This window comes from Lagopus leucura, unplaced genomic scaffold (assembly GCF_019238085.1).
Source record: "Lagopus leucura isolate 7727_CA_CO unplaced genomic scaffold, USGS_WTPT01 Super-Scaffold_100001, whole genome shotgun sequence".
NCBI classification, from domain to species: domain Eukaryota; kingdom Metazoa; phylum Chordata; class Aves; order Galliformes; family Phasianidae; genus Lagopus; species Lagopus leucura.
Window position 1 is genome coordinate 18,732,304 of NW_024962262.1, and position 138,062 is coordinate 18,870,365.

Here is a 138,062-nt window from a genome sequence, read left to right on the forward strand (position 1 = left end):
ACTAGTTCTGCCTAGCAGCGCCTGTCAGTATCAGCTTCAGTTTCACGGAGACAAACTGCGATGAAGTCCACTCAAATGGCAGGGGAAGCATAAAAAAAGCAGAAGTCCACAGAGAGCACCAGGCATTCCCTACTTGCTCTCCTGCTTGAGGGCATCGTTGCTGCTTTGCACATTGAGAGATTGTATAGACAGCAGTTGGCCTTCAGCAGTGTCTCCACTATGACTGACTTTAGTACAGCCCACACATGTCTTACTTCAGACATTAACGGGCTGCCAGCAGGACACTAATTTCTTGATGGTTTCTTGATGGAACAGACCAACCTCACAGCTCTGGGGTAGTAGCTCTCAGGAAGCAGCACACATATTCTGCCCCACAAGGGAAAGCAAGCTAGGAGCTGAGGGTGACAGCAAGGCAGGCAGGGCAGTGAGCTTCCCGGGGGCACAGACCTGCAGTACGTCAGCACGCACCATGCTGGTGATGGGTCAGACACAATTCAAGACTACTAAACAGATATGCACTGACAAAGCAAGGGCATGGTCAAGCCAGGAAGTCAAATCATTACTTTGGGATCAGCAAGGCATGTGACCAATCACAGGCATAGCTCAGACTCAAGGATGAAGGCCCAAGTTTCAGTGCAGATCACATGCAAAGTGCAGGAGGACTCCATGCAGCTTCCCGTATCTCCTTCTCACACGGATCTTTTCTCTGCAGCCTGATCCAGGGCTACAGCTGCATCTTATCAGAGGTGTACTGGAGCACAGGCAGCCAAACCTGATGAGGGGAGGAAGAAGCTGCAGAGCCTCTGGGTACACGCAGAGCCCTGACAGCAGCATGCTTATTTCCAGATTTCCATCCAGTCCAGAAGGTATCACTCTCTTAAAAGTAATCTTGTTAGAGACGAGGCACAGCTGTTAAGGGCTGGGATGTTTACTGCAGCCCGATGAAAGTCTGCAAAGCCATATGCTGTTTGATCCTCTGCTCCCTGGCTATTTATCAATTCAATGTCCAGAGGACCAGTAGGGTTGAGCTGTGCCAGCATCGCTGACAAACACAAGCCCTTCTGCTGGCCCTCTAAAGGGGCTTGCCACTGTCATAATTATGTGAGATTGCATTCTGCTGTAGTCGGTGATCTATTGTACCCTCGTAATCATTGCAGCGGTTTGTCTGTGCTAATGTTCAGATCACAATTGTCCACGTTTTGACAAGCAGCCACACATAGACTTAGGAATAGCATAACTATGTCATATATAAATGGCCTTATCCTGACAACCACAGTAGCTAGATAATTGTCTTCTGAAACCAGTGATGCTGCTTTTCAGACTGACATACTGCCGGCATGGACTATACCTTTAGAATCAACATAACCTGCATGCATTTAATGATTTGCAGGAGAAAGTGGGGATTGTGTACAAACCAAAAAGGTTCAGAATCAAGCAGACAGATGACAAAATAAATTAGAGCAGCCTGACAAAAATGCTAGATGTAGCCTTAGTGGAATTTCTCTCTCCTTGTAACACCACCTTAGCTACACAGCCTGTCACTACAGGTTGTGTTGTTATGCCCAAGATTTCATAATTCTTAACAATTTCCAGGTTTCAAGATGTGAAGTGCCTACTGTTTGCCTTTTTCCAACTCCTTTCCAAGCCTCAAACCTCCTTCTTCCTGATTAAAAATTAATTACTTCCGTAATTTTCCCTTATTCTCTTTGTGAAAAGCTAACTCCTCCTCCAGTTGCAGAACCTTGATTGTCCTGAGATACACTGGTCAGGGTTGGCTCCTCACTCCCAGTAACTACCTTCCATTTGCTACCTACAGTTTAGGGAAGTTAATGACAGAAGAAGTGTAAGCATAAAGACTGATTGCTGACTACCATCCTTCCCCTTCAGACAAAAAAATGAGAAAACCTTCACAAGCAATACTACATATTTTGATTGAAGTGCAGCAACAATATGTGCAGTAAAGTTGATCCTTCTCACTGCAGCCCAAGCAGATTAGATAATGTCCCATCACAGGACACTGACAGACAGACACATTTGTTTACCAGGGCCATCTAGAATGTCTCTAAAGTTAAATACACTTGCAAGCTCCTTTAAGTTATGGCCCATGGCAGTTTTTTCAGAGAAAGGAAAAGAATAATAATAAAAAGGCTCATGAAAACAATTGAGAAATTGTTCTCTGGAACCCCAGCACAGTTCTAGAAATACAGTGACATAAAGTGAAGGCTGTTTACCTTCGGGACCCAGATCCTTTGAGCTATAAGTCCAGCCCAGGGTGGGGATTTTCTCTTCTTGTTTTCATTTAAGGGATCTGTTATCTTCAGATAATGTAATGTAGAAAGCATATTGAGGAAATAAAATTTGAGATGAAAACAGCATTCTCATCCTCCTGGGAACCTCTCATTGAAATTAGTGTTCAGGGTTTCCAATACACTGTTGGTTTCAGCACCATCAGGTTGAGGTGCATAATGTAAAATCCAGTGTTACTACTTTCAGCTCTTGCCTATTTTTGCAGGTACAGTCATTATCTTCAACTTCCCAGTTCTGCGAGCCCACTGTTGAACTGGAATGCAGGGCTGGAGCTGGCAGGAGGGGGAAGTAGTATGAATCAAACCACAGAAGGGAACCTGTAGAATTGATGCAAAAACTGGCCACCTAGGTTTTGCTGCCTTGCCTTTTGTGCTAGTCCTGTCTGTTCTCTGCCTCACTGCTGCCCACAAGGAGGTCCTCAAGCAGACTAAAATTTCTCGTAGCATTATAGAAATAACCTCTTTGTCCTAGATTAGATTGTCCCAGCAGTCAGGAAGTACAGGATTTCAGGCACATCTTCACATTCCTGTCATTATTTTGTACTGCAAAAGAGGGGCTGACTCATCTATCACCAGATCATATGTTGCACATGTTATGGATTTTGGGAAAAAATCGTGGGATCTAGTTGGTTTTTTTTCTTAAAACAAGCAGAAGGTAGTTGATATCTAATTCAATTTCCCCTCTTAGCATTTTATATTTCTAATAAGCAAGGCAGATAAATACAGGATATGCAAGCAAAATGCTAGTCACACAGCATTGAGCATTAATACTTTAAACTGCGTTGGTTAATAATCTGAACGTAATACAAAAAATCCCCAAATTGTTCCGCATAATTAAACACAGTTTAGAGGCAAAGAAAGCACAATGAGGGGTCACTATTACTTTGGTCTTACATTACACTACTGAACACTGTTTCATACTTGCAGTTATATTAGATGTCATCTTCCTCCATTTTCTCCCTCTACCTTTTTAAACAGCCATGTTGTACCTTGAACATATCATATCTAAAAGGTAAATTTAATACTCTAGAACTTAATGAAACAATTGTGTTAAGATCTTATTAAAATATAAAAAACTTCATGTGTAGCACTTGGAAGTTATAAAGTACTTGATATATTTTACTTATTTGACGAAGCTAAACGCAGTTCATTCTCCAGCTTTCCTCACAAGCTGAAACCCCTTGTAAAAGATGTATCAGAATAAGTTGTTCTATATCACACCTTGTTTTTGGGTGATTCAGAATTCTTTCACTATTAAGTCTGTCTCTGCTTAAACACTGAGATACACATTGTCAGAGATAAATCACAGATAAAAATGATTATCTTGCTCATCCAGTCTGCTCCCGCATTAATACAGCAGCAGAACTGTCTCATTCTCAGGGCCTGGAGCACATTCTCCTTCTAGAAGTTCGGTTGTGTCAGCCAAGGAGTTTATCCATCCAAGTCCAAAGTCAGCTTTGTGGTCACTAAGAGCTGTTGCAAAGAATCTAGGAGCAAAGCCCTGTACCTCCTTTCTTCTGGGGTCCATTTTTAAGCCGGAGCCTCTGCCTGGGCTGCATCACAGCTGTGCTGCAGCAAGGTCTGTACTTGGACCTGGATCTCCACTGTCTGGACATGGTCCCAGACCCAGACACATCAGCTTGGTGTCTTGGCATGAGCTTGGACCTGCATAGTGGCCATGCTGGGTGCTCACTGAGCTGTGTCTGACCCTGGATACCATTTATGGCCCAGGTCCTGATCTGGACTTATTACTCCACATCCTGGTTCCTCATGGTTAGGTTACTGCTCCTGCCTGTCTTGTTGTTGCTCTCCACTCTTGGTTTGCCTTCCCCTGGGATGCAACCAGCCCTTTCTGCTCCATGATACCTTCCTGTTTCATTCCAAGAAGATCTGGTTCAGGAATTTCTTAGAACTTTACATAGGTGATTTACACACAAAACACTCTTAAATAGGACTGTCAACTACCCATGCATGTGGGTGCATTTGTGCAAGCCATCACAATAATTGAAAATTACCCTTTTTTCCTCTGCTACTGACATTTTTCAAAGGTACTATAAAAAGTTATTTTCTATAAAAAATTATGAAGTTTCATGTGTAAGTTTAACAATGTTAGTTATTCCTCACACACTTTGTCTTTTAACCTCATGCTTTTCTATAGCTAACACTTTGAAACAGATGCTTGGGAAGAAAAATTGGAACAAGCTTTTCAACTTCACTGAAGTTATATCAAACCAGATTATGGTTTGGACACAAGAAGAACAGTGAGGGAAAGCTACACAGACACAGAGCCCCTTACAGGTGTGCTGGAGTCTAGGCTCAGTCCCTGTACAGCCTCAAGTACACTGAAGCTCATTACCTTCAGCAAACTCATTTATTCTAAAGGCGATGGATACAGAGATCTGCTCTAAGAATGTTTTATCATGAACAGTTGGTGCGGAGGGTCTTATCCCTCCAATTTGCAGGTTTTTGACTGCCTGGCAGGCATTGTATCACCTTGTGTTTTACAGTGGACCTAATTATTTACCTCACGTTGCAACACAGCTGTCAGTAGATAGAAACAGCAAAGATCAGGCAGTGCCCTCTGCTCATAAAGAGAAACATGCACTAATGGGAACTTATATACAGAAAGTATGTGTGTGTATGTATATATATATCTCAGCTTGCATGTGACTTTGTTAGAACTGATGCCTGCAAACCTTTATAAAAGACAGCACTGGTTACTACATTTACTTTATAGATGATGTTCTGTGCCATGACATAACCATATGCTGACTTAAATAGTCAGTATAATTGCTTGGTGATTTTCATGAAGATTTAAGCAAGCAAAAGTTTCCATGCCTTAAGCTAACATGAGGTCTGTAATAAAGTCTGTAATTCTCACTATGCTAGAATCACAGAATATGAGTTGAAAAGGCCCAAGTTGAAAGGGACCCATTAAAGACTATTGAGTCCAACTCCTGGCTTCACAGGGGACCACCCAGACTTCAAACCCCATGTCTCAGAGCACTGTCCAAACACTTCTTGAACTCCATCAGGTTTGGTGTTGTGACCACTGCCCTGGGGAGCCTGTTCCACTGCCCAGCCACCCTCTGGGGAAGAATCTTCTCCTAATTCCTAATCTGGACCTCCTCTGACACAGCTCCATGCTTTTGCCTCGAGTTCTGTCACTGTCACCAGAAAGCAGAGATCAGTGCTGCCCCTCTGCTCCCCTCCTGCTCCTCTTGTGAGGAGCTGCACTTGCCATGAGGTTTTCCCTCAGTTTCCTCTTCTCTGGGCTGAACAAACTGAGGGACCTCAGCAGTTCCTCATAATCTTGTCCTCCAGCCCTCTCACCATTTTCATAGCTGTCTTTGGACAGCCTCCAATAGTTTTATGTCCTTTTTATATTTGTTGTGCCCAGAGTACTCAAGGTGATGTAGCACCAGTGCAGAACAGAGTGAGACAACCCTTTCTCATGCCTAGTTGGCAGTGCTGGGCCTAATGCACCTCAGGGTATTGTTGTCCATTTTGGCTGCCAGGGCACACTGCTCACTCAGATTCAACTCAAAATGAACCAGAACTTCCAGATCTCTTTCCACAGGGATCCCTTTCTCCTACCTCTTGTCTCCCAGCCTGCACATAAATTCAGGACTGTCCTGTCCTGGGTGCAGAATCCAGTACTTGCCCTTGTTAAACTTTGTGTGGTTGGTGATTGCTCAGCACTCTTCATTCATCAAGATTTCTCTGCAAAGCCTGTTCTTTTCTTGAGGGAGTCAACAGCTTTTCCTAACTTAATTTTACTTGCAAACTTACTTACCTAGTGTGCATTCAAGTCCTGCATACAGATCATTCTTGAAAGTGTCAAAGAGAACTGTCACTAAAATGGAGCCCTACCGAACCCCACTAATGACTGACTGCCAGTCTGATATAACCCCATTTAATATAAACCTCTGAACCTGGCCTGTCAGCCAATTGCTCACCCACCGTATTATGTTTTTGTCTAGCTGTATGGTGGACATTTTGTCCAGAAAGGTACTGTGAGAAACAGTATTGAAAGCTAGGTCATGCTCTATCCTTTACTAATTGGCACTTCTTTTTGAGCTACAACAATGTTTACAGTTTTTTCTTGATCATGTAATGCGCAGCAAGGTCAGACTCTAAATGAAAGGTTATTTTATTTCCATTTATTTTGCATAAGTGAATGAACTGGCACTACAATTCTAAGTACCTACTGGTGTTTTTCCATGTCAGCAGCTGCTACTGTTCACTGTGCAATACTGCTGAAATACTGAGTGTGACCCAGCCAGTAATATTTCAGAGTGAATCTCTTGCATTATTATACTAGTTTAATAACTTTGGTACAGGTATATTATTTTAGCTCTTATTAGTTCTTCTTAGTATTACTTTACAAAGCTCATTCCATCTGGAGTGATAGGGGACTGTACAAACTTTAAAAATCCCCAAAAGTCATACGGTTATTCAGTCCACAAAAATTATGGCTGGTTGGGTTCTCAGTTTATGGAAAACTAGGCAGTTGGCTCTGGCAATTGCTGTGTACAATATACTTTCATAAAAAAATGTGTCATTGCAGTTTCCTAGTTAACTTTTTTTTTTTTTTTTTTTTTTTTTAATGATGAGCACATGGATTAAACTTTCTGTGAGTGTGATGCTTGTTGCTTTGGGATTTTGCTGGAAGAGTCAGCATGTGTCAATCAATTTTAAGGAGAGATTGATTATTTGAGGGCTAGAGTATATTCTTCCTGTCAGTGCTCCAGAGTTCAAGAGTTATTACATGTACAATGTAATAAATTGCTCAGATTCATCCGAACAACATAGGTTTTATTTCCTTCTTCTGTGTCAAACTTGTTGCAATTGATTAAAAAGTGTAATTTCTTGAAAAACAGCAGCCATGAGGGACACCATATACTTTGGTGACAAAACTTTTGTCTGAGAGTGTGTATCTGTATGATATGTAAGAAAATTCAATGCAGCATGAATGAAAGAGGTGTTGGTCAGTACAGCAGAAGTCACAGCTTGTCATAAGTAAAATTTCCGAGTGATTTTTAGTAAGCACAGCAAAGCCAGGCTTTCAGATGGATAAAGAAAAAAAATAGCAAGCTTTGACTTGGAGATGAAAATTAAAACATCCCAAGGATGAGAGTGACCCATGAAGGGTATCAGAGCTGGTAGGTAGGTTTTGAAATCTCCATATACTACCAGAGAACTAACATTTGGCACTGACTGACTACAGAATTTCCTTGATATGACTGACTAATGTTAACCTTCAGTGTTTTTCAGAAGGTAGCTGCACTCACCTGCAGGCAGAAACCTTGAGCACCAGGACTAGGGTTAGCCCTTTCTTAACTCATGAACTGGTCATGTTGAAATGCTGGTTATTTCTTTGAATGTTAGAGCACACAGAAATGAAGAAAACAGCGCTCACTTGTTGTCAGTTACTGATGTAACTCAGGTACTTGCAAATGAGCTAACTAGATACTTTTAACAGTAGTAATGTATCACAGAATTATAGGGGTTGGACCTCTAGAATTCACCAAATCCAAACTATTTGCTAAAGCAGGTTTCCTACAGTAGGTTGCACAAGTAGGGATCCAGATGTGTCATTAATATCTTCAGAGAAGGAGACTCTGCAACCTCTGGGCAGACTGTACTACTACTCCATCATCTTTACAGTAAATAATTTCTTCCTTGTGCTAGTACCGAACTTCCTGTGTTCAGGTTTCAGCCCATTGCCCCTTGTTCTATTGTTGCTTGCAACTGGAAAGAGTCCACCCCATTGACTTGACTCCCGCACTTTAGACATTTATAAACAGTTATGAGATCCCTTCTCAATCCTTTCTAGACTGAAGAGTCACATATGTCTCAGTCTTTCCTCACACAGGAGAAATCATCTTTGTTGTGCTCTGCTGGACTCTTTCTACAAGATTCCTGTCTGTTTTTGAACTGAGGAGCCTAGAACTGGACACAGTATTCCAGATGTATCCTCACCAGGGCAGAGTAGAGGGGTAAGATCACCTCCCTTGACCTGGGGTCAACGTTCTTTTTAAGGCACCCCAGGATATAATTGTCCTTCTTGGCCACAAGGACACTGCTTGGCTCATGGTCAACCTGTTGTCCACCAGGACTCCCAGGTCCTTCTCCATAGAGCTCCTCTCCAGCAGGTCAGCCCCTAACCTGTACTGGTGCATGCAGTTATGTCACATTAAAAAAAAAAAAAAAAATATATATATATATATATATATATATTTGTTAAGAAGACAGACCATAAAACTCCACGTTCATTTCAGAACATGGCATTTTTGAGCAAAGCATTATAAGAGACATGAACACAGAACGAACCTTTTATGCTATCACTCCAAGAACTTCTCATCCCCAACACTCAGCCTGAGGACCTGGAAGGAGCTCTTTTCTCACACAACATCAATTAGCAACGCTACTACTTTTACTTATATATATTTATACTGTTCTCTTTGCAGCATTATTCTTCCTTCTAGAGAAGAAGCAGCCTATTGGCCAACAACGTCGTTCCTCGGTGGAAACCGCCATCAGGGATGCGTGGAGATGCCTCGCTCCGCCTGGCTGCCCTGACCGAGAGGTCCCAGGCCTGGGATAAACCGAGGCAAGAAGCATGAGGCACAGCACCTCGTTCCGGCAGCTCCTCCTTCTCCGCCCTCAGCTGTTCCCTTCTTCACCATGGCGGCGGCGGCTTCCAGGCAGGCGGGCTCCCTCTTCCACGTCGCGGCCGCGCAGGGGGAGGGAACGGGGCTGGCGCCGGTCGCGGGTATTGTTCGTCTCTGCGTGCGCCGCCTCCGCCCCTACCCTGCGCCGGAGAACTGGCCGGGCCGGGTGCCCGGAGAGGGCGTAGGGGTTGGAGAGACGAGCAGGCCCGCTTCTGTCCTGCAAGCGACGGACTCCCCGTGGCGCCCGGCCCCGCGCACAGCGGGTGAGCGGCGACGGGAGGCGCCATGGCCGACAGGGCGAGAGCGGCGCTGTCGGAGTCGGGTTGGTAAGTGGTGCGGTTGGGCCGGCCGGGCCTCCACGTCCCGATAGGCCACGGCGGGCCCGGCGCCATGCCGCGGGGCAGGGGAGCTTCTCCTGCGGGTGGCGGGGCTGCCTCGGTCGCGGCCGAGAGTTGTTGGTCTTTGTGGGGAGCTTAGAACGGAGGTGCGGGGCTGTGAGGGGTGGTTCTCGTTTCTTTTGTTTGGTCGGTGACTCGCTTCTCGGAGCTGCCGGTTCTCAGTGAAGCACTCATGGTGACGTTCCTCCTCTTTACGGCTTGAAGGCAGGAGGCAAAGCCCTCTGCGAAGGGGCTCGCCTCTCCTTCCCTACTGCCTGGGATTTGTCAGGGAGCCACTTGTGCTCGGGGTGATGGGGGAGGGCCTTTGGTGACCCCGCAGAGTGGGACCCCCGCGGGCAGAGCCCTCACAGCTCTCCTGCCCGGGGCCAGTGCGCGCCTAGGCTGGGCCCACGGTGGCTGGGCCTCGCGTGGCCTAGGCCGGGCCCAGCTGTGGTGTGAGCGCAGCTCTGCCTTGCTGTGGGTTGTAGGACCCAGGACCTACTGGGATATGCCTTCGTGGGCTATATTCTGCTGAGATCTGCTTTGGGTTGGTATGAGTGGGATCCCAACTGAAGTGCCAGGAGGGATGGAGCTTTCTGGTAACTTCATTACTTTTATTTGTTCTGTACTGTTGGAACCCTTTCAGCAGAGAAGGTAAGATTGAACAAGTGGAGTTAAATTAGGTTGAATACACACTTGAGGCTTGAATCCAGATATTCAGTTAGTCCTAACTTGGACATTTTGTTTTGGTGTTGTACTTTCCAAATGCTTAGTGCAGTCTCTACATCTTATTTGCTAGCCTGGAGGTGTTGTGGCGCTGTTGACTGGAAGCCGATTTATTTCTTCATTTATTTTATTGATCGATGTGATTCACTTACTAGTTACCGCTTTGTCTCCTTGACCACTTGCAAGTCTTTAACAAAACAAAAGCTTATTGTTGACTGCCAAGGCACAAAACAGCTTACTTTGGCTGTAATTGAGAAAAAAAAACGTTTAAAGAGAAACATAGTTATTTCCAATGGCATTTTCTGGGCATTTTTACTGTGACGTTAAACTTAGTGGTTTTCCTGAATTGTGTTTTCATTTATGGCTAACACATAAGGCATTAAAACAGGCATTGAGTGGTTTGGGTAGTTTCTACAGAATTGCTTACTGATAATACGAACCAGACAGAGGAAATTTATTGTCTTCAGGCCTTCCTGGCTGAGTGTCTCATGTTTCAGAAGCCCTGTTCTAGAGTATACAGTCCTATGATTCCTTGCAATTGGTGAGTGGGAAGAATCAGAACTGTGCTAGTTTTTATAATATCAGCTTTTTTAAAGGGAGCTGTTGGCCGTAATTTGACACACCTCTTCTCTTCTGATTGAGCTCCATAAAAGAGAAAGTTTCTATAAGAGTGATTTTACTTTTATGATTTCTTTTCTTTACTATATATCCCAAGTTTTATTACACAGCTTTCAGTTATTAGGCGTTTTACTACTTTGTCAGTCAGAAGAGTGCGATTGTAGACTGCTTTTAGTTTTGGCAGCCCAAATATGAGGTGCCTGTGAAACTTTGTTTCTCCTCAGTGTTTTGCCTGTATCCCCTGTGGCATATTCAGTTGAATGGCAATGAACATTTGTTATTCTTGCAGTTATGCCAGGTGTGAGCCAAAGGCAGACTGAAATATGATCTGGCAAGCAGTGGGCTGATTATGGGGTCCTCTGGAGTTATGCGCTGGCCTAGTTGCATTGGGAAGGGAGATATGAAGGAAAAGGAAATGAATGCGTGTATTTCTGAGTAACATGAAGTGTAGTGGAAAAAAAAAAAAAATAATGCTTCAGAAATATTCAGTAAAGTTCATGTACTTTTAAAAAAATAACCTAGGTGTCCATGTGCTCTAATGTTCTGCTGCTCTTACACTTAAGATACATCCATCCTTATATTATTAGTAGATCTTACAGTCATTTAACAGAAGTATGACTAAGCCTTCAGTTGACAGCCGTTTTGTAGTATGTTTCTGACTAAACTGCATTGGTGGATCATCAGTTCTGTACCAAACTGGTTGCCACTGTTGCAATCACCTCATGTCACAGTGCTACATTTTCTAGCATGGAAATAGAGCTGAGCTCACAAGGGGAGTTCGGTGCTCATTTACTGAAGCACCGTTCTGTGTTTCAAACAATTTAGGAAGATATTGTTCTTCGAGAGTTGCAAACCTTCTGGTTTGTAATCCAACAGGATTTTACCACAACTTCATTAGGTCTGTAGAAGTAAAACTTGTTGATACAGACACACACTTGTCTTTGTTTTCACAATTAGTTTTTATCATTTTAACTTCAAATATGAGGGAAAGTTGCTTTTCAAATAAAATACTAACATAATGTAGTTAAAATGGTAAAATATCTAGGTATTTTTCAAACAGCTGTTGTTAAAGAGTCACCCATTGCAAAATGTCCTGCGAATTTGTACTGTTAGCCTTTAACGTTCTCTTCACTATATCAAGTATATACATTAAACTTCTGAATGATGGAGTTCCCTACATATGTAGCACTGGTACCTAAAGTAGGTCATGCTGCTTTAATTAAAAAAAAAAATAAATCTGATGATGAGTAAAGAGCTTACTCTGTGAGCACAGAATGTGTGTGCAGAGTTGTTTTCCTGTAGAGACCACCTAAAAAAATGTGTACTTCTAAAGAGAGCTGCAAGAACGTTTCCTTGTGCACTGCCTTGGATACTGCATCTGAGAATATGGTACTGGCTCCACCTTTAATTTGCAATGGAAAATATAGTTTGTCTTGGAATAAAAGTTCTATGTTAACTCTTTTTTTTTAGTTACCAAACATGCAGAGAGCGTTGCCCTGTTGTACTGCTATGGTTCTGTTCATGAATTTTGGAACAATTTTTCCAATATTCTCATTAAAACATAGGCCTCAATGGAAACTAGTAATTGAATCCAATTTTATTAGAAGCCATGAAGTCAAAAAGAACTGCAGATTTATATTCTCCCTATGAAAACCACGAATTGCAGAATATTTCTCTGGCTTGCAACACTGTTTTTCATTTGCTTTTGAAAGTCACCTAGGTGGCTTTTCACAAGAAAAGAAGATAACCCAAAACTTCTTCAGTGTACTAAATAGCTGGGGAAGTTCAGAATTTATTATATTGAAATGCCTATATGTTTTTGAAAATAAACAATATGTTGCATCTTACAGTAGATTTAGCCTCTGGTCCCACTGATCTAATTTGTGGTGACTGATTTCCAATTGTGGGAAAGCGAGACATGACAACTGGATGACTGAAGAGTTTCATAGTACAGCACAATGTATAAATGAGGTCCTTGTCAGAGAGTACAAGTTATTTTTATTGCAGTGTACAGAGCCATAAGAAGTAGTAAGTCTGAGGCAAAAAGTACACAGCCTTATAAAGCTTCATATACTTTCAAAATTATTTAAACAATATTTTGTCTGGGCAAAAGATAGCCTTTAGACAGAAGGATAACCATGGTTCATAGGAGTGCCATAGAATGGTCTGGGATGTAAAGGACCACAATGATCATCTAGTTTCAACTCCCCTGCTATGTGCAGGTTCGCCAACCGCCAGACCAGGCTGCCCAGAGCCACATCCAGCCTGGCTTTGAATGCTTCTAGGGATGGGGCATCCACAACCTCCTTGGGCAACCTGTTCCACTGTGTGCCACCACCCTCTGTATGAAAAACTTCCTCCTAATATCTAACCTAAACCTCCTCGTCACAGGTTAAAACCATTCCCTCTTATCCTCTCACTATCCACTCACATAAACAGCCGCTTCCCCTCTTGTTTATGTGCTCCCTTCAAGTATTGGAAGGCCACAATGAGGTCTCCCTGGAGTCTTCTCCAAAGGTGCATCTCTGTTTTGTGTTGCTCTATACTCTTGTAGTGGTGTATGCATTTTATAAATTTTGGTTGGTACTGTGAAAGCTCAAAGTGCCAGTACACGGTGAATTGCTGCATCATGCATTTTTGATACTTTTGTTTTTATTGTTCATGTGTATTCCCTTCTGGCTGGTCTGATCAGTTTAAGTCTTGCCTGTTCAGAAACAGTGGGTAGATAAAAATGGAATTTTTTTTTTTTCTTCACATTCAGGAGCAGAAAAGGTCCAGTGTTGTACAAAATGTTCTGCTAGAGGTAACAATCACACAGAATCACAGAATTGTAGGGGTTGGAAGGGACCTCCAGAGATCATCGAGTCCAACCCCCCTGCCAAAGCAGGTTCCCTACAGTAGGTTGCACAGGTAGGCAACAAGCCCAAGAAACTTATAAAGAAACTGCTAAGTGGTTAGAAAAAAAGGAAAAAAAAAAAAAAAAAAAAAAAAAAGGTATGTGACTAATTAGTTGTTAAAGGAAGCTGTTAGGAATTGTTCACAGAGTAATTGTTAGTTCATTAAGTATGTCAATGGTGTACCTGAATTTTTAACAATTTACATTAGTGTAATCACCCCAGCACAGCAAAGGCTTTGTAGATAGTGAAAAAGTGAATGAGAGGTGTGGAAGTTTCTCAGTGCTGGGAAGATGGAGATCTTTAATCTGGAAAGCACAATAATAAAGGGAGAGGTGATGGAGGTCTGTAAATAATCTGCAGAGCATACAGAAATGATGAATAGAAAGCCAGACAGCTATTTTTCTTAATAGAATTAGGCCACCCAGTGAATTAAACTTGCTTGATGAAAACTAAAGTAGCTTCAATGTGTAATTAAATTGTGGATCTGAAGTGGAGCATTATATTTTGCAGCAGAAGAATATAAGTAGGCTAAAATATTAATTAGATTAAATCAGTTAGGAACTTTGAGGTAGGGTTTAGCTGCCAGCTCTAAGATGGCTGGATGCTGGGAATGATTTGTAAAGCAGCACATATTGAGAGGTGCTTCATTTGTTGCATGAATCATCTACTTCTGGCCACCCTTGGAGAAAGGGAACTGCTGTACACATAGACTGGATGAGCACCATTTCTGTTCTTATTTTTAAGATATCATACCGGCATAAGAAGGTGAAAGGAAACTCTCTGTCAGCAACTAATGAAGCCAGATCTTGGGAGAAAACCTTTTGCAAAGGATTTGCCTTCTGAGATCACATTCTTCCAAATCTAAGGATTCTGTAATTCTGTTTCATGATTTTTGAGACTCTTGAGACTGATCTGTTTTGCTTTATCCAGCTTCTGTGTGCTCACACTTGCCAGGTGCAGGCCCCCTGAGCAGCTAGCTGCTGGGGTAACTGGCAATTTTGGGATAAGATGTTGTTCTTATTCATGTTAGTAATAAGCTGATGGTAAGTAGGCTTTCAGGTTTGCGTATTTTTCTTAATTGTCACTCCTGAGTAAAATACAGCTTGATATAACAATACGTGTAGGAATACATAAAGATGTGAAGCTCTCCTGAAACTTAATTTAGCAGAATTATGCTCAGAAACCTTGGCTTTTAAATATCCTGCGCAATTAATTGATAGTTTGTAGACTACTTAATCTGTGATAGTTGTAAAAAATACAATAAAAATAAATTTTAGGCTAATTTGTCAAGTTTTCATTTTGTTCATATTTTCAAGAGTGGCACATATTTTTGACTTTTTTTTTTTTTTTGAGCAAAAGGAGGATATTTAATTCCAAGAAAGCTAATTTTATACAGCTGATGGAAAGAAGGAAAGGCTATATGGGGGGGACTAACAGTATGCGAGTGTTTGTGATCACATTTAATATAATGCTTAATTGTGTTGTCATAATTTAGGAAGACTGGGCAGCTCCAGGACTAACACAGTTTTTGATGGAACAGCTTTGCACCCTTTTGGAGAGAAAAAAAAAGAAAAAAGGAAGATACTGGCTTAAATAGTCTTTGTAACTCAAGAAAGTAGTTGAAGCATGTTGTGCATTCTTGCATTGGGATCATGTTGAGCATTTCACTTTGAGAAATGTAGCTTATGTATTAGAAATGGGAGTAATGGCATTAACTGACAGCATGAGAAGACTTATTCCAAGTTAGGAAGCTGACTGCTGAACCTGCGTCTTTGACAGAGGGCACTGTCTGGGGAATATGATCAGGATCAGCTTTTTGTTTCCTGTTGTTTGCCTCGCACGGTGCTCTGGGATAGTTCTTTTCTTGTGTAATGACATGTCTGGAAAAAAAGCTGTTGAGGAAAGCCAGAAGAGAAAACACTATGTCTGTTCAGACAGTTTCAAGATATTCTCAGTGGCAGCTGAGTCTTTGGCATGAGCCCAGCCTTATGTGCTGTTTAATGCTTCAGGGTAGCAGCCAACATTTTCCTGAAGAAGTATGAGTGAGAAGCAGTATTTGTAGCTGTATCTCAGCAAAAAAGGAGAGGAAAAAAAAAAAAAAGGTAAAATAATGGATTTCACTAGATGAAGAAAGACAGTGCTCTTTACTCTGTGTCTTTTGTAGTCAAATTGCTGTGGCCTGTGAAAAGTTACCGAGTGTCAGATCTTCTCAAGGAGCAGAGCATACAAGATTTCTTGTCCAGCACATTCTGATTGCAGGGGCTGTTCCTAGCATCCACCATGCAGCAGGACTGCCACTTGCTAAAAGATTACCTTATCTTACTGAGTTTTGGAGTCAGTGAGCTTATCTGGGGCACGTCTCTGAATGTTACTTGGTAAAATCTCTAGATTTAATCTGTAGATTTAGTCTTGACATTTTTGCATCACCTCTATTACTTCCAGGTAACTGTGTGTGCTTATTGTGAAGTCTCTCCTCAGATTAAGTAGTTGTATTGACTCATGCTAACGTTTTTAGAATTTGTGGAAGTTTCACTTTGTTATATTATTTTACTGTTGTAAAATTCAATTTGTAGTTATCTCAATTTTTAAACCATTTAATGGATGTAAATCAGGATATGTCTTTAAAACACTGGCTAGAAATTTGTACTGTCTAAGGATCCCAAGAGGCCAATGTTACTCTTCACATTTTATGAAAATAGAAAATTGCTTATTTAATTCAGATGGTAGTGCAGTGCATGGGGAATTCAGCAGCTGTATTATCTTCTTATGTATTACTGCTTCATAGAAAAATAGAGATTGAAACACCATTTATTATGGAAGCATGTTTATACTTTCATCTTTTGGTTGTACAGTGGGTGTGGGGAAGGCTTTCAAGGCATCAGGATTGTGTTAAGTTTACTGGCAGGTTCCAAGAACATTCCTTTTTATTTGTTACATAGTGATCCTGTACCTAAGCTTGTTTTAAGGCAGAGATGTTAAACTCTTAGTTACTGTTTAGAATGGTAATACTAATGAAGTGTGTCATTTTTCAACTTGGTAGCATACTTTCTGTTTTACAGATGACAGTACTTGAAATTACAGAGGTTTTCCTTTAGCTGTTATCTGGAGGAGAGAGAAGAAAAAGTCACTGGAGGAAGTGAAGAAAAGTGGGTGGTTTCTGAGGGTCTGGTTCTGGCTTTGTGCAGAGTACTGATTTCTGAATGAGGCGTATTTTGTGTTAAAGTGATGAGCTGCTGAGAGGATGCTTATGTAAAAAAATGTGATCCATCAAACTACTGCTCCTTGAAAGTGGAATGTATAATGAACAGGGCCATGATTCTTGGTTTCAAAAACTTGTTCAGTGGTTCGGTTTTTAATTCAGCTGTAATATACGTATCATCTACAGACAGAAATCTCTGTAATTCATCATTACTGACAGACTTGAGATTTGCATTTCAGCTAGTCTAAGAAGCAGCTTGAAACTCTGCCTTGAGACAAGCGCTTCTCAAGTTCCTTTTTTTCACTTAAGTGCTATCTGCAGTGTTTTTCCTAGTTTTTGGTACAAAATAATTTTTTTAATAACTATGTAAATTGGAGTAAATGAAGGAAGTAGACATATCAAAGTATGTGCTTAGTACTTTACATGATATTTAAAAGCTAAATCAGTTTGAGCTTGTTTTATAGTTGTGTTCTTGAATAAGGAACATATAATGATTTCAGTGCAATTGTGTCATTAAATAAAGGTAGGTATGTAAAATCTTTTTTTTTTTTTTTTTTTTTTTTTTTAAATGACTGATGAAGTCTCTTGCTGTCAAATTGGCCCTAAAACATTTGTTGAATATTCTCCAGAGTTTGCTGTTGAAGGTTTAAATAAACAGGAGAAAATCCAGGTTAGTTGTATTTCTTCAATGTTTCAATGTGAAATACAAATCTTGCTAAAATACTAAATCGGGACTGTTCAAGCCAAATAGTTTAAGATCTTGTATACCCGTTTTTTTTTACCTGATATTTCTAAAGAATTTAAATTGTACAAAAGTGAGCACTGTTTATTTTCTTCCTTAAAAGATTAGCAGTGACATACAGTGCAGATTTCTTGTGTGAAATCTGGTCTTTTAATTACTAACTTTGAAAAATTGTTTGCTCTTGTAAAAAAAAAAAATAAATAAATAAAAAAAATTGCTCCGATAGCTACAGACTTTAATTATAAAAAAAATGCTACTGTGAGGAAAAGTATGTGTCTGTATATTTGTTCAAAATGAAATTACGAGTGTTTAATTTCTGCTTAATTTAGCCCATCTTTTACAGACCTGTATCTGTAAGTCAGTGGTTAAATTAGGCTGCTCCATAGCTCATGCAGCTGATAAGCTGCAACATGGGAATAATTTTTTGGGAATTCTTTAATGGATGTAATAGTGTTTTTTCAGTTCTAGAGTTAATTGGCTACAGCTACAGAAGTTCATATTTGTTCTTTCAGTCATTGCTAGTAAGGCTCCAGTTACTGATCTACTGCCACTTGTCAAACTTTTCAACAATTGTTTGGAAACAATCTTAGTTTTTGTGTGTGTTCTTTTACAGTGCTCAGGTATACACATCTATATGTATCTTGGAATGTGCTATAAATTTAGTTTTAAAGGTCTGTAGAAATGCCTGCTTTTAGTGTAAAATAGAATAGAAGAAACCTGTTAGTGCTGCATGGTTAACAATGTACCTGTATGCAAGAACACTTGATATCTTGAGTGAAAATTATGTAGTTACTTGTAGTAGATTAATATTTTAAGCATTAGTGACCACAGAAGTAGAAAAAATTTTTTTCTACTTTGCAATTTCAGTTATAACGTGTACCTCTTAACAGTACTCACCTTTCATCCTTTTCTTTGCAGCAGGTAATAACAGCACTTTTTTTTTTTTTTTTTTTTGGTCAGTTTTGGTGTTTAACAGGGAAGGATGTGATCAGGGTGTCCTCAAAAGTTAGAGGTTTTGTTAGTGCGTTAAAACCAATTTTGTAAGGATGGTACCCTCTAACTACAGCAGCTATTCTCGAGGACTCTGGTTGGTGATAATTCTGTTTTGAATATTTCAAGTAGAACTGAAGGCTTTTGCTTAGCAACTTGCCTTGTGAGTCAGTGGGCACTGGGGACGTTAAGCTTCTATTATTTCTGAAATTAATATGAAGTGTCTTGACACAGAAGTAGTCCAGGTCTTTGACAGTGATATGGAAGACATGCTTTAATAACAAAATACCAATTAATAATGTTTCCAAGTTTCATTTTGTGGTTTTATGGTTCAGTGCTGTTTTTGTATGGTAATAAAGTGAGATTTTTATAGCTTGAATTGAGAAATGTTAATTGTTTCCTTCATGAGTACAGTTGATAAGCTAAATTAGGTGATTAAAAATGATTAAAATTATATTTGAATTCCTAAAAATATAGCCTTTTGTTACTTGTGTACGTGAATATTATAAGTTTCTTATTCCAACATTAGTAAACAAACTGTTAAGTGTCATTACTGGAAAAAATACACAAAATGTTTCTTGGAGAAGGTACTTTGGGGAGTTACTTCTTAACAAAGGTGCCAAGTTTTACTTTCTTTTGGGATGCTCTAATTATTAAAAAACAAAAACAAAAAATGCAAGAAACCTAATGAAGTTAAACAACTTGGCTTGGAAGAAGCTTCTGGATAGATCACACCAGGTGCTCAAGGCAGATCAACTCCCAAGCTGGATCAGCTTGCTGAAGGCCTTCTCCATTGAAGCTTTTGATACTGGCAGGGAGGCCTGCTCCTCTGTTCAGCCACTCTGTGGGAACATTCTTTTTATCTCTTACTGCCAGTAGGAATTTCACTTGTTTCTGTATGTCTCTCTTGCATTTTGTCTTTTCATTCTACATGTTGTCTCCTTAAGCCATTTTCAGGTAGTTGGAAGGAAAAAGTTCTTCCTTTGGCCTTTTCTTCTCTAATCTGTATAAACCCATCAAAGTTTCAGCTTCTCCTCCTATGTCTTGTGGTCCAGGCCCACTGTACTGTATTCAGGTTGTGGGTCTTCTCTCAGAGTGGAGACTCCTGAAACTAGGAGCAAAATTTTTAAATGACTTTCTTCTGGGAGGTGGGGAACTGTAGCATCTCTTGTTTTGCTGGCTATTATCTTACTAATGCACCCGAGTATGTTGTTAGTCTTTTATCAGTGTATGGAAACACTGATTTGTGTTTGAATTGTTGAATGCACATCTTTTTCCTAACTTAGTTTCTAAGCAGTGTCATCTCAGTTAATGATTTTACACTTTCCTTTGCTGTGTTCATCCAAGTTTTTGTCCCACTGTTCTGTCTCTGATCATGTCCAGTAAGAAATGCCTGTGTAGAAGCCTGTGAGTATGGCAGTTACACGGATATAATTCCTGAGAATGTTTTCCCAGCTTTTATCTACTGGGGTTGAGGAAATTCCTTATAGGAACATTTCCTATCTCTTAAGTAGGTTTTGATATATTTCTTCTGCATGAGTCTGTGCAATTGTTTTTTGAACCCATGTAAAATTTTAATAGCCACACAATATTGATTAATAACTTCATCTGTTGTATTAACAACTCTATTCCTAAGTTTGCTGGATTTCCCACTTGCTAATTTTGAGACAGTGAATAACCAATGTTTTTAATGTTGCTTGTGACCATACAGTTACTCTAAGCCCCTTTTCCAGTCTTTTCACAGTGAAGAATCCTATTCTTTGTAGTAAATCTTCAAAAGAAAGATGATTTGTATGTTTGACCTGGTTTGTATCTGTCAAATAAAGAAAGGTAGGCAGAAAGCAGAGAATCATGAAAGGAGGATAAGAAAATAAGTGAACTGAAGAAGTCAGAAGAAAATGTAGTGCAAGTACATTGCAGATGTGTATAATACAATCTGTCATTATAGACAAAAATACTGAAAATGAAAATATGACACAATACAGAAGTGGTGTTTTTCCTTTCTCCCTTTCCCCCAATTTACAGCATGCTAAGCTTGATGAATTATGCCCAAGTATCAAAATTGCTAGTGTATGGCCTTTGATAGTGGGATTCCTTTTAGCTCCTCAGGTATTTGAGTCTGGATAGAAGTGTGGGTGTGACAGTGTGGGCAGTCATTTTCAATCACAAGAGGCAGAGCTGAGGTTATAGGAGCTTATGAGAGACTTAGTGATTGAATGTGGGTATCATAGGTCATTGCAGAGTGGAAGTTGTATCTTTGTTGTACTACCTTTGCCTGTGAAGTCCACATACCTGTTCTGTTGCTCAGCAGCTGAAGAGTGGGATCACTCATTTCTTCTCAGCTGAGAGCTGATTTTTGAGGTGCCGTCTCAGTTCTTGCATGTCCGTCCACATCCGTTGGAGTCCTGTCCCATCTTACATTGTGACTTACATTTTTCTGCAGAATACAGATGGATATTTTGCTGTCTACTGCTCCAGTTTTGAGTAAGAGCGTCATGTGATTACTTGGCTTTCCAAAATTAAAGACATTAATGTAAACTTTCTCTTCTCACGCCCATGACTACCTACTACGGTGCCCTTGGTGCTCTCCACTATCTGTGTGCTATCATCTCTTCTATTCCTTGTTGCCTGTTCTACTCTATGTTTGTTTTATTGTATCACTCTAGCAGGTGTCACCATGTGTTATGGCTGGTTTGTAGCTAAGCAGGTTCTTCATTTGACTGGTTCATTGCTGATAACCAGCAAACTGAGAGCCATGTTTTATTACCTTTTTCTGTAGCGTCACTGCTAGTTTGTGTGTCTCACTTCTATCTAGCATCCAATTTCTGTGAAGTCTGAGGAAACTTGCTGTCTTTAGGACCTCTGTTTCTCTGTCAAATTTAGCTGAAATTTACTGGTCTGATTGGGATTTGTTCATGTGTCATGGGTGCTGGAAACACTGTATCACTGTATAACCAGTGTTTTTTGTAGAAAATTGATTCAACTGTATTTTAAAAACTTTTCAGTTTGTTCACTCGAGGAAACCAGGCTTCATGTGAGAAGTTTTGTCTGTAGAGTTTTTTTTTTTTTTTTTTTTTTCCAAAGCATTGAATACAAAAGGATGGTGGAGAAATATGGCTAAAGCATTTCTTTTTTCCTTACACTCGTTAGTTCAGCATAGTGCTTTTCTCACCTGTTCTCAGAACAGGTGAAGTGGGTACCAGCTCAGGACCTGGGGATTTCAACTGTGTATTCTGCCTCCTGTGAGAAAATATTCTACTGTTCTAGAAGTAGTCCTTTTTCTTTGATGATATTCCACTTCTTGAGAGCGAGCAAACTTCCATACTTCCTTGAGATTTTCCTCAGCATCTCAGGTTAGCAAGTCTGTCTCTTTTTTTTTTTTTCCCCTTTGTCTCTGTATTTTTTAACACTTGGACCAACTCAGCAGAAGAAACCATCAAAGACTCAGGTACTGCAGCAGTGAAACAGTGGAGAGGTGCTAGTGTTCATGCAGGGAATCTGAAAGCAGAAGTTAGGAACTTAGATATTCTCTTTATCCTTCTCCATTAGATTTTCTTGCTAGTACTCCTCTCTTGCGTGGCAGAGATCAAGGGCAGGTGTGTGCTATAGTGTTTAGCTTTTAATACCTTGGATGGAAGTATGGATTGGAATTTAACTGTCTGTAAAACCTGTAGGAAAAACAGAATCTGGAGTAGGAGATGGTGGGATTAAAAAGGAAGAATTGCAAGTTTGATTTAATGTTCAGTACACTGGAAAGATAATAGGAAGGTAGGTTCCCTGACCACACATTTTCACATTTGCAAGTATATTAACTCCTATCAAATACCTCTAAAGCAAAAAGAGAAAAACATTTAACAACAACAAAACTATTTACCAGCTTACCATGATAAATACTTAAGTGTTTCTCCATTCTTTTTGGATATACTTTCTGAATACTGTCAAAAGAACACTGGGCTTCAGAAAACAACCAAATGGCCTTCACTGAAATGACATCAGAGAAAAAAATGTTCTTATTTTGCTAGTTTCTTCTTTGCTTTTCATCCATGTACGTTGTTTCTCTGTGCCGAAGCTTGCATTGTTCTGTTGGCAGGGGCCTCTAAGGATCACCAGGTCCAACTCCTGGCTCCACACAGGACCGCCCAAAATTCAAACCTTCAGAGCATTATCAAAATGCTTCTTGAACTCCATCAGGCTCAGTGCTGTGACTGCTGCTCCGGGGAGCCTGTTCTGCTGCCCAGCCACCCTCTGGAGAAGAATCTTTTCCTAATTTCCAGTCTGACCCTCTCGTGACGCAGCTCCGTGCTGTTGCCTCCTGTTCTGTTACCAGAGAGGAGCTCAGCACTGCTACTCCGCTCCCCTCCTCACAAGCAGCTGTAGCTGCCATGAGGTCTTCCCTAAGTCTCCTCTTCTTTGAGTTGAGCAAACTAGGGAATCTCAGCTGCTCCTCATTTCTCTGAACCCTTCACCATCTTCATCACTGTGCTTCGAATGCTCTCCAATAAAGTTTATGCTGTTTGTGGAAAAGCTAGATGATGTTTAGTTCAGCAAAGAGAGAGTAAAAAGGGACAAAGCAAGTTTGAGGTCAGTGTTCTGTGTGATGTGACTATTTGAGCAGTCTTAAGGACCTGAAAGCTATATTTTTTGTTGTCAAGCCATTAACTTCTAATTTCTTAGGGGTAAATAGCGTAACGACCTTGCTAAGTGCTGAAAGCACTTTCCGACAGTTATCTATAACATCAAAGAGATGGGAACAGTCCTGTTTATGGAGAAGGATGTGGAAATGCTCTCAAGAGGAACATATTCTTTTATTTTTGAGGCGAGATTGGATAAATTCTTAAAAAAAAACACCTGTAAAGACAAATAGTGGAATATAAAGAGTAAGCACAGTCTGTCTTCTGCAAGACAGAATCCCTTACTGTGGTACTTGAGTAGGCATCTACATCTTGTTAGTGAAATTCAGAGAGACTGAAAGGGAAGTGTCTTTCATCTAATTTTTCAGTTAGTTATATTTAAGGAAAATATTTTCCTGTATTTTATGTGAACACTGGTGTATAGGAAGTATTTTTGAACCTTTAAGGTCCTGAGGAAGTTTCATAGCATGTGACTTTATGAATTTAACAAAATGCATGTTGCCTAAATAAAAAATGACAAGCCAGATGAGATACCAAGTTGTGTTCTCTGAATATACTTAGGAAAGTACTCTTTACATGCCTCCCACTATTATTGAGGCTTTCACCTTCTCCTTAATTGTGGACGGAGATTGAGAGAAGACTGTGCGTCAATGCAGAAGGCTGAGTGAGAGGTGAAAGGGTGGCAGTTCTGTGTAGGGATGGGTACAAGCAGGCTGCTAAGGAGAACTAGAGTCTGAATTTCTAGATGTGTGGTGCTTGTGATTATTGTGCACCCAGTTCGTACTTAAAAATTCATAGAATACTGACCCATCAAAGGAGAAGCTGTGCAGTTATTTCAAGCAGGACATTCAAATCTCATGTTTCTTTTTGACAATTTTAGCCAAAATCTAGCTATGTTTAATTCTGTTTTGTAAAATGAAGGTAATGTCATCTCACCTTACAGAAGTGCTTGAAGGCAGGTTTAATTATTTCATATTTCAGTCAGATTCTCTGAATCCCTAATAGTAATAATAATAATAATAATAATAATAAAAAAAGCTTAGGGGGAGCATAATTTTGTATTTATTGTGGAGTACAAATAGCAGCTGTTGGAAATAAGAGTGTGTATTATGGTTTTGTCTTTGCCTGGAGTGAAATGTGTGTGTGAGATCCTGACGAAATGGTGCTATGTCATGAAAGACTTAACGATAATTCATAGGGAAATGACTTCCAATTTGACCTTAATGTTTTTGTTTTCTATCTCTTCTGGTATAGTCTTGGAAACCTTAGTGCATCTCTAATACACTTTTTATGTAATAATAGTTTTGAAAGCAACTTGTAGATTTTCAGTACATCCCCAATGGTAAGTTATTAAGAACCTCATTTTTCTGCTCCTGAATTTTCTTTCTAAGTGTGAAAGTACAGTTACAAGGTTGACTTGAGAAAAGTATAAGAGATTTTGTGTAATTGCTGTTGTTAGCTGGCTGCATACCATTTGCTGCAGATTTGGGTTAAGCAAAATAGAAATTCATGTTGGCATCTCTTCAGTGAAAAAAATAGCTTTTTTTTTTTTTTTTCTGAAAACAAACACCTGCATTAGTAGGAGTCTAGAGGCATTACAATTATGTTCATTAGTCAGTTGTTACAGATTTATTTCTGTAATAGTCATTCAGTAAAGTCTCATCTGTTTGTAGGATTTTTTTTTTTTTTTTTTTTTTTCCAGGGTGGGTTGGGGGGAAGTTTGCATATTTCTTTTATTAGGATTGCTCTGGAAGCAGCACAGGAGCTGAAAAAAAATCTCATATAGGAAAATTTAGGTTTGGAGATACAGGAAACAAACAAGATAATTACTTGTGCAAATAATATTTTGAAGTTCCTTGATTTTTTTCAGAGTAACAGTGTAAAATATATGTATGCTTCTCCACATATAGGAGAAGAAGATATACTTCGATTTACTCCAACTGTAGATTTCTTACAGATAAAGTACGTCGTCCAGAACTATAATCCCATTAATACGCAATTAAAATTAAGAAAAAAATGTCACCAAGTGAGACATTTCATGGTATTTCATGTTCTTTTATGCAACAAGAAACAAAAAATATAAACCCTAACAATAAATGCGTGCTCTGTTTGTAATAACTAAGAGAGAGTTGTGGGGTTTTTTTTATTTGTTTTTTTTTTTTTTTGGACTATGTTTGTTGGAGCTGCAACTGTCTGGATAAATACATATCATCCTTGTGCAGCAACAAGTTCAGTCATTGACGTGTAGGACAGTACAATTATTCATTACCTTCTTGCACCTGCCTTCTACGAGTCTGTCTGTGGAGCAGCACTTTCCATCATTTGAGATAGGAATAGTGAAAAGAAGCATAGGCCATTCTAAAAGAAAGAGTGTATCTTTGATATTTAGAAGATTTTTTTTTTTTTTTCCTTGGGTTACTTAAATCTATATGAACTTTTAAAGTTGTTATTTTTGGGCAAAAAATTCCTTTTTCCTAGTGCTATGATTCTGCCCGTTTTATAGACTGTATCTTATTTTCTGACTATTGAAAAACTCTTTTGTGGTTGCCTTCACATATTGGGTAAATCTTAGCCTGGGTTTCAGAAGGCAGGGCTCCTGTATAGATTCCCTGTTGTAAAGAATGTGCAGTTAGGAGTTACGCTCCAACAGCGAACACGAAGTTCAATTCTCCATCCAAATTCAGTCGTCTAAAAATTTGGTGCCCATATTGAGCTAGTTGCTCTTAAGTCTCGTTAAATTTACAGAAATAATTACTTCCAAAAGGCCATTCATCTCTGTGTAAACCAGGTGTCCAAGATAAGAAAGATAAATTGCTGCGGTGACTGCAAACAGAGCAGTGCGCTACTTGTTCAGATTCAAATGGCTGATGTGGCCCCTGCAGCTGAGGTCACTGGATCGCATCAGAATTGTTTGGATAACTGGTATGGCTGCAGACTGCTGCTTTCTGTTTCTAGCTGTGTATATGTACAACTTCTTTTCAAAACTCAAGTCAGCCCTTGCTGTATTCTGTGGAGTCTCTGGACTTTTGGATGAGTTACTGCTGTTTGAGTCACCCTGTGGTTCTGAAGGCTCAGTTCAGGGGGCCAGCGGTGATTCATAAAGTATTCCTTTTCACCTGGTATGTTTTTAAAGGAGTACTTGTTTTCTGATATGTTTAGACTATAGCTAAGATGGATGTATAATACAGTTCAGTGATTTTACTAATTTATTTTTTGATCACGGTAGACAACATGAATTGTTTTCAATTTTTAATTATGTTTTTAATTATACCAGCAGGTTTAATCGCTATATGTAATGTATTCTTTTTTTCTTCTGCCTTGGAGGATTCTGTGATGATGTGGGGGAAGATGTGTTTTTTGCACGTATGATCTTTGCAGGATTTATGTATGTGAGCTGTAGTAACCATTTTGCTGTTTTATCTTTAGATGTGGATTAGAGAGAGTAAGATTTACTCATCAAAAGATACACCTTCTGCTTTTAAACATTTTCCTTTTCAAATTCAGTTTCTCCTTCGGCATCTTTGTGGGATAAAGTTTTCTGCCACTCTTCTATAGCTGTCTGCTGTGACAGAAGCTCTGCTTTTCATCATATGGGCAGTGTGCCCATACGAATCAAGTGCCAAGTCCCACAGGCTCAAGGGCTGTGTGGTGTTACTGGGTGCGTGGGTGTGTAGTGCTGGTCAGGGTGTCTGGGGCTACCTAAGGCCAAGGGCTGGCAACGTGCCTTTCGGGAATCTGGCACACATCCATACTGGGAGCTGCTGGTGTCTCAGATGGTGCTAGGTTCCCTAATAGAGAGCTCTTATGTTGGCCAAATGAAGATTTCATGATTCTTGTTATTGGAATGGGTGAGTTTTTGACGTGTTCTTGTAGCATTTGAATGCCTTGGTTCCCTGGGAGAAATGCACTCTTAAGCCTGAACTGAAAATGTTTCCACAATTTCTTTATTAACGTTGGCTGGGCAATGCAGTATTTCTTTTTAATAGGAAATTCCTAAAACAGAAGCATTTATTTATTATGAAAATAAGCTTTTCTTCTATGTAAAAGCCATATAATTTATGTTGTTGAAATCCTGGCACATTTTGACTTAAAGTATTATGGCTTGGTGTTGAAGTTTTTGTAGCTTGCAGCGTTAGGAGTTGTCATAATTGACGTTTCTGAGTTTTATAATAGCAGAAATGAAGGAAAAAATAATTGTACATAAAGTAAATATTTTTAATGTATCTCAGTTCACTTTCACTACTTTTTTTAGTTTTTCTCTTGTACTTACGTAAGACAATTTAAGACTAACCTAAATGTGAAAATTTTAACTTGCTACAGTGGCGTAATTGAAGTGGTAAACCTTCTGGATGTGTAGTTTGTAGAGGAAAGGTATGCAATGAGTGTGATTACCTAAGAAAAAATTCAGATTGCTAGTGAAATCATGACTTCATAAATATGGAGAAATTGTAAGTTGTCTGGATTGTATTGGGGAAAACACTTTGAGAACATAGTTACTATTTCCACTTCTGTATGTAGAAATGTAAAAGTGATGCCAAAATTTCAGGGTGCTACCTGAATGGGGTTATGACTGATTGAGGTAGGATCGTAATAACCAGCAAAAAAATAAAAAATAAAAAAAAATTGGTAAATCTTGTAATAATTCAGAATATTGGTTGAAAAAGTTCTTGGCTGCATTCATAAAACAGATCTAGATTTCACACTGAATACTAGATGTGAAGCTGAAAGATAGGTTTAATGTTCTTAAAATGCCAGAGAAGTATTAGTCTGAAAAATGTAGTTTTTTTGGGGGGGTTTTCAAATGCTGCTCTGCTGCTGGGTCACCTGTTTGTCTTGTTTCTGCGTATCTAGAATATTTCCAGGGGAACACAGGGTTGACTTGAATTAAATTTCCAAACTTACTTTGTTTTCTTTATGAGAAATATTTAAACACTATATGTTACAAGGCATTAAATTGGTTGCATACTATCTGTCCCCTCTCAAAGAAAGGACAGTTTCATATGAACTGGAAGTGGGTCTTTTATGCTTTATCTTATGGTGTTTTTTTTTTTTTTTTTTTTTGAATACTCTGTAACTTTGTGTTTTGTCTTTAATCTTTTATCTGTATTAAGTATAGCTGTATTTTCTCATCAAGATGCATGCACTGTGGAAAGAAATGAAAATCCAACTAAGTGAGTAACTGTGAAGTATTGTTGCTCTTTGTGGCATTGGCTTCTGATTCAAGGATCGGCACATTGCTGTCAAAACGGATCTTTTTTTGCAAATTATAAAGAAGCTACTAGCTTCTGAATAGTCCTGTTCCTTTGCTTGCAATGAACTGTTTGCTGTTGATTCATTATTAGCATCCATAGTTTGCAGCTAGTGTGTGAAGCAACATTTTTATAGGAGGTTAAAGGTAATATGCATTTAAAAGTGTTGTGAAAATATTTTGGAGAACAGATGATCACAGATGAATTATTTTTATCTAGAGTATTAGTGTTACTGTAGATGGGCCAAGGGCAAAGAAAACAAAGTTTATTGAAAGAGATAATGAATTTGGAGAAAACAGACAATCTTTTGGTCTCTGAATCCTTTCGTTAAGTTTTAGCAGTGAGCAAAGTCTGGATAAATACAGATGAATGTAGGTGCAGCTTTTCTGAATCAGCACCAGAGCTTTTTATACTTCAGATCTTCTGAGAGAAAGGAGAATTTAGCACCTGAGAGACAGGGAGAGAAACATGGGAGCAGGGTAAGTCTGTCTTTGGAGAGCGTGCCTGAGACTTTGAGGTAGCTGATTTATGGAAAAGATTCTCCTTGGTGTCTGGGAGTTTTTGTCATTGATTGCTTCAGTTCTTCCTGTGGTGCAGTAGTTCTGTCTATAAAGCTTGTTCTCAATATGGTGAATCTCTCAAATGTGAATATACCTTTGCTTTGTGTGTCTTGGTTTTAGGAGTCGGGTAAATAAAAAGCACTACATCTGCATTAAAAAAATGGGAAGTTGTGTTCTGAAGTGTTTTGCCATGGCATCATCCTAGCATAGGGAGATAAACATCAGTATACAGATGCAGAACTCACCAATGAAAAGCAGTTACAGTATGCTGAAAATTAACTTCCTTTAGTCTACTCCCTTCATGCTTTAGTAAGGTAAGTTGTAACTCTTTAAGACAGCTCTTAAGACAGGCTAATGTGTGAGCTCTAGGAGCAAATCTGAGCCAAAATATTAGATTCACAATGATAAAAAACTTGGCTAATGTACTTTAAGAAGTACATGGCAGTTCTGATCTTCCAGTAAAAATCATTAGCTCTTGGGAGTTTGTAGGGACTGGGCTTGGGGAAACATACTGAACTGTCTAATGAGCTTACAAAAGTGCTTTTACAAGCTGAGAAACTTTATAGCACAAATACACTGCTTTGTTAAATATAGGAAGGGAACAAATTTACCTTTTGGAGCAAAAGGTTGCTGTACCTGCTTGAACTTAACAGTAAGCTGCTATTTTGATGGCAAACCATGCTATGTTTCCATAGAAAGGATTGGAGCTACCACTGAGAGGTTCCAAGTAATCTTGGCCCAAATTTCACTACTACAGATAGATGTAGTGTCATTTCTATTTTTTTTTTCTTTCCCTCCAGGGAAAGACACATTCATTTTTCTCTATTGTACTGGCTCAGCCACCTGAATTTGTCATAGCAATAATTTTGTTGTAAGATGCTGCCAGCAACTACTTGGCTGTCATCCTGCAACAAGAATAGCCTGCATCCAAGTTCTGATGCTAACTCCTGTGTAGATTAACCTCTAACCCACCTCCAATAAGCACACACTGTCTGTATGGAACAAATCTGGCCTATTTATAGGAATATTCTGCCTGTGTTGGATAGCTTGCATGCTAGATATGTAGCTAAAGTCCCTAGCAGTTGTTGCTGAGAAGCTTCCCCACTTTGAGATAATGTCACTGAGAAACTACCCTTTGAGAAAGTAAATCCTCTTTTTGTCATGTGCATTAGCAAACAGCAGTTACCTCAGCTCACTTTCATCTGACATATGCCATGATAGTTAGCAGCCTCTAAGTGCAAGATGTTGTGACCTGTGATCCGGGATGTCATGGGAGAACTGGGAACACTGCAAAGCATACTGTAAGCTATCATCAAGTTAAACATAGGATGCTGTACTTGAAAGCTAACTCTCAGGATAGTCCAATAATCTTGTATAGGGAAAATTCAATTGAGCTTTCTCCAAAATGTGAGCTATTGAACAAACCTTTTAGGAGAAACATCAGAAAGTTAGGGATGTGTTGTTTGCTTGTTTTCTCACATCTAAGTCCACTTTAATAGTGAGAGAAAAATTTTTTTTTTTCTTCCCAGAGAGCATTTCATTATGTCACCCAAATAATACGAGGTATCATAAGGAATGTGATAAAATAGGAGTGTTACTGTATGAAGTGTTCCACCTTTCTCATTTAATGTCTTTGATTTATCTATGTGGATTATCTTCACGTTGAAATTTCTTGGCTGGAAGTCTGACAATATTACCTCTAAAATGCCTTCTTATCGCTGTATGTAAAACCAAATGTTTTTATACTTCATGTTTCTGTGAACCTGGTGGTAGAAAACATTCATAGGCTTTAGTCATTGTTTCTGCATCTTCAGATTTTTCCATGTGAAAATGAGTATCTTAAAACAGTCAGACAACATTATGTTCTGTAAACAGTTTGGTAATTTTTCTGTGCCTTTACAAACAAATACAACTGGATGACAAGCAACAGCAAAACAAATTCAAGAACAAGGCATGACAAGTTGTGACAAGGAAAAAGCACAGTTTTGTCTTGTATATTTAATAAAGCTTTTTTTTTTTTTTTTTTTTTTTTTTTAGGTATTTAAGAGCAAGCATGGCTTATATACAGCAAGCACAATTGTTTGTAAGATAAGGGAGTATGTACAGCAAGAGACAAAGTCAAACCTGGATGGTTGCAAGCACTTTGAGGCTTCAGGATTTAAAATAAACTTTGAAAAAGATACAGAATGGAAGGGAAACAAAAGGAGTATATTTGAATAGTTGTGTTGTAGATTACTGTATGAGTATGTAGGATAATGAACTGCCTAACAGGATTCAAAAACAGCAGTTCTGCAAAAAAATATTAGGAGTCTTTTTCCTTATTATGTATTGCACACCTTACAGAATATGATGTAATATTATGCAGTTGAATGGGGTATAAAAACAGCTGTTCTGGTTATTAATTGGTTATGGTGTTGATATATACCTGAAAATATTCTTTCATTCTGGTGGTCAGTGCTGTAAGACATTAGCTGGAGTTAATTTGGGTGCAGCACTCTAGGAAAGATGTATGCGTGAGGAGAAGGGGGAGAAAATAGACTGAGTAGAGAATGATGAAACACTGACCTTTTAGGGAAAGGCTAAAAGAGTTTGGGCTGTATAGTTTAGAAAGGGAAGCATAAGAAATTCAAGTCTCCAAATAGTTCAAACTCTCATAGCTGTCAAATACTTTAAGAACAGTGACAGTCAAGGAGAGGTCGAGAAACATGCACGTGACTTTTAAAACTATTTCTAAAAGTATATCTGGGTAATATGATTTTCCTTTTAGAATTTATGCATGACATCAGAGGCAGATATTGATAATGTTCAAAATCATCTTGGAAAATTTGATACTTAGTTCATGTTTGTATTTCTTTTGGAGCAGCTTTTGTCTTATCTGTTTCAGTATGGCCAGTGGAATTTAAGTCCTCCTGTTGTGTTTCATGATGAAGATTTTAAATGTTTTCATTTGTTTTGGCAGAGAACAGATTGCTGTCTGATGGTAGGCTTTGCTTTTCTAGGCAGTGGAATGCCAGAAGCATTACAGCCTCACTTTGTACCTTACAATAATAATTTAGCATAAACACTATAATTGCTGTATTTACCTTCATTTCATAATCTAGAAAAACATGGTTATAAATTACATAAATTTAGAAGGCTGTAACATCAGTTAGAGTGCTGGAGGAAAAGAAAAATGGTACTAAATTGATTTTAAAACAAACAAAATAAACCAAGGTGGTTCTCATCCTCATTCACATTTTCACTTTCTGCTTCACCCATATTGAAAAAGAATGATTTTTGTAAGTGAGGGGTTCTTAGCTTTGATGTCTGGTCAGCTTTTTCAATTAAAGCCATCTGAGAGGGTGATTCTGGGGGTGCTCTGTGTCACCAAACTGCAGGCTTCTATAACGTAGGCAACTAAATAATGGTGTGATCTTAGCTTTTGATGCCTGATAATGTTGATTGCTTGGGATGAGTTGGCATGTTCCTATCTGTTATTGAGGAAAGCTTACCTTAAAAAGACAGCCAAGCAAAAATTCAGAGTATAAATTACAAAATTGCATTTGGTTTCTTAAGAGTGGTTATATAACATTTAGAAGTTGTGCTTGTGACCTATTAAAAAAAAAAAAAAGAAAAAAGAAAAAAGAAAAAAGAAAATCAATATCAGTAACACAAAGATTCAATTGCCTACATTTATCTGTGTGATAGTTTCTTGCAGGTCTGTTTCAGTACTGGAACCATTATTGATTCTCAATTCCTTCCCAAGTCATTAGTTGATGAAAATACATACTAAGCTCCTGTACAGTAAATTACCACTTGATTAGTTCTGTTATACAAGCTCAGAACTGGTCTTGTTTAATTCTTGTCTGGCTTTTTATAGAACGGTGAGCTCTGTAATCGGTCATATAATCAGCTTGGTCACACAGAGGCCACGTATGTCTTGGCTGTTTGCTGTATGTCTCACAAATGTCAGGAAAGTGGGTCGTTAGGTTGCAACCCTTTTATAATTTTGGAAGATATATGCCTTTAACCTCTGCTGAGGCAGCAGTATTGGATAAAGCAATTCTTGCTCTCAGAGAAAAGATGGAAAACCCGCAGCACAAAACTGTTAGATGTATGGAGGTTTAGTATCTTCATCTCTTTTCTACCAGTGTCAGCAACTGACTTTTACTTTCTCTTGTACTTAAATGTAGAATGTGTATGTTAATTACTTGTTAAAGGATTACTAAACCATCCCAAAGAAGCTTAATTACTTTTGATCCAAGGTGTGAAAAGGAAAAAAAAATAAAAATAAAAAAAAAAATTAACTGACCTAAATGACTGACATCTGTGAAATTGTGCCATTTTTTCCAGTTAAATTTAAAACAATGAAAATAAAAGCAAATATATAATAAAACAAAATACACACTGAAATGTGATTAAGGTACATTAACTGAAGGTGCATAATTTTAAATTATTTAATATTAGTATTAGAATTGTTCGATTGGAAGGGCTCTAGAAAGATGCAGTCCAACTGTCAGACCTCAAAGAGTTAGGTAAAAGTTAATTGCATTGAGGCCATTATCCAAAAGCCTCTTGAACAGTAGAGGGTTTGGGACATCAAACCTTTGGCTGGGAAGCCTGTTTCGGTGTTGGGCCACTGTCATGGTAAATAAACTTTCCCTCATATCCAGACTGAACCCCTATGGTGCAGCTTTGTGCCATTCCCGTTTAAAGTCAAGACTATATTTGCAAATTCAAATAAATGTAATTTCAAAATACATTTCCAAATTGGATTAAAATAATAGATTGATTGGAAGAGATCTTTCAAATTGTCTTCATTCAAGCTTTTGCTCTGAGTAGGATTGTAGATCAGAGTGGCTCTCAATTTACCCAGCTGTGTGTTGAGGAACATCCTGTGTCCAAGGCTGGAGGCCCCACTCTGGGGAGCGTGCACTTCATAACCTATAGTGGCATTTTGTATTGAAAATTAAACAGCTCATAATTTCCTTTGGCATTTATAACTGAATGTTATGTACAGCTGTGCTGCTCCTGTGTAATTCTGATTTGATTTGTGTGGTTTTATAATGCCGTGTCTTGTGTTATTTTTTAAAATAGATCCTGGTATTCTTTGTGCATTTTGGACTGCTGTTGAACTGTGAGTTAGTATCCATAAAACAACAACATGACTGCATGTTTTTCATGAAAGATTGCTAAGGTAGAGAGAGTACTGAGCTCTGCAGTGTTTGTAGTTTTTCCTTCTCTGTGTGCAATACTTTGGATTTATTGATGTTGAAATCCACCTGACATCTCATTGTGTAGTCATAGAGGGCAGTAAGCTTTCAAATTTTGGTATATTCTGGATCTCTGTAAAATCATCACCAGCTGTTACCTTGCTGCCTTGTCCTTTCTCTTAATTCTTGTTGCACACAGTGCAGACCAGTGTGATGCATCTGTTGTTAATTAATCCTCTACAGTAGCACCCATTCTGTTCATATCCTTCCTTTCCTGTATTTTGTATGTGATGACAAAGGCTTCTTCTTCTTTTGGCTTAACTATTCATTTTCTGTAAGTGCCTTTGGTGGAGGATCTTATGAAAAGCTATTCAACAGTCTTTCCTTTCCCTCTCCCTGCCACACTGTTCTCCTGCTCATTTTCTCCATTCTGAAAAGAAGTCTGATGTCTGCATGGTGGACATTTTCCATCTCCAAGAAATACGTCTTCAGCCAAGTGCTCCCAAGCCCACAAATTAGTCTTCCATTTTGCCTATTCAGCATGGTTTGCGCACAAGGTTCTTCAATTTCTAGGATTAAATGTGATGCCTGCTTTAAAAATACTGTGTGATGTTTTAGTATTTTCTGTTCTATCCACACAAGTATTGACTTAATGCAGGTCAGCAATTTTGTATTTGGGCTTTAGTTGAGCTCTTGGGCAGTTTTGTTACTGCTGTTGTTATTCTAAACCCTTTCCTAATGCAATATTAGTTTAAGAAACTTGCTGGGATACATGTTTCAACAATGACATTAGTTTGGAAACCTTCCAAATCTCAGTTGTGGAGATTTAGTTTAGAAGTAGGAAAAAACATTTAACTTGTGTTATTACAGCTCTTGCTTTCTTTATCATTCCTTTTGCATGTCAGTCATTTATCAACCTTGTCATCTGTCAGGCTTCATGAATCTCGTGTGAAAATTTTAATTAGTTGTTACCTTTTATCAAATTAATCCTCCAGAATATTTTCTTGATCAGTCTTTCTGCTGACTTCTTTTTGTTTGTGTGGTTTGAATGATTAATCTCCCTTTTCCTTTTGAAGCATGTCAGGTTTTGCTTTTTAAATGTCTAATTCACTACTGCTTCACTGCTGGCTTGGGCAAAATGATAACAATGGTATTGGAATGAAGTTCTTTGGAAAACCACAAAGATAGCTTTTTATCTTTATTTTATTAGGAAATGTTTATTTTCCTCAGTTTCAAAATAATTTTTGATAATATGTTAAGTATTGTTGGTTTTGAGCTTTTGTCTGTTTCTTGAAATTGTTAGAAACTCATTTTCTGTATTTGTGAGATTCTGTTTGTAACAGAAAATGTATATAGCTCTTTACCTTGTTGACTTCACAATAAAAAGATGCAGCCACTGAAGCGGAACAGAGTTGTCAGTGTGACTCAGATGCTCCCAGCCTTACTTACGTGGTTGTGAAATAAGTGATTTCTGTGTCTGCGTTTTGCTGTGATTGATGATTACCTCTGGGTTATGGCACTTGGGTTGCTACCTCCATTGAAGTAAGTTAAGCTCTGTGTCTCCTGTGGTCACGAGGGACTGAAAAAATGCGAATACAGTCATGTGAGAGAGGCTAAAGTTCCTAGGCTGATGTTGAACAGCTGCTGATTGCAGTGCTTCATTTGGGGGAAAATTTGACTGGGGGAAAAGTTATGCTGTTTTTCATCCTTTCAATCCATTTAATTCTCTAGTTTCTAAAGAATATTTTAGATTTTGACATCTTTAATATTAAAAGTTTATGTGTTCTTGGATAATTTTTAATGTAAACTGATTGTCATAATACTGATCAATAACTTCTGTTATAAAACTCAAAATAGCTGTTTATTTATGTATATGTAAGCCTTGAGGGTAGTTCCCTTTGCTCATACTGGAAGTGCTGTTCATGCAATTTGGAAGAATATCATAAAACACCTCAAATATGCAGTTCTACAATATATTAAAAGCTACCACATGCAGATCTGACAACTTTGTAGTTTTTTTCCTGTCCTTCAGTGATTTCCTTGCTATTTGATATTTCCCATGTTTACAAGTGTCACCTAAGAGGCTGGCATTACAATGAATTCAATGAATGTCTACTTTTTGCTTTCTGAAAGCATAAGCATAAATTCTGCAGCAGTGCAGCTGTTTGAGAGAGGATCCTGCGACCAGCCTCTTGCAGAGTTGTTTGATGAGTTGTACCAATTCCCAGGATTTCTGTTTCTTGCTCAGGGCTTTACAAGTGATCATTTTCTCTTCTGTTGGAAACTGAAATTAAAAAAAAAAAAAAAAAAAAAAAAGAGTTGGGTTTTCAAATTTTGCTTCCACAATTTGCCTAGAACATGGAATGTGAAATAGATTAGATTTAGGAAAGAGAAAATGTAGAATCTATGTCTTTAGATAACTGGTCTGGTGTTGCTTAGTTTTACATTTTGTTTAACCACAAACTTAAGTTCCTCTCTCACTTTTCCGCTGTAAAATATTTACTAACCTGATAAGATATTGTTCATAATATAGTTTTGAGCCCCTTCCTTGTCTTAAGAAATAAAAAGCTTTCTTAGGAGTGGGCATTTCACGTGAGGAAACTTGCAAAAACTGTAATATAACTTCAGACAGCACGCTGTTATAAATACTTGGTTAATGTAAGTATTAAAATGTGTTCTCTGCTGTGGAAGAACTTGGAAAAGAAGTGTGCTGAAAACCTGCTCTTCATACTTCATTTCTTGAACAGAGTAGTTTTAGGGAGGCTATGGATGGAAATGTGCCAATAATTAAAAAGAGAGGAGTTACGCGTGGGCCTGGGGAGGTGTAAGCAGGAGTCAGGCTAGCCTAATAATAGCCTAATAATTCTGTTTGCACGTCAATCTTATTAGAGAATAATTCTGAAACTATCACTAGTTAGTAGAGATTTTTATAGAAGTAGTCCTCTTTGGAGATGACAGAAAAGATGACTAAAAGTGGTGGCATAAGTAACACAGACTTTGAAGCACTTGACATTGCAGGCAGTGCTGGGGTGCTCTGTCTCTGGTAACCCCCAGCAAGGGACCTTTCACCAAATCCCATATTGGATATAAGGCAGCTTCTCTCCCCTCCCAAACTGTAGAAGGGGGGAAAAAAGGCTGTTCATCAGTGGCTGTTCCAGACTTTGCCCCTTTCTCACGTGGGTAGGGGCAAGGAGGTGAGTCTGTAGGAAGAGGTGGGAGCAGGGGTGGCTGAAAGAACGGCTCAGTGGGTATCACTCCTGCAGTGAAATGACTTTTGTGGTGTCTGGTACTGTGTGTATTTAAGACCACAACTTCGAAGTTATTGGTCTTTGTTTTTATTGAAAGTTTTCGGCAGGAGTAACCTAGGATGAAGCTACTGCCTTGATTTTGCTTAAAGCACTTCAGGCTTTATTTCTTTTTTCCTCTTTTCCTAGACTCTGAGCTTTCTTTAGGTCATGGTTTCACTGGCAAAAGAGACGTAAATAGACTTTACTCTAGGATAATTAACTTGTGCTTGCTTCCCAAGAAGGGAGGGGGGAGGGAAGAAGAGGGGGGCAGAATAGGAGGAATCAGGGACTAACATCTTGCTTTTGGTAGATTTTATATATATATAAAATCTAGAATTTATATATATAATATAAATATGTGTATATATATATATAATATATATATATACATTCTATTTTTAAATTCTAAAAATACATTGGCTTTCTTAGATAGTGTTTTTATTGAAAGTCAAACATTGCAGATACCTGAAGGGAGGTTAAGGCCTTGAAGTTTGTCAGCTAAAACTGTGAGAATTGGAGCTTGGGAATGCATTTTTCATGAGTGCCTTGCTGAAGTTTCAGCTTGACCTGGGTTAGAGACAGCACTTAGTGTTGTTATATGTCCAGGAGTGAAAAGTTAGGGAGCTAGGATACGTTTAGCTGCCCAGGGAGCCCAGGTGCTGTACTGGCTATGCAGCAGTTCTATGAATGTCAGTAATGTTTTAAAAGTAGAACTGGTATCCATTCACCTAAACAGGAACCCAATTGTAATCACGTTTCTGTAATTGTTGGTGAGCTTTCTGGATGATGTAAACAAGTGGGATTCTGCTAGCTTTTATCTTTTTTTTTTTTTTTTTTTTTTTTCTTTTCCCCCTCAGCATTAAGGAGTAAAATGGGGAAGCAGTCTAGATTAAGTTCCTGTAATGCGGTTATATGTTTGATAGGACCATACTAGAAAGAACAGCTGTGGAAGGTGCTCTGACAGCATGTGAGGCATCGTCTAGGTCGGGCTTTATTTGATACTCTCATTAAGTACCTCAATGGTGAAGCATGAAGCTCTGGGCTTAAACACAAGATAAAGCTCTGTAGGAATGCAGAGCTGTTAGTGAGCAGCATTAGGATTCAAAGTAAAATTAACAAACTGGAGAAGTGATGAGAGAACAAAATTATGCCTGGCTAGCAATGATCATCTGTGTAAGTACAGAGAGTAAGGCTTTGTGACTGCAAAAAGGAAAGACACAGTCTCTTCCCCACAGATGTGGAGAAAACAAGGAGCAACAGGAGGCAATGCGGCAAGGCTAGACATGAGGAAAAAAGAAATCCCTTGTGAATGTCAGGATAGTAATAGTAAAATTGCCAAGAATACTACTGAAAACAGCAGTGGAGGTTATTTGTCATTACTGAGAGACGTTTGCCTTGCAGATGAAGAAGTGTTCGGCACTAATTTTGTCAGGACTTAGGAATCCTTTTCGTAACTCTGTGTTCTTCTTCACCTTCAAGTTCTGTTTTATTTTCTCCAGCAGTTTGCATAATACTACATCATCCTTTCAACGTCTGAGCTTTTTATTTTAAAACAGAGCAATGTCAGTTGCCTACCCAGCATTATGCAGGTTACAGGGCATGAAGAAGCCTTATTTTTAAACCTGATTTCCATGTTTAGCATAATAATGTTTTCAAATGTGTTTTGTGTTTTTTAAAAAACAGCTTTAATGATAGTGCCTCAATAAAATTTGTACTACTGCGGTATAATTCCTTTATACAACTGTAATTCGACAGAACGTTTTGAAACCCTATCAAAAGACTACACTACAAGTTTAAAATACGTAATGTGAAGATAATGTTCTTCTTTTGTGGAGCAATACTGGCACCCACTGGTGGCTTCATACTATTGCGTGAAGTTCCACTTGGTTAAAATTGTTCTCACCCTTCATAGCGTTACCAACTATCAGAAATATGAATGCTCTCTACTTAGGTTACCGTTTGTGTGGCATGACTATATAAATCTGTTTTGTGATGGGTAAGAACATTTTGGTTGCTGCACACACACATTGAAATTAGCCATGTTAAATTTGCTTTAAAACTCCAGAGCTGTTTCATGTGGCTGCCGGAATTACAAGAAGTACCGTTAAGGCATCTTGCATTTTTGGTTCCTGTTTCAGTGTTTCTGTAGAGGGGTGTGAACATTAACAAATACAAATTTTATTTATTACGTTTATTAATTCTATTTTTCATTCTTCTTTTTTTTTTTTTTTTTTTCTTTAGGTTGCTCCTATAATAGAGAATGAGATAGAGATGATAGGAGAAAGTTATTGAGGATAGGAAAAGGATTGAAGGTTGCTGACGGTTTTTGGTTGAATATAAACTGTTAATTGCAAATAGCAAAAACAGACTTTTCAAGAAAGCTACTGGTAGAAAAAAATATCATTAGGAAAGTTGTTCACTGGGTGGATTTAATTTTAGAATGGAGCTTTTAATTTAAGCATTATAAAATTCCCACATACACACACACACATTTGCTTGCACATGAAGTGCTTGATCCAGTAGTACAGTGCAGGCAAGCACAAATATGCATTTATCTTTGGTAGCAGGATTTCTTTAATGCTTCAGATGCTGGTGGTTATAGTGTGGCAGTAACAAATCTGTCTGATTAGGGCATGTCAGGTGTAATTTATTCCTGATAAGGTAAAGCAGAAGGTAAAATGACTAGGGGCATATTTGAGGCTGGTCCTACAGAATTACAGCCCCCAACAATGGGAAATATCAAAGAGGAGAATGTGGGTGTCTGACTGTAGCATTCAAACATGGACTGTTAGGTTGATGTCACAGTTGATATGAAGGAGCAGGGAAAACAGCTTTCAGTGTTAACACTCTAATATGTTTTGTTAGGAGGAATTGCCAAAATTCGTTTTTCTTAGGAGCTAACAGAGAACATTTTGACAGAAAAATTACAGATCTGGATTTATAAGTGAATGGTTAGCACAAAATGCTGATTTGTTACTAGTGACTTTCTCCTAATAATACTGCCATTGCAGTGTCTCATTCAGAAATGTAAGAACAGGTTCCTTGTATTTAAAAAGGAGTTGCTCTTCTGACAAAAGCCGTTGCTAAGAGGATTGTGCTGCTACATTTCTCAGATGAGCGAAGCTGGATGCGTAGGGGAGGAATAGATGAGACAAATATCCCTTGGATTCCAGCAAATATAATGTGGAAGAATTGCAGGAGAGAAGCATTTATTTTCCTTTCTCTTCTGGTCTACTCTCCCTAGAGAATGATCTGCTGATAAACATCTCAAACTTACGAGGCAGCTTGGAGCCCATTTGCTTGTAAACCGATTTTATTTCTTATTTTTTAATTTGTATTAATGTTCCAAGGCTGCAAAATCCCTATGTGACTCATAGAGCATTACTTGGTATAATTCCTTTGAAATCGATACAGTTGTCTGATTACTTCAGTTTATAACCTCTGAGATTGTTCAACTCTAGTGAGTATTTTTTTTCCTTAGAAACCAAAAGTTCTTGCAATTAATTCTGTTACAGTTACCAGCTTTTAGAAATTCAGTGGCTTACATGCACACACACATGCAGTTTCCTCAAAAACAATATAGAATCATAGAATGGTTTAGATTTTAAGGAACCTTAAGCTCATTCAGTTCCAACCCTATGCTGTGGTAGAGTTGCCACCAACCAGCTCAGGCTGTCCAAGGCACCATCCAACCTGACTTTCAATGCTTCCAGGACGGAGCATTCACAGCCTCCCTGGGCAGCCTGTTCCAATGCCACACCACCCTCTAAATGAAAAAAATTCACCCTGACATCTAGTAGAGTAGTATTAGGATGTTTAAGCACATCGTGGATAAAGCCAAAAAACAAGCTCCCATTTGGAAGCTAGTTGCCTTCTTTGAAGTCTTTCGCTTGCAGGATATCTTGTGGGATATTGTTACTTGCATTACACGTTAAGAGAATAATTTGTTTCATTGCTGTCTGCATAAGATGCTGGTCAGCTGTTACATTGCCTTTTGCTTCTTAAAAGCTTTACTGAGATTGGTTTTTCTCACCCATTTATTTCTTCGTTTATCTACTTCCTCCTTAAGTAAATGTGCATAATTCTGTCTTGTTGGTTTACTGGAAATACAAATGGAAATTTACTGATTGTGACAGAACAGTGTTCCTGTGCTGGATTATTCCATGTGGCCCCCCCTCCCTCCCTGTTCAAAGAAGAGAGAGAAGCTTGGGATGGAGGTGTGCAGAACAAAATCTATCCAGGGTACTGAATGTGTACAGTGCTGCCAGGTATGTCTGGGGGATTCTGAGTTCATGAGCAGGTTCCAGCAGGGTAATCTAGTTCATGGACAGCTTAAGAGTTCTTCCCACCCCTTGGCGGTAGGAATCATGTTGGATTAGTGTAATGGGATCGCTTTGTAGTTCACCTTTCATTATCTAGGGTTATAGTAGGTCATGGTATCTTGCAAAATGTGCAGAACAGCTAATGTAGGTGCTGTCAGGCACTTGAATGACTGTAATGCAGGTGCTGAGCTCCAGGGCTCCTTGTGAGGAGGTTTTCTCTGATTTTGGTTTTGGTTCAGGGTCAGATTTTCTTTTTTTGTGTAATACAGGGGGGGAAAAAAGAATGAAGTGGTCTTTTGCTGTGTGCTGTACCTTCAGCACATCGCATACCCTTATTAAGAACAGAAAGAAGAAGGGACTTTCAGTTTAGCAAAGGAATTGCAGACCTTTTGCCAGCTAAAGAGCTAATTTGGCCTATCATAACTCCCTTTTCATACTTGAAAAATGTTTTCTCTGTACAAATGCTTTTATTTTAGAAGAAATTTCTTAGAATTACTGGCTTTCTTTTTCTTTTTCTTTTTTTTTTTTTTTTTTCATAAATAGATTGTGGACCTGTAGCAGGAAATGTTCATAACTAAAACTTAGATAGTTATTACAGGAGGCAGTATAGACAATAAGGAGAAGAAATTCACTTATTTTAAGAAACTTTCTGCAGAGTTTTGAAGGAAAGCTGTGTATCTATTAGGAGTACTACTTGTATGAAGCATCAAGAGGGTTAGATGGTTAAAATATCGAGTTAGCTTGACATGCACTCTCATTCCAGGCTTCTGTCTGGGCAGAAGAAATGTGTGTTTCAGTTCCTTCTGGGTGTAGAACCTTTTCTAATCACAATTCTTCACTGAGCCGCTGACCATTTCTGATGATTGCTTCACTTACATGTCTTGTTACACAGAAGCACCACTTATTGAAAAGCTCTGTTTTGTTTTGTTTGGGTGCTTTTTTTTTTTTAATTTATTTTAATTTGAAGGCTACTTTAAAAACGGCTAATCATGTTTTTGCTGAAAAGCTGTAGCTGTAGTGTTTGCTTAAATCAAGCCAGCAGGTGTCCTCAAATGGCATTTCATTATTGTCCACCCGTAACATAGATGGAAATATCAGTCTGGTGAGCAATGTTTTTCTTAAGTGCTGTTGCTGAAATTAATTGACTTATTAATATAAGTCAGAAAAGAAAAACCTTTTTCAACGTGCATATGTGTACTTATCATTTTTGTCTCAAACCCTCTGATGAAGTATTCAGAGGGTGGTGAGGCACTGGAACAGGTTGCCCAAGGAGGTTGTGGACGCCCCACCCTGGAGGCATTCAAGGCCAGGCTGGATGTGGCTCTGGGCAGCCTGATCTGTTGGCTGGTGAGCCTGCACATAGCAGGGGGCTGAAACCAGATGATCATTGTGGTTCTTTTCAACCCAGGCCTTTCTGTGATTCTGTGAAGTAGTGAGACAAACAAAACTATGAAATTTTATCAGCTGAATTTCAGCCTTCACTTTTCAGCAAGAAATGGAAACATGACTCAGCAGTGAGTTTTTATGGTAGCTGAAGTAATCGATTTTATCCTATCTAGGGAAAATTTAATTCTGGATCAGATTGTTGTTTACTCACTCTCTAAAAATATTTTTTTTCCTGCTGATAAATGTTAGTGCTTGCATCTCAGTACTACACTGTGTAGCTCATAATGGAATTGCAGTTATGCTAGTTTCAGCAGAACTGAAGAATTAGTTAATTTGCACAAGAGGAGGAATGTTTCCACAACTTGTCTGAAATTCAGCTTGTGGGGTTTGTATTCCACCCATTTCTGATACAACTGACTCTCAGCTTTGTACTAAAGATTACAGAAGGTAGACTTGCAGATTTTATTACATTTCTCTTTATGGAAACCTTACTGGTGTAATTAAACCACAGCAAAGCCCCAGGTGTGTAGTGCTGCCTATAGGAAATACCTGTTCTTGTTTCCTCTGGTAGGGAGGGGGAATTCTGTTCTACTTAACATTCTGATTCCAGCTAATGAGTCGGAGAATTCCAAGTGGGAATTACCTCTTGAATCTTCACAGGTGGTGATACCCAAGCTCAGAGGCACTCAGCTGAGAAATCCACATTTCTGTGTGGACTAACAAATCCTGCCACCTTATTCTCTAGTGTATATGCTCTGTGTCAAAAAATAGGATTGTTTCTTTCACATTATAAATGCTTTTTTTTTTTTTTTTTTTTCTGAGTTCTGATCCCTCAGGATTTGCTATATGTCAGCATCTGACTTGAACAGCTACACTGCTATCAAGTGTCTGGGTTAGAGCACAACTGGGATCATTAATTAGTCTGGCAACACTGTCAGAGCAACGTTCATGTTAGCTGAGATAGACTTAAGGTGTATCGAGTCTGCTTTCCTTCAAATCTTTATATGACTTTATTTTACACTTGGGAATTATTTTCTTCAAATATTTCTTTAAGTGCTCTGAAATACTTAAACTTTAATAATCTTTTTTTTTTTAATGCTTATTTATTTTTTGAGGAATAGTGGTTTCTTGTTAGATAATTAGTAGAGGATGTATGTTCTGTGTTTCAGATTCAGTATCTGGCAATTATCAGAGTAATGATTACTGTTGATATTTTTAAAGAAAAGGCAGAACTGTGCAGATGAAGCAGATTGCCATCTATGTGGGAATGAAAACTGAGGCTTGGAGTGAGAAATAGGAGGCAAATTGAGTAACAAATGTCACAGTCTCTAACTACTCAAGTAAAAATTACATTCTCCCTAAGTGTTTTTGAACATGAGAATGTATCAGCTGTTCTAAATTGATTATGCACGTCCTTTCAATGGATTATCATTTTTAATTGTCAGGTGAACAAATTTATTGCATGCTTACAGAATTTTGGCAGGAAGGTGGTGATCTGGACTGCCACTGTGAAGATCTTAAATGTTGTTTCCAAAGATGTTCTATTTCTGAAGTTGTTCACCACATTTGACGTGGGACATGCGGTGATACAAATCCACTTTCACAAGTTATTTTGTAGCTTAGGCAAGCAGGAAGAAAGTTTGTGGGATGACAACATAGTATTACTCCTCCTTAAAGTGTTTGAGTGCATCTTACCGCTCTTTAGAAACTGATGTGGTTGTGTTTTGTTGGTTTTTTTTTTCTTCCTATCTTATGCAAACTAAAAATTACAGAATGGATATTCACCTATTACATACAGCATATGATATTCTAATATGTTTATGTTGTTTTTTTTTTTTTTCTTCAACAGGTATCTTTCAGATGAAGGAATCGAAACTTGCATAAATTCATCCGAAAAAGTCAATACGAATGACATTATCCTAGTTGCACTTAATGTAAGTTATGATTGTGAACTTTTTTTCTGACATCACACTGAAAACAGCGTATCTAATGGCGCAGGTGGTTGTCTATGATTCTAATTAAAAACATTGCTGTCTATGTGATTTACGTAAAGGACAAAGCACCTTCCTCCTTCCCAGAATGTTTGAATTATTTCTGAATTCATTTGGAAATGACAGCTCTTCCAACCTGAAGCCTAGTGGGGAGAAAAATGAATATAATTTACAGTTAGAAGATATTTCTGTGTTTAGGAAATGTAAATCTGAAGTTGAAGTATAAGCAATACTTATAATGAAATCAGAAGTGCTGCGTATGGATGTGAGTATGAAATTACAGTGCAAAATATGAGCTTGCTAGGATGAGTAAAACATCCTTACTTAAATTGACTTCTGGGTATGCTATTCTTTAAAGCCTGTTCAAGCAAACATTGAGTTTCCTACAATGCGTACTTCGTTATATAACTACAAGCAGTTGCTTGAATTACTGTAGATATGTTAATTTAGTAATTATTTCTGCCTACAAGAAATAAACAAGTACATGTGTTGCATTTCCAGCTTGTCTGATAGATAATCAAGATAAACCAGAAACGTTATGCAAGTACCCAAAGCCAATCTTAGTGGGTTATCAATACTTTTGTCATTAAATCAGTAGCTGTTTAAATGTTGTTTAAAGTAGAAATAGCGTTGTGTTTTGGAAGGCAGGATAAAAGTGAGTTTAGATTGCACTTCCTAAAAATTCATACCTCTCATTGGTGGTTATAAGTCAAAAGAAACCTACTGATGTTTTGTGAATTGCTTGAATAGGAATGAAATAAATGTGGACATGCCTTCAGTTCTTCAAATGCTTTTATTTTGTATAAGATCTTGCAAAGGGTTTGTAAAAGTTCTATCTCCTTCCTTGTTGCTGTGGTTGCAAAGCATCTTTCGGGAGACTTGTCAAATTCTGTATGAATACGGATTATTGCAGGGACAGTTCAAAGGAGTTTGCGTGCTGTTCAGAGGTAAATAACAGGCAAGTGACAGATCAGTTTCCTTGGGTAGGCTCAGATTGAAAACTAAATGTACTTTCTTATTACTCTGTGGCTATATTGTGCAATAGAAAGTAATTTGAACTATTACTTTTCAGAAAGGGTGGTCAGGCACTGGAATGGGCTGCCCAGGGAGGTGGTGGAATCACCGAGCCTGGGGGTGTTCAAGGAAAGACTGGATGTTGTGTTGAGGGACATGGTTTAGTAGGAGCTTGGGAATAGGTGAACGGTTGGACTGGGTGATCTTTTAGGTCTTTTCCAACCTTAGTGATTCTATGATTCTATGATTCTATGATTTATCTTCTTTTTTACAATATTTGCTCTTATTTGCTCTGAACATCTGTAGAGTATCCTAATTGTTGGGAAAATAGAAGAAATGCCCCTCTTTTTCTTGTTTTATGATTTGTGACTTTTTTTTTTTTATAAACAGGATATTTTAGATTTATATTCTGTTGTCTTCTCTATTAATTTCAGACAGATTTAAGAACGATTGGCAAGAAATTCCTCCCCAGTGACATCAATGGTGGAAAGGTGGAAAAGGTAGGTGATGTTAACTTCACTTCTCTTGATGTGATTTCTTTGTGATGACAGTTATCTGTGTTGCATTAGTCTCTTTTTGGCTTCATTTGAACATGAAGTAATGCCAATATTTGAGGATAAATATGTTAACATATTAGTTTGCCCACTAGACTATATAAAGAGAGGAGTCATCTTTAGTTCTAAGTTTTGAAGTGCTTAAACAAATGTGACTAATCGTAGCAGCTTCCTTTATCACTCAGAAACATTTAACCTGTTCGATCTTGAGTTAGTATCAGAAGTGACCTGTTCCTTTATTTTACTTATTCACTCCTGTGAGAACAACAAAGCATGTTAGGCACAAAGCCAAGTAGTTGTGTGATTATGATACATAATGATATATGTTGATACTGCCCTGAATTATCCACTGATATACGTGATTAAGCCTGTAAACTTTGTTGTTGTGTATCCAATAATTTGTATGGATAATCCATGCCAGATGATACACTGCTTTATAATCTACATAATATTTTTGTTTTCTAAACTTTTCACGTTCCAGATTTTTTAACTTGTATTGTTTGTTTAGGTAATTCTTAAGTTTTGACCTCATTGGTATCTTCTTCCTGTGTTCTTCCTAACATTAAGTTAACAGGATAAATCAAGGAATTTTATTTCAAAGGTAGTGGTAATTCTCTGTTCAAGTAATTATTCCTATCTTCCAAATATTTATGGCCTATATTGATGATTTGAAATTTTTTGAGGAACAGATTTCATTACTGTTGAGATTGAGTATAGCAGTAAATCAAAGCAGAATTATTTTAAGAAAACGAGCTTGATGACTGAGACTGTTAAGATCTGTCCAGATGTATTTTTTCTGATGATACTGTTGTCTGAACAGAGTAGTGACTGATTTAACTCTAGCTTTTGTAACAATGAGAGAGCATCACTGTCAGCTATGGAAAAACTCAATTGCAAGATACCATATAGCGGAATAGATGATAGTGTTCAGTCAGACAGCAGTCTGTGCATGAAACTCATTATATAAGTAACTTACTAGGAAAAGTTTTATTAATTATATTGTTTCTTACTGTTTGGACTGTATGTTTTTGCATTGTTTACTTATCAGTTGCTTGAGTTTTACTGAATTTTGCATGTTAGGTCATTTAATATGGAGTAATTCTAAATGCATTTACTTAAGTACTTCAAAAAGGCCAAATGCAAGTTCCTGCACCTGGGCTGGAGCGATTCCAAGCACAAATGCAGACTGGGCAGAGAACAGATAGTGAGCAACCCTGAGCATAAGGATTTGTGGTTGTTAGTGGATGAAAAACTCAACGTGAGACAGCAGTGTGCATTGGCAGCCCAGAGGGCAAAGTATATCCTGTTGCAATCTGAAGAAGCATGGCCAACAGGTTGAGGGGGGTGATTCTTCCCCTCTGTTCCACTCATGAGACCCATACTTACAGTACTGTTTTCAGTACTGAGGCCTCTAGCACAAGAAGGCCATGGAGCTGTTGAAATCCAGAGGAGGGATCAAGAGGATGGTAAGATTGACAGAGCCCCTCTGCTATAGAGGCAGGCTGGGGGAGTTGGAGTTGTTCAGCCTGGAGAAAAGAGAAGGTTCCAGGAAGACTTGATAGTGTACTTCCAGTACCAAAATGGATACAAAAGACTGCTGGAGAGGTTCTCTTTCTCCAACAAGTGCAATGATATGGCAAGGAGGGGACAGTTTTAAATTAAAAGATGACAGATTTAGATTAGATATTAGTTGGAAATTTCTAACTTTAAAGGGTGATGAGGCATGGGAATAGGCTGCCCAGTGAAGTTGTGGATGCCTTATCCTTGGAGATGTTCAAAGTCAGGTTGGATGTGGTCCTGGGTAGCTGATCTAGTGGATGTCAACACTGTCCATAGATGGGAAGTTAGAACTAGAATCATAGAATCACAAATTTGGAAAGGACCTACAACATCATCATCCAACCATCCTCCCATTACCATTGCTACCACAAGCTACTAAACCATATCTCAAAGCTCCTTATCTAGATACCTCTTGAACACTGCCAGGGACAGTGACTCCACCACCTCCCTGGGCAGCCATTCCAGTGCCTCACCACTCTCTGGGAGAAATAGTTATTCCTTATGCCTAATCTAAACCTCCTCTAGTACGACTTGCGGCCATTTCCTTGGGTCCTGTTTGTTGCCCAGGAGAAGAGTCCAAACCCCACCTCATCACAACCTCCCTTCAGGAACTTGTAGAGTGCAATGAGGTCTCCCCTGAGCCTCCTCTTCTTCAGACTGAATAATCCCAGCTCCCTCAGCTGCTCCTCAAAAGATTTGTGCTCCAAGACCCCTCACAAGTTTTGTTGCCCTTCTCTGGACACGTTCCAGGGCCTCAATGTCTTTTTTGTAGTGAGTGGCCCCAAACCAAACACAGTACTCAAGGTACGCCTCACCAATGCTGAGTACAGGTGGATGATCACCTCCCTGCTCCTGCTGGCCACACTGTTTCTAACGCAGGCCAGGATGCCGTTGGCCCTCTTGGCCACCTGGGCACACTGCTGGCTCATGTTCAGCCGAGCATCAACCAACACCCCCAGGTCCCTTTCCTCTTCACAGTCATCCAGACACTCAGCTCCAAGCCTCTAGTGCTGCATGGCGTTATTGTGGCCAAAGTGCAGGACGTGGCACTTGGCCTTGTTGAACCTCAACCCATTCACCTCAGCCCAGCGATATGGCTTACCTAGATCCCTCTGAAGGGCCTCCTTACCCTCAGGCCTATTGACACCACCTCCCAGCTTGGTGTCATCTGCAAACTTACTGAGGGTACGCTCAATCCCCTCGTCTAGGTCATCAATAAAGATATTAAACAAGACGGGCCCCAGTACTGACCCCAGGGAGACACCACTTGTAACGGATCACCAGCTGGACTGAACTCCATTAACCACTACCCATTGGGCACGGCCCTCCAGCCAGTTCCTTACCCAAAGAAGGGTATGACCTGTCCAGGCCATTGGCAGCCAGTTTCCCCTGGAGAATACTGTGAGAGACCATGTCAAATGCTTTGCTGAAGTCTTGGTAGACTACATCAACTGCCTTTCCCTCGTCTACCAGGCTGATCACCCAGTCATAGAAGGAGATGAGCTTGGTCAAGCGCGACCTGCCTTTCACAAAGCTGTGCTGACTGGGCCTGATCCCCTGGACACCACACACGTCGTGTGATCTCTCCCAAAGTGATTTGCTCCATAACTTTCCCTGGTACGCAGGTCAGGCTGACAGGCTTGTAGTTCCCTGGATCCTCCTTACGGCCCTTCTTGTAGATGGGAGTCACACTGGCAAGTCTTCAATCCTCTGGGACCTCTCCAGTTAACCAGGAGCCCTGGTGGATGGCTGAGAGCGGCTCGGCAATCACCCCAAGCAGCTCCCTCAGCACCCTAGCATAAAGCCGTCCAGTCCCATGGACTTGTGATGGTCCAGCTGGAGGAGTGGTTCTCTAACCATTTCCACCTGATTCACCGAGGGTGTATTCTGCATAGCAGAACTAGATGATCCTCTAAGATCCTTTACAACCCAAGCCATTCAGTGATAAATGTAATTCTCAAAATACTTATGTTGGGTGTGTGATAATGCTTACCTTGCTTTGTTTTGCTTCTGAAATATGGTTGCAGTTCAAAGTAAGTTAATAATAGTGGTGTTGCTTTTATTTTTTTTTAGGAGTTTATTTCAGTCCTACGGAGTTTCTTTAGACATACTAGTTCAGTTTTCATTCATCAATTGAGAATGTATCTAGTAACTTGCTCATTTCCTTCAGAGAGGATGTTTTCTGTACTTCCATTGTTAACATTATTCAAGTGGACGGTTGAAAGTGTTAACTGTCATTTATTTATTCAGAACTGACTATATACTGGAATCTACTTAGTCTTCAAAATGTTTATTGTTTCTCAGCTGAAACTAGGGAAGTTACTAGTTTTGCTGCTTGTCTCCACAAATACAGAAAAAAAGGATTGTGCATGAAGGTGTAGTTGTTAGTGCTTTGAGACAACAGTCAACCTTTCTCAGGAAGAATCTTCTGTGTGTTTACATGCAAAAGTATTGTTAGAGTTTGTAGAATTGTACACTGAGGAAATGAACTATGACCTAGTGAAAATATGGAAGCTAGATTCTAGTGTAATTTCTGAGGATCTCTTGAAAGTGCTGCTCTCCTTCAGTATGCATTTTGCAGTGGGTTGCTGTGGATTCTCTTGAGTATCTTCAGTTTTGTTATTCTGAAAATTGTAACAGTTTATATGCAACACTTACAATTTTCAATAAGCTTATGGAACAACTTGCTTTAAACAGTCCACTGGCTTCTTTTTGGTGTACTTTGTGTTTCAGTGTGGTCACCTTCACTGTTCTGTTTTTCATATGGTACTAAACTAATCTGATTTTATCAAGATGGGTTTGTACAGTTTCATGGATTTTGAGTATATCTGGCTTGACAGCTAACCAGTTGTTCATAAAACATAATAGAAGTATGAATCAAATCAGAACATGAAAAAGTACATTAGAACTTACAAAGGTGGTTAAAGTTCTAAATTGTTGTCATTTTTATTTCTTGTAAATATTAGGAAATTGGGAACCTGAATTCAAGCCGTAGTCTTATTTATTGCTGTTCTATTGAAAACAGATTTTTTCCCCCTGTAATAAAAACGTCAGTTATGCTAAAGTCTTTTTTTTAATTATTATATTGGAGAAATGTGAGAACAAGCTCCAAGAAACCAGTGCCATTCAATTGATTACTAATAGGAAAAAAAAAAAAAAAAAAAAAAAAAAAAGCTTTATAGTAGTTTGTGTATTTACTTCAGTGTAGCTGTTCAAGATAGGAAATGCATGTGGTGCCTTGTAGTCTTTGGGCCAGTCAAAACAGTTTTGAAGTTCACTTACTTTTGTATATTGTCCAGAGCTCCAGATGTTGGATGCTCCATCGATAAACGGTCTGTTCGCCTAATGGTACTCCTTTAGAATTCAAGTGTTAGAATGGACTTTTTCCATTTGCAATTTTGACTGAAAAATAATTCTGAGTGTTGCAGAAATGGAAAATACTGGAAACGAAGGTTTTTTTTATTATTTTTTTTTTATTTTTTAACCTTTGTTTTGTGGTGCTTCAAGTCAGAAAAGGTATAAAGCAAGTCACTGCATTTAGATGACAGGATTAATGTGTTATTGTTGCCAAACACACTGGAAATTATGACTTTTACTTAGATTGTTGGGGAAACTATGCTTAGAAACATTGATTTTTTTTGAAACACTGTGTTTTAGAAGATGAGTATAAGAAACAACATGATTTCTGTTAACTTAACTTGAGCTAAAGGATAGGCAACTAATTTATGAATCAACAGGCTTGTAGTTTATGGTTGTCCAATGTATGTTCAGAACTAAAGGTGTCCCATTATAAGGGAAATGTGTGATAATAATAAATATAATAAAGATGATTATCTGCTTTTGTTTCTAACTCGATATTTTTCCTCCATTCTCAATATGTATATAATCTGACATCTGTGGCATGATAAGAAAGTGTACATGAAAGTTGTGATTACTGTATTTAAATTCAGTGCAGCCAAATGAAGTTTGAAGTTATGCATCCTGAATTCTGAAACCTGGCCTGTGAAACCACAGGTTTGATAGCAAATAGTTGGTCGTTGGATTATTTTGAAAGATGTCTTAGTTAAAACAAAACAACATTAAAAAAGAGGAAAATAAACAATAAAAGAAAGCTGCTTCATTAAGGAATAGGATTTATCTGCTGCTTTGTTTTTGATAAGTTGATTAAATGTCCAATTTAGGAGTTAGGTGTTTTCTTGAGGTGGGAAATCAGAAAATGCTTAATGCAGTTAATCCAAAGAAATTCTGTGCAATGATAGGTGAACAAGGGATGACTACTAGACCTCTGAGGCAAATCAAAGAACTTGTATGCAAGAACATGATTAAAAAGTGCTGTTGAATGTAATGACAGATAACTGGTAGGGCTAGGAGGATTAGTAGTCTTTCAAGTTTTGGAACTGCTATTGTGTCTTATTTCTAATATTGCTAAAATATGTAAGTAAAATTTGAGTTGTACCAAATTAAGGTGTTATTTCCCATACAAAATTAGCTTGGTAAGTAGTACAGGAAGAATTAGGTGATCTTAAAAATGTACATGGATAAAACATGAAGTTGCGTATTTGGGACTGATAGCCCTGCTGTAGACTTGGAACTCTTTCGCTTCAGGAGGGGTGCAGAGAAGAGAAATTTTGTTATAGAAGTTGTTCCATTTAAATAATGTGATGTTGCCTGTGAAAAGGAAAATGTAATTAAGATGTATTCTGAGGCATTGCTGAGGGTGTTGTAAGTATTGATTGTGTATTTCTGTTAAATAAAATCTGGTTAAAAACTGAGGACACGTACTTGATAAGTACCAGAGCAATAGCATCATCCTCTGTCTTTTCCCTCTAGCACTTTTTAAGATTTTTTTAAGAAGTCCATTGATAGAGATAGAGGACTAGGTAACAGGATTGAATGCTATAGGAGTCCACTTCAAACTTGTAAAAAGGAAGTTTGCTTGATTCAAGATACTTCTGTATCCCAGTTCTTCAGGTAATTGAGCGAGATCAGTGCTTATGTACATGGCTTTCAATTTCAGTAGTAAAGAATGAAAATATAAACAGTAGGAAAGAACTTATTTTATTTTATTTTATTTTTTTCCATTGCTGATTCATAACAACACTGGCAAGTATTTTTGAGAAGCTGCAGGAAAGGAGAAAGACAAAAAAAATATGTTGCCTCAGTCCCAGTGTTGTGAGCATCAGTCCCATTATTGACCCCCTGAGGGTTACACTTGTCACCAATCTCCATCTGGGCATTGAGCCATTGATCACCATGCTCTGGGTACAATCTTGCAACCAGTTCCTCATCCACTGAACAGTCCACCAACCGAATTCATATCATTCCAATTTGGAGAGAAGGATGTTATGGGGAACCATGTCAGAAGCCCTACTGGAATCCAGATAGATGACATTAGTGGCTCTTCCCTTGACTTCAGTCGCAGTTACGCTATCATAAAAAGCAAGAAGGTTGGTCAGGCAGGATTTGCCCTTGGTGAATACATGCATATACATATATCTTGTAACATCTCCCTCTCCTCCATATGTCTTAACATAGCTTCTGGGAGGATCTGCTCCATGACCTTCCCCAGTGCAGAGGTGAGCCTCACACAGCATCGAGTCACAGGAAATCTTTGGTTGGAAGGGACCTCAAAGATCATCTACTTCCAAAGCACTTGTAGGCTGAGTCACCAACTAGTAGGTCAAGCACCGGATCTTGAACAGCTCCAAAAATGAGGTATCCACAGCCTTTGGGCAGCCTCTTCCAGCACCTTGCTCATTCCTCAGATCATTCTTTCTACCCTTCTTAACAATGGGTGCTACACTGTATTTTTCCAGTCGCCAGGTACTTTACCTGACTGACATGACTTTTCAAATATAATTTGAGAGAAGCTTGGTGATTACACCAGCCATTTTCCTCAGGACTCTGGGATGCATCTCATCAATTCATATAACTGTGGATTCCTCAGGTGAATTCCAACCTGATCTTCATTTACAATGCAAGGAACCAGTGCTCCCCCAGTTCCTGCCTTCCAACCCATCCACTTGAAAGGTGTGTGAAAAGTAGTTGCCAGTGAAGACTGAGGCAAAAAAGTTAAGTACCTCAGTTTTCTCCTGTTTATTGTTACCAGCCTGCCCATATTTCTTATGAGTGAGGCTGTACCCTCTTGGACTTTCCTTCTCTGAGTAATGTACCCATAAAAGCCTCTCTTCTCCTTATTTGCATCCATTGCTAAGTTCAGTTCTAGCTGGGCCTTCTCCTTCCTGACCTCATTCTTACACAGCCTAGCAGTATCCCTATACTCTTCACAGGGTCTCTGCTTCCACTGCCTGTGTATTTTCTTATTTTTCTTTGGTTTGACCAGCAGTTCCCCATTCAGCTATGCTGGTCTTTTGCCTTTCTTTCCTGACTTCCTACATCTGGGGATGGAGATCTCTTGTACTCTAAGGAAAGCTTCCTTAAAGATCTGCCAGCTCTGCTCTGCTCCCTCGTCATTGAGGACAGATTTCCAAGGGATTTTGTTGCTATGCTGTCTTCCTAAAGAGCTGGAAGTTGGCTTTCCTAAATTTGGGCATTCTGATTTAACTCTTATCTTTCAGGAATGTGAACTCCACATTACATGATCACTATAGCCCAGGCAGCCTCCCATTGTGATGCTACCAATCAGTTCATTTGTGTTGGTGAGCAACAGGTCCAGCATTGTATCCCCCCCCTGGTGAGGCTGCCTGTTGGCTCAAGAAGTTACCCTCAAAGCATTTCAGGAGCCTTCTGGATAACCTACAGCTCACTGTGATACTTTTCCAGCAGATGTCAGGGGGTGAAGATGAGATCATTCATTTGAGGTGCCTCCTGCTGCTGGAGGAAAAAGGCTTCCTCAACGGAGATTATGCTTGATCAGGTGGCCTGTAGTAGACAGCCACCACAGGGCTTCTTTTGTTGCCTTGTTCACTAACTCTCACCCCATAGTCTTTTGACTTCTCATGGCCATTCTTCAGGGACAACTATACACACTCTGTTCCTTCCTCGATGTAGAGGGCAATGCCTTCTTCCCTCCTTGCTTACCTGTCCCTTCTGAGCAGCTTGTAGTTGTTGATTGCTGCACTCCAGTCATGCAAATCATCCTACCAGGTTTTAGTAATGGCAACTGTGTCATGTCCTTCTAGTACAGTGGTGGCTTGATTGGGATAGGAATGACTTGTTTATGTAATTTGTTGGTAGGAAGTAGCCATTTGTGGTTCAGAAATGCTTCAGAAAGGAGCAAAAATTACATGCAATAGTTGTTCCTGTGATCCAAAACTTCTATCAGCATTATGTATCTGTATCTAAACAATGTGCAATCTATTTTCCATCTGGAAAGTAAATTTATTTTGTAGTATAAATGCAAGAGGCAAATATTTTTAGAAAATGTATGGATACTCGACCATCATAGGTGATTGTCATTAATATATGAAAATATTTTACCACTCATTTACATCTGTTCTGTATGGCTTTAAAAAAATCTATATTACCAGCACTAACCACAAGATGGCCATATTTGCATGGGATTTTGAAAAGCTGAACATTCATTTCCATCTAAGTGACCATATACCATGGATGTTTGTGAAGTATTAAGTGGAATAAAGATGCAAGGGAGCCTCATGAAAAGTTAGAACATGTAATCTAGCAATGATGCTATATTTACTTCATTTTCTTTTGAGGATATGTGTTCCATTACAATTTAAGCATTAATTCTTCAAGCATTCAGAAAGAAAGCATTTCTCTGATCAGTGAAATCCTGAGTACTGATCAGTTGATATTAAGTAGTTAAAACATAATGTGCCACCTATTTTAATTATTCTTTGAAGTTGCTCATATGCTTCCCAGTTTCTGTCAGTACATCAGTATAACTAACAGTGCTTAGTTGCCTTCTGCTCTCTCTTTGTGGATGTCTGTTGTTTTCCTGCAGCCTTTTTTACTGTAAGGTATGATTGGATTTGTTATTTCAGCTACAACTGATCTCCATTAAGTTCCAGTCTGGAGATGCTTGCATTTACTGCCCAATGCTATATCAGATGTCCTGCTATTTGAAGCTCTGTATGTAAAAAGTATTCTACATATTCCTTTCCATGATTATTTTTTTTTTTTTTCCAATGGGAATGATTTTGACAAGGCTTACTTCTGTGAATGCATGTGGTAATGCTAATGGATCAGAATAATGGTCATTTTAGAGCTGTTTGTCAGCTTTAGGTAAGCTCTTGTCCTCAAACTCTCCTAATGCCTGTTTCAAGAGCTTTAAAGAGTCAAGTTTCCACTCGTATTCTTGAGAAAATATATAGTGCTATCTGTAATCGGTTAAACCTTTCTAAAAGATTGAGTTTTTGTTTTCAGATCATGTTGAGTGTGTCAAAGCAATGCCACTAGGAAAGCAGTGTCTTGAAAACACTAGAATACTATCTAGTGGCCATGTTGTTATAAATCATTAGGTAGTTATTAGACATTGTTTTAAATATCACCCCTATAACATCAGGATGAGAATGGGCTGATTTATTAAAATATTATTTTCTGCTACAATCACAATACTTTGGCAACTCTGTGTGCTACTGGGTGTTGTTGTACTTATCTTGATCTGGGACATCTCTTTTTTTCTAAGGGATCAAGCTATTAATTCCATGCTATTTATGTGCATTAATACTTTAACTGGCCCTGTGGACAACTGCTATTAAATATACTTACTTTAAGGATTTGCTGGAAACGTTATTGATTTGTTTTACATAATGTTTCCAGCTATTGATGAAATAGCCCCCTCCAGTCTGTGTAGATTTTTTTTTTTTTTTCCCCCTGAATATTATCTGTGTTCCTTGCGCTTAGTCATGTTGAAGAAACTTCTCAACTAACTGTATGTGAGTGAAAAGTCTTTCTGGACTCAATTCAATTACCACACTAGAGTACATTTTATCCCTGTAGATATTTGCTTACTCTGTTTATTTATTTATTTATTTATTTATTTATTTATTTATTTTGTATAAGAGTCATGTGCGTTCTTGAATTAACACTGCTGGGTTTTATGGATAAATAGGAAGGAGTGGTATGTGCTGATGTTTCATACCATGTGTCTGTGGAATATAAGCTGAGGAAATCTAAGCTTTGTCTAATCATGGTTTGCTTGATAAATGTCTCTCTAAATAAATAAATAAATACACAATGATGATGGTGTTGCAAGGTGGTCTAAAGTTTACTTCTGAGTGTGATTTTGACGAATATTTTGCTTAATAGAATTAAAAAAAAGAAAGCCATTACTGAGGTTAGTCAGTAACACCAATGAGAAGGGTAATGCACTGAAATAGGGAAGCTGATATGCTGTAAAGAAAGGAACCCAAAATAAAAGAAACTACCACCAAGAAATGGGTTCCTGTCGTTTTTGCACATTCTGGATTACTGGTATTTGATTTTAATACAGTCTGTTGTAGAAAACAGTAGCTTACTCTTGAAATTCATTATCATGTCTGTTAATGTGCATGCCTAATTTTTGCAATTCAATTTCAAATAGAATTAATTAAACCTAAACTTCCAGGTGTTTCTTTGTCTCTTTCTCCTGTTTCAGGTTTGTGTTCTGTTTTACCTAATAGTTTTCACATATAGTATGAATACTGTAATGACATTATATAGTACAACACTGTATATGTAGTGTAAGATGGTATTGTATTTTTCATCTTGAAAAGCTAAGCAGATTGTTCATGATGAGATTAATAATGGTAAGGCCAGACCTCATTCCCTAGTGTATTTTACTTAAGTTTTGTACTCTTAACTTATTTGCATCCTTTAGATTTAGCCATTGAAAGCTGTTTATACACCCAGTGGTCTGGCATTAAATATGCAATTTATTTATTTTTATACTTATTTCTCTTGTCTTGAATACAAGGACATCTGAACTGTGTTTCACATCATTCTGGCCTTAATATGTACTTTGTTACTTGTCCATTCAGTAGATGTTTTCGAAGTGAATGTTTTCTTGTATTCAATCCTATATTATTTAGGTGATGTCTTCATTCTTATGTTCCAGGTAGTACAGTTTAGTTAGCTGTTTCTTTGTAATTTTAGAAAATTATTTTATGAGAATTGCATATTTTTCGTCTCTACATTAGAAGTTTGCTGAAGTGCTAAGAGATAAGAGAGAGTCTGTGGCTTGAAGGAGCTGTGATCAAGCACAGCAGAGTGATCTAGGAAGGTTTTAGTGTTGGGTTAATGAATATCGAAATGGTACCTTCAGAATCTGGCTCTCATTGAGTTTGGTGAGACTCTTTAGCATAATCAGCAAGACCCAGCTACTTGGAATTTTAAGTATTAAATACCCTTTCTGTGTAATTTTAACTTTGTCAAGTTAAAATGATTTTTACAGGGTGAGTAATGCTGATTCTTTAAAGTAGTCTACAAGGTGACCTGGCATAGGTTGATGATCAGAGAGCTGGGAGTACCTGTCCTACAAAGACAGCCTGAGGCAGCTGGGCTTGTTCAGCCTGAAGAAGAGAAGGCTCTGGGGAGACCTCATTGTGGTCTCATAATGCTTAAAGAGAGCTTTTAAGAGGAAGGTAAATCAGTGTTTTACATGGGTAGATAGTGATAGAACAAGGCGGAATGGTTTTAAACTGAAAGAGGGCAGATCTAGATAAGATGTCAGGTGTAAATGTTTCACTGAGAGGATTCTGAGGTGCTGGAACAGGCTGCACATAGAAGTTGTGGAATATTCCTCCCTGCAGGTGTTCAGGGCTGGGCTGGATGAGGCCATGGGATACGTGATCTAATATGGGATTTAATGACCATCAACCCTCTCTGCAGAGGGATTGGTAGTAGATGATGCTTGAGCTTCCTTGCAGCCCAAGCGATTCTATGATTCTAGATTCACCTACTGTCTTGTGAAGGTGTTTCTTGTTCTGCAGAAAGACTGCCTTTATTTTCTGCCATCATTGTATGATCTTGTAAGATTATGTGACAACTGAAATATCAAGTGAGCTGAATTGAGACTGGGAAATGGGGAAGCTCTATAATCCTGTTTAAGTCCATAAAAATAGTTTTGTCATTAATATAGGATGTATTTAAGAAAACCACATGCTTCTATTCTTCTTTTGCACCTGTTTTTTTGTAATGACATGATTTTCTTTGTTGAAGAAGCAGACATCATTGTCTAAGCTCAACAAATGTGCAGCTGTGCTTTATTGTAATGCATGCCTGACACAGTAGATAAGAAAACCTGAATTTATTTGCATATATATTCATAGTTAGCCTAGCCTTCATTTCTTTGCACTCTGGATTTCTAAGGAGTCTATCAAACAGTTTGTTAAAAAACAAAAGCAAGCATCCAGATCTGAAATTTTCTTTTTCCTGTTTGTATGATTTCAAGCTCTAACAGTATTCCAGTTCAGCTTTCCTTCCTTGTCTTTGCATTCTTAAAGGGAAGAAATTGAGGAAATGTGCATTTTTCATCTTTTCTTCTCTCTCTTGGGTGGTAAAGCAACAGATTTTTTCAGTTTTATTTCTCAGAGGAATGAGAGTGTACCCTACTTCCTTACAAAGTGAAGGAATAGAAAAAAACCATCTTGACTATTTATTCAGCTGTAACCCAAATCCAAGAAAGTAGTTTTTTATTTCCTTTTTTTGTTGGTTACATAAGTTATGTTATGTATAGAAGTATATACTACATTTTCAGGTAACCAAGAATCTCTCACATCCCTTGAGGTTATTAGGTGTTCCTAGTTGGTGTTCACAAAATGGTTGTACTTGAAATGTAGTCCTACTTCAGTAAGTCTTCAAAGTTGGTTGTTTTTCAATTTAGAACACTTTGTCTATGAAAACTGGTGGTACAGCGTGTGAGATCTTACCTGAACTCCATATTATTTAGAAGTGACAACGTTTGTGTACTGTTGTTATTTTGCTTTGCTTTGCTTTTCATTTTATTTATTATCCCTTTCTCTCCTCCCTTCTCATCATAGAATCATAGAATGGTCTGGGTTGAAAAGGACCACAGTGATCATCTAGTTTCAAACCCCCTACCATGTGCAGGGTTGCCAACCACCAGACCAGGCTGCCAGAGCCACCTGCAGCCTGGCCTGAGTGCCTCCAGAGATGGGGCATCCACAACCTCCTTGGGCAACCTGTTCCAGTGTATCACCACCCTCTGTGTGTAAAACTTCCTCCTAATATCTAACATAAACCTCCCCTGTCTCTGTTTAAAACCATTCCCCTTGTCCTGTCACTGTCCACCCTTGTAAACAGCCATTCCCACTGTTGTTTATATGCTCCCTCCAAGTACTGGAAGGCTGTAATGAGGTCTCCTCGGAGCCTTCTCCAAGCTAAACAATCCCTGTTCCCTCAACCTTTCCTTACAGGAGGGATGCTCCAGCCCTCTGATCATCTTAGTGGCCCTCCTCTGGGCTCATTCCAACAGTTCTGCATCTTTCTTGTGCTGGGGCCCCCAGACCTGATGCAGTACTCCAGATGAGGCCTCACAAGAACCAAGTAGAGTGGGACAATCACCTCCCTCTCCCTGCTGGCCACCCTTTTTTTAATGCAGCCCAGAACACAGTTGGCCTTTTGGGCTGCAAGCACACACTGTTGGCTCATGTCCAGCTACTTGTCCACCAGAACCCCCAAATCTTTCTCTGCAGGGCTGCTCTCAGGGAGATCTTCCCCCAGTTTGTGTAAATACCTGGGATTGCCCAGCACTCTGCACTTGGCCTTAGTGAACCTCATTAGTTTTTTAAGGGCCTTCCCCATAAATTTTTCATTAAGTTCTTTTCCATATTTAATATTGCAGATATGTATGAAATATTACAGCTGTTTCTCATAAAAAGCCATTTTTGTCACGTTTTACAACATAAAGTATGAATGATAGGTATTGTAAGTGACTGATAAAATTGCACTTCACTTTGCCTGGGGGCATGTTAGTATGTCTTGATATTGTAGTGTGTTTGCTTCATGGTGTTAACATTTTTTCTTTTCTGTTTTGTGCATGTAGCTGGAAGGGCCATGTGTTCTGCAAATACAGAAAATACGCAATGTTTCTGCACCAAAGGATAATGAGGAATCTCAGGCTGCACCCAGAATGTTACGTTTACAGATGACCGATGGACATACAAGCTGCACAGCTATAGAATACAATAGCATGTCAAAAATAAGGTGAGCAACTTTCTTTTCAAAGTTTTGCTTTCACACTTAAATGCCCTAAAAATAATGGAATTAGAAATATATATGGAAAGAAAGCTGTTTTTTGATGGAAAACTGGGACTGCAAAAGATTTAATTTGATTATCTTGTTTATCTCTCTTGATCTTTTTCTTTACTGTTTTCTTCTAATGTAGAAGTTGATGTAGTGCTATCTGTCCTCTGTGTTAACAGAAAACTTTCATGTTCTGCTGCATCTTTTGCATTTGAAACCCCAATGAAAGAAAATCTAAGGTTAAGTTGTTGCACGTCAGTAGAGTTTTACCTCTCTATATTAAATAAGTGAAATCGAACCAAAACAACACCTCATTCACTTCTGTGTACCCCAGCTTTTTTATGAGATACTGATTTGTCCTCCAGCTCTACCAGGTGATACCCAGATGATAAGTAACCTCCAGAATAAAGAAACAATAACAAATGCAAAATTAACTCCTTTATGACAAAATCTGGTGGAGATGCATGAAACTAGTGAATACTTCAGGCAGTTGTAGTTTTTGGTTTATTCTCGTTTCCTTCTCAGATTTTTTTTTTTATGTGCAAGAGAACCTTAAATGTTACATGTGAAGGTGAAATTACAATACAGTTTATGAAATTTATGGAATTTACAATACAATTTATGCTGAAATACATACTGCAAGAAAGAGAATTTTTGCAGCTGTCTGCTGAGTCAGACTTGATAAGGCAAACACGCTTTTCGGTGTGTGTGAACCTGAGCCAAATTTCCATTTTTAGCATATATTTTGTCTGACTTGGTAATGAGCATGTCACAGGCCTGTTGCGCCTAACTTCATTCAGCTAGTAATGTTTTTCCCTGACCAAGATTTTAACTTAGGCTGCTTTTGAAAGGGTGTTTTTGTTTTGTTTTGTGGGATTTTTTTTTTTTTTTTCCCAGTTAAAAATGAAATAAAAGAGAACTGAGAATGGGAATTTCTTGATGTTTGGTCATTAATATGTTGAGAACGATTTCCAATGCGTAGTCTCTGGAGTTACGGTCTATTTTACTCTTAATTCCAGATTAGTTTGGGTTAAGATCATCTTCCTGTGTCTTTTTCTGTTGGGCAGACTTTTATGCTTTGTTTTTAAATGTCTCCTTTTACTGTTCAACTGCTTTTTCTGAGTAAGAGCCAGCCTGCAGTTTAGAGTAATGCTGTTTTAAAAGTCAGGCACTTAATAATACTTCAATTTTAGCTTAAGCAATCACAGCTTAGAATATCCCATTCCAATATGACTGTAAAAAGAGCAGAAAAGGGAGGCAAACACTTCTGTGTGAATAGATTCTAGATCACACGATTGTTGAAGACCTAATCTGAAAGCTTTTAGATAAGATCTCCAAAACATCACAGCTCTTCACTTTGTGTAGTACTGATAAAAGCTTTTATATTTTTTATTCTATCAGAACGATACAGAAAATCCATTAATATTGCTGAGGTTGAAGTCACTAGAACTAAAATTGGCTGACTCCACTGTGATTGATCCTGAGTGTGTGGCACTGTTCTGTAATTGCAGTGATATCTTTATGATATTTTGAAGAGGTTATTGTCTCCTATTTGGAAAGTTATAATTGACTCTGTCCTCTTTTGTGTCTTGCAATAAGAATCATTCTTTTGAGCTTTTGCTGCTTGTCATATCTTTCAGTTAGGGCATGGAAATGAGTGACTCTTCTATGCATCTGCTGTTGTTCTTATAGGATGGATTCAAATGCAAAGAAAATGGGTACCTACTTGTGGGAGCTGTCCACAGAGAAACTCTATCTGATTTCAAATCAAAGAATAATGAGAAGAGAAGCACCGCAAGGTGCATAGTCTATATTTATTCTGAAACAGTCCTGGCTGTTAGTAGTGTATAGAAGGTGTCTTTTCTAACTACTTTTTTTTTCTCCTAAGTTAAACATCTGAAACAAATGAGTTGATTAAGCATCTAGAAATCCTCTGTTGCTCAACTATAAATGAATACTAGGATTAGGAACTTATACTTAGACATCTGACTTTGAGACATCTTTTGTTAGGCTAGACAAATCACATCCTTAGTTTGGTACTGTTAAATTGCATTTTAACCAAACAGATAATTTGCAAACATTCATCTCTGTTAGAATGTAATTTGCAATATGGCATCTTTGTATAATGAGTGGGAAGTGTTCCAGAAAAGCTATTGAAAACTGCTGTGCGTACTGAAGGAATTATTGTGAAGGTTTTTGATACTAATCATTTATAATGGAATACAACAATGATGAAAGTATAATGGGAGTATAGTTTTCTAGGCTTTTGATGGCAGAATATTAAATAATGTTTTTGAAATACTTGGTTTTGTTTCTGCTTCTAGCTTGAACACTCCACCTGGAACAAAAATTAAACTTTCTGGAATTATTGAAGTAAGAAATGGATTCTTGCTGCTGGATGATAGTAACACTGCAGTTCTTGGAGGTGAAGTGGAGCATCTTATAGAAAAGTGGGAATTGCAAAGGGTGAGGTAACACCGCTGGAAATGCTTTGTTTTACAGGATTCAAATTGCATTTAACGTCGTGAAGCATAACATGTTGGCTGTGAACTTTTCTGTTACAAGAATTTAGACTTTACTGTCCAAGTATCTGTAGGAATTAAGCAAAATATGTGTCTTATATTTAATGTTGCTGATGAAATTGTAAGTCATCTTTGCATGAGAACTGATTCCTTTAGTAGACTGCAGGGCTTGAAAACATTTGTCAACCGTACTGACTGCATTATGCAGTAATGCTTGATCATTTCTCTAAACACTGTTTTTAATACTAAATGTTAAAGAATTCAGCTTTTTTACAGTTACAGTCTACAGACTGCATAATTTTTGACAAAAAAATACAGGAATTTTATAAGAAATGTTGAAGTTAGTAATTTCAAGTTACTATATTAAGAAATTATTATTAATTTAAGAATCCTATACTGCAATTTTCATCAATGCTTTAGGTAAGCTGTGATTAGAAAGTTGAATTGGAGGCTTTTTAAGTCTTTCAGCAAGCCACAAATATTTGTAAGGTCCTTTATTAGTGAAGCGACTATCTTAATAGAATGAAAGTTGCTGTGGGAAAATGACTTGTTGAATTCCTTCACAAGTGGAAGTGCCTAGGACATGAAATTGTGACTGGTACAAATAGAGTCACACATCTATGCTTAGTCTGTATCTCTGAAGCAAAGAGTAGCTTCTTATGAAGATGATGTTTGTTTCTGTGTGAAGCGTGCTTTTGATGATACTAAGTTCGATAAGTTTGTTTGTTGTTATGGCTTAGCCTTCTTTGGTGGTGTGTTGCATTTTATAAATCTGAGCAAACTTGGACAAAACTGGTAAAACATTTGAGTTACAGAATCAGCCAGAATGGATAGTGTGCTTGGCATTTTTTTTTTCCCCATCATTTCTAGTTTTAGATGAAACTGTCTGTCTGACTAAAGAGAAGGTTCTGGGACCAGCAACAGAACCATTTCATCTTGTCTTTTTTATTCATATGTAGTACAAATCTTATGAATTCTCTCTTCAGATTAAAAAAAACCAACCAAACAAACAAAAAACAAACCCCAAAACACTGAGTTTTAAGGTTGTTGAGTAGAAGATAAGGGGCACGCTGAACTAATACATTATTAAAAATGCTAACTAATTGGGAAGAGAAGAGTCAATAGAATCAACTAACTTTGTTAATAATGTTTTGAACAGTCTTATTTCCATGTTTGTTTCACTAGTGACATTTTCGAAGGTCTGTTTTCATATTTATTCTACCTGTGTTTCCACAAAGAAATATTGTACTCTAAATACTAATTTGTTTTTGAGGTGAATGTCAAGAAATAACTATGGAATGCTTTCTGTTTACGAGAAAGCAAACTGCTTTATAGCCATGCTGCTGACTAAAGCAAGTTTTTCAGCATTTGCTATTGCATAAAGCCAGTAAAACTGGGTATGTTTTAAAGAGTTTGTTTTTAATTACTTTTGTTGTTGTTGTTATTAGATACAGTGTGGTAACTTAATTATTCCCTATTGCTATCCTTTTAGTTCTCTGTTTTCATTTTGCAGTTCAAATGGAATAGTTGAAAGGGACCTACAAAGAACAACCAGTCCAACTGCCTGACCACTTCATGGCTAAAAAAGTTGTAGTGTATTATTGAGGGTATTATCCAGATGTCTCTTGAATGCTGACAGGCATGGGGAATCAACCAGCTCTCTAGGAGAGGAAGCCTGTACCATTGTTTGATTACCCTCGTGGTAAATACATTTTTCTTAATATCCAGTGAACCTCTCCTGGCATAACTTTGTGCCAGTGGTTCCCCGGGAGCAGAGTTTGGCACCTCCATCTCTCCTTCCCCTCTTCAGGGAACTTTAGAGAGTTTGCCATTTATTTTTCTAGCTAAACAACTCATGGTGCATTGTCAGGAATGCAGTGAGAATGTTACCATATCAGCAGCAAAGCTGTGGGCGACAAGAAATCAGTTTGGACAGCTGAAGCATTGCCACTGGAGCTCTTAGTTCCAGGTCTATATCCGGACTGACAACTAGGTAGATAGGTCTGAAACAAGTCTATAGAAGCCAAATGCTACTTCAGTAGTAGTTTACACATAAGCTTGATGTCTTCTGTTCTGGAAGCTTTACAAAAAAAGAGTGACTGACAAATAGCAAGACTGTCAACTGTTAAAGATATTTGAATAAGCACATTGCCAGTCCTAATCATGCCAGTCAAGAAATACTGAACTGTGTTTGAATGGGAAGTCAGGAAGGTATTGCAAATTACTTTTTTGAAGCCAGTTCTTTCTTTCCAGTGCGCCTGATCAGTGCTAATTGGTCTTCTTGTGTAGAAGATGGAATAAGTTGATTTTATACTTGTTTTAAAAATTAGTGCTTTTAAGTCAAATATTTTTACATATTACAGAATCACAGAATCACCCGGGTTGGAAGGGACCTCAAGGATCATGTAGCTCCAACCCCCCTGCCTAGCAGGGCCACCAAACATACACATTCAGATCAGGTTGCCCAGGACCCCGTCCAACCTGGCCTTAAACACGTCCAAGGACGGGGCATCGACAACCTCCCTGGGCAGCCCGTTCCAGGTCCTAACCACTCTCCTTGTAAAGAAATTATAATTATGATTAAAGTTGTTTGTCCAAAATTAAATTTTTGCCCTGGTACCTGTTTCTGTCAGTCTCTAGATGCATAGATGAATTACTGTTTTGTATAATTCGATATGACATTGGTAATTACTCTGGGGAGGAATCAGGTTTTAGTAGTAGAATATTTACACTGTAAGTATAGCATACATGGAATTAATGCAGTGTTACCAGACAATGTAATGTACTTCAAGTGGAATAAGGGTGATAGTCTTTGTAGTGTTCAACTTTATTGTAAGGTAGTTCTTGCCTAGAAATTTAGTTGTAGTGAAGACAATATGCCATGGATATATTTTGATGAGAATGCAATTCCAATAATCTTTGCATAGTGCTCCCAGTTTTCTGGTTATCATGTTTGTTTGTTTGTTTTGTCGTTGTTGGGTTTTTTTCTCCTTTGGTATTGCTTTGGCACCAGTGGCTTCACGGATTAGCACACTTAGGGTAGAGCCAGGCTTTGGGTGGCTTATGCTGTAAGGATAGCATTCATTAGGCTAACCTCAGATGATGTCTATAATGAGTCTATTGGATTTAGACTCATTTTACAGTCAGTAGGGAGGATCAGGCAGGTTTTAAGGTGTGATGCATGTGAGGAATGACATAATCCCTTAGAAGATCCCATTTGCCATCTTTGCTTCTGAAAAGAACCTAATGTCACTAACTCAGATGTAGACATTTACATTTTTAGATGCTGTAAAGAGCTGGGTGAAATGAATCCTGACTGAAATGTGCTCAGGCACACGAATAGGAGCTTGGCTGTGAAGGTTCTTTTTTTGCCTTGCCGTGCCCATGAAATGGCTGTTGTACTGTGCAGCTTTAGTTAATAGCTGAGGAGTTTACTGCAGTCATCAGCCATTGGTTTGCTTGTAATTCAAAGAGAGCACTTTAAGTGAACCAATTGGTGCTGAAGCGTTAGAATTTTATGCTTTCTGCACTTGTAAGTGCTTTCTTTTGAATAATTCATTGAATAGTTTATCAAGTTCGTTCTTTTTTCGTTTTTCTCTTTTTTCTTTTCTTTTTTTTTTTGCTCCAGGAAAAAAAGGAAAAGAATTTTATTATTTATTTTTTGCCTTGGATTCACTAAATGATCATGGATGACTTAAAAAACGTAGTTTGCTTCTGGAATAAAAGTAGCTTACCTCAAAAGAGTGAACCAAAAAGCCTGAGTGTAGCACAACATTAGCTAAAATAATATTTTACATGTTTTAAGAAATTCCCTGATAGTATAGTAATAGTATAAGGGCTTAAAATACAGTGACATTTATACTGCAGTTCCCACATGATGGAGGCAAATAAATTTTACATAAGATTATAAATACATTGAAGAAAAGTTGTTTTTTTTTTGTTTTTTTTTTGAGGAAGTCTTTGCCAGTACAGAGTATTGAAGTATTAAGTGATCCATGTAATCATGCACAACTGTCCCAGTATTTAAAAACAAAATCAGACAGCAGCAAAAAAAAAAAAAACCAAAAAATAAATAGATGCAATATAGGAAATAAAATTTTAAGACATTTTAACAGCATTAAGGATCTATCTTCTTTTTTTTTTTTCTAGTTCTGATATACATGTATTGATCTGAAAGTAATGCCTCCTATTTATTTCCCTGGAAACTACAAGAAGTACGAAGAGCAATAACACTGGTTGATAGAGCAAATTCTCATCTACAAAACACTATTTTTCAGCATAGTCACCATCATTAGCTACACATTTTCACCAGTGATGAAGAAGAGCCTTCATGCCATGTTTGTGAGAAATCTCTGTGGCCTTGCAGAGCATGTCTTGTCTTTCATGTTGCTATTGCCAGTGCTGAAATTCAGCACCCACCACCTCACTGTGTTTATCATTTACTGTTTGCTCTCCATAAACATTGGTGAATGAATGCATTCCTGAATGAATATTACTGGGTGCAAATTTTTCCTCGTAGAGGAATTCAGTAATACACCTTTGCTTCATACGCACTTCCAGACACCATTCAGTCAGGCTGCCCCTTAGCCATCATCTGTCACGTGGCCACAAAATGTAATGGAATATTGGTGAGAAGGTTCATCCTCTACTGTTACATCACCAGCATCCATCTGCCTCTCATGTCATGAGCCAATATAATAAAATAGGAGGATGCTTGTTCAAAAAACAAAAGAACAACAATAAAGCCCAAAAGAATTTTGCATCAACTATGAGCAGATTTTAATTTTAAATTAGTCTTATCTTTTTTTTTCTTTTTTCTTTTTTTTTTTCTTTTCTTTTTTTTTTTTTTTGGTATTAGTAGTTACTAGTAATTTATATTATTTGAGAATGCTTTTCTTGTTTTTCAACTCTAAGTTACCAATTCTGACTAGCTATTTATATCATTTCTATACTGCAGATACTAAATATCAGTAATGATTATGCTAACTGTTACGGTTTTGGGTATCTAAAGAACTGATCAGTTCAGCATATGTACTGTAATTTTCATAATGCCGTAGGAAATATGCAGCTGCCACAGTATTCTGTTTCCAAGAATGACAAAACAAGGTATTTTTCTGGGAGTGGATGTATAGCCCCAGCCCTTATAATTACCTGGCATCCGGAGTTGTTGTAGTATGCTAACTAATCCTTTTCAGTATTTGTATAATTGATGAACCTAAATGTAAACAAAACGTTTGAGGTTATCAGGGACCTCTGGAGATTGGTCACATGATCCAATCCCTGGCTCAAGCAGGGGCACCCAGAGCAGGTTGCTGAGGACTATGTTGATGCTAGGTCAACTTATAGTCTTCAAGGAGGAAGACTCCACTGCCTCTCTGGACAACTTGTACTGATGTTCAGTCACCTTTACATAATATAGCTCGTCCTGGGTTTTACTCTGTGCCAATTGCCTCTTGTCCTGTTAGTGGGCAATGCTGAGAAGAGCCTGAATTCTTATTCATACTCTGCTTTCAGGTACTTGTGTACCTTGATAAAGTCAGTAAGACCTTCCTCTTCCCTAGGCTCACTTTGTATGAAGCCTATTTCATCCAAGCCAGAGGCTTGGATGGGTACACTCTTGGCTGGGTAAGGAGCTGGCTGGAGGGCCGGGCACAGAGAGTGGTGGTGAATGGAGTCAAATCCAGCTGGCGACCAGTCGTGAGTGGTGTTCCCCAGGGGTCGGTGCTGGGGCCTGTCCTCTTCAATATCTTTATTGATGACCTGGATGAGGGCATCGAGTGCACCCTCAGTAAATTCGCAGATGACACCAAATTGGCTGGAAGTGTGGATCTGCCTGGGGGTAGCGAGGCCCTACAGAGGGATCTGGACAGGCTGGAGAGCTGGGCTGGAGCCAATGGGATGAGTTTCAACAGGGCCAAATGCCGGGTCCTGCACTTCGGCCACAACAACCCCAGGCGACGCTACAGGCTTGGGGCGGTGTGGCTGGAGGACTGCGTAGAGGAAATGGACCTGGGGGTATTGATTGATGCTCGGCTGAACATGAGCCGACAGTGTGCCCAGGTGGCCAAGAAGGCCAATGGCATCCTGGCTTGCATCAGAAACAGTGTTGCAAGCAGGAGCAGAGAGGTGATTGTTCCCCTATATTCAGCACTCGTGAGGCCGCACCTCGAGTACTGTGTCCAGTTTTGGGCCCCTCACTGCAAGAAAGATATTGAGGCCCTGGAACGTGTTCAAAGAAGGGCAACAAAGCTGGTGAGGGGTCTGGAACACAGGCCATATGAGGAGAGGCTGAAGGAGCTGGGAATGTTCAGCCTGGAGAAGAGGAGGCTCAGGGGAGACCTTATTGCTCTCTATAACTTCCTGAAGGGAGGTTGTAGTGAGCTGGGTGTCGGCCTCTTCTCTCGTGTCATTAGTGATAGGACCAGGGGGAATGGTTTCAAGCTACGGCAGGGGAGATTCAGGCTGGACATGAGGAAGTATTACTTTTCAGAAAGGGTGGTCAGGCACTGGAATGGACTGCCCAGGGAGGTGGTGGAATCACCGACCCTGGGGGTGTTCAAGGAAAGACTGGATGTTGCGTTGAGGGACATGGTTTAGTAGGAGCTATTGGGAATAGGTGAACGGTTGGACTGGGTGATCTTTTAGGTCTTTTCCAACCTTGGTGATTCTATGATTCTATGATTCTATTTAAACCTGATAAAACTTTGTATTTATGGCTTTCTGTAGAAGCAAATGTCTGGTGCTATAAATATATATAAAAAAAATCTGCTACCTATTTGTGTGCTGCCTTGCTCTATTGTTGTAGAATTGGGATAAAACTCAATTTTCTGCATTTGCTGTATCTATTGCTTTGATGATTCTGCAGTTTTGAGCGTTTTCTTCTTCTCTGTGCCCCTCATCCAGCCTTCTACATTCTTATGTGAACTGCCCTAGGATTTTAAATGTAAAATATTTTATTTGTCATGCTTAAAATATTTGTCTTGGACATTTTATGTGTTTTCTGCAATGCTGATATCTATCAAATAATATTTTTGTTTGCAGTTTCTTAATCGACAACTTTTTTTTTTACAGAGTTTAGCAAAACACAGTAGGAGTAATATTGGAACAGAAGGTGGCCCTCCCCCTTTTTTGCCTTTTGGGCAGGTAGAGTATATTTTTTTGTAATTTGGGGATGGCATACAAGTTATAGCCATGATGATGTTTAATGGAACAATCTGTATTAGGAGATAGGATAGAGAGAGCTAGTTCCATTTAGATAAAGGCTATCAAGATACCTCATATTGTGATGATCTGAATTAAAATAAATAAAAAATCTTGTTTAAAGGGAGAGGAGAAGAGGAGATATAGGTTTCAATCCTGACACTTTGAAAGAAAAATATTAAATATAAATTGACAGTTTCAAACCTAAAAATTTTGTTTGGTTTACGGGATGTTTAACTCTTACTACAGTATCTTGGAAACACCAACAAATACCCTTAAACGACAGAGGTACTTACAAGAATCATATTAGCTGTATCATGAAATATGTTGAAAGTATAAAAGTCATTCTTTCTGGCATCTCTGGTGGATGAGTAGCACTAGCAAAGGCAGCTAGATGTCCACAGTTGTGTTCTTTTTCTTAAGTTGTACTACTTTAGCGGAATAATGCTTTGGGTTTGTTTATTTATTTGCAAGTGGGAGTAGATAAGAGTTAATTAAAGCCTTACTTTGTGTTGTCAGAAATGTGCATCTCACATGCAAGTGGATAGCAGAGAGCTTGATCGCAGAAAGACTCTGCAAATGACAAATACTGCAAAACCTGTTGCTGACAACGATGAATTTGAAAAACAAAGAACAGCTGCCATCGCAGAAGTAGCGAAGAGCAAGGAGGTTAGAATGCATTTGTAGCATTTTGCTTTGTGTAATTGATCTTTTCTTGTTATTTTCAGTATTTGTCTCCTCACTGACTAGTACTTTGCTTGCCTTCTTAAAATTCTGTTCATGTATATCTTTAAGAATGAGCCAAAAACTGAACCTTTTCAGATTTCTGAGTATGTTTTTATTTGAATAAAAATAATAAACGTATCATAATTTTTTATTGTAGATATAATTTTTATTTTGCTACCTCTATTAAAAATATATATATAAACTAAGAAAATTAAACAGGTTACTGAAACTCATTTGCTTTTTTCAGTTCTGAAAATCCTGTGATTTTCTCTGTTCTACCTGATGGAACAGCTAGGAAATGTTGCTCTAATGTGCCAAATTTTTCTGCCTGCCCATGGCTTTCCATTTTGGGATATAGAAATTATGATATTTTTTTTATTATTATTTGCTTGATAACTCATAAAAACTAGAATTATGTACACTTTTGAGAGCCTCAATTAGGCGTCAGGTAATAATCAAGAAGTCCTACCTAATAAATTAATCTTTTTGGTGTATGTGTGTAGATCAGAGCTTTACTTGTTGATGCAAAGTATAATCGTTACAAATACAGCTGCATCAAATGTCCTACACTTCTTGTAATAGCTAAATATTAAGGCTTATTTTCTTGAGTTCCATTTGCTAAAATGTTATTTTTGTGCTCATCTAAAGACCAAGACATTCGGAGGAGGTGGTGGTAACAGCAGAAGTAATCTTAGTGTAAGTGCTGGAGGGAATCGAAACAGGGAACTTTTCCAGAAAGAGAAGATAACAAAACCTGAGGGAAAAAATGAAGGTGTCTACAGAGAACTGGTAAGGTATAAGATTTAAATAGAACCATAAACTCTGTTATTAAAAAGCAAAAGTAACAAAAATTAAACCAAAAAACCCTGAAGAAAAAGAGCTTTCCTTTTGTGTCCTTCTGATGCAGTTGAGATTCAATGTGATTTCTGTGAAGTTTTAATGTTCTTTTAATGTCATCACAAAAGAAAAGTAGTTCTTTGTATTGTATAGGTCATTACAATCTTGTTTTAATTTTGTTCTTCAAATAAGCTCACTATTCTTTCACATCATCAGTTATTAATTCATGGTAGGCAAGAAGACTTTCATCCTTTGAGTTCAGTGCATCAAATGAAATGTCATTGTAACTTCTGAATTAATATTTATATTAAGAATTTTAAACCATTCATTTGACATTGAAAAAACAAAATTGTACTTGTGACACTGAAAGTGCTGAAATAGAAATACTTTTGTTGTGACACTTCTATGTAATTTTGACGTAGTTGCAAATAATATTTTGGGTAAAAAGAGTTACCATTGGAGAATCTGAATTGTACTTCAGAATTCCAAGCAATCACTTTCAGAGCATTTCATAATTTCATGCTTACTGAGAATTTTTTAACATTGCTGCACTGAATTAATTGGGTATAAGATGAGCAGTCATTGAAGTATGTTTCACTTGCTTTAGCAATCTATGAATTTGATGTAAGTGGGAGAGTTAATCCCAAGTACACAATAACAATTAATGAACATGATTTAAATTATGAAAGCAGGCTGACTGAAATTGATTTCACTACTTAATAATTCAGTGAACCAGTATTAAAATATTGACTGTAAATGACTGTAGATTCAACGATAAATAGCTGAAATGTCTTCCACCTTGCTTTACTTTTACCAAAGATTTAACAGTTAGAAGACATCTAAGAACAGTAAGTGATTATTTTAATTTTGATTGTCAGATAGATGCTATCTCCTTACAACTTGGAGAGCTTCCAGCAGTGCTGTCTTCAGCACTATGCTGAAAAATATACAGATACATTAAGACTTATATGTAGAATTGTACAAACATGGATGTTAAAGGGTCTTTTAGTCATCCTTCTATTTAATATATCCTTTGTCATTAGTGACAGCTATATCTACCTAATAGACTTTAAAAGCAAAGGAAAAAAACTGCCAGTGGCCTTCTTCCATTTAAGTTGGGCAATACTTACTTTCTATTTTTCTATGATCTGCAGGGGATTTGCTTTACATTGTACTGTGAAATGGCAGTACTTCCACTTTTTTCAAGCTAAATGTCAGTTAATGTACTTTGCTGTTTAAAAGAATATGAACCCACCAAGTCTAGACAGCCTCCTTCAGTTGTAAATGATGATTTTAGCAGCAGATAAGAGGTCTTTTTTTGGTTGTTTTTAGGACTGTGATATGGAGCTGATTTGAATGTTTATATATGTAGTTAATTTGCATGTAAATATAGAAAGAGTAAATGTATTTATTCCATCTGTCCAGTGTGTTGCCTTAGGAGAAAGTTGAAACACCGTGTCACAGAAAAAGACACAAAATAGTGGTTTCTCCTATTTCTGTGCAGACAGACAATAGATTGTGCAGACTTGTAGGGTATATCTTTTCCATTCCAGTTCTTTATGAGAGAACCAGCAATATCTGTGCTATGTAAATGAGTTAAAGGGAAAGTTTTTGATGTCCAAAGGTAGTCTGGATATTCCTTCATTTTTCAGTCTTCGTATCTGAGAAATTTCTTTTCCTTTGGGTTTCAGGTTGTGACAAAATTTTTTTTTTTTTAATCCATTGCTTAGAGTACTAGTAGTGTACATATGAGCCCTCACTTCTTGCTAGTCTTTGATGAACATAACTGTCATGAACTGGATTCCCACCCGTGAAAGGCAATGATATAGAATAAACTGAAATTTCTATCCTGATTCAAAGCAGCTGTATATCTTCAAGAGGGAGAAGTGTGAAGCACGCTTGCTGAGGCAGTAGAAAGCAGCAATGTTGTTGTTGGATCCTTGTTGTCATGCACAGAAATCTCAGCAAATGGCTCAGATGAAGAACCATTATACTGCCTTAGTAAGATTTTATTTGGGCAACTGAAAATTGAATTCAAGTGCATTGATGATCTCATATAGGCATTCACGTCGTGTGTCAGTGCCACTGGATTTTGAATATGTTTTAAAAGATATTCAATCTGTGGACATTAAGTTGAAGAATACTGTTAAATTTTGAAATTAAGAAGTGAAATTAAGAGCATGAAAGCAGTTAACATAAGAATGTCTTGCTCATTACAGTGATTTTTGGGTTTCAAATTACAGTTTTTGAAGTTTTTAGAGTTGCTATATCTCCTGGTTTACTTAACTCTCTGAACTGAAGCAGTAGCCATGGACACCAGTTTTATGCCACTGCCCAGATAGGAGATCTGCTGATAGCTCTTGTCCCAGAGCATACAGCGTAGCTGAACAGAAAGTGAATGGATAGAGACTTCAGGAGAAGTTTTAGTAATGCTGTTGAGGTAGATAATTGGCATCATTTGGGTTGGGTGTGGGATGAGGAAAGGCAGAAAGCCTGGCTCCATTTTAATGCATGTCAGCACTAAAAGAGGCAGTCCCAGCTGAGGCCTTTAAGCACAGTCTGTGATTCTTGCTTGGCCTTTTTCTGATCATACTATATACAGTTCAGAAGAGGGAGGTTGTATTTTTTTGTTTCTACTGAAACCTTTTCAGATAACATCTTCTCCTTGTTTTAAGAAATGTGTAACCACTTTTGGTGTTGTTTATAAATGCTGTGAAAGGGTTCAAAGAGAAATGAAGACTACATTAATACTACTCAGAGTCCTTTTATTTTTCACTGAAGTGTGTTATAGTCTGTCAGATTGTTCCACTGTACAGTGAAGAAAGAGGTAGAAAAGAGGAATTTCTGCTTGAAACTGCTTAATATTAGAACAACAAAAAAAATTAAGTTATGCAAAAATAATTGGAAAAAGAAGTCTCTACTGTCTAGTTGTTTAGAACTAAAAGAGAATTCGTCTATGAATGCCATATGTTAATCTAAAATGTTGATCATCAATGCAATATGGAAAAAAATAATTATTAATGAAAGGTTAAAGTAATATCTGGTGGTTTTATAGTCTGTGGTAGCTTATGATTATTTGTTTTTATCTTTTATTACAGGTTGATGAAAAGGCTCTAAAACACATAACTGAGATGGGCTTCAGTAAAGAAGCAGCAAGACAGGCACTTATGGATAACAGTAACAACCTAGAGGCAGCATTAAATTTTCTTCTGAACAGCAGTAAACAAAAGCCCCTTCAGGGACCACCACCTAGAGGTACAACTTGCAAAGATGAGCCTTAAAACGAAATGTTCAGGAGCAAAAGAATTTATTTACCATGTATTAGTAATGTATATAACTTATGTGAAGTAAATCTACATTTTTTAACAAGTTAGAATACATTGTAAACCTGAGAGAGAATACTTAGAGAAGGCCTCTGTGTATTTTCCCCTTTACAGTATTTCTGGATTTGAAATCATCTTACATGGAAAATATCTCTATTGCAATAGATAACGGAGTACAAAATTGCTGTAATTTAAGTCTAATAATGAAAAAATGTTTGGTTATTTTTTTTTTTCCCTCTTCCCTCACCCCTGAAAAAGGTCTGTTTAATGTTTACAGGTAAAGGAAAGGGCCGAGGCCGAATAAGACCTGAAGATGAGGAAGAGCTAGGAAATACCAGACCGTCTGCACCAAGCACACTGTTTGATTTCTTAGAATCCAAAATGGGTACTTTAACTGTAGAGGGTAAGTTATTGAAATTGAAGTATCTGGAATCAATATTTGGCGGAGTTGGTGGATTTTTTTTCTTCTTTATCTAGAAACTGGCTTCTATAAGTTTGGCCACAGTCAACAGAAAAACAAGGAGTGCTTGAGAGCTTTTCCTCTCCTTTGAAGAAAGGTCAAATAAATTGCACTGTGGTAGATTGTGTTTCTGTCTTGGCTGTCAAAAAGCTGATAGCTTCATGCTTAAGTACCTTGAGGTTAGTAATTTGGAAATCAAATTAGATAAATACCAGTTAATAATAATAATTAGATGAAAACACTTGCAACTTTATTGGGCATTCTTGTAGATCAAAGGAAAAACTGTTAACTCCAGTTTCTAAACTGGACTTTCTTTCCAGTTTCTAAGCCTCAGTTTCTAAACAGCACATTCTGTGCGGTGCTCAGTTAAGAGCAGTAAGCTAAGCAGGTTTTTTATTCTCTCTTATTTGCCAATCAAACAAACCCCCATTTTACTATAATATATCTAACAGCCTTTTTCTCATAGCTTTCTTGTGTAACAACTGTAGGGAGTGAGAAAGAGGTGGTATTTTAGGCAGAGAGAAGCCAAACAATGTTTAAGATCTAGCACAAAAAATGTGGGCTTTTACTTGAATGTCCTCTTCTTTTTGAGAAGCAATAAAAGAATGCAGTGTACAAATCTAGACATCTGGTTATGTCTAAATCAATTCATACTTTGGAAGTTTTAACAGAGAGATCCATTAGAATGAAAAAAGTTTACACTTTATACATCCTGAGGTCTCTAGAGGCTGCTGTGAGATTGAAGTAAAACTCACAGTAAGCTGAGTATTAAAAGAAGATTGTTATTTTGCCTTGGAAGTGTTTCAGTAGGCAATGTGAAATTGAAATATCTGTTTCCATTATTTAATGTCAAGTTTTGTGTGGAGCTGGAATTTTTTTCTCCCTATAAAATGACACTTTAAGAAAGAATGAAATAAAGGTCATACTAATTTACATGAACTGGTGTTTTCTAGTGAGTACATTTAAGGAGTCTCAGCATTTATATATAATAATTTCAAACTGAGTTCCCAAATAGTCTCCGTTGTCTCTTAATAATACTTTGTGTACTTTCACTGGATATAATTAAAAAAGAAGTGATGCACTGAAAAGTGGTGTAAACTGAACAAAAGAAGTGTAAAAAAAAAAAAAAAAAAAAAAAAGAAAGAAAATACTCAATGGTGAAAACAATTATTAGTTTTATTTTCCTATTGCAATGCCCAGTTCATTTTTTCTGCTGCCCATTTTTTTTTTTTTTTAAGGAAATCTTTCGAGATCTATTACTGACAAGCTGTAATGTTTCAGAATTGATTTAAAATTTCAGAAATAGCTAATAATGCAGCCATATGAGAAACACTGGAAAAAACTGCAGAATGTTCTAAATGAGATGACGGTTTCATAAAAATTAATACTTGTATGATAACTTACACAGTAAAGCTGAAGAATAAAATTGTTTCCAATTCAAAGGAAAAACATAGAGCTTTAGCCTGTCAGGGACATTCCAAATGGCCATTGATAATATTAAGAGAATTCCTATATTGCCTTTTCATCTACTTGTAATTTGGAGCCTTTAGTGGTGTGTTTTTTTTCTGTAAATTCAGGCTGTAAATGACAAATATTCAGTGAATAACTGAAAATTAAGTGTGTGCAAACAAAGCTTTCTTAATAGATTAAAGACTGCTAAAATTGTGCGGAAGTTGGCAGAGGCATTTGTGTTGCTAAAAAATGAGAGTATAAAAAAATGAGGATGGACAGAAGAATACATGTATATTTAGGGTAAATCAGCCTTCAGGACTGATACAACTAACTTGTTCTTCACCACTACTGAGACTTTTCTGTCTGGAGTTCTGGTTTCTTATTTCACAGATTTAGAAGCGTTTCATTCAATGCAGTGTTATGTATTGCCCTTTTTAAAAGGACGTGCTGCTGTTTTTCACCAGTGTCTCCAGTAATTTCTTGCAAGGTGTGAGCTCTGCCTAAAAAGACATGACGCACAATTCGCAGAGATTGTGATGGAAGTGCAAATAACTGTATAATGACAATACTTGGAAAGTAATCTAGTCTTACACAGAGACCCTTTGTGAATGTTTAATTTGTGTTGGAACAGAGAAATTGCTTAAATATGGGAGGAAAATAGGAATTTATGAAGCACTAGTTCATGTCATTGACTTCTGAAAGTATATAGATATATATGTAGGTGTGTGTCTGTATATATGTGTATACATTTAATCATAGTAAATGTATAATTATAATTTATAACAAATGTATACAAATGGGTTTGGGGGCATTAATATTAAATTTTTGGTGAAAAGGTTGAAATTGTTGGCTGTTACAGGTATGCAGGAAATTTCAAATGAGGCCAGAGATGTCTTGTTGAATGTGTTAATTTTTGTTATCGTGTATGAATGTCTTTTTTTGTTGTTGTTACAAAAATGAAACAATTAATTTACGGTTAGTTGCTTAATATTGTGTACTTGTGTCTCAGAGTCATTACTGAGTTAGAAATGAAAACATGAAGCTATGTAGACTGGGTCAGGGCATTGAGACCTCAGTTTTCTGTTGGAATTATTAAAACTATCTGATTCCTATAAAAGCATAGCATTTTTTCCCTCATCATTATTTTTGCTCGTTGTTTTTGAAGCTGAACATTTACAGTCACTACTTGCATGTGCAGAGTTATGTTTTGCTTTAATATGTTTTAATAGTTCTGGAAGTCCTTAGCAATAAAGTTTCAGCTTATTCAAATGAAAAACATGCAGAGAAGTTTAGAAATTCAGTCTTTGAAACTGCACAGAAAATGTTTTTCATTCAAGGAGGGGTCAGCAGGAAAGAGAGGACATCCATTTTGTCAAAGAAGATGTGTTGTCAGCAGATGAGCTTAGGAGTCAGTGAAATTACTAGCAAATCCAGAGGTCTCTTGCTAGGAAGGTACAGTTATATGGACTGTGAGCCATGTCAGAGTTCACCAAACATTTTTGATGTGCTGCGGTTTAGCTATTAGCAGAAAAGCATTCACTTAATAATTGCAACAGTTTATAGTTCTTTTAATAGCAAATATATATTACCATGTTATGGTTGTTCCTGTGTGAGTTTCATTATATCAGCATCTTTTTCTCCCTATAAATTGTTTTTAAGTAGGTAATTATTGGTTTATATTTTACTTGGCCCTAGTTCTTACAGAAATAGTAGAAAGTGAGCAAAAAAGTATATTGGAGTTGCTTTTCTTATGTGTTGTTTATAGTTCATTTACGGAATGTATCCACAATCTTATGACTTTGTTTATTAAACTCGATTAGTGGTAGATGGAGCATTTGTATCGTGCCTCTTCACCTTATTTTCCAGAAATTTAAAATCTTGGAAGAAAATCCCTTTCAAATAGAGAAGCATTCTGCATGAGCAGATCAAATTTTGTAAAATCATGTTCAGGTAGTAATTTCAAAATCGTATTTTCATAAGCATATATAAAAAATTAGGTTTGAGATCTATCTTTTGGCAGCTCATTTTATTGAACAAAAATGAAGTAGATTTCTGCAGTGAATAAAAATGGAGCAGTGGTAGTGCTTTTTCCTCTTGCATTACACACATTGATTTTTCTTGGATATGTTCTTGGATATCTAAGAGATTAGAGAGAGGTTTAGATATTGAGAGAATTCTCTTATGTGTGGCTGTACGGCATTTAAAGGAAAAATAATAAAAAATAATCCCTGTGGGATATATGCCTTTCTTATTGTTACTAATTTAACAGTAAGTAATAGTAGTTTACTAAGAACCGTGAAAGAATTGAATTGCTTCTTTTAAAATGATATTGCTGGTGTGTGGTGAGTGTTTGCTTAGCAGGAGTTTTATGATTCTTTTGGTTTAGTGTGCGTGTAGCCAATATACTGTAGTGTATTAAAGCGTGGTGTTTTTTCATTAGAAAACAATTGTTATAGTAGCATATATATTTCAGTTTAAAACACATAAATGGAGACCATAAACCTAAATACAGTTTGCTTTGTGCAATTTTTCCCCTCTTAACGAAAGATAAAAAGTTTTCATAAATGTCATAAGAAGAAAAGTGGTGTTCTACATAAAGTTATAAAGACTTCATGCTCAGTTGTCCAAAAATATGATATGTTTTGTGATGTGACACTCAGATTCCTTGTTTTTTAACTTTTTTTTTGTGTTCCCTGAATGATCAGTGTGTAATTTGGTGTGCTTTTCTTGAGTTGTGCTTTCTGAAAGCAAAAAAAAGAAACAAAAACAAAATCCACAAAAAATCATTCTCTCATTATCAGTTTTGAAGAGCTGAAAATATTCTTTAGGGTTTTGTTGTTTTTTTTTTTTTAATAGGAAACTCCTTTTTTCATTCTACAGAAACAATAGTAAATATAATTATACTTCCTGTTATTTGGAAGTCAGCAGGCTTTAGACAGCTTAGTTTCATTGAGTCATTTTTTATTTTCCTTACTGAATGTGTCAATTCCATAGGAGCATGCCTTGGTTCTTATACCAGACTTCAATTTATCTTGCAGACTGCCCTTCAAATGGACTTTCCAAGAAATACCTAAGCTTATACTAAATTGCAGGTGGTTTTTCTCTCTCAGAAATCTCAGATTTCTTTGCTAAGTTTAAGAAAACCCATGCAATCTGAATTCACTTATTAGAAAACCATTTACTGAAAATGCTACTATTCTGCCATTTTCATGCCTCTGTTGTCATTGAAAATTAATTCATTTAAATTTTTCAATATTACTGCCTTAATCTCCTTTCAAGGTGAAATATTGCCATGCCCATTCAAGCTTAGGTGACACGAGCGTTCAGTGTTTGCAATGTCACAGTATACCTACAGTGATTATACTTACCCCTTCGAATTTTTTCTCCATGAAATGTGTGTCCAAGTGTTTGCAGAAAATGGTGTATGTATTACCAGCAGCTTTTTCATTTCATCTGGTCCTGTCCTGTAAGTTACCAGTGGAGACTTGTATCTAATCCTTAGTATTAAAAAGGTAGTGGTGGTAGAATGCACGTTAGGGGAACTACTAGAAACAACTAAATACATAACGTCGTATCACCAAGATAATAAGATCTCATAATTGGTTTTTCTAGTAAGCAGCTGTACTGTGGAAGGCCCAGGCAGGCAGGTTTTTCTGCATTTACCTAGGACATCATACAACTTCCACTGAATAAAGAAGTTTGATTCTTCTGCAGAATTTCTGGCATGTTGCTGTCTGATATGGTCCCTAAAATGCCAGTTTTTTTCTTTTTAGATGTTGAGAGACACATTTTGGTTAGAAACAAAGGTTTTATATATAGTTGTATAATGAAGCATACGACCAAGCGCATAGTTACCTACCTGGGATGCCATGTTTATCATCATCACAAGTGTTAGGCTTCTGTACTCTTCAGGCAGATATTAATTTCTCCTAAATGATTCAGTGTCCACACAGAAGAAAAAACAGAAAGCAATTCTTCTGAACTGGGATAGATTATTTTTTTTTTAATTCTTTGCAGCATCACTTTTTCTTCTGAAATAGTTCATTTGATCTATGGAGAAGAGTGGTGTCACAGAGAGAACTGACTTGCTTTTCTATGTGCATCTTTCCATGCTTTAGTTTTTCTGTCTGAAACCTCATTACTACTCATTATTGAGAACTTCTAAAATCACTTCTGAATCTGCAATTACTAAGCTAGGTACTTCTGTTTGTGAACAGATAAATGGCCAGGTAGTACTAAGACAAGGAAAACAGTTTTAAACTAAAAGAAGGGGGGGTGAGGCACTAAAACAGATCGCTGAGAGAAGTTGTGGATGCCCCATCCATGGAGGTATTTCAAGGCCAAGTCGAATGGTGTCCAGGGCAGCCTGATCTAGAGGGTGGCAACCCTGTCTATGGCAGAGAGATTGGAGCTAGATGGTTTTTATGATCCTTTCCTCCTATGACGTTCTGAGATACTACAAACCAGTTGCTCAATTTGTTGTCATTGTTTTGGTAGGTTTTCTCTAATTTAATTCCGACGAAGTGGAAAAATATGTGTAAGTTAAAATAGTTTTCTATTTGCTTAGTTATTTAACAAACACAAATAAGTTAAAATATGGTGTGTTAGTCTTTTTACCGTGCTATCTCGTGGGCTTTTCTTATTTTTTCAGTTACTGAAATATATATTTTTTTTTACTTCTAAGTAATTAGTGCTGTCAAAAGTATTATGGGTTAGTCTCTTGCATGAGCTACTAATTCCTTAATTGTTAAACATAATACTTCATTATTTAAGTGAAATGCAAAGAATTCTAAAGAAAAAAAACAACAAACCAAGAAAAACCACAACAGTTTAATACTACAGGTTTAGGTATTATTTATTTTTACCTATGAATGGTTGATGCCATCTTTTGAAAATATTTGTGTTGAAAATAAGTAGCTTCAGTTTGGGTTGTACAGAGAAGCCTTCTGACTGTGAAAGATAACAGAAATAGTTGACAAAGTTTCTGGAAATTGTCTTCCTTTGCTTGCACTTCATTTATTTCTGCTACTGAACACAAGGATTTTTCTATTAATCTTCTTGTTTTTCTTTGGTTATAAGAAACAGTTCATCCATCTTTGCGAGCTTAAATATGTAAGCACAGGAACTTTCAGAGAACAAATAGTATCAAGAGCTCTGACTTAATTAAGGAAGAACATAAAATTGCTAAGGACCAGGCATGTTTTCCTTCTGTATCTCTCTTTGGTTCTTAGGGACTAAGAACAACCTGTTGCTTCTATCTTCTCAAAATCCAAACTCAGAAAAAACTTTCAGACACTTTTGAAAGATTCGAGAAAGTTTAAATTTAACAACTACTGTTGTTTTTTTTTTTGTTTTTTTTTTTTTTTAAATTATTAGGTAGGAGAGTTGGTGATAAACATAATGATATTTTTTATCACATCACTGACCCAAACCCAGATATCTTCAGTTTCAGATTGTGCAGCATTGCCTCTTCAGTCTTCCAAATGAACATGCTGAGCTTCTGGTGAATGTTTCATGGTCTTGCTGTTAAAATGAATCTCCCGAGCAACAAATTGCAAAAAAAAAAAAAAGGGATCACAGAAAAAGCAAGTGAGAGGTGGCACGTCTAGGTAGTCTTTTTAAAAGAACTCAGGAGGTGGGAGCAAGTCACAGGCTATAGTCTCTGTTTCTTGCACCAACAGCTAGGCTTTGACTGAAATACAGATTTGGAAGTGCAGCTTGGATTTAAAGGAGGTGAAATTATTCTATTCCAAGGTTAATTGTTTCAACAATTAAAGACCAGCATTTCAAAAAAAAAAAAAAAAGCCTTTAATTTCTAAACTGATTTTTCTGCACTCAATTTCTGTTTAATTGTTGCGTAATAAGTCTTTTTTGCTATGTAGAGAGCTATCAAAATTTGCTTTCCTAATAGATATTTATAAAATGTAATTACCTGTATGTTATCCATCAGCTAACAATGTTAGCTGTGTGGATTGCATTTTTGTAGTATCTGATTGAAAACCTCTTTCCAGACTGCTTTTTCACTTTTCTGAGCAAACTCGTTTATCATTTTTTCCTTCAGCTATGCATTCCATAATTACAGACAATACTCTGTAGTGGTTTGAATGGTGCTATATAACATCGCTGTCCTGTGGACTTTTGCCTCCACTTACACCAGATGTGAGCATCCCACCTAACTCAGTTACTGCTTTGCTCATGGGAATGCTTGTTGTCTGCAGAAGGTGCATGACAAAAGGATGTGCTGAACAAATACAAAGGTTTATAAACATTTCCTTGGCAGAGTTTTTCTTGCTCTCTAGTATTATTCTTAAGTCTTTGCCCAGAGATCATTTCCCTTAATATCACTAATTTTGAAATGAAATTCTGTGGTATTGTAAGAGCCTTTTCTGTCACAAATGTCATGTTTTAGCTCATTTGTTTCTTGTGCTTATTCCTCTTAGATTCATCTTAATCTACAACCTGCTTTGGCTCTTCCCTTAAATGTTTCATAAAAAGTTAAAACATTTCACATTTGCCTGAAAATAAAATTAAAAAATCCACAGTAAGTTCTACAGAACTCCGTGATCTTCTCCAGCCCCACAGTGCAATAGAAAATCTACTCGTTTCCATCAGATCCATGATAATTTTGTTCCACTTAACGTCAGTTAAAGTTCTGACTCAAATGATTGCACTTGAATAATTCCTGCTATGGCTCATTGATCACGGTCTTCAGAATTATGGACATTTTTGCTATTCCCATTAGCTCTAGTTCATTTTATCAATTCTGTTTCTTGCCTTTATGTTAATGCTGAACAGCTGTTAGCAATTTATTTTTACTGAATTAAAATTTTCAGATAATAGCTATTCCTTTTTTCTCTCCTCATTTTCCTGCCTGTTCCTTTCTTCACATCAGAATTCTATTTGTCTTTCTTAAATGATTGTTACTCATTTAATAATAACTAATTTAAGTACCACCAAGACAAATGTGTATGTTTTCTATTAACCAGTAATTGCAATTCAAATATCTGCTAAACTTAAAAGGACAGTTCCATTTATTTATCTGAGAAGTAAATGCTACTTGCTTTTGTGAATTATACTGTCTCTTTATCATTTAGGATCTGATCCACTGTTTCTATATTTTATATATATATATATATATATATATATATATATATAAAATCATATTTTTTTCTCTTTTATAGAACCAAAATTACAATTTCAACCACCACATCAAGTACAGCCCAAAGTTATGAATACAGAACAGAATGGCATCAAAGAAAATCATTCAAGGCATATTTCTCGCAATGACATGAGACAACCAAGGAATGAGAAGCCCCCTCGTTTTCAAAGAGATATTCAGAATTCAAGGCAGGCTTTGGAAAGTGGGGGATTACCAAGAAACAGAGGTCCTGAAAGGCACAACTCTTTAGAACATTGGACAGAGGACAAAATTAAAAGTGACAGACATTATCCTAGAAATGATAGGCCAAAGGATTTGGGTTATCCCATAGCTGCTCACCAGAGTGATATTTCCTTTAAAAAAAGGGATAACAATATACAAAACAGAATAGGAAAAGGGGTGTCTTTCACAGAATTCAAGGAGAACTCTGCTGTTCAAGATACTACAGACAATAATAACCAGAAACGTGGGAAAAGGGAAAATCAAATACACAATTCTGAAAATTTTTGTGATAGGAAAGCACGAACAATAAGTAATGAAACCTTTATGGTAAAAAGTGAGCAACATTTTGGCGTGAATAATGATTTCCAAAACCCTGGTAGAACTGATCATTTTAATTCTGTACCGAATGGAGATACAGAACATCATCAAAAAGGAAGACGAGTAGGGCCTATCAAATTGTCAGGACCTACTGTGATTCCATCTTATGATGACAAGATTTTGTATTACAACGCTGCACCCAAAAGGAGATCTGGGCCCATCAAACCAGAGAAAATAATAGAACCATCAATTCATGCAGAGTATGGAAAAACCTGGAGACCTGGGGATGAATGTTTTGCTCTTTATTGGGAAGACAACAAGGTATGTGTTTGCCAAATATCGAGTAATTCAGATTAAAGTTTTGATGCTTTCCTATATACTTGAGGGTGACTTAGCACACCAGCACAAAGACAGAGGGCTTTGTTCATAGGTGTATACTGTGCTTCGTGGATGGCTTCTTGTTCTACTGTTGCTTTTTTGTTTTTTGGGGTTTTTTTTGGGGGGGGGGGGAGGAGGGAGGAGACGGTTTTTGTTTGTTTGTTTTAAAAGGAGATATGTAGATTGTATTAATTTCTTGAAAGTATGTGACTCAGATCACCTTGACAATGTCTCTCATATGGGAAAAGCAGGCTCCTAACTGAAACATATTTCATGTAAGCGTTTAAAATTTGAAGGAATTAATATGGGTCTAAGTGCCCTTGTTACTTTCTAAGGAATAAACCCAGGATGCTGTGTTATCCAGAGTGGTCTCTAACTATAGATGTGTAATGCCTTTTACTAGAATAAGATATTGTGCAGTCTTCACTAGTATAAGAAAAGACCAGAGTCTGCAGGGATGGAACTGTTTAAAAGAAATTCCTCTCTTATTTCAGTCACTGCAAAAAGATTGATTTTTATTATCAATATTAGTTTGTTAACTGAAGGAGTTGTGGAGCAAATGAAGTGTGATGCATGACAGTTCTATTTTACTGACTTTTTTCAAAGCTTAAGTACTCTCTCTTCCAATTAATAAGATTTTTTTTATGACAAGAGACTTTCTTTTTATCTCCTCCTCCTCTGCTTTACAGAAAGAAAAAAAAAAAAAAAAAAGGTTGTCTTCTCTTCAGGCATTCTTTGTGCACTTCTTTGTTGTTTCTTCAGGTTTTTGACCCTTTCTGGTGACCTGAAATATTACTGTTCTTTGCATAGGTTTTATTCCATTCGTTTCTGTCAATTTTTTTTTATTTAATTTTATGCTATTAAAGTTTTTTTTTCCTTGTTCCTTTTTTTTTTTTTAACAGGATGTAGATACTGTTAGCTCAGCAGCATCACTTTATTTCTCTCTTTTATTTGACTGAGAAAAGTCATGCAAATTTTTTGATAGCAGCAACATGTAGCGAGTTGGAGCTTAAGTATGAATATATACCTTGGATAGATGGATTTGTTTGAAATGTAATGGCATATTGAGGAATTATTTCCTGTCTTGAGAAGCACTTTATGTCACTATGTGTTGCTGAAATTCTAAAAAGCATAAAACTTGCAAAATAAGCAGATATAACACTGCTGCCTGGAAAGTATTCAGCGCGTTTCAATGATGGTTGTTTTTTTAATAGCTACAACAAATGCTGCTGCTTGCATCTAGGATAAGTTTAAAATAGAATGATAAAATACGGTTTTCAGTTTTAATCATGTTATGTGATAATGATTTATTTGCATTCAGTAAGAAAAACATCTTCAGAAACAGTTGATTTCTTTGCATAAGTGAGAGAAAGAAAGTGTTGAAGAAAGGAAGAATTTTTGAACGATCATATTTTAGTATGTGGTGAAATAGTTACGTATTAGATGTGCAAGTAAGTGCCTATCTGGCATATATTTAAGCAGTAATAATAATTAAAAAGAAAGTCTTGCATTAGTATTTCTTATATATAACATCGTTTGTGTTAATGATTAATTTGTATTTGAAAACAGATCTTTTAAATGTTCAGTCTAATGTCCTAAGTAGCATATATTTTCAGTGAGTATTGTAAATACATACAGCCACAACCTTTCAGTCATGGGACACGTGAAAGTTTAATATACAGTTATCTGCTACAAATTTTACTGAAAATTTAATGCTGACCAAGAAAAAGAATGGAGAGGAGAGTAAAAATGAAGAGACTGTTTTCAAACTGTGGCACATCAGGTAGTATTTTTTGACCTTCAAAAATTTCTCTTTTAAGTTCTACCGGGCAGAAGTTGAAGCTCTCCATTCTTCTGGAATGACTGCAGTTGTTAAGTTCTCTGACTATGGAAATTATGAAGAGGTGCTTCTCAGCAACATCAGGCCGATTCATGCAGACACCTGGGTATGTGATAACAAATTGTATACAAAGATATGAATTACATAGCCTATACCAAAATTCATAACTTGGCAAATGAATGCCTACTCCTACAAAGACTGGTAATTGCACGTGTAGAAAAATAGTTAAGAAGTGAATACACAAGCAAAAACTTTTAGTTATCTATATGAATCCACTTAATGATCCTAAGTGTATTATCACTTAGTGTTCTTTATATGTAATAAATTTAGTATTATTTTAAAATGAATACTTTAACTAACCTGTCAGCTAAACAGGTCAGCTTGACCTGTCAGCATATTTTCGCTCTAAAAGGTGCACTGACTCGATTAAACTCAGATTATTATTGTTTTCTTTCATGTCCACTGTATTTTCTTCTGTGAAGGTTAGTAAACAGTGTTTAAAATATATATCCTGAGAGCTTATACTGCATGTGAGTGTATGGCTTAACCAATACATCCCTTTGAATCATTTTATTTTGTATCATGATTTTATTTTTTTTTCCCCAGCTAATTCTTTGGTGAATATTAAGGGGGAAGTTTATGCCTTGAAGTCTGCTGTAGAAGATTTAGAATGTATTAGCCTTATGGTAGCTGAATTTCACGGGGCTTTATTTTTGAATATCATAGAAGTATGTTTTGGTTTAAAAAGCAAGCAAAACAGGATTGCAGTCACTTGCTGTTTACTCGTGATAGATGCACGTATTTGTGCTTTGGTTCCTTAATGATGAGCTGACAGTGCTTTTTTTCATTTCTTTCTTCTGGGTCACATAGCCATGTTAGTGCTGTTGCAGAGGCTGCTAACAGTCAACTAATGTTTTCTGCCAGTGGTCTTCTAATTTATGTTGTTGCTTGTAACTCTCAGATGCCCTTATGGCCTCTGAGATGGCCTTTTTGTATTTAGAAAGGTCTCTGAAGCACTTCTGAGCTGATGCATTTCAGTCTCTGTAAATTATTATTATTATTTTTTTTCTTTCTTGCAGTGATACAGTGCTTCCTAATGTATGATTGTGCTTATTTTGATCTTACTTCTAGGTTATTAACACACCTTTTCATCACACAGACACAGAATCACACAGAATTGTTGAGGTTCATAGGGACCTTTGGAGGTCATGTGGTCAAATCAGCTGCACAACCATAGAAAACTAAAGCAGGTTGCCCAGAACCATGTTCAGATCAATATTTCCAGGGAGAGAGACTCTGTAACCTTTTTAGACATGTGCCAGTGCTTTTTCACCCATACAGTGAAGTGTTTTCTAACCCTGAGAGCTTCCTGCATTTCAGTTTATGCCTATTGCCTATTGTTCTGGCACTACGCATCACCAAAAAGAGCCTGGCTCTGTCCTTGTTTCACCCTACCTTCAAATACCTGTATATGTACACTGATTATCTTTCTTCCAAGCCTCTTCTTATTGAGGCTGAGCAAGCTCAGCTCTCTCAGCCCCTCCTCACAGGAGAGGTGCTCCTGTCCCTGTCATCATCTTCATGGTCCTGAGCTGGAGTCTTACTTGTATTGAGGAGCCCCAGAACTGGATGCAGCACTCCAGATGTGGCCTTCCCAGTGCTAAACAGAGGGGAAAGATCACTTTCTTGCTGCTGGTGATACCTTGCTTAATATGCAGCATTGGGCTCTGCTAGACTATTTTCATCATCTTTGATGATAATCTTAGGGAGTGACTTTTATTTTACCTTAACTCTCTGAAAATTATCTCTCTTGGTCTGAGAACTTGACCTGGTGTTAAGAATAAGTTGATCTATAGTGAGGTGCCACTGTCAAGCAGTGGCCCTTACTCCTATTTCTGCCAATATTTAATCAACTGTTCTTTTTGTTCTCTCTCCTTCCACATTGGAAGGATCATCAGTCTCATAGCCACAGAATAAGCTGAAACAGACTGAACACTTTCTCCTCAGCCTTGTTTTATTTTAGAATTTCTTAAAGCTGACACGGGATGGTGGGAGAATGTATGGGGAGAAGATTCTGCCACTGAAATAACATGATCATAACACAATGCTGTATCTTGATCTAGTCATTGAGACATTTTCAGTTGTTACTCAGGAGAAATAACGTCCTTCAGTCCAGTTTAGAAATAAGGGATATCTTTCTCAAGTTTTTTCTCTGTCAAGAGAGTCTAGATGAATAGCTTAGATTTGGACAACTTAATGTAGATCATTAAATTTACATGACAAAAATGCCAACTATTATCTTAACAGTAAAGAGAAGTTTTATGTTTTCTTTCTGACTTTTTTTTTGCTTTGTTGCTTAAAGTTCCTTGCACCTATAGGAATTTTCTAGTGGAAAGTTAGTTAGAATCTTGCTCACCCCTTTTATGTTTTTAGATACTATGTGTAGTTTTCATTCTGTGCTAGCAGTTTTGATTACATGATATTCAAGTTGTCTTTTAAGCTGAACACTGTTGGTAATTTTTCTGTGTGTTGGTATTCATGTTAATATATTGAAACTAGACAGTGTGCACAAATGCAAAACGGTTCTCATGCTGCTCAGTAACTACTTAAATCTTATGACAAAGAATTAACTTCATGATATTTCCTCTTTACAAGAGAACAGAACAAAGTTAAAACTGAATTCACTAATTTTCTTTGAACGTTATCAGCAAAAATGACCTTGTTCCAATCTTTTTTTTCTCTTTAAGAAGCATTATGCTGAGTTTTATTTCAGTACTTACAGGTGACTGTGGTGAGCTAAGTCCTTCTTAGCCATTTGTACTGAAGACCTGTTATTAGTAATGTAGAAATACATAGTGTGCGAGTTCTAATGTCTCAATTTTCTGAAGCTTTTTGTTTTTTGAAGAAATTGTTGACAATAAGGAAAGTATTAGTGAGTTGACTTAAAGGCATATATTTAGTCTTAATTTTAGCGTATTCTTTAATGCTTTCTCCAGGGTACTTTTTAGAACTCATTTATAGAATTGAGTTTTTAATCCAACATATGTGAACTGTTGAAATTTGTCCACTGGATAGGAGGAAAAAACAAAGCTCAACAAGTCACATGAAAAAGCAGCCAAAACATCGCAATTCACAATGACATTTTTTTTTTTTTTAATATTTAACTACTGAGATGTGGACTTCTGGTATACTTTTAGCAACCTTCATACAATTAATGATAAGCAGTCTTTTTAGTAATTTTTCATAGAATCATAGAATCATAGAATCACTAAGGTTGGAAAAGACCTAAAAGATCACCCAGTCCAACCGTTCACCTATTCCCAAGCTCCTACTAAACCATGTCCCTCAACACAACATCCAGTCTTTCCTTGAACACCCCCAGGGTCGGTGATTCCACCACCTCCCTGGGCAGTCCATTCCAGTGCCTGACCACCCTTTCTGAAAAGTAATACTTCCTCATGTCCAGCCTGAATCTCCCCTGCCGTAGCTTGAAACCATTCCCCCTGGTCCTATCACTAATGACACGAGAGAAGAGGCCGACCCCCAGCTCACTACAACCTCCCTTCAGGAAGTTATAGAGAGCAATAAGGTCTCCCCTGAGCCTCCTCTTCTCCAGGCTGAACATTCCCAGCTCCTTCAGCCTCTCCTCATATGGCCTGTGTTCCAGACCCCTCACCAGCTTTGTTGCCCTCCTTTGAACACGTTCCAGGGCCTCAATATCTTTCTTGCAGTGAGGGGCCCAAAACTGGACACAGTACTCCAGGTGCGGCCTCACTAGTGCTGAATATAGGGGAACAATCACCTCTCTGCTCCTGCTGGCAACACTGTTTCTGATGCAAGCCAGGATGCCATTGGCCTTCTTGGCCACCTGGGCACACTGTCGGCTCATGTTCAGCCGAGCATCAATCAATATCCCCAGGTCCATTTCCTCTACGCAGTCCTCCAGCCACACCGCCCCATTTTAGTAGGAGACTAGTTTAACTTCCTCTTCACTTATATATGGTTAACATTCTCCTTTACTCACACACTATAATATTGAACTGGACTACATTAGTACAAGAATACAAGTTCTTTTCACTTTTTTTTAGTTTTCCTTGAATGTAGACTCAGGTTGCCTGACATTATCAGGATAACACTGAGTTTTCCGCTGTAATGGAAGACGTGTTACTAGGTGATTTTAAGACTCCTTGACGATTGTGTACTGTCCCATCACTGAGTTTGCTGAGTCCTTGCAAGTTTTTTTTTTTTTTTTTTCTTATAAAAGATGTAAGATTGTAGTAACAACTAAAAAGCACTAAAAAACAGCATTAAGACTCTTCCTTACTTAAATAATCTGTTCTGTGGAAAATAAATAAATTAAGTCAAGATATTACTTTAAAACTAAAGTCCTCATTTTATTCTCTCACTTGTAGGATTTTTTTCCCTCAGTAAATTAACAAAAAATATACAGTCTAAGTGCTTACGTTGTGACTTCTTTTCCCAAACTAGGTCTTGCTCTTCCTTTTACAGATCCTTGTTCCTCCATTTGATAGGCCCTCTTCCTCTGTTTATACTGTGATTACACTTCGTTTATCATTTTCTATGGTTGTATGAAGGAAATAAAGATTGTAGTTTTCCCTGCTACATATATTATGGACTTATTCTGACTGTTCTCAAAAAAACCTAGAGCTGGATTTATAGTTTTGCACTTAAAAATAGTAATTATAAAGTGAAGTCTGTAGTTTAGCTTAATTTTCTCTTCCTGAAACTTGCACTGTTTCTGTTTAAAGAGATAAAAAGGCAAAATAAACTATATATAATATAAATAATAATTAATTTATTTAAATTATCCAATAGGGAAGGTGCTAAGGAAACAAAATAGCAGGGAGTCTTGATCTACAGCTCATTCATTTTGGCAGACATTTTAACTTAATTGTTGAGATCTTATATTTTGTAGTGTTGTTTACTGTAGCTCACAGAGCTGTAAGTGTTTCTAAAGGTGTTGAATTCTCTTAAATCAAGCTGTAATTTAGGACCTTATCATACCTATCCCCCATTTCAGGTAAGTGAAGAAGTAAATTTGTATAAGCATTATGAAGGTGTTGGAAGCCTTCATCTAGCCATGTTAAAAAAACTATATGGTAAAGGGTTACAGCTACGTGCTTATGATAGAGATGACTTCTGCTGTTTTATGGAATTTTGAATCCATTCCAGTATCTTGATTAATATCAGTGAAATATTTAAGGTGCTGTTTACTGTGTTTCTGAGGTCTGAACAGCCTTAGCTTCACATTATGGTATATTTTTTTTTTCAGTTTTGTGTCAAGCAGGAAGTTTTTCTATGTAAATAAGTAGGTGAAGTAGGTAAATTTTGGATCTCTAACTTCTATCCTCATTGACTACTGTGAAAATGAGGATGTTAAAAGAGCACTGTACCAATTAATTCTAAGATTACTGTGGAAAAATTGTCCATGATAGCAGCAGAATGAGTTAACAATTCCGGTTGTTTGGCTTCTGTTCTATAAGAAAATTGCTATAATCATTTTCAGTTGGTAATTACTTATAGACTGTAGACACTTTATTTTTCAGTATTTTAGACTGCTCTTTGTTCAAATTGTGGTGGTGCATATTTATAAGTTCTTTTTAATCTAAAAAGTTATTAAGTTTGTTTTCACAGAAGTTTTATCTCCTTTACTAAAGCATTTTAGATTTAGGCCTTTTGTAGTGATGTGCCTGATTTTCCATATTTGTAATACATTGACTTCAGTTTCCATTGAACTTTTAGATTGAGACAGAACTTAATAAACCTTAAGCTTCTTTTAAGTTTTTTGTTTGTTTGTTTGTTTACTTTTTTACATAGAATTTTGTATTCAATTCAGAAACAAGCATTGTGGAAAATGTTTGTCATGATGCATCTACAGTATTTTTCCTTAGCACCTCTGCCCTCTGAGAAACTAGATGGTTTTTCAGACTTCAGTTTCCTGTGTATGTGTTGGAATACAGATGGATGATTACAATGCAGGTTAATTATTCCCTTGAAAGTTACAGGCCCACAGCTGAAATGTAATAATGGATGCTTTAAGGTGATTAAGGAAACACAGTTTTGTTTTTAATAAACTAAAAGCAGGCAAATTTCAGTTGAGAGGAAGTAGTTAGCACTAAGTGGGCATAAAACAATGTCTTTCCATTTTCTGTCTGTATCATTAGGCAAATGTTCATCGGACATTGCAGAATGTTTTAGTCTTTTAGTCAAGTGTTTTGTATTCATTAGACTATAAAATGCTGTAAATTGTCAGCAGTACAAATCAGATTAAGGATGCATTCTTAGAGTTTGTGTAGCTATTATAAAAAGTTGGCATTGATAAAATAGGATGCTTATTATACTTTTCTATTGTTTTAACCTCATGCTGTTAAATGTAGTTTCATACAGCGATGTTTTGGAGACCATGCCATGTGGACTCCTTTGGTTGTTTATTTTGAGAGACTGTTCCTCACTAACACTGTCCTTTAATGTGAATTGTGCTGTGGAATAGCTTGTCTTGACCTATTTTAAGTACCGTATTTTATTCCTTTATGGGAGAAATATTCTTTATATTTTCATTCTGTGACTTTCTCTATATTGAGTTTTTTGAGATTGAACACAAGTTCTTCCTGTTTAGGCACTGTTGTTCCTCTTGAAGTATGAAAAAAGGTTAGTTGCGTAAAAATGTCTGAACTCTACTTGCTATATTTCTGTGTTCTGTGTTCCAAGTTTACCCACCTTTAAATACTAATTGAAGGTATTTTGAGAGGAAAATGGAGAAACTATATATTAATATAGTTATTCTTCGTTGGCCGCTCTCTAGGAAAGAGAGATGTAGTACCAATGACTTGATATTGCAGAATATGTCAACCCCAATTTGTACTGGATTGTGTGTATGTGACTGTAGATCATATTCCCTCACGCTGTATAAAGCACGCATTGAATTGAAGCATTGAAGTAACAACTATGTACAGATTGGTTATTGTCTGAGGTTTTTTTTTCCCCTCCTTGTTTGATGACTTGCAAGCATTACCAGTAGTATCTTTTAAACAAGACATCTTCTATAAGGCAAAAAGCATAGTGTGAAAGCAGCTTTTTGTAGAAGTCATTCTTCCACCCCCCTTATGATTTTAAAATAACGAATTATTATTAAATGAGTGCTTTTGTAGACCTGAGCTAGATATAGTTGTTCACATTGTCAAAGAGCAGCACTATTAAATCAGTTTGTATTAGAGTATCCTTAGATAACATAAACAGAAGAGGAAATATTTTAGTCTGACAAGTTTGGTAGAATCAATTTGTCTTCTCAGGAACTAGTCAATATATCTAGATTTTAAAAGCTTTAAAGAAGTAGTATCTGCTTAAACCTTACACAAAGTTTGTAATATCTTTGCTAAGTTAGTCAAGGTGTGTTTTTTGTTAAAACTGGCAGTACAAATACATTTATTTATTTTTACAAAAAGACTGACTTAGGAGGTGATAGAAGTCATGAGGAATGCTAGAATTCATGTCTAAGTTACTCACTTAAATGACCACTTCATCTTAATTTAAATTTGAGTTCCTTAACATACATATATACTTATAACTTTATTCTGTCTCGACAACAGTATTATCTTAGTTTGAGTTTGAGAAAGCCTTTCCTTGTTTTATCTTGAGCGTCTTGTGTGTTAACTGCATTTGGAGAATTTTTAATAGAAACTCTCTTAGGAGTTTTTTTAAGAGAAAACTCTCTTAGGAGTCTTTAGGACTTTAGGAGGACTTTAGTCTTTAGGAGTACAAATCACAAAACCACAACAAGGGCATGTTAAGAAAACTAATTGCTCATGGAACGATTTTTTTTTTATTTTTTCTGTAATTAAAATGCATTTTTCAATTCAGTGCTTTCCTTATCTTTCTAATATTTCCAGTCTTTCAGGTCTAAAAAAGGAGGAGACAAACTGAAATGTGTAGAAATGATTTAATTTTTCAGTCTTGTACTTTATAAAACAGGATATAGAACTTCTCTGAATTTAATTTGTATTGATTATACAATGTTTACATTTAGAAGTATGAAGCAATTTTAAAGTGTGTAATTTAATATAAAAATTGCAGGAGTTAAGAATGTATCATGTTACCTTGGTAAGTGGTTCCAGTTCCTAAAGTCTTTAACCAAAAAGCAAGTTTTGCCAGTCCTTTAACTGTTTTTATAGCTCTGCTTTGAGCTCCCATTTTGTAGTGTTTACTTGGAATTTTATTTGTACTTGAACTAGATACAGTACTGCAGGAATAGATGCTAGATTATCAGGTACAGAGCAGTGGTATTTTACCTAACAGTCTCATCAGGGAAAAGGCTTGTAGAATTACCTTATGTGTTTTTTTAATTATTAATATATATATTTTTATTATTAAATTCCAACATCTGAGTGGTATATTTTTCCAACATTTATGCTACATAGTCCTTGTTCTTGTGAAAACTACTTTTATATAAATGTAGAAGAACATTTTTAACTATCCTGAGCACAGTTCTTGCAGAAATGTTGCTATATTTGGCAATGCATATTTACTGATAATGCGATGAGTGTCTGTTGTTGCGTACACCATCTGCTGAAAATTGAAAAGGTTCACCGAAATGTCATTGAAACTCTCCATCTGTTTGGATTTTTGTGGTGGTTTCATGCCCCGACAACAGTGCATAGATAATTACTCATACCACAACATAGTGTTGTTTTTTTATTTTTTCCTGGATAGTTGCTGGCAGTATTTTCTGATTACATACTACATTTTACAGAACAGTAGGTGCTTCTTTTCCCCTCTAGAAGTGTATGAATTGCTTAAGAATGCAGTTAGTGCAAGTAAGTTGAATGCTGAGCATAGAGTTTTGAGTATTCTTTGTGGCAATATGTTTAGGTCTATTATTGTATAACTTGTATAAACCAAACTTTTCTTGAGGTCATCATTTAACTTTATGTTCTAAAAAACTGGATGGATAGTTTATTTTAAAAAAACAAATAGGAGTGGGGGAGGAAAGAACTAAGTGTTGTCTGTGGGAGAAAAGGAGAATAATTTGCTGTTCAAGTTCAAAAATTATGTTGTTTACTCCTGACAATTTCATATTGCTATGTATTATATGTGGCTATTTTTTAAATGCATTTCCTGTTTGTGAATTTTTTTTCTTGTTCAATTGAGAAAATTTGATGTGTCTGCAGGGTGAATGTTCTTTCTGTTGCACAGTTCACTTCACTGTCTTTTTAAAAATAAACTTTTCTTTACAAATAAACTTTATGTACGCATAGTTGGATATTGATTCTGCTCAATGTGAACAAGATTTTTACTAATAGAGTTTAGTATTTCTGTTTTGACTTTGTGATATGGTACGTGTGGCTTAAATATGTATTTCTTAGGAAGTTTTAAAATTTATGTTGAGACTTTATGTTGAGGACATAGCAACAACCTGCATGAGAGAATGTTTGCATCATAAGCCCAAACGTTACTAGAAGAGTTACAGATTTATTTTTGTGTTAGAGAGAATGAACACAACTGTGAATAACCTGTGCAGTACCCTTAAAGAGAACAGATGATCTAACAAATTGTCTGTAGGATGATCATGCCCGAGGTTTACGCTATCCTAGTTTTATGGGAACGTAATTGGGATGCAGTTTATTTAGAAACTGAGTGCTTTGTCTTCAGAGTTGAAGAAAAGCAATGAATTACAAAGAAGTTCAGATGTCTGACTCCAAGTAACTGTTGTGAAGCAGTTTGCAGTCTCAGATCCATGTATGTAAGTTCACCTCCTCGTTCATCTGTTTTGCATTTCTTGATTTTTCTGAAGGATCAGCAATTTTTTCATCATTTGGTTATCACTTGTTTCTTGTCTCACTCAAAACTCAGAACGTAGTTTATCCCAACAGTATCTATTGGAAAGCTCTGCTGATTTTGTCGCAGCTTACATTTTCAGCAGAGGAAAAAGAAAAATTCAATAAAAACTTTATTACTGTTTGTTTGTGTTCCAAGATTTCTGAATCACTTAGTATATTCTTAGTATCTTCAATTCATTGTAAATTGATAAATCTCTTGATCTGAAGTATGCTTTTCGTAACTGTACAAAAACTAACCATTATTTGACTTCTGATGTTTGTTTGGTGAAAATGAACTGAATAGATTTATTATCATTTATTAATTTACTTCTGTTGGAAAGACTGGTCAGGAAAGTGTCAATGGGAGGTTTTGGTTCTGAAAATAAAAAGCCACAAATATTAATGTGTATTTCCATGCCTTCTAGTTTTATGTACCAAAGTTAGGAACGTATTTTCTATGTGTGTTCAGACAAACATGTACCCTCCTAAGGTAAATAAAAGGTTTTTTTGGGTTCTATTCTCTTCTGTTTTTAGCTGATTTTATGGCAACTTTAATTCATTCTCAGTCATTTTTGAGTTTGGCTGTTCTCACATGAGGAAAAAGTCAATTTCTTGTGTGAAAGATTTTATACAGAGCTTGAAGATAGAGTGTAGTGTTGTATTTATAATATACATCAAAATTTCATCTAATTTAAGAAGCAGAAGAGAGAAAGATAGCCCTAGTTCAGTATGTTAAAAGTATATGCAAGTGGTAGGCATTCAATTTTACAGATTCTACATAGAAGTCTTACAGTATCATACTGCAATAAGCATAACTCTTGAAGAAAATTAACAGCAAATATGTTGAATTATTCTGTAATAGATGCTTAAAAAATGTTCTTGTCACAAAGTGAGTCCTTGATTAAGATTCTTGAAAAATATACATCAGTGGTAATTTCTTATTTTTATTTGTGCTTTTCATGCCTCATTTGATAGCAGTTTTTGAAATTATGCCCTAAGGTGCTCTAAGAAGATATAACTTTAAACTTAATCTTTTAGTCCTTTTTTTCTTTTTTTTTTCTTCACAACATCCTTTTCATTCTTACTTGTTCTAGAACTTGAAGAATCCATTTACATATTCAGATAAAGCCTTATCAAAAGCTTAATGGAATATGATAGATGGTTCAAACAATGCTTTTTCATCCAAATATCAGATAACAATATATTGCAGTTTTAAAGATAAGTTTTAGGATTTGGTAGGAAAATTGTGATATTCTACTTCATGGCTATGGTGTGATTTGTTTTTTGTTTTTATTTTTGTGTTTTTAAATATATCTGGAAAATCCTTCGGTCTGTTTTTGATTGATACAAGTATAGGTAAGTAGAAACTACAAAAATCAAGACTTAAAATACTCAAGATTAAAACTGTGTGATTAGGCAAAAGAAACAAGTTTGAAGAAAGGAATTTAACAAAGCAAGAGATCATTTCATGTGTTAACAGCAAGGAACAGCTGTTGCCAGCAAAGTGGGCAGTACATAGAAGCATAAAATCTGGCCCAGGAAATGGGAACCAAAATGCAGATGAAAGAGTGTTGTTCATTTTTCAAGAACGGAAACAATGTGTCTTTGTATTGATTCCAGCAAGTTTTCCATGCATCCAGTATGTGGTTGAAGTTAAAATTACAGCTTAAATTGAGTCATTTTATAATACTGAAAGAGAAAATGCTTTCTTGGACTTCTGTCTCTTCTTTCTCTCGTGATTCCTGGCCTCATTCTATTCCTTCACCCATCCTTGTGTAGGCTTTACTGCTCATTCATAATAGCCCACAGAGAGTTGCACACTAATTTTTTATTGGAAAAATTCTCCAAGGATCAATTGAAATACCTTAGCAGAAGAGTGTGGTAGATAGAGCAGAACTTTCTGTCCTTAAATAGGAATAGATGGAGGTAACCTGTTTGTAGATAAACTGATGGAGCTGATCAGCTGTAACCTGCAACTAAATAAGCATGAGCAGAACATGAGGCAGTTAAAGCTTATGTGAATTCAATCCTGCTCTGTACTTTCATCCACATAATTGTTCTTGGAAGTCATGCATGCTATAGTAAAAATATATAAGTACTCTGATTAAGATCTTCCAATTCTAAGCCTAGAGTTGCTAATTTCATATCTGTGTATAAATTCATCTTCCTCTGAAAAGTTCAGAACAAGTTGTTCAATAATTTCTTTCAAGAACACTGAATTCTTATCATTGGTCAGTGCCAAACTACTTTTGGATCTGACTCAAAATAAGTATTCACTCTCAGAATGTTGTATGTTTCTAAACTGTTATTTTAACACACTGATTTGCAATTGAAATTGAAAAACCCTTTCATGAAATACAAACATACTCTACTGAAGTACTGATAGTTTTAAAAGTAAATTCGTTTTTAAAGTATATTAAGTGCTGGATTTACAGCTTCATTTTGCAGCTGTGAAATCCATTGAATTTTCAATGTAAAAGTAAGCCTAGCTGATAAAGTACAGTGCTAGTAAAAGCTCTTGAGAATATATGGGTCCAAAATAAAAAGCGGTGAGTGTGTACATATTGCTATTTTACACTTGTTAAGTCCTCATCTTTCTTATGAGAGGGAATTAAAGTAGCATAAGCATCAGCAGATTTTTATGTCAAAACTTTGAACAGAAGCTGAAATTCTCAGTGATTTATGCTCCCTTCTTTGCTATCTCATTTTAAATACCTAAATAATACTCATATCCATCACTCTCTCTGATGCTTTTCGAATCTGTTACTGCAATAATTTTTTGGTGCGTTTCACTGTTTGCACTGTAGACTTTTTTTTTTCTGTCTGCCAATTGCCCGTGTTTTTTGCCATTGTGCTCGTAGACAGAGTTTTGCTTGCACGTTGGCTACCTACATAGCCAAGTACTAGAAAACTCAGTCCCTGATTCCAGAGTATTTCAATAAATAATACTTAATAAGCTGAAAGAATGAGATGATCAAATTTACTTATTTTATCATAAACTTTGTATTGTAAAGCTTCTACTGTTAATAGGACAAAAATACCCCAAGGAGGTGGCAAGTGTCAGAGGTTGTGGCCAACTTTAAAAAATGTAGTCAGATCTTGTATGTGTAAGTAGGTGGGAAATTGTAATTTAAAATAAGTCACTGATTTGAAAGCAAGCAGCTAATAAGGCTTCAAGATGTGAGACCTAAGTGACTGTAGGATAATATGCAGAGGGGTGAAATTTTTAGGTGGAAGAACACAAAACACAAAGATGAACGCACTAGAGAACTTAGGTTTTGCCTACAAAGGTTAGATGCTGTTCCAGAATGGGGAAGACAGTTTTGAGAATGATCTGGAGAGATTTTACAGTGAATTGAGATAAAGGAGATGGACTCAGAGAAATCTGCAAGATGGAAGTAGAATTAAATAGCAATAGAAAAGAAAGGAAGAGACATCAGTAGTAGATGAGGGTAAGTAATTGACAAATGGTGGAACATAACAGATAAAATTACTTGCAAAATAACAAGAATTGTTCAGTGCAGATATGATTTGACAAAATGTGATTTTTGAAAATATTTGATCTGATCAGGATAAAAGAAATAGGTAAAATGCAAGAAACAGATGTCAAATTGTCATTTGACATAAAGATGTCACCCTTTATGTGGTAACTGAGCCTGTTCAGTAAGTGTGACAGTTCCTCATGGTAGGTGCAATACTCCTTCCTTATTCTTTCACGCATATTAATGTAATCCTTTATAAGCAGCATTGGACCTATCTGGCAGCTGCTGTGCCCACTTGCCTTCTCTGTTCCTGGAGTGGAAAAGTGCAGGAGGACCCTCGCTCCTGCAGGAGGCTGCTGATAGACTAAACTGTTGAGCAAACTGCACTTGTTGAAGTATGAGAGTCAGTAGGTTGGAATAAAAGGGCATTTTTCCTGTGAAGCTGCTTGATCTGACTGAGAAATCCTGAGTTCCATGCAATTTCACAATTTTATTTAGTTACTACTTGGAGCAAGAAAGTAGATTGAATTTGTCAGTAGTACTAGCGGTGTTTTGTCTCAACACAGAGCAAATTTCATCTTGTGAGTGAAAAAGTTCAGATAGCTCCAATAAAAGGAAGATCTATTATAAACAACTACTTGGCTACACCTATTGATGGGTTTTACTGCTGCTTATGAAGGGATAGCTACATTCCAGGAATGTTACCTGCCTCTCAGATGGCCCTTGAAAGTGGGACTTCTGCTCTGTGTGCTCTTCCTCTCTTGCTGGGAAAGCTCACTCAACATTGTTTGAATGGTGCTCAGCTATTAATGCTCCCAGTGGCTTTGTTTAAAGTCCTTCCTTGTATCAGGCACTTGCAGTTTGCATGGTAATTACGTCTCAGAGGTTAACACAGCAATAGCCATGCTGCCTCAAGAAAGATCCGTCTTAAGTGGCACACTGTCTCCACAGTGCACGCTTGGACTAAGAGGGTAGGAATGAGCATTGTTCTGCTCCCAGCACTCAGTGTTTTAGGGAATTTGTGGATAAGAAGTCTCATTGACACTGCTGTTTCTAATGACTGTGGAAGGACTGATCCTCCTGGGATTTTCCTAGACTTTCCTCTAACCTGCTTAATCCTTTGGCCTCCACAGTGTAATTGTGTTTATTGCAAAAATATGGCTTGATTTTGCTTGTTAAGCAGGTGAGGCTCCGCAGCTGTGATTCTAGCTGTAAATGTCTCTGTTTGTTGTAGGAAGGTTGGATTAGACCTTTAAGGTCCTTTCTAACTCAGATGACTCTATGGTATAAGGATATAAGAGAAAAGTCTTTTACGGTGAGGGTGGTGAGGTATTGGCACAGGTTGCTCAGAGAGGTGGAGGATGCCCGCCCCTGGAGACGTTGAAGGCTAGGCTGGACCAGGCTCTGAACAACCTGTAGGCTCATTGTGGGGGAGTTGGACTAGATGACCTTTAAAGGTCCTTTCCAAGTCTGAGGATTCTGTGATTCTATGATGAAGGACTTCAATAGAACTGTCAGTAACTATGGGGAACTCTGTACATAGAGAAGGAGAGAATAGAAAGGTATCCTGTTGACAGCTCTTTTAATTTGCTTCAGTGCTTTTTTTTCATTTTTTTTTTTCAGTGTCTCAAGAAAGAGAATGTGATTTCACACTTTGTTCTTACCTATTGTAATGACAGTGCATGAACTACATGCATCTGAAGATTTCATTCTGTGAATAAAGACAACCAAACCAAAACGGCCGATTTTTTGAGATAAATTGTAGTTTTAATTTGTTCTTACTGAGTTCAGTGGATCAACAGCATAGTTTTTGAAGTTTGATGGAGATTTGCTGCTGTAGATATTTTCTATGGCATATTTACCCTCAAAAAGAGGCTGTTAGGGATGAGATGCAATGCACTAAACAACTTAAATTCTGATCTTTTTGAGATGCGTAGGCTAAGAAAGTTACAAAGGGAAGACTAATGTCTGATTTGCTGCAGTCTCTTCAAAACACTGGTATGCATTTCTAATTTTCAGTTGTACATTTGACATTTAGTCTTCCAGCTTTGTTGAAATCCAATTATTGTTTTACACTTAAAGAATAAGCTGTTATATTTAGATTGAAGATTTTGGAAAGAATCTTGAGAGAACTTGCGGTATTAACATAACTTTATGCTTTTATCTTTTCAACTCTTAATGCTAGTTTAGTTTGTCTTGTCAGTGATGGGAGATGACTACTGCAAAATGTGTGATTTGTTGTTGTTGTTAGACCTCTACTTTCCTATATCTTTCTTTTGGGTAATTAGTCTCCGTGAGCCTCTTTGTGTGTGGGAGCAGTGCTGCAAAACATACGTATGGAAAAAGTCCATAGTTCTCAGCCTGTGGCTGCACTGAAACTAAAATTATTTCATTATTCTCTATTTGATTGTGTTGAAATTCTGTCTTATACAGTTATTGCCGACTTTCAGTAGTAGGGAAATCACTAGCTATGTTTTCTAACTTGGAAAAACAGCTGTTCTTGAAATGCAGCATTGACCATAGACATGTCTTTTAAATATCTGATCTGGCTGTCAGGGATAATGTCTGGCATTATTAGTTTCAAAATGTGTGTTTACCAGCATTTAAGTTGATTCAGCATGAGGTGTTATTTCTTGAGGAAGACTTGGTTGTTTTTCATGGTTTTTTTTGTTTTTGTTTTTTTAATTGTGGTGTTGTTTATAAAGAAATCTAGGCTGTACATTTTTCTTTCAACCTCTTATAATGAAATATTTTTCTGCATTATATGCATGTTGTACTCTATTACCTTTGCTTGATGTTGAGGTTGTTGATGAATTCATAATTACTAAATATTCTTAGTCTATGTTTCTCTGCATTCTTAGATTGTGAGTGAAAGGAAATTAAGAATTATATACTCAATACTCTTCCCAGAAGTGTTTTTTCCACCACATTCCCAGTAATCCTGGTGCCTATTAGAGTTTGGTTTTAGGATAGTTAATAAATAAATGAAAAATTATAGCTACTACCCTTAGAAACTATTTGAGAAACTCCTGCTCAAGAATGAATATATTTATATATATATGTGTATATATACATATATATATTTACAAACAGTGCATAATTTTATTTTTCCATTTCTCTTTGTTAAAAGTTCTGATGCTCTGGAAAATCTTCTCTAGACCAGTTATTTCTGTTATTCTTCTTTGAACACCGTATAATTTGTCAGTGTGTTTCTGGTATTGAGATTCCTAGAAGTGAATGTATTGTGTACAAATGTATAATACATCTTGGTTATATTTATTATTTCTGCTTGTAGCAAATTCATATCTGAATTACTGTCCACTATGCTTGTAGCTTTTTTTTATTATTATTATTTCATCATAGATTTGTGTCTGCTATTTCAGATCTGTGTTTTGAGGATGCATATTGCTAGACTTTGTTCCTTGCCTTTCCATTCCTTAATTCTTATTTAATTTCAAACACATTTATAAACTCCCCTGAACAGATATTTTTCTTCCTCTGGCAGGTTACTAAATTTATTTTTCTTATTGAGTTTGCCTGTACAACTCTTGGAGAATAATTTCTGCTCTAATACATGTGTTTTTTTCTTCCTGCAAATATTTAGTGACTTCTGCTACTGCCTTGAGGACTGAATTTTGAGATTCTTCATTTTTCTTTTTTCTGGATTTCCTAGGGTTTTTTTTTTTTTTAAGGGGCTATTCACTTCTTTTATAAAGTGTTCAACCACACAGAAGCAGCAGTTCCTATGCATGCATACTTTTATTTGTGTACATTTTTAAACGTGTGTATATGTATATATAACTCACATACCTACTCATACATTTAAAACAATGCTATTTACCTACAGGAGGATGAAGAAGAAACATATGAGCAAACTCTAGAATTCCGCAGAGGAGGTGATGGTCAACCAAGGCGGTCCACACGACCTACTCAACAATTTTATCAGCCCCCAAGAGCTAGAAACTGATTAATAAGAATTAAATGGTAAATATATCATATTGACATTTCATTAATGGATTTTGATTTCAAGAATAGAAGACCTGAATTTTTAAGTACTTAAGTGTTTTTCTGTCTTTGTGAGTTCTATGAAAGATCTTTCTACAGATTTGCTATTAGTTGGTTTGTGTAACAGCCCTCAACGCTGGTTAGTAGGCTATGAGTATTTTGCACAAATAAGATACTGTAATTTCTATAACACAAGCAAATATAAAATGTGACATTCCTAAAAAAACCCCGGGGGGGGGGGGCATTTTTTTCCTCTTTGAAAAAAAAAACAACTGAGCAAATCAAATATGCTGTACTGCATTCATTTTACCTTTGAATTTTCTAAATCATTAATTTTCAAATTTTCATTAAAGGTCTAATCCAAATAAACAGATCATTGTAAAGTTGTAATGGTTGATATCTACAATGTCTTTGTTTTGCATCTAATTTTTTAAGGACCAACTGATTTCTTTTTTTTTTCTAGGCTCTTTTGATATCTTTCGTTTCTTCATTCTTTCACCTCTGACTGGCTTATAGATGCTGCTAGTCTCTGCAGCTTTTCGTTTGTTTGAAATGCAATAAATATGATTTTGCTTTTTTAACCATATTCCAACATACTACTTTTGTCTGGGGGACTACTCTCAGTACAAGGAGAAAAAAAAATTACTCTTGACTCTTTCCAAGGTGATAATTATTTTGTATTTTGTCCTTAGCCTAATATTTTCTATTTTAAGTATATCAATCACTATCGATAAGCATTTCATGAAATAATTATAAAATATGCAGAAATAATTTGGGTATATGCAGTGAGCTGTGTTCTAAACTAGCTCTGTCATCTCCGGGAGATGTCAGTGTGATCAGCCTAATGGAATATGCTCAGTATAGAGGACTGTCAAAACTTTTTTGTGTGTGTGTGTTTAGGTAATATTTTTGATACTTTGAAATTGCACAGTAGAAGTTTGGAAGGCTGCATTTGGTTTTTGTGAGGAGGCAGGAAGGACGAGACAGACATCCCAAATGATAATTACTCTTGTATCTCAAGAAGAGTGAAAGATTTGTTGGAGCGTAGGGAACAAGTTTGTGGTAGCAGTGGTAATGGGTGGACGGTTGGAATTAGACGATCTTACAGATCCTTTCCAACCTTGTGATTCTATGATTCTAAGTCTTATAAGACAAAGGTATTCGCTCTCTGTGGGTTTGATTGCACCTTGCTTTGAAAATGAAAATGAAAATGAGCTGATCTCATTTGCCTATTTTGGTAGATAAAGCGATGTCAGGAAACTTTCAGCCTGACAGAGTGGTAATTACATTTATCAGATGTGGTTTACAGTTATCCATAGTACATCTCGTGCTGCTATATATTTTAACATTATGTGGAATTTAGAAATGCATAACGTGACCAAATCGTTCAAGACTGTGGAGCTAGAAAGAAACCAGTAATAGAAATCTATTAAACTTCACCAAAATTAAATGGAAGGTGAAGTTGGTTCCTCTCATTTTAAATGTAGGAAGAAAATCAAACATAGTCCTTTCTGGTTTGTTTCCAGTTCGTATAAACCTTTACAACAGTATTAAGTGAAAAGCTCAAGAATATTGAATGTCACTTCATGGAAACGGATTTCTGTGTTTTTTCCTCCTTTTAATCCTGAGCTTCTGAAAGAATGGCATATACATATTTCTTAAAGCTTTAGATAACCTGTTTGATGAAGACATGATATAGCAGGGGAAATTTTTAAGGAATTTAGTGAGATTTAATTTTACTACAGCTTTTCACTGAAAAATGCTTTGCCAGACCATTAATTGTGACATCACTAAGCCCTGAGAGAAGAGGCTTTATATCCCTTATACTTCAGTATTTTGTAAAATAAATAACTTAAATCATTTTTCCTCAAAAGAGATGTAGAGCCTTTGTTGATGTATATATTATAAATTGGTAAATTGTGTAGAATTTTAATATTGTAATACTTAATATTTAAAAATGCCAAGGTGTGCCCTGTTTTCAGAAACATATCAGGCAATTGTAGAAGCAAAATTTGATGGCCATATTTATAATAACTTTGATAGAGACAGAAGGAAGATAAAGCATATGGTTCATATGGTAGACATATCATCTCACACTCAAACCAACCTGTACGATGTTTTACCACTTCAGAGGATGGGCTTATCAGCACTGGTCCAACAATGTATCACTTCCTCAATTAGTGGATTTTGTGTTGTTGTTGTTGTTTTTAAATGGAGTTCATGTGCTTCTCAAGAACAGTTGCTGCTGACATACAGGAAAGTCCTGTCTTGCTGGTTAATATGTAGACAGAGCAATGGAGTGTTCAGGTCAATACCTCAGAGTGGTACAATTGGCCTAGAAATGGAGGTTTATTAATATCCAGTAGTGAGATATAGGACAGTAGTTCAGGACTTTCTCAGAGCACTGCATTGAGATCCTTTGAATTCATTCTACATTGTTGAGGGTCAAAGTAGCTAAACGCTGGTTTCAGAAGATCTGAAAATTAAGATATTCCTCTTAGAGTATAAAAATACGGGACTTGAAGGCTAGCAGTAATAAAATACTTCCTGAGCCTATGTTTCCTGGGTAGAATGTCATGGTAACATGAAATAGAAGGAAAATAAGTAATCAGAAATGTGTGTTTTGAAGAGTCGTGGATTTTTTGAAGTAGCTAGAAAAAAAATTAAGAGTGTGAAGCTATGAGTGCTTGGTCACTACCTCGGGTCTTCTTTTGCTAAGTGACAGAATTAATCTACACCTTCTCAAACTTGCTACAAAATGTGAAGTCTGTACTAATGGAAAATTTAATTTTGTAAAAAACATTGCCAGCAAATGTTCTTTCCTTGTGTTAAACCAATCATATATAATATATATATATATACGTATATATGTATATGTATATGTATATATGTATATAGCATTGAGGTGCAGTCTTCTGACTTAATTTTCTAAAGACATGTAAGTACAGAAAAGCAGATGAGTAGGCTTTTGGAGGAGGGGAAAAAAGGAACAGCAGTAAAGTTGTACAAATTGTTTTGGGGCTTATCTATTGTTATCTATTGTTGTCTTTTCTTCTTTTTTTTCTTTTTCATGTAGTAATCTTCTTGGGTTGAAGGAAAATTCACTGGCAGCTCCAACTTGATGAAGACTTCTAGAAGAACTTCTGGCTTTTTCCAAGCAACAGGATGAGACAAAAAAAAGCTGATATAAGCAGAAGAAATTTGAACTTGATACCACAGGAGACTTTTTTAAATTCTTAGTTAAATGAAGCTGAATACTTTTTACATATGAAAGAAGCAAATTGTCTTTGCTGCCACCAATAAAACCACAGTGCACTATTCTGTTCTTTGCCTTGCTTTCTTTTTACCGATCATCCATTTTTTTAGTTAACACAACTACTTGTGTGTTTAATTTTTATTCATTCTGAATTGATTTTTGTTCTAATCCTGTCTATTCAAGTAGACGTAAATGTCCTATTTCTCAGAAGCAAGCGGGATTGGGCTTCAAGTTTAGGCTTTAGGCTAGCATTAGTGCAACGTTACGATTTTTCAGCTCATTGTTAAGTGAAGTTCTGAATAGCAGTTGACTTTTTTTTTCTATTTTTCTTTTTCAAAGTTGCTAAAGGCCAAAATTAACAAATTTGCCTTTATGTTTTTTTTATGAGCTATCACTAGAACATTGAAAGGGAGAAAAAATTCAGTTTCAAAAGACATTTTCTAAATAATTTTAGATAAATATTCTCTTCTGAGGAATATTTATATTCTGGAAATAAAAACACTTGAGAAGGTACATGAAAGTAATTTAAGCAAAAACAAACAAACAAACAAACAAAAAACACATGGGTATTTTCCCAAGAAAATAAAACAGCATAAATATGTATATAGGTACACACACATAACCTGTTGAATTGTGGTTTCTAAATTTTCCGTACTTTAAACTCTGTATTTATTGCTTCATATCATTATATTATTTCCAGTTATCATTGATGCTTGAAAAAAATTGTATATCTAACTGTACTTTTAAACCTAAGCTATATCTTTGAATCTTAAGTGATTATGAAAAACAGTTGAAATTCCACTACTTCTTTTAGAAAAGCACCACAAGACTGATGCTCCTTGCAAGCCCCTTTTAAGCTTTATTTTGATGGTTTAATTGATTGATATGGTACATATGAGATAGTTTTGTAAAGACAGAATTGTATTTGATACATGTATTGGTGCTATAAATGAAGTGGTTCAATTAATTCTGCTAAATTTCTGAGTGCTTATACATAATTCTGTTTAGACAGATTAGTCAAACCTTAGCAAGCACTGAATGTTTTGTTGCCTTAATGGATTCTTGAGAATTATAATGCAGCTAATTAGCAATTTTAAAAATGTTTGGAAACTTAGAACACAAGCTGCACAACGTGGAAGTTCTTAGCTATCAGTTGGTACACCAGAAGGCTTGTGTACTTCGTTGGATTTAAACTGGAGACCACTTCCCAAAAAACTGTAAATCACTGTGGTCAGTTCTGCTAAATTATACTAGCAAGTAGATAAGTGCAGATATGATGCATTGGGTGTTAGATGCTTTACTTCCGGAATTATCACTGAGACCACTTATAACAGCTGTTCATTTTAATCTGCAGCCGCAGCATTGTTTTAAAAAACAGAGTGGGTTTTCTTTTCGAATAGACTGTACATTAAATGAGAATCCTATTATCAGCGTACCAAAGCAGTCTCTTAGAGTTCTTCTGGTCTTCTGGTCATTCCTGTTGTGAACTAAATCACTAAATTTAGATAACTGCAGTCAGATTTAGCAGTCTGACATGTAAAAAGTTGCATCATTTTGAAACTACCAAATGTGTGTGAAGTTTACTGTAGGCAAATTAAGTATATTTAAGAACGTTGTTTTTGTTTGGAAAACAGTGAAGCCAATGTCCATGACCAGGTCTTCTCTTCAGTGGTGCTAAGAAACTGGAAAGACAGAATAAGCAAAAAATGGGCAAGTCTCTTTGATAGGAGATGTTGTCTTAGTACGTTTTATTATTCTTTTCTATTATGGTTTCAACTGCAATAATGTATTTTGAAAGCTCTGCCTGTTCTTTAGGATTTGAAGAATCAGTGATTGAGTATGTAAAAACTATTTGCATCAACTTGTTCTGAAAAACATGAATTCATAAATCCATACTCATCGATTTCCATACTTAAAAACAGCATGATGATGTATTTTAAAATTTTAATCAAACTCACAAATACAATTGTTTCCAATCATAATGTTATCTGGTTTACATACATGGGAGGAACATCAATTTATTCAGCCTTTGAGAAGAAGTTATCATTACCAGACAGATCTGCAGAAGTCATGCAAAAGATATTTTGCCAAAAGCAACAGCAAAGGCAAGGTCCTGAACTTTGTGAGGCTACATCTGTATAGCAAAACAAAGAATGTGGAGAACGAGCACTGGATCCTAGTGATCCACACTACCGACTAGCTTACTTTCTGATGCTGTTTTTTTGACTGCTCTTGACTGTTTCCAAGACAAACCTGTGACAAACTTCAACTTTTGCAAGCAGAACATGAGGTAGTCTGTGCCTCTTAAGCTGTGAATAAGTAGATTCGTGGACTTATTTTGCTGGAAATACAGATACAACTTATGAGAATTTTCTGTGTTGAGTTTTAGGAATGTAGTTCTAATGAGAGATTTTCTTGCTATGGACTTGTATAGAACATTTTTACCTAAAGAAAGGAAAAAAAAATAGTCTGACTCAAATTGTTTTTGAAATGGTGTTACAAGCTAGTAACTATATTTAAATAAAATTGCTTCACGTTTTTTTCATGGTTTGAGGTATGAAATCATTTTGAAACGAATGTAGATGCTCTTTTTATTTTAACATTTTCAGAGTTTTATAACAGTCTAATCAGAGCTGTTTTCATTTAAAAATTCTGGCTTGGACTAATATCTTCTGAGAGATATTCATATGTTTAATACTGATATTAATACAGCTTTTGTCACTAACAGGTATTTTCTTGGTGAATCTTTGGAAACAACTGTACAAATCACTTGTCGAGATGCTTTTCCAGGATGCTTTTTCCAGGAAACACTACAGGAATTGTGTCTGCAGAATCTCTGTGATGACTTGTACCTTATGCAAGATGGAGCATGTTGGAAATGTGACTTTCCGAAGTAATATTAAAAGCAGATAGTTCCATTGGGTGGTGAAAAATTGTTATCAGAGGAGGGATAAATCTTATCTTTGACATGCATTTGTGGGGAGATGAGTAAAAGCTTAATGGAAGAAAGAAAGAGAACTTGAGGTCAAGCTGGAGAGATATCTGCAAGACAGCTCTAATGAAGACTAATGAAGAATTGGTCTAATCTTAGCAAGATTGTTGAATGAATACTGGAGAGTAAGGAAAAATCTCCAGTGCTTCTGTGCATGGACAGGAGCATATCCTTCTCTTTACATGACTGTACCTAAATATAACTTTCAATCAACTATTAATTTCATATACAGTCTTTTTCTGTAATTATTTGGCAAATGAATGATTTCAAAGATACAAAGCTCTTCTGATCATAAATAAATTGGGGAAGCATTATCTAAGTGAAGGGGAAATTGGTTTCTTTATAATAAGAGAGTAAATAGGTGTTCTTTAATTTTGGCAGGGCACATAAAGCTTTTTTGTACTGAGGAACTAGAATTGCATATGAAGTATGTTAGTTGCTACACAGTGGAGTAAATTCACTTTCTTCAAAATTGATTTTTTTTAATGTAGAAATTTCTTTGTTTTTCTTTTTTTCTGCTGCTAGTTGAAAGAGTAGAGAGACAATGTATCCTGGTTTCATATTTTTTTTCTAGGTGCATTCTGATGAAATACTGCAATGTTACACATTCTTGATAGCCAAATAGTAAGTGTGTTTTACACCAATTGGTTGGATTCAAGCACATATTAAAACTTAAGATTTAGCAAGTACACATCAAATGAGATACATCACACTACTGCAGTACACTGAAGCCTAGTTATAGCTCCTACTCCTGGTATTAGAATTCAGCCTATGTTGCTCCCTTTTACTCACTGAATTTGGAAAAAAAAAAAAAAAAAAAAAAAAAAAAAAAAAAAAAAAAAAAAAAAAGGCTGATGTCTAATACATTTTTAGGGGAGAAAGAAAGGAAAATTTGCAACAGTTGTTAAATGTGAAAGCATGCAGGTATGAACTTTTGTATCTTGACTGTGGAATCTGATATATTTTTCCTTTTCAAAATTGTTGATAATTCTGAGCAGCTCTTATGTGAAATTGTCACACATGAAAGCAATTGATCCTAGCATTTTAATCAGTCTCTGCTCCCCATGAGAAATCTGACTTTGGTTTCCTCTGGCCCTCTTGCTCTTTCACAGCTCTTAGCAAGAAGACAGAGAACAGCTGGAGTTCCTGGGTAAAAGCTGATACAGGTTAAGACACTGAAGTTGGCTTACAGATTCCTCTTCACTTAATGTGAGAGACCAAACTATGTCCTTGAAAACATGGAGGAAGCTGTGACACTGTGGCTTGCAATTGTTAACAATTCTGTATCAATAGTGTTTTGCAAACTATAATTGCTGCGTACTAGACCCAAGACAAGAATATGGGAAAAAAGTATTTAAATGGCAATGTTAAGTAAATTTTGTTGAATTGTGTGACATCTGCGAAGTATTTAATTTCCTGAAAAGGAGCTTGTATTAGGGTAAAATGCACAATATTTGTAGGAAGAATCTCAAGTTCCAGTTCCTTTGAATGTGTTATCCAGCATGGCGCCACTTTCAGATTTTCTGTTCTGCAATAACATGCTCATCTTGCTGTGAATGTTTTGAAAGCCTTTAATACTCTTTACCTCAGGGGTAGATGAGATGCTGTTATTTCCTACTAGGTCAGGGAAAGCAGCTTGACTCTAGACTGTTTCTGTCCTTTCTGTTGATTTGTGATTAGAAGCTATGGTAGTTATATGTTGTTGCATACCCTTGGTACTAATGGAGGTCACTCTGAGCCAGAACCAAGCCACATGGCCTCATGTAGAGGAATTGTGGGTCATATAAATTGGCTGAGATTTAGCGAGTAACTGAATTCATGTCCTCATCTGATAAAAGCATTGATGTCTTATTTCTTTGTTGTATAGAATTGTACTCTTAGGGCAACAAGTACACCAATGGATGGTCTGCAGTTCTCTGAAAAAAAATGTGTCCAGAGTGTTTGTGTGAACCATGCTGTTCAATTGGGCTTTTTGTATCCTGCAGTCTCTCTACCACTGCATTAGTCAATCTTTTTTTTGGGGGGGTGGGGGTGCGGGCTGTTGGGAGTTAGGTGGGGTTGATTAAGAGAGTTCTGACTTTTATCATATGGGCTGTAGACTTGTATCCTGAACTTCTTCAGCCATTGTGAATGAGAGTCTCCTGAGCTCTCACATTAGAGAATTTTGTTAATTATTTTTGGACTATGATAAACTTATCTCTTTGAAAAGTTCTTTAGCTCTTGAAACCACTTAGCTCAGTTATTCCCAATTACTCCTATTACCAACTTGTTCCAGAACTTAATTCCTCAGAAGGCCACAAATCTTCTAATTACAGCCTAAGCATATTTTATTATACACACTCGTTCTTGTGTCACCATTGACCTTCAATATAAACAGGTTTCACCTGACCCTGAGGTATTTGTAGGCAATTTTTAAGCTGTGCTGAATGAGGGCATGGAAGAATGATATTCTGCAAATCCTTTTCAATAACCTGTTACTGCAGGGGGATTTGATGGCTTGTGGTCCTGTGCACTTATATTGTGAGCAGTGATTTCTGTTCACCTGTAAATGCCTTCATTGAGTTGATGAATTCATTAAACTTGGTAGTTTCATATGCCTTTCCCACAGTTCCAGGAAAAGAAATATTATTGTATAATATTACAGAATAGTTCAGGTTGGAAGGGACCTCAGGAAGTATATCTCTAGGTCGACTTCCTACTCAAAACGGGGGCAGCTGTGAGATCAAATGAGATAGCTTAGGGCTTTATCCAGTCAGGTCATGAAAGTACCCATGGATGTCTGTGCAACTTGCTCCAATGTTCCTGTCCTCATGGGTCTTTCTTTACAGCTGACTGAGCCTCTTCTGTTTTGGGGTATGTTGTTGCCTTTTGTTCTGCTGTGCACCACAGTTAAGAGATAAACTCTCTCAATATTATCTTGTGGGTGTGGGGAAGCTGCTGCTCGGTCCCACTGAAGCTGCATCTTCAGGATGAACAAGACCTGTTTCCTTGGTCTCTCACAAGGCAACCGACTGCAGCCCTTGTAGTAGCCCCACTCTGAATTCATTCTAGTTTATTTATGTCTTCCTTGTAGTGGAAGAATTAAAAAAAAATTGTGTTATTCTAAATGTGATAATTAGTAAAGGGGGTTAATACTTTGTGATACTGTTAAAGCGCATTGCTGGCTTGCATTCAGCTCACAGTTTGCTAAGACCCTCTGATCTCATCCTAAGGAGCTACTCCTCAGCCAGTCAATCCCCAACCTGTATCACTGCAATGGTTTTTCCCTTCTAAAGTGCTGGACTTCACATTTGTCCTTGTTGAACTTCATGTCAGCCTATTCCTTTAGCCTAAGTCCATCAGAATGGTAACCTTGTCATCAAGCATATCAATTTATTTCCCTTCCTGTTTGGTGTCATCTGCAACCTTTATGAGTAAGCACTCTATTGCCTCCTTCAGATAAAGATATTAAGCAGGACATACCCCAGATAGAACCCTATGGCAATTGAGTTGTTATTGGCCTGCTGACAGAATATGCCCTATTAAACACAACCCTCCAAATCTGACCTTCCCACAAGGTTATTACTCATTTGATTATTCACCCATCTGGACAGCAATGTTCTAATGCGGAAACAGAAAGATGTCAGGAGAGAATGTCAGTATGCTTGCTGAACTCAAGGTAAATTACATCTTTTGTTCTTCCTTCCTATACAAATTCACATGGCTTGCCTTTCATCAGTTTATGGTGCTTGCTCCCTGTCACCACCTTCTTTGTGCACTCAGAAATGTGTTCCAGGAGCCTTCACTCCATGACTTCCCAGAGTCTAAAGTGAGACTGACCATATGTGAGAATCCTTCTTTGTTTTTTTTTGGTTTTTTTTTTTTTTTTTTTTTTTTTTTTTTTTGGCTCAAAGCTTGCTTCCTGAGGTTTTTCTTGTGATAAGACTCTGAGTGACTTGTCAAGGAGGCAACTGATGGGTGCTAACTGTGTGACAATTGATATCGCTTTGGGAACATTTGAAAGCCTCTTCCCCCAGAGCTGCTTGTTCTGTAGAAGAGCGGAAGAGAGTGCTCAGGAGTGCTCACTGGCGGAAGATCTGGCTTGTGGCCAAACCACTCCAGCTAAGTATGGGAGGCTGGGGGATGATACCATTGCAAGATACAAGTTGGTGCCTCCCTGCTTCCTCTTATCTGCTGGCAAGGCCAGAAAGATAAGAACAAAGGAGGTTCCTGCTGAGATCCCAGAGCCAGAAGCTGCCACTGCAAGAAGAACTGACTCAACCACCTTGGGTTTGAGCTGTCACTCAAAGGAGAGCTGACTCAACCACTCTGAAGCATTGAAAAAGGGCCATCATCACCATGGTCATGGTCGTCCTTCGTCGTGGTCGTTAATAGAACAACTCTGCCTGACGACCCACCACTACTGAAGATGACTGAACTACGAACCTCGCTGGATCCATGGCGGTGGCTATGTCCCTCTTGCTTCCTATGAAGACTCCTTGCTTCTTCTTTCCTATCTTTTCTATTGCCCTCCTTCCCTTCTCCATTACCCTAATTCATAATATTGTCTGCCCTCCCTTTCCCCATTTCCCTGATTAAGATTTGTAATAAACTGGTTGGACCAACATTTGAACCGTTGCTTCTTAATCTCATGCTGGATATATAGATAATAAAAGAACCTCCTCTCCCTCCTATAAATTGGAGCGAGACATTTTTTTATTGGTGTAGTCGGCAGGATACCTGCTGTGAGAGTGTTGTCCTTCCAGATATAGTTTGAAACTTTTTTTTCTGTGTACACCTCCTGGAGTTGCAAGGAGCGATAGTTTTGAAAACTTAGATGTGAGTCCTTCTCCAGGAAGACCGCTCCATATTCTGAAACTTTACCTTCTATGTGTGTACCTCTCGGGGACGTATTTTGACTATTTGCATTTTGATTAATACGTGTATGCCTCCTCGGGAAGACTTCTCTGGTTATTTGGTGACTGAAGTGCGAAACTTGAAGTGATATTTTGTGACTTAACGTGTGTGCCTCTCCAAGAAGTTTTATTTACTCTATTGAAACCTAGAAAGTGTTGCTTTAGCTTCACAATTTTTGTGCTCCCCCCAAAGAAAGGGAGGAGTGATTGGAGCATTTGCATTTGTTTAGGTGTGGTGTATCTCCCTGGGAGGAGCGGTAAGGAGTAACTGAGCTTTTGAACACGTGTACCTCCTCCTCCCTTAGTATAGATCTTTCATTGTATTAGGAAATGAGTAACAGTATTGCCAGTATGAAAAGTGAAGATGTGTTATTTGACCTTTTAGAAAAGCATGGTGCTCATCCCTCTTTATCAGGGGTGGACTGGGCACGCCAAAATTGGCATAATTTGCAGAGTGTTTCAGACCGCATTAGTGTCTTACAGAATGAGGCTCGTACACGAGCTGGAAAAGGAAAGTCATTTATTTGTGCCGTACTCGGGGCTGCTTTAAAAGCTGCCGTGGAGTTCCGAAAAGCATTCAGCAGAACTCCAAACCATAGAAGCACTACAGGAATCAGAGTTACACAAGAATTCTGCAGAATCAAATAGTGAACCTCGAGGAGCAATTAGAAAGAGAGAAACGTAATTCGGCTTTGTTGTAAATGGCTTTTAAGGAACTGCTAACGTGTAAGCATGCCAGCCATACCGTCACCCACAGTTTGCCTCGAGAAAAAACTTTTCCTCAGGTGGAACTACCAGGAATGCAGGAAAGGCTAGATAAATTAGAAACTCCAATAGCCCCATTGCGTCCTTTGATAAAAACTGAATACACATTCGATAACAGTGAGGATCTAGATCCTCAAATTAATGTTAAAGAAATTCCCTTCTTGGCCACCGAACTAGCAAAACTCAAAAAGGACTTTAGCCACTCTCCAAAGGAATCAGAGACAGAATATGTATGGAGGGTGAGTCTCACTGGTGGCGACCAGATTCGGTTAACAGAAAAGGAAGCAGAAGGTTACTGGGGACCAGGAGTATTTTTAACTACTGGTAACAATCGTGCTCCCTGGTCCTTAACACAAAGGGCTGCCTATTGGGCAGGTGGTCTCAACCCTTTAGAAAAGGGAGACCCTCTTGCCATTACTGGAACTACTGACCAATGAGTAGAAAGCATTCAAAAGGCTACTTGTCTCCAATTGATGTATGATAGAAAGCTGCAGCCACATCATGTATCGCCCATGATGATGCCTGTTGATCCTGAGAGAATGACCCCTTTAATTAGAGGGCTTCCGGAATCACTGAAACCCATAGGCATACAATTACAAGCAAGGATACAAGCTATGTTACAGGGAGAAAGAACCCGGGCAGTGCTAGAAGAAACTGTAATCCCCAACCATCTGCAGTCAGGATGCAAAGTAAGGACGTGGGAGGAGGTAGCCCAAGAGTTAATTAACTGTGGCAGAAAATATGGGCCGGTGGTTTCTTTTCCCAGTAAATCCGAGCCAAGAGGTGTAAGGCTTGCAGCAGCCAGTCTTGCCCCCAGGCCACCTAGCCCAAAGCTCAGTGGGTCTGGAAGGGTCAATGAGACCAATGAGCCAGTAAAAACCAGTAGGCGGAATATCTTTCATAAACGTAATGGACTTTGGATTCTGGGCTGGAAAAAGGGTATTCCACAAAATTTGATGGATGGGTTGACAACAGATAGGTTAGAGAAATTAGTTAACTGGTGGCCAGAACAAAAGCTCCAGAATCTTGAGGAAAGCAAAACCCCAGGTCCTAGGGCCTCTCTCAGGGAACCTGAACAGCTATCCAAGCCATTAGAAAACTGATGTCTCCGCCCCTCCCAAGTGAGCAGGGTGGGGGGCGGTGAAGGGTGGATGTATTAGAAAGCTCACAACAAAGAGGAAACACTTATCGCCTGGGCCAGCCTGTGTCTATTGGCTCAGCTAACCTGAGGCTGGTTTCCCTAACCTTAACGGGATACCTTAACAAATATCCTTGGAAGGCCAAGGACACCGCGAAAAAGGAATATAAAATTAACACTTGCTGGATTGTTCCCTCATTTGTTAACCATATTAACAAAGCCCCCCGCAGAAAAGGGCAAGTCGGTGTCTCGTTTTATTTTTTTTCAGAATACTCCTATGGACCTTGACTGAACACAGAAAGGACTCTAATGTTTTGTGACAGAAATATTGCAAATTTGATCATGTTAGAATACTGAATATACCTCTTGATTACATTTTTGTATTTTGGTTGCAAAAGTACTATGTTTTGTGTTGTGGGTAGTAATGTTGTATCTCTATTTGTTATATTTATTTGTTATTGCCAAATGTATGGTTGCCTCTTTTCACCTTCTACTTTTTATTCATCATGTAACATGTAACCCGAGGCATCACCGAGTGGTGTCTGTGGCAAATTGATATTGTGTGCTGTTGCAACTCTTATGTTTGTTAATTGTATGGTTCCGTGTTTTATAAAATGTGTTGTATCCTGTATGTACTTTGTAACTTCCTCTGCAGATGGGAAAGTCAAGCAGATCAGGGCAACATTTGTAAATAACCCTGATGAATCTCTTGTAAGGATTGTATGAAACTTTTGATTCCCTGCCCCCTTTCCTCCCCCCCCCCTCCCCTCCCCCCCTTTCTTTACCCCTATGCTTGCTATCTTTTTGTTTTTGTTGTTTTTTACTTAACCTTATAACCTCTAATTCAGCATGAAGTATATCATTTAGAAAGACACTAACTTGGTGTCCTTTTCTATTCAGGTTTTAGAGGGAGACTCAACTAGAGATGTAGTAAATGTTTCGGTGTGGAAAAGATGAATTCCCTTCTGTCTTTTGCATATTCCTGTTGTGTAACTAGTGAAGTAGAGACATGATCTTACCATTTTTCTGTACAAGTTAACTTGTGAGCAAATGTTTAGAAAGACTTTGGAAAATAATTATTGGTAGCACAAGTTAAATCTTAGATTTTCTTACTTCCATCAAAATCTTCAAGAAAACATTGTATTTGTGCCAATTCTATAGAAATAAGGAGAGCAAAGACAATTAAGGGTTTAGCTTGAATTAGCTTGAAACTTGACTTTCACAAATAAATCCATCCTTGTCTAGTTTAAAGAAAGAATCACGTCCTACACGGGTATGAGAAATCACGAAACAGAGATGTGTAAACAAATCCATAAAAGTTTTAAAGAGAAAAATAACATTTCTCCAAAACTGGCATAGAGTGAAATATTAGGTGAAAATCCTAAATTACTTCTCTTTTGTTTTTTGAAGAGGTATGCGTATCCTAAAGGTTTTTACTGAATGTCTCCAAAAACACTGTTCAGTTCTTCTAAAGTAGTGGTGATGAGTTCTTATTGCTCTTAAATTAATTGTTTAATCCAAGAATGTTGGAGCTGACCAACATACAGAATAGAAATAACAAGGTTAACCACACACCTGAGATGCTGGATGACTACCTGGGAGAAATGAAAAACTGCAGAGCTCAACTAATACAGATTGCCAACAGAGGCAACAGTTTCCGGGCAGTTTTTTTGTTGTTGTTTTTTGCTTGTTTGTTTTGTTTATTTGGTGGTTTTTTGGTTTTTTTTTTGGTTGTTTTTGTTTTAACATCCTTGATTTTTCTTGAAGTTCTGGGATATGAGACTTCCTGGGAATCCTCCGTGGATCAGGAAGGTGGCAGCTGCTGCCAGGTAAGCATAAGTACAGCTTACTAAGTTAGGGAGAATCAAGCAGCTTTTCTGGCAAGTGCTAGACAGAAGCATATATAGAACTCAGGCCTGGAGCACAGTTCACAGGCAGCCAACAGGTGCAGCAATATATTAAACAAACAAACAAACAAACAAAAAAACTACAGAAGAGGAAGCTCATCTCGGTTCAGAGCATAACCATTCTCATGTGCCAGAGAGCACTTTCCCAGGAGTGGTTGGCACAGTTGTCACTTTGTCTAACCAAACCTTTAATCCCCTTACCGCTCCTTTCTCACTCTTGTTCCTCCCAGGTTCTCTGCCTTTGATGCATCTGGTAACAAGTCCATCCCGTAACAACTCTTCTCATCCAGCCCATATTGTGTTCCACCACCAGACAGAAACCGTCATTTGTGTGAAAGGTGATCCTGAGAGCTACTCCTTCATCTTGATGGGCTTCAGGCCTGAGCAGTGGGGGCTGATCTTTACAGGGACAGACCTGGAAAGGTCTTTGTTCATTATGAGTTCTTAATTTGAGTTTCTGCCTGCCGCTGTGTTCCTGGTGCTCTTCTGATGAGCCTGTCAGTAGTCTGGCAGGAAAGTATTGTACCTTCCCCTCCTGCTGTAGTCTGTAAGCCTGTACATGGGTGCAGATGAACTTATATCACATAACATTATGGGAAGATTGCTGCGGCCCTTCTAGTCTGGAAACTTTTAACTCATTAACAAAGCTGAGTGCAGTTGTTGATATATCACATGGTCAGCTGCCTTCCAGACAAACCTGGACAGAATGGGCTAACAGGAACCTCATGAAGTCCAACAAGAAAAAATTCAAAGACCTACTCCTGGAGAGGAATAGCTCTAGGCACCAGTACACACTGGGAACTATCTAGCTGGAAAGCAACTCTGAGTGTCCTGTTGAACACCAAGTTGAATGTGTGCCAGCCATATGCGCTTGCTGCAAAGGAGGATAACAGCGTTCGTGGCTGCATTAGGCAGTGTTGCCTGATGAGGCCACTCCTGGAGTGCTGGGTCCATTTTTATGCTCTGGAGTACAAGGAAGACATAGACACACTAGAGATTGTCTAATAAAGGGCCACAGAAATGATTAGAATACTGGAATATCTCTCTGTGAGGGGAGACAGAGAGCTGGGACCATTCAGACTGGAGAAGACTCAGGGTGGATCTCAAAACCTTCCTAAGCGTAGGCCTGGGCAAGCAGCTCTGGGTATCCCTGCTTGAGCCAGGGGAACTGGACCAGATGGATCCAGAGTTCTGAGCCAACCATAATCATTTTGTGATAGGGCAAGTGAAAAAGAGAGTTCTGACTTGTTCCAGACCTGTCACTTTTAGGTTTCAAACAACAGTTGAAACATACACGGTGAAACATACACAATGAACAATCTTTCCCTGTGAGGTTATCCAATAGATACCATCTTCTAATTTGGAATCTTCTAGCGAAGATGTCTCCATTTCTGCAAATTAACAATAGCTGGGACAGTCAGCTTAATAGGAGGCCTAGCAAAAGTGAAGCTAATGATAGAAGTAGGCTTCTTTTTCTGTGAAGGCAAAGCGTATTAGTGTTCAGAATTAGAATGGTCATCTCCTTAATTACCATCACTCACAAGGAACATTGGTAGGGCAATAAGAGGTCTCTGCTTCAGAGTAGGAGTTAAAACTTTTTTTTTCAGTAAGAGGGATTTGCAAGTGAGACTGTATGGCAGGGAGTACCTGGCTCTACATCATGTCATGTAATTTTTCTTACTGTAACTACTTGCTGTGTTGTTTTTTTTTTTCTTTGTTTTCTTTTGTCCTGTTAAAATATTAGGAAAATCCAAAAATAGCCTATAGAAATTATCTTAAAGAAAACAAAGATATGGATATAATTGAGATAGAATGCGACTTTGTCATACCTCTCCTAAACCCAGCTGACCAAATGATCTTACTGTGAATTTTCTCTGATATTTTTCCACATATGAAGGATGACTATTACTCAAGAGAATGTAACTGCTCTGCTAGCAGATATTGGTATCCCCTGTCAACCAGCTGATGTACCTTGATAAAGCGTCTCTCTGACTGGTTGTCAAACCCATGTGTGAACATAAAGGCAGGTGAAGAGTAGAGCGTACCTGACATAAACTCAGATAGCAGTAACCAAACCTAGGGAAGAAAAGTTTGCTTGTTATGCTACTACCTGTCCAAATCTTTAAAATGCTGTTTAAAGTGCATTAAAGTAGGGTGTAGAAGCCATCTGCTGACACTGGTATGGTATGTGTTACAGTAGAACCCAGAAACAAAGCAGTCCAATGCTCTCAGTAAAATCTCTGCATTAGCTACTTGTATTTCCAGTGTAGAATAGAAATGAATGTCCTGGGCAGCATCAGGGGCAGAGCCTGCCTTAGGCACAAGTTTAACAAAGTCTGATGAGCAGTGACTTGGCAACAGAGAAGCTGGACTGATGTCTCTATTCCTGGCAGCGGGACCTGAGGAACAGGGAGCTCCTGGCATGCTCTCCAAACTGCCTCCAAAGAAACTTGGAGCTGTACAAATCATAAAGCCAGGCATTCCCTGAAATGCCCATTTAATGAAAACTAAATGTTCTTTTCCTCCAGGACTTGTTCTCAATGAGCATGCTTTAGTGCTAGCTGTTACTTGCAGGAACAGAACCATATATCTGTTTATCTCATAAAACTTGGAATAGACTGAAACTGGTCACCCAGTAATCTCAAAGTCTGGAATACCTTATTTTCTATTCCAGAGTCAGTTTAAGTGCACCGCTTCTCTATTTTCCTCTGGGCTGCAAAAGTCTACATTTAGTAGTTTTTTTTTTTTTTTTTTTGTCTAGTTCCTCCAGATGCTTTGTCAAATGCACTGAATAAGAAGGTTGTTAGCATATTCAAAACTCTCTTTTGTATGCAAATTTACACAGTCAGTTCATTTATTATGAGCTATGTTATGCTTTAAGATAAATAACTATCTTAATAATTATAAATAACTATACTAAAAATGCAATATAAAGTCAACATCTATGTGTGATTAATTGAAGGAGCTATGGAGGAGAAACCTCAGCTGTACCTGGCAAATTCAAAAAGTATTCTCCATTTATCTAATCCTGAGTAATACATAATAAATGAGATCAAATTATAATGCCATGGTTCATTGGGAGTGGTTGATGAAGACAGCTACTCATTCACCTAAGGCCCATCAGTTAATATTTACACTACTGGAGAAATTCATGACTTAAAGACAAGCTGTGCTTCCCTTTTCAAAGAAGATGTAGAGCGTAGTTCTAGATATCTTAGCACGGGTACCTGGCCTTAGAATATACAGAAACATGTTATCTGCATAATAATTAGATCCCTTGAAGATGATTATACCTACTGTAAGCTTTCCTTTTCCCTAATGGAAACAGATTAGCATAAACACTATGACTGCAGGAGTACAGTCAAAGCTGAATTATTTTTATTTATGTCCTTGGGCCGTGTGTCCATGTGCTCTGTTGTATGAGCAATAAAAGGACCTGCTCTTGAGAGCATGTTGTACACTGTTAGAAATGGGCTGGCTTATCACAGGACACGTTAAAAATTATCCCGTCCTGAGAATGTGGGCATGACTACCTCTGCCCTGTGGAAAAATAAGTGTCCATGCTGCTTTACATTCTTCATTACTCTAACGACGCAAAAATTAATGCATTATTTTTGCAGTGAAAACCCTGTCTGCACTTTACTCCATATTTCTTTGGCTATAGGATAACAAAAGTTTAAGAATAGCAAACCTATTTCTCTTGTTCCATCCACACTGTTTCCTCATGTGGGTTGCATGAACCTAGTATGACGCTGTTTTAAAGCTTCCAGAGGGGCAAGCAATCCTGTTGTCAATAGAGTGCTGACCTCAAGTCTTTTACCTTCTAACTCTTATGATTTACCACTGCAATTAGGCTATAAATTGGCATTAAAAAGGAACGAATGTTGGCAGCATTTCACTTACTTTCTAGCTGAAAAATTACTTTTACTGTAGCAATTATTCGTACATCTAGAGCTGTCAGACTTGAAATGTTCATCCCTCTGTGCTCTTTCAATGTGTGATTTGTTACCAAGCTTCTGTACATCACCTCTGCATACTTTCTGCATTTTTCTCAGTCATTTACAGTTATCCAGATTTACGTTAATGGATTTAAATGCTCTTTTGAAACCATGCAGAAATGGAGTTGAGGATTAATTCTTGCACTTTAGGATTCTACAGAGCAGTGCAAAATTTTGACTACCTAGAAGATATTTTATTTATTGCTTGGAACCACGTACTGTATGTAAATACAAAGGGTAGATTGTATGATATAATAAACAATGAAAATTACATTTGCGCATAGGCATCTGTGTGAAAGCCAGTTTTAAAATTCTGCAAATACATTGCTGAAATCAAAATTTCTAACATAAGAATAAAAGTTGTTTCAGAAATAATGTTTGTCTCGGTATTGGATTCAGTTATAATGTTATTTTTACTCTATTTTGATTCTCATCTTCTGAACTAGTTTATCTCTTACAGCAGCTATGAGAATCCCAGTAGTTTATATGATTCTTCTCTTTCTCTATATAAGAATAATTCTTTGCATGCTGATATTCCTAAATTTCCGGCTTAAATCAGTTGAATGCAGTAGGATATATTGAAACAGTAATGATAAATTCTCTTATTCCTATAGCAAAATAGAGTTTGATTTTAGAAACAAAATCTAAGTAGCTTTTGTACTGCTCAGCTGGTCAGCTTGAATGACAGGAGTGCTGGAATGTGTATGGTGAACTAGGTTAGCTCAAAGTTCACACTTCTGTGATGCAGCAGCAAGTGAATAATTTATTTTCCCTAAATAAATCCTATATTGTGCTTGTCTCCATGACTTTTTTGCTCTTTATGTTCTAGTGAAACACCCGAAACAAGCTCGTTATTTGTGCTGTGCTCAAAGCACTGGGGAAAGGAGACACTGATTACAAATGTTGACAGACTGGCTAAACAAATTTAAGAAATACCAAAATATTTTACCTCTAATTTATTTTTTTTTTTCTAAAAAGGCCCCCATATTTAAAATGACCACTAATAATGGGGGAAACACTTCAACAATTTCTTTTTAAACATTTAATTAAAGAGAGCTCAAATTAAACAGGCAGAATTCCATATTTTTTACATACATACATACATAGGAAATCGAAAAAACATTCATCTGTGTTCTTGATAACCATTCTTTGCCAGTACCTTTTAAAAAGCTAGAATAAACAAAAAGAGATGAAAATACTGAATATATATGTTTATGTGTGCATTGCTTACTGCAGAAAAGTACTGTTCATAGGAATTGGAAAGGAATCTTACGTGCTCTTTTTCACACCCTCTGGAACAGCTGAATTGAGCTCACAGCGAAGCGTTCTGCTGATAGGATAAATTATTTTCTTCACATGGTTAGGATTCCATTCTTTGGAAGCTTCTGCACCAAAGCTCCACCTCTAAGTGCCTCTTAATTCCTATGGATTGGAATATCTCATAACGCAAATAAATAGTAATTCTGGATCACTTTGAAGGATTTAAAATTCCTTGTTTTGTTTCTGTTGTATAGCTACATTAGTTGATATATAACAAATGCTATTGAATCAATACATAATGAGAAAAGTTCCTTTGCCCTTTTCAGCTGAAACATGTTAATATGACAGCTTAGTTTAGCCTATGTTTTCAGGGATAAAAGTAAGGAGTAATAGTGTTTATTTGAGCATAGAACCATGCTATGTAATTGCCTCAATCTTGCCAACACAGTATGCCTCTCTTTTCTCTTTTCTGCCTGTGAGTGAAAGGGAATTGCTGGACTTTCTGGAGTCAGCTGAAAATAGATGTTAATTTTTCAGTGATATTCTCATTAAATACCAAAGCTTCTGTAAGGGTCTCTGGTGTGTGCTCTTCAAAGTACTTATGTTGATTACTTGGATTTTTAACACCTCTTGACAGAACTTTGTAATTCTGTGGTAATTACTTTGAGAAACATCCAGGCAATCTTTAAAACTGAATCCCTCCAGTTCTAAATGAACACGTCTAAATCAAAGATTCTCAGATTACACAGAAATTTAAGAGTACAGCTTGTTCATCAGGGATAAATTCAAGCAGATGCTGCTTTGTGACTGCTGAGATGGAGTTGCCTGACACCTGCAATTTCCTTTTCACTTTGGATGTTATGCTTCTGTAATGGCTTTCAGTAAAAGCGTCTAATTTCTAGAGCGTAGTCCTTTGAAATAGAAGGTTCAAAAACATGGAAAAAAACACACAACTGGATTTACTGCCTCTGTCCATGCTGGTTCTTCTTCTCCTCCAGACAGGCACCCGGAACTTGAGCATCAGCAGTCAAACCCCCAGTGCATTTCATGTTATGGTGTGGAATACCAATAACCAAAAATCTTAAAACCATGACAGATATAGTATGAATTTCCAGGTAGAAGAAACTCCAGAAAACTGGTTTAAATTGACTGTCCTGCCACAGACAGTAGAAGCATGCATTCGTTTGTGAATTTCGCTGCTAGTACAAACCTTGTGTAGGAAACTAGAGTGGTGCTTGAAGGCTAGACGTTCCCTGGCTCTTCTGTGTTACTGCAGAATACCCTTCTGGGCATCCATATAACTTTTCTGCTTTCTTCTCTCCATGTTTGGAAGACTGTCACTGAGCCTGTTAGTCTGAAAGCACTGGGTGCCAACAGACTTTATAATGTGGTATGATCTCTTGATGTGATGTACCTTACTGTTAAAGGCAAGACTGGAAAAGAACTGTTTGTTCTTTTAATACACTCTGCCTCAAGCAGTAAGGGAGAAAGTGGTGAATCAGTACTTGTGATGTAACGTCACTAAGTCCAGCTGTGGTGTACAAAACTTCTTTAGGGTCTCAGTTTAACTTACCATTATGTATTTTGATAGAACTTCTGAATATATATCTTTAACTGATTCTATGTGTAAAAAGGTATAAGGGGAATGTAAACTAATATAGTTGCTGTTTGCTTTATCAAACTTGTATTTAGGATCACTATTTTGCTAGTAATAGAACAGTAGCTCTTACTCCAAGGGTATGTTTATCTTTCTTTGGTATTGTTGGTTCCAGAAAACCATGAAAAATTTGGATAATTTGCTTTTTTTCTGCTACACAAATTTTCACTTTTCTCTAAATCCTTTCAGTCCTCAGAGAGCAAGTATTTCTCAAAGAGCAGTGCAAAAGCTTCTGGTTAAATGAGAAGCAAGGAGGAAATATATCTTTCCTATTTCCATTTTTACCGCACAAAGAAACTATTAATCTGTGTTTTACTGGTGGAGTGGACATCAGCAGCATAGGACTGCTTTTCCCATTGTCTCATTTTAAGCTAAAACTTGTTACTCTTCAAATTTTATTTTATAGTGGTCTGCATTCAAGGGGAGATAATTTTCTCAGTTTTAGACTTAGGACTAAATAATGAAAACGGATTTGAATAATTCTAAGAGAAGAAACACTAAGTGGATTTTGTTAATTTGACTATCACAAATTGCTGAGTTTGTGGGCACTTAATTAGTACTCTTAGCAGCATTCTTTTTTCAGTTGTAGGTCTTCTGCTCTTCAACACAGCTGTAGCAGTTCCACCTCCATGACTCAACTTCAGCTGCATCAAATTCTTCCCCTACTGGTCCAGACCCTACAAGAAAGGCCATAAAGAGGATCCATGGAATATCAGGCCTGTCAGCTTGACCTTGGTGCCAGGGAGCGTTATGGAGCAGAACATCTTGAGTGAGGTCACAGGGCAAATGTGGGACAACTGGAGGATCAGGCCTGGCCAGCATAGATTCATGAAAGGCAAATCCTGCTTGACCAACCTGATCTCCTTCTATGATTGAGTGACCCAACTGGTGCTCACTCAATACAAAGAAACTTAGAACAACGATGAGTGACTAAAGACTGAAGTCTCTGAAAGTGTTAGAGAAGGAGAGTAGGTATGAAAGAAAGTTTCAGTTTATCATGTGAGTTAAGTGAAAAATAACACCTGTCCTTAAGTTATGTGATGAGTATAGTCAAAGTCCGTAGTGCTGAGTTTGGATCTTGAGTTTAGTTCGCTTTCCATCCCTTCTTCTTTTCTTCTCGTTCTTTCTGTTTTCTTATGTGCAAACTCCACATTTCTATGAAAAAACTTACACTGGTCTGAGAAGCTGCATCTCCATCTTTTATATTGCAGTGAAACATTACATAACTCAAAAATACTTCCTTTTAGGCAGTGTTTCTTGCTGAAGCATGAGAGAGGAATAGTATGCTCCAGTTCTATTTGATGGGAGTTACAGAAGCCTCTGGAATGTACATAGCAGCATAGATGGCCCTATAAATATCCATGAGAACATCTAGAGCTGCTGGACAGCATCAACTTGCACAGCTGATAACACGTAGTACAGACTATCCAATGGGTGAATATGTGGAAGTTTTAGTGTTTTGGTCTTAGGAAATAAAAAGTTTTTAGCGAGGAGTCTTATGTACAGACTTGAGTCAGTTTAGCCTCTCACTGGGACAAGAATGCCTGTATTTATTTTTCTGGTCTGGTCTGGTTTCATAGTTCTTGGGTTACAGCCTTCAATTTCTTTCAGTTTTGCATCACATCAACTTTATTCTGTATTCTTTTTCTTAGAGAAGACTTCATTTCCTCTTAACTCTCCAAGAAACTTGCTTGCAGCCTTTTTTTCCCCCTTAAGATTCACTTAGCTGGCTGATGCCTAAGTTTTCCATTAGCTTTTCAACTAGAAAAAAGGCTCAGTTCTCTTCTCTTTGCTGTGGTTTGAAGTGAAAGGCAATTTAGTATTCTTTGCCTGGCTCTGCAAAATGAGATCTTTCTGTAATCTTGCTGTGTCACTTATGCAAAATGAGAGAAAGTAAGGCAGAAACTATTCTGGTGGATTTGAACTCCTGCCCACAGCCTTTGCCAATGGCCGGTGAGTGGTGGCCCTGTGTTAGGCTCTTTGTGGGTCAACTGCAAAATAATCAGTCCTGACTGTAAAACCCAAGCACACTCTCCATCTTATCTGAAGAGTTTGACAGGGTTAATGGTGCGAGAACCTGATTTAAATTACCTAATAACTTGAACATGGGCAATAGCAATCCCTGTATTGTCAGATCATTAACAAAATCAAGCAACAAATTAATATATATTAGCTATGAATACATGTACGCTAGAAATTATGAGTTACCTAAATTGGGTTTAAAACAGCTCAGCAATATACTGCTCTCGAGTTCATTGTGACCCTTGAGAAATTTGCTGAGATCTACCAGAGACCCCAAATATCTTAAAGATTAAAAATATGCTTAATCTTCACCTCAGGGTTTAACACGTTGTGTGTTTCCTGACTCAAGTATTTTCCCTGGCAACAGCTTTCAGATTCTGAGTGCATAATACAATAAAATACTTAGCTGTTTGGTCTCTATCCCTCATCCTTAGGTAGATGAACCTCTAGACTAATCACATTTGAAGGAACTGTTAACATCAGATAAGGACATCTATAACCATAGCCTTATTTCTGCCAGCATCTTCTTTCATTCTGGCCATGCTGATATTGAGCAATCTAACCTTTTTTCTACTCCCAGTAACCCAATTACTAAATACAATTCTATTTAATTCTGGCTTTTCTGGCTAGAATTAAGCATGCCATTAATTTTGGCATTTGCCCTTATTCTATCTAGGTTTTCCCTGAACTCTTCACGGGTTCCTAATTGTTCTTTCTGCACAATGATTATAACCAGGTAGATCAATCTTCCTACTGTTCTCTGTCCCTGTTGCTGCTGGAAATCGTCTTATCACAGTTCAGGTCTCAGGCTGCAGGGAATGCCTGGCCCTGTCACTGCTACAGGAGAGCAGCCAGGATACCAGCTGTGTGCGGTATGAGCAGGTGGATGATCTGCTCAGCCTGCTGGTAGAGCTAAAGGAGGAAGTAAGAAGGCTGAGGAGCATCTGGGATTGTGGGAAGGGGATTGATTGGTGGAGTCGCCCTCTGCCATCCCTACAGGAAGGGTGCGGGGGAGATGCTCCTCAAGCAGGGGGGGATCATGTGCTGTCTGTCTCACAGTCGGGTGGGAAGGGGTGACCTCAAAGACAGCGAGGGATGGAAACAAGTCCCTGTTCAGGGCAACAAGCGGAATGCCCCTCAGTCTGTCCCACCTTCCCAGGTGCCCTTACATAACAGGTATGAGGCTCTGGAACTGGATGGACTGGGGGATGTAGATGTTGGTGAAAATCCATCCCTGCAGAAGAGGTTACCCAAGGCTAGTCAGTCTGCTCCCCATTTTGCTACAGCATCAGTCAGGAAAAAAAGAAGAGCTGTCATCATAGGTTCTCCCTTCTGAGGGGAACCGAGGGCCTGATATGCTTCTCAGATCCATCCCACAGAGAGGTGTGTTGCCTGCCTGGTGCCCGCGTGAGAGATGTTGCCAGGAACATTGCTCACCTGGTTAAGCCCTCCAATTATTGTCCATTACTGGTTTTCCATATTGGAAATGAAGAGGTAGGCAGAAGAAGTTCTCGGGTGATGAAAAGGGCTCTGGGAGGACTGCTGAAGGGATCAGGAGCACAAGTTGCGTTCTCCTCTGTCCTCTCAATTGGTGACTGGGATCTGCACAAAAGGAGGAGGCCTGACTAATTTGGTGATCTTCTATGATTGAGTGACAGCTCCAGTGGACGGGGGAAGGGCGATGGATGTCATCTACCTGCACTTCTGCAAGGCCTTTGACATGGTCCCTCACCTCATCCTTTTCTCTAAATTGGAGAGACGTGGATTTGAAAGATTGACTGTTCGATGGATTAGGAATTGGCTGGCTGGATGCAGCCAAAGGGTTGTGATCGATGGTTCTGAGTCAGAGTGGAGGCTGGTCACAAGCAGTGTCCCTCAGGGGTTGGTCTTGGGACCGATGTCTTCAACATCTTCATTAATAACACAGATGATGGCATTGAGTGCACTGGAACAGGTTGCCCAGAGAAGTTGTGGATGCCCCATTCCTGGAAGCATTCAAGGCCAGGCTTGATGTGGCTCTGGGCAGCCTGGTCTAGTGGTAGGCAACCCTGCACATAGCAGGGGGGTTGAAATTAGATTATCATTATGGTCCTTTTCAACCGAGGCCATTCTGTGATTCTATGATTATCTCTGTGTGCTGCAGATGTTTCACTAGTAAATTTACTCTATTCCAACCATATAAAAACCTAACCTCACAGGATACCAATCAGAACTTGTTGGCTATGATTAAGGTAAAAACTATCAAATATATGACAGGTCTTCTCTGTCATCTAATGTACATATTCCACAAACGAATTTCTGTTTCTCTGTTACCAAAACATCACTGAATATGCAGATTTAACTCTAGCATTAGGCAGAGTTCTTCAAACATGAAAAATTGCAAAAATCCTTACGTTTTCTTATTTCTGACCTTCAGACTAGTTGTACAGACAATATAGGGTACTACAACAGATAGCTAACATTAAAGCTAGTTTTCCAAGCTCTTCTGTAAAATTTTCCAAGAGCTACTATAGGCCCCCAAACATCTTGAAGGTAAAGAGTTTTAATCTTCACTCCAGGGCTTAACACTACAGTGTATAGTATTCCCCCATATTTACCCATATTTATCTTCTATCTGCCCTAGACTACCAGTCAACACATCTGTCAAGTCTTGCATTACTCCATATAAATCTGTAGAAAACTGAAATCATTACCCTCCAGTGTTATGAACCCTAAATCTAAAACAAAAACCTAACCCTAATCCAAATCCCCATATTCTGAATTAAAACTAACTTTGTTTTGAGAACAAATATTTTTCTTTGATGAATGCCTCTTTTTTCTTTCTAGGTTACTTTGCAACTTCAAGGATCAAATAGCCCTCTACCCTGCTGAGTTCTGGATTTCAGCTTTTAGTTGTGTAGTTGTAATCTGTGGGAAAAGCCCTATGTAGTCAAAAAGCTATAAGAAATTTAACAACATCAACAAAAATACGCTTCCTCTCTGAACCTGCATTCAGTATCCAACAATAAATCTGACATTGCAGCCACATTCTTAGCCCCAGTTACAATAAACTTCAGTTGCAAACCTAGCAACTCAAATCAGCAGACTCAATATCACTTGTCCTAGCTCTGCTGACTTTGTAGTAAAACTACCCATTTAGCTCCAGAGCTCCAAACCTTCATTGTACTCATCACCTCATGTTTCTGATTACTTCATATTGGAAAAGTCAGAAGATTTTTATTCCCTCTAGCCTCACAATGAGCCATGCTTTCCCATATCAACCTTGATGTGAGATCTTGATTTGCCTGTATTGACAGTAAACCATTTCAGCCATTCTGGAGCTGATCCCAGTTTTCTTTCTAATATTTTTCTCAAATTTTGTCAATATATATCCTCTTCACACTCTTCTTTTCTCCGTCTTACTCCTTTCCTCTTGTTATAGCTTCCCTCTACAAAATTAAAACTGGCTCTTCTCTATTACCTGCCTGTGCTGGGGGGGCTGGCACTATATGATCTTTGATGGCCTTTCCAACTCAAACCATTCTCCAATTCTATTACATCAGTGCATTACGTCTTCCAAGACTCTCACTGAAGAAATCAACAAATGCATAAAGATAATCTTAATGCACAGGATATATAGAGTTCAAATAAACTAGATACCTGATTGTTAACTGCAATTTTTTTCAAAAACCTGAGCTGCTGTCAGTAAAATGAAAGTTACTCTCTGGGAGACATTGCAGGATTATGAAATGAAGAATAAAAATAATCAATTTTCCAAAAGGATAAAGATCACTGATAGTGTTGTCAAACAGATCTATACTGTTTAACGTACCCATAAGTAATGTTGAACAAAGGAGTGAATAATGAGATGATTAAGTATGATGATGAGAATTAATTATTCAAGGTAGTTGTCATTATTATAACTAGTTATACCCAGTTATAACAGTGAAGTTACTTAGGTGTAAGTGAACAAAATGTATTTCTTAGCTGCACCAGATACTCACTGGGTACCAGTTAGGAACTTCTGAGAATGTCTAGTACTTTTGTATGATTGTGGCTCAGACTGATGCAATGACTGTATGCTCTTTCTGAGAATTAAGGATACAAGGCACAAAAACTGCTTTATCACATCACTGGGAAGAAGGAGACAGTCCTAGAGGAGGAGTGAAACCTTGGAGTGTGTGAGGGGTAAGAGTGAGAATAGTGGCCTCAGAGACTACATTACTGCTATTATTACATTTTCTTAAGCAGAAAATAAGAAGGATGAGAAAATTTGAGACGAGCATTATCTGTTTTCAAAAGGAGAGCAGTGCTACTGAGGTTATGCAGCTTGAGCAGCACATGGAATGAAAGACAAAGAGGAAAGAAGAGTTTTAATTTCCACACTGAAGCAGATTATCACCTGATTCAAAGGAATTCAGCTCTGTGCTGTCCTTTCTACACCTTGGACTCTGCTCAGTCCTCTCTAATCTGGTTCATTATAGTTAGTGTGTGTGAAACAAGGACCTAACACCAGAGAAGTAAAAGACAATAATAACTAGCAGGATAGAAAAAAAGTAGATTTTTACCCAAGATTCTGTAAATGCGTCTACAGAAGATCTACACTGCAGTACTATTTTGATGAAGGCAGCTATCTCCCACAAATTTAGGAGAATGTGGTTCATCCATCCTCTTCCTCATTCATGCTTTGTTTTCTTCTCAAACATTGTACCATTACAGTGATCAGCAAAACAGAGCAAGTGGAAATGAGCTTCTCATGTCTGTGGTAAGCCCAATGTCTCTGTGTATGGTGAAGAAAGCATTTAGCCAGGCTAAGTGAGTCCCTCATTTTCTTCCTGGAAGCATGGTGCAGTGGGACTTGTGTTACTCGAAGTACTATCGTAGGGAACAAGTCACTTCTGAATAGACCTGGGATGGACAGAAGCCACTTTAATAAGTTAACAGCAGGACTGAGATCAAATGTAGGAGTATTGAAATCTTAGGGTTTTGGTTTATCAGTGGATTCTGAGATCATAACAGTGTTAAGGTGAATTTTTGTTCTGAAAAGGCAGAATCTGCCCTAGGATGTTGATTTAAGACTGGATTAGGTTTGGGATGAGGGCAGTATGCTATAATATTTCATGTCTGCTGAAATACTGAGATATCTTGAGGGAGAGAAGAACATTAAAGAGACAGATGAGCTGAAATCAAACAGGAAAATGAACGTGTTTTTTTTTTTTTTTTTTAGACTTGAATATGTGACTTCATCTCAATTTTGTGTTTCCTGAAAACTACATTACCACCACAACTGAAGACTCCTGTCCAATTAGGAGTCTCAGTGCGTTTATCCACCATCTGTAAATATAGATATGGAAGTGATATTTGAACCACCCACAATACACACTGAATCTTTTTAATCTTTGCACAGCACAAGCTCAGTAATAGTACTTGCCCTGAAAAGAATAAAAAAAACATTTTTTCCTGCATCATTTGAGCAAGAGAAAAATGATGACACATTTGAAAAAATGAACAAAATGGCTTAATAAAATCCATCTTGAGACTCAGAAAGATCTCAGGTAGCTCACTCCGGGGATGAATTATACCTGTTTTGCAATGCACAATGATTTTTCTACCTGTCCTTTTCTTCCTTTGAGATAAAGAACGGCAATTTTTCTCCTATTCATGCTGAGGGTAGTAGTAGTATAGTTAGGATGATTTCATTTTTCCATATGATGAGATTCTACGTTGTTCTAATTTGATTCATTTGTAGAGATATATATATTTTAATTCACATCCCTTTATCTTGACTAAATCAATATCCCATCACTATTTCTTCAGAGAAGAATTTACAATTCGTAAAAGCTTGCCAAAAGAAGAGTCTGAGTTTTATTTCAGAATACAGCACAACAAAGTTCACTGAATAATGTTTTGCCTTTCTATGTTTTTCTCTTAGCATTGATAGAAATATGTTTGGAGTTGACAGGGAGGAAGACAGCAAGACTAGATAACTGGAAGATAACAGAAAATCAATTTATTAAACATATTTTACATCTCAACAAAATATTTTCCTTCTCTTCATAAGGTTTATCTTACTGGATAACATAGCAGTCACCAACATATTCTTTAATTTGTGGGTTGAATCTGTCTTCCTCAGTTCTCATATTACAGAATTTTTCAATATGCCGAAATGTCACAATAAAATATTACTGTTTACTTTTCTCCCTACCTTTTTCCTGTATATAAACTGGTGTTTTCAGCTCTGTAATGTGAGAAGGAGTTCATTCTCCTATAGAGAAGATGGAGACGGTCTCTTTTCAAGACTTTATGGGGAGAGTGTGGGGGAGAATGGACACAAGCTGCCTCTGGGAATAACCTAACTAGACATAAGGAAAAAAAAATGAGGTCAATCAGCTATTGGAACTTGCTGTTATAAAAACTGTAGATCATAGAACATTAGAATGCCCTGGGTTGAAAAGAACCACAATGATCATCTAATTTCAACCCCCCTGCTATGTTCAGGGTTGCCAATCACCAGACCAGGCTGCCCAGAGCCACATCCAGCCTGGCCTCGAATGCTTCTGGGGATGAGGCATCCACAACTTCTCTGGGCAACCTGTTCCAGTGTGTCACCACCCTCTGAGTGAAAAACCTCCTCCTAATATCTAACCTAAACCTCCCCTGTCTCTGTTTAAAATCATTCCCCCTTGTCCTGTCACTGTCCACCCTTGTAAACAGCCGTTCCCACTGTTGTTTATATGCTCCCTTCAAGTACTGGAAGGCTGCAATGAGATCTCCCTGGAGCCTTCTCTTCTCCAAGCTAAACAAACCCAGTTTCTCCAGCCTTTCCTCACAGGAGAGGTGCTCCAGCCCTGTGATCATCTTAGTGCCCTCCTCTGGACCCACTCCAAGAGCTCCACATCCTTCCTGTACTGGGGGCCCTAGGCCTGGGCGCAGTACTGCAGATGGGGTCTCACAGGAGCTGAGTAGAGGGGGACGATCACCTCCCTCTTCCCTGCTGGCTTGTGATGCTTGGAACACTCAGAACCCAGATGAAGCCTTGAGATATATGATATAATGGCAAAGCTGTGCTTGTTGTGTATTTGTGTAGGACCAGATGACCTCTTGCGATCCCTTTTAACTTGAATATGATTCTGAAATATTCACCATGAAACAACCAAAACACCCGTGCTGTCAAAAATCTTCCTTTAGTCAATAGAGGACATTAAATGCAAAAACATACAACAGTTTTCTAAGTCTAGGTCTGGTACCTGTTGCATAGTAAAACTCTCTAAGTTGTTATAAGCTGTTCTTATCTCCTTAGTCATTGCCAAAGATGTACCAGCTACTGCTTTTGTGCTATGACACCTGCTTTTTTTATGACTGTGTGATGAGGCAACTGAAAAACATGGTGTTTTTTTTCTCAACCTGATGAATCAGTAATGTCGTATGTTGGTAGAAAAAAATAGGAAAGATCCAGGCCAGGACTAGTTAATATCTGAGTCATCTCATTTATTAATATACTAAAGAATGCACTAAAGACTTCTTGCTTCTTGTATTTTTGTCACAGCTGTTGAAACTGCTTTTCTCATGTGACAAATTCTGATGAAACAGTGCAACCCACGAGACAAAGGGAGCTCATTCAGATTTTGTTGGCATTTTTTGGAAAATGTAGTTCAATCTTTCAAAGACAAGGAAAACAACAGCTGAGACTGATGGTGACACCTGAGATTATTTCTCAACTCCTACCACATAAAAAATTACAAAGTATTTGGTCCAATGAAACATAAAAGTATGGTGTATACATTTCCATTTAAATCTGAAGAATGAAGAAGATAGGCAGAAATAATGTAATAAGAAGTTTACCATTCTGCACTGTGAATTCTTGAAGCACAAGCTGACTTATAAGCAATTATAACCTTTGGAGAGAAAAAATTGAGCACTCTAGGCTGTAGGTACATTTATTGCCCTTGTCCATTTTTTTGTGATCTGACAGTGTGGAGAAAATGTAGAAAGAAAACCTTGTAAACTGAGCCCATGTGTTTTTTTTTTTAGTTTTATATGAGGCAGTAGCTAATGGCAAAATGTCCTTGAGGTTAGGGAGAGTTTTTGGCACAGTTGAGTTTCTGCATTACAATCTTATTATGATTTGCTCTTTGCAATTAATAATAAAGCAGTCTATGTGAAAAAAAAAAAAGGAAATCCGTGAGTGTAGCAGGGCCAAGTTATTAACTCGATGATATTTCCCTCCTTATAATCAATAACTATTGTCTAGGAGACAGAAGTACCACTAAGTCTATCCTACAGAATATCTATTACAGATTTACTCTTATATAACCTCGCTGACATCAAATGATTTCAAAATGCAAAAGCTGCAGGAAATGGTTCTAGGGTGATTAGGGAATGGAAAACCAATCTATCTACATCGAATTTAAAGGAACAGGCTTATTTAGACTAGGAACAAGAGATCTGATTCCATAGTCAAAACACATCCAGGGTAAACACAAGGAAAAGAGCTAAAGGAGAATAGTCAAAGAAGAGCTAGATGTGTTCATTTTGCTATGGATAAAACTAGAAGAAGGTTACTAACCTTCAGAAGTGTTTTGGTTTTGAATGCATTTGCTGCCTACGCAGGTATGCTGACCCTGATGCAGGAGCTGCTTCTCATTCACACCCGAGGGAATTACAGAAGGGTATAAAGTAGTGTGTGACATTTCATACCTCTCTCCAGACTCTTTGACAGTTTAAAGAGGTTTCAGTCTGTGTTAGAGGTCTTTCCTGTCTTTGTTACACTGTTTGTTTTATAGGGAATGCTACTTAAACAGCAAAATCCTACCCATTACAGGCAATGCAGAATGCAAAATTGAGTATTCCTTCTGCAGAAAGATTTTGTCTGCCCCTTTGCCTAAATAATTATCTGTAAGCATAGAGTAATTTCTCTTTTTCTTTTCTTTTCTTTTCTTTTCTTTTCTTTTCTTTTCTTTTCTTTTCTTTTCTTTTCTTTTCTTTTCTTTT

The 138,062-nt window shown here is 37.4% G+C and overlaps 1 protein-coding gene and 1 pseudogene across 3 annotated transcripts; both read left to right on the top strand.

Moving 5' to 3' along the window:
- Nucleotides 1-9,098: 9,098 nt before the first annotated feature.
- On the top strand, nt 9,099-108,520 carry TDRD3 (tudor domain containing 3). Of its 3 annotated transcripts, none has more exons than XM_042867367.1 (14): nt 9,099-9,309; nt 45,009-45,093; nt 46,599-46,664; nt 61,246-61,406; nt 63,770-63,911; nt 71,039-71,110; nt 71,687-71,836; nt 72,542-72,682; nt 75,829-75,985; nt 76,331-76,456; nt 85,147-85,985; nt 87,863-87,988; nt 105,045-105,181; nt 105,666-105,874. In XM_042867367.1, the coding sequence occupies exons 1-13, from the start codon at nt 9,269-9,271 to the stop codon at nt 105,162-105,164; spliced, it is 2,226 nt and encodes a 741-aa protein (XP_042723301.1). In that variant the 5' UTR covers nt 9,099-9,268; the 3' UTR covers nt 105,165-105,181; nt 105,666-105,874. The 3 variants fall into 3 exon arrangements, with proteins under 3 accessions (XP_042723301.1, XP_042723300.1, XP_042723302.1); XM_042867366.1 differs by lacking the exon at nt 105,666-105,874 and adding an exon at nt 108,279-108,520 and having other exon boundaries at nt 9,100-9,309; XM_042867368.1 differs by lacking the exons at nt 9,099-9,309; nt 105,666-105,874 and adding an exon at nt 108,279-108,520 and having other exon boundaries at nt 45,008-45,093; nt 46,603-46,664.
- An 8,026-nt stretch (nt 108,521-116,546) lies between these two features.
- Nucleotides 116,547-118,213, top strand: LOC122177205 (annotated as a pseudogene).
- Nucleotides 118,214-138,062: the final 19,849 nt, after the last annotated feature.

Coding starts and splice junctions, on each gene's coding strand:
- TDRD3 (XM_042867367.1), top strand. CDS start 9,269: ATGGCCGACAGGGCGAGAGCGGCGCTGTCGGAGTCGGGTTG. Junction 71,837..72,541: donor AAGTAGCGAAGAGCAAGGAG/GTTAGAATGCAT, acceptor GCTCATCTAAAG/ACCAAGACATTCGGAGGAGG. Junction 72,683..75,828: donor AAGGTGTCTACAGAGAACTG/GTAAGGTATAAG, acceptor CTTTTATTACAG/GTTGATGAAAAGGCTCTAAA.